At 41.7% G+C, this 121,291-nt stretch overlaps 3 protein-coding genes across 7 annotated transcripts; all 3 read right to left on the reverse strand.

Moving 5' to 3' along the window:
• Window positions 1-1,817: 1,817 nt before the first annotated feature.
• cyld (cylindromatosis (turban tumor syndrome)) lies at window positions 1,818-21,471 on the reverse strand. 3 transcript variants are annotated; one of them, XM_085766014.1, is made up of 17 exons: window positions 21,134-21,471; window positions 19,271-19,813; window positions 17,002-17,310; window positions 15,411-15,516; window positions 14,383-14,484; window positions 13,688-13,804; window positions 10,600-10,988; window positions 9,793-9,958; window positions 9,547-9,688; window positions 8,891-9,013; window positions 8,427-8,518; window positions 8,168-8,234; window positions 7,034-7,166; window positions 6,055-6,163; window positions 5,693-5,811; window positions 5,099-5,315; window positions 1,818-4,190 (listed from the first exon to the last, which is right to left on the reverse strand). In XM_085766014.1, the coding sequence occupies exons 2-17, from the start codon at window positions 19,760-19,762 to the stop codon at window positions 4,006-4,008; spliced, it is 2,868 nt and encodes a 955-aa protein (XP_085622140.1). In that variant the 5' UTR covers window positions 19,763-19,813; window positions 21,134-21,471; the 3' UTR covers window positions 1,818-4,005. The 3 variants fall into 3 exon arrangements, with proteins under 3 accessions (XP_085622140.1, XP_085622147.1, XP_085622157.1); XM_085766021.1 differs by lacking the exon at window positions 13,688-13,804; XM_085766031.1 differs by lacking the exons at window positions 13,688-13,804; window positions 14,383-14,484.
• A 593-nt stretch (window positions 21,472-22,064) lies between these two features.
• Window positions 22,065-27,736, reverse strand: nod2 (nucleotide-binding oligomerization domain containing 2). Its single transcript, XM_085765959.1, has 11 exons — window positions 27,641-27,736; window positions 26,890-27,473; window positions 25,852-25,978; window positions 23,739-25,509; window positions 23,519-23,602; window positions 23,345-23,428; window positions 23,152-23,235; window positions 22,997-23,080; window positions 22,759-22,842; window positions 22,539-22,622; window positions 22,065-22,272 (listed from the first exon to the last, which is right to left on the reverse strand). Exons 2-11 carry the CDS (start codon window positions 27,388-27,390, stop codon window positions 22,200-22,202), a joined length of 2,976 nt encoding a protein of 991 aa, XP_085622085.1. The 5' UTR covers window positions 27,391-27,473; window positions 27,641-27,736; the 3' UTR covers window positions 22,065-22,199.
• A 14,081-nt stretch (window positions 27,737-41,817) lies between these two features.
• On the reverse strand, window positions 41,818-71,635 carry nkd1 (NKD inhibitor of WNT signaling pathway 1). Of its 3 annotated transcripts, none has more exons than XM_085765982.1 (10): window positions 71,463-71,635; window positions 71,315-71,347; window positions 70,938-71,077; window positions 51,744-51,801; window positions 47,502-47,605; window positions 47,267-47,362; window positions 45,160-45,298; window positions 44,197-44,278; window positions 43,654-43,781; window positions 41,818-43,098 (listed from the first exon to the last, which is right to left on the reverse strand). In XM_085765982.1, exons 1-10 carry the CDS (start codon window positions 71,485-71,487, stop codon window positions 42,566-42,568), a joined length of 1,338 nt encoding a protein of 445 aa, XP_085622108.1. In that variant the 5' UTR covers window positions 71,488-71,635; the 3' UTR covers window positions 41,818-42,565. The 3 variants fall into 3 exon arrangements, with proteins under 3 accessions (XP_085622108.1, XP_085622098.1, XP_085622116.1); XM_085765972.1 differs by having other exon boundaries at window positions 45,151-45,298; XM_085765990.1 differs by lacking the exon at window positions 70,938-71,077 and having other exon boundaries at window positions 45,151-45,298.
• Between the last annotated feature and the right edge of the window lie 49,656 nt (window positions 71,636-121,291).

The raw sequence follows: 121,291 nt of genomic DNA on the forward strand, positions 1-121,291 counted from the left end.
TAAGTGAGAAGTGACCTGCATTCCCATGTACTGTATAACAAATAGGGGAGACACTATATTACCTTATGAGATGGTGTTTACTATGACCATACTGCCACCAAGGCCTGTGTCCATGACATGAATGTGAGAACCACAGCAATGTAATGTTGGCAAGGTTATAAAAGAACAAAACAGCCCTCTGTCAGTGAGAAAGAACAGGGAAGTCAGATGTTTCTAAATCAGCACCAAAATAAGAGTTTCTGTTTTGAGAGAATTTTACAGTTTAAGGTCAGCATGGGCAAAGAAATAGGACTTGTTGTGGTGCATGGAAAGAATTGAAACTTTCCACAAAATAGAGGGAAGTCATAATGTACTTCCTGTCTTCTGTCTGTTTGGGTTTAGTTGCTGTTTTGGTGAAAAAAAGAGTTGAAGCCTAGAGCAGGTGAGGTTAAACTACTGTAATCCTGTTACCAGTGAGTTTGTGTGGAGGGTGGGGTTAAGGTGTTAGATGGACAATGGTTGCACTCGCTGTTTATCATAAACACAGCCTAGCCCAGAGAGGTCCATCTGCTTTGATTTTATTTAGTGATTCCCCCCAGGGGCCCTGAGCTGGAGCGAGAATAACAATACTTGAGCCCATCTGTTCCTGTAGAACCAGCCCCAGCTAAATTACCACGCGCTACGAGCGGCTGGCATATGCTGTGGCATAAAGCTACAAGAGGGCATTGTGTGCCAGCTGTTCTGTTGACAAATACTTATCTGGCACTTCTGAAGTCAGCTTGCTAAGCTGGTTTCAAGTTTGACTAAAAACTAAAAGGGGTAAGGTGGAAGAGGGTTCCTGTGGGGGAGATGCATGTATAGTACATGCTGATTTATTCCAGGGTATCGGTTTGTGAGGGGTTGTCTGGGGAATTGGGTCAAAGATGTAGACCTAATCTGAACATATAGGGCAGATAGAAGACTAAAGCCAACCAAGTGGTCAAAACAGTAGGATTAATGTTTCTCATCCCACTGTAAACATAACAAGCTGTGGTCATATTGTTGTTATATGTTTATAAGTCAGTGGATGATCGCTGGCTCACAGTCCTAAATTGGGCTTGATCATGGTAATCCTATCAGTACAGGACCAGATCTTTCTGGAGGGGGATAATATACAATTCAAACACTGAAAAATACACCAAAAGCCAGGTTTGACAAGGGTTTACCACTACAGCCTCTAAAATCTCACTATGCAATGATAACAATAATACATTACAGCAGCATCTCCAATTGACACTGGCATCAGTATGTTTATACAGTATATTCAGAAAGCGGGTTTTTTTTTTTTTTGTTTTACAGAAACAGTCAGTAGTAGTCAGTGTATCCCTGTTTCTTCTTGCAGGTTTTGGTTTAAATTCACATTAACTCCTTTTCAGCAGAAAAAAAATTGCATATACAGGCAACTAAACTCTATAGAAATGGCAGAATATTCTGTAAGGAATGCTAACTTTGGGGGTTGTGTTTTATTTGTCTGTTAAACACTACTGTAAAGCTCTTCTACTTACTGCAACAGGACAACTCCTACGTAACTTAAAGGCACACACACAACACAAACCCTGAAATTTGGAAAATCTCCAAAATCAGCTTATTTGTATTGTCTGTATTAAAATACTTAAATCAAAGTTACCTATTGGATTAACATTAAAACTAACATCCCTTAAACAGTTTTTACTTCCATATTATTTTAATTTTTATCACTCTAATGTGTCAATGCGTTTAAACCATTTAAACCAGTAGTTTTAGTGAAATAACCCATGAAAAAAGTGTAGTCAATATCTCCTCAATTTACACACGACATATTCTGTACCCTTCAAAATGGGTTTTATTTTGTTAACATTTACAGGAATATCACTGACATTAATTTTCCACCCATTACATATGTCTGTACTGTACAGATGCAACAGAAAGAAAAAAAAATCAAAATCAAAATCCCATCCTCTGTTCTGAGACTTCTTTCACAGAAAACAAGGCTCCAATCAGTGACAAGCTTCAGCAGTGCAGAAAAGGAAGATCCTCTGTCAGAATCCCTGGGACAGTGGAAACAAACACACAGCAACATGGAACTTGTCATCTGGAACCCAATTTATAAAACGCACTTACTTGTTTTGTACGTGTGTTTTAGGAAAAAAAAAAAAAACCCATCATAATGCTGTTGCCAACATCTGCAGTTGATTGATTCTATCCAATTTTGTGGGATATATGAAAAAACAAACTACTACTTCATATCTCGATCCACAGTATGATTGGTGTACTGTAAGTATTCTATAAAACTGGAATACATTGGAATCACGGATCAAGCTTTTCATTTCTTAATTTAATTTTTGTTCTTTAAATACATAATATGTTGCCCCAAGGTTACCAGCCTTGTGCCTCTTCATTTCCTTCCTTTTGTCAGCTCTACACTGTTCAACATGTCACTTTTAACATTCAGTAGTTGCTATGAGACAGCGTAAACTACAAAAACTCACTTCAATATACAGTGAAAGAGGACAAGGAGTACCCATACCTTACAGTATCATCAACCCTGTGTCATTTTCTTGTAAAAGGGATGACATGAGTTTGTAATATGATTAGAATATAATAAATAATAACATTTGATCATAATTCTTTAGTTATCTGGCGCATTGCTGGAAAACATGGCATGTCGCATCTTCATGAAAGGCAGCGAGAGTCAATACGTGCTCCTCTTCACCCACAGGAAATCAGACCCGCCATGACGGGCAGAGAAAAGGCTTTGTAAACATAAAATATAATTTAGATTTAGTCATCAACACAATGAGTCAGAGATGTAAAACACTGCATGTGAAATTCTTCACATCACACACTTTTACTTTAAAAACAGCCAGGCTCTTCCAGTATTTCACCTCATTGACCCTATGAATGCATGGAGTGCTCCACCAACCAGCTTTACAACAGGAGCCATTGTACAAGTCTCCCTTCATGCATTTATCTGGCATCTACTCTGCATTAGCAATGCAGGCCCGTTCTTTACAGCTACACAGGAGAAGCAAATTTGTATTCTGCAACGCAAAACTCTGATGTCTCCCGACCAACAAATTAGCACTCAGTGTGCCTTCCAATGGGAGAGAAAAATAAAGAGCAAAACCTAAATGTTTCCTGATAAGTCCACTTGGGGATAGAACAAAAGTGCAGCATTGGTTGAGCAAGTATGCAGTAAAACATGAGGCTTTTACAATGGCTACATCTGTTTCTGCAAAACATATACTGTAAAGACATTTACACAGCGTGATGGGGAAATATGCAAACCGGTTCACAAAGAGCAGAATACTCTGATCTTAATGCAACTGCACAGTAGGTTGACATCTATACTGTTGATGTTACTACCTGGAAAAATCTATGCTACTAAGAGATTCTACACAAGTTTTTAGAACAGTACACATAAGTTGGATGAGGATTTGCGCACTGAATTGCTTCCTTAACGTGGCATTAATGGAAGCTCCCGTCTTTTACAGTGATTAAGAATAGCAGGACTCCTCTTTTCTTAAGGTAAATGAGGTGGCCAAGGTTCTCCCACAAGCTCATCTGGTCTTTGTTGCATGTTTTGTCAGCCGCAACGTCGCAAACATGCCCTCCCGCCCCTCTTCTCCTGCTTTCTCCAGGAAGAGGGAGGGAATCTTCATAAGGCCTAACTTTGCTTCATCATCCACCACCAATGCTCAGCTGTGAGACACAGGGAAGCTACATAGGACTACATGAAGAACACAACACTTGAACTAATGCACAGTGCAAATAGGCTTCTCCCCCTTTCTTCCATCTCTCCAGCCTCCAGAGATGGGCAGGCGTTGAGGAGAGGTGGGGTGGAGAGGGTTAACTCCAGACAGCACCCCTGCTGGCAGGCAGCCTTTCTTCTTTTAGTTTATTTTTTATTTTTATGTCTTTCTGGGAATCTCCTGCCCTGGGGGGAGGGGGGAATGGTGGTATGGCTGAAGGACAGGAATGGAGGGGAAGGGGTTTGGGGAGAGGATTCTACTTGTACAGGCTCATGGTCGGGCTCTGGTACATGCACATGTAGGCGTCACACAGGAGGCGCCGGGCCTGGCCCTGGATGCTCTTGGGATCCAGAGCATGTAGCTCCTCTGGGGTCATTTTCAGGTAGACCTCAACCTCTGGACACGGAGACACCTGGGGGATGTTGAAACCATTCTGCCCTCCTGCAGGGTCACATGTATACAGTCATAAGAAGTAACACAATTTATAGAAGAAAAGCCAAGGTGTCACAATTAAGTGTTATTGTTTGAAGCACTAGATAAGTAGGATTTAATGCATCACATCAGATCACAGTGTCATAGATGCTGCATTTAGCCAATATGTACATGAAATGCATAATTAATACTAAATACTGTATTTATACTGTACAGTAATTCTCTTTCCAGCACCACTTGTATGGTTTAATATAATGCACTCAAATGTTTTTGCAATTTTAAAATACAACAAACCATAACTATTAGATGACTGATTAACTTATCAATAATTGGAAAAACACACTTAAAAAAAACTATTTATTTATTTAATAATTGATCATTATGTTATTTTAAACAAAACAGGATCTAGTTCCAGCTCTCTACTGCTGCTTGTCTTCGCTATACAGGGTAAAATGTTATTTATTTATTTTCACATTTTTGCAACAACTCACTGATCAACGTAATAACTGTAAAAACTAATCAGTGGATACATTTAAAATAAGACTGAACAGTAATTGCATCACTAATATCCCAGTTAAGTTTGGGCATTAATGCAGTGCAGCAGTTCATATTATACATATGTACAGCTGCTTAATGAAAATTAATAGTTGCACTGTGTCTCAAAGTTTTACAATATCACAAACGTTAAATTTGGTTCTAAATTTAAACAACAACAATTAGGCATTAATGTGCACTGTGTAGTAATTTATGACTCTAGTCTATTCTTCATTGGTTTTCGGAGGTTTACTAGGATCTGTTAAATTCTTTTACTTGTGATGCAATTATAATTTCCCATCAGCACCCTCAATAACAACTTCATTTCAAAAAATCAGTTAGATGTCGTAACAATCAAAACATCAAAATCCCATGAACCTCACCGTCACGATCTGCCATACTGTCGAAGAAGAGCCAGGCAGAATCAGCGCTGCCGTACTTGACGAAGGCCACGTAGTGACTGGTTTCAATGCACAGCACAGCGAACAGCTCCATCCTCTGACGGGGAAAACTGCCCTGCCGCCCCGTACCGTCTTGTAGCTCCTTGGGGACAGATAGTTTGCCGTGCCGATGGGATTTCCTCCTCGGGTGGAGGTGAACCTAAATCAGAGACATCAACCACACGCGCTTATTAAGACTAGACTGAAGAAGTTGAACATTTTTCATATAACAAATACTGAAAATATCGGAAAATAAAAGCTATGAAGTACATTTGAAGCTATTTATACTGCCAGATTGGCAAGGAATATTTCAATGAAATAGTATCTCAGCAAAGACACTTCTCATTGGGAAGTAAAGAAATGAACAGACCATGTGTTACAATGTATTGTTGAAGCCACTGTTCTGCAACATAACTTCTGCATTGAGACAGTATGATTCCTTTGTATTTGGCGCCACCAAATGGATCACCCTGACACAGACATTACAGTCCTTGTTGCTGTTCAACTGGTGTTGCAATAATGCCCTCTGTTGTTTACCTGTGTATTGCACTTTTCACAGAACTGTTTAATCTTGCCCGCGGTGATATCCCCGTCCTCATAACAGTCTCGACACTCGTACAGAGCTAGGCCTCCACAGATCCGACATTCCCTTGGAGCTGGATAATAAAGACACATAGATTTATTACTGCTGACATACTGCACACAAGTGTAGTTCTTTAAAAAGTTAAGGGCAGATTTGAAAGCAAGAAAAAGGAAAGGGTTCTTTCATCTGAGCTGAGCTGCAGTGACAACTCAGCGAAATTTCATTACTGAATGCCACACAGCTCTGAATCACCATCGATCGTCAAAAACGCGCCACACTTGCACGCTGGAAACAAAAAATGTTAGATACAACTCACTGTCTTCAAGAAGGTCTGTGATGTCTAACTCTAGCGAGGGGAAAATCTTGTTGAACATCTTAAAGTCCTTGCCAAAACGGGGCATCTGGATAATAAGGCAGGAGGGAGCCTGGAGAGGGGGAGGGGGTCAGGAAAAAGAGGCAAGGAGAAAACTGAAGTCATCAACTGAAGCAGCATGAACATATCAGCAAAGCTCAGTGCACACAGATCCTGAAACCTGGTGGAAAGAGGGTGCCAGAACAGTGTGCTCACAATGTACTTGATATTCACTGCACTACAAAGTCACATTACAATCGCTTCTTTTCAAGTAAAAGCAACAGTCAATCTTCATTCTTTGAAAATTATCATGTGGGAGTACGTAGTCAGGTAAAGACTTATGGAAACAAAATGCAGAAAATGAAACATAAGTTTCACAAGACACAATAATAATGATTTTTGTACTTACATGTATATGGTTTTAATTAGGTATCTCATCAGCAGTGGAAGCCTCTTTTAATATGCAAAGTGTTGGGTTTGTTTTTGGCCTTACTTGTATAAAACCTTTTCTGTCCTCCAGTATTTTCACTCAGATCACAGCTTTTTATTCTCACAATCAGGATTCAAACTGCCCATAGGCTTACTTATGTTTTCATTAACTTCCTTTATAAAATTTACAATGATTGTGAAAAGCACTGTTATTAAAACCTCAGTGTACCCTTATTTTAAAAAAAAAACATTCAAGTTATACCACTTTTATATCAATAACAAATCATTAACACAAGAGGGAGCCAATCCTTAAGCATGCACTACTAAAGCATCTAATTTTCCCACAAACTGCCTTTGTTGGGTTATAAAATTAGGTTTGAATGGAAATTAATATCCAAACTTTGGTTTGACTATACCAAACCAGAGATTGTGACAAACTAAACTGTAGCACCATGTTACCAAACTTTAGATTTTATTTGTGTTGACCTGGTGAATACAATTAAATGAAATTTACCTCTGCAAACTTTAGGTCACTGTTGATAAAGGACCACTCCAAGAGCTGCTGGATAGTGGGAACGCCGACCTTGTCCTTCTTATCCATGAAGATCTGGTAAAAGTAACAGTCCTGGACCTTCTGTCCTGCGGACCTGGAGAACAACCTCTATTCATTTATCTAAGTTTCATTCACATCTTAAATTTTCACAGGACAGAAGGTAACACAGTATTAAATTAACTTTCTGTAGTACCTAGACATCTTAGGTTGCTTTAACAATCAATGCAAACAGCTTATTAAATTAAGAAATTTATATTTTGCTTTTACTATAAAAAGCAGGGCATCTGGCAGCTCAACTTTACCATCTTGAAATGTGGTGAACTAATTTTCTGCAACAGCTGTATCCTTTCTCTGTATCCTCTAAAGACATATTTATCAGTTGCTGACAGATCTTCTCGGTTGACCAATTTCATTACTGTCTTTCAAGTGAAGCAAGGACCCAGAAAAAACTTTTTGTTTCCTGTCATGAACATGAGTCAAAATGACATGAGTTTACAGTGTGTGTCACTGCTTGGCTTAAGTATGAAAGCGTGAGCATGGATTTTGTTAACTTTAAGATCACTATGGCATTGCTTTGCATGATCCTATAAAACAGTAGACACAGATGATGACATCTGGCTCCCTTAGATATAAACTCTACTCATCTGGACTCCAAAGTCTTAAACAGGACTATTGAAGGAGTTTTCATTATGCGACCAAAGGAACTCCTACAGTTAAACCACTTTGCCCACACTGTCCGCTGTTCAATCTCCAACGTAAGCACTGCAGCACAAGTGAAACTTTATGTGACTGTGTAAATCTAAATATTACAGATTTAGACACAGTCTGTTATGTGCCTGTGGTTTCGCAGTGGTGTGTTTGGAACTATATTTGCAGAGTCTGGTAAGCAGTGACAATCAAGGACATGTCAAACATACTGTATGGTTTGTGTGTGAAGAGTAATGACTGCATCATTTAACTATTTCAGGAATTTCCTTTGCTATGCAAAACCAGCATCTAAAACAATGCTAAAAAATGGACAATGCAGAAGTGCCTTTGGCCATTTCTGTGCAACAAAAGAGGTAATGCATTCTATGAAGAGTGTCTGGTCCTTACCTTAGCTTGAGCAGTGGATCCACCCTCAGTATGTGATGGAAAAGAATATTGAGGAACTCCTCAGGATCTGCAGTACAAGATGTGCGTTAGTGAGATTTGATCGATTTCAAAGTGATATACAAATGCTGTCTACAGTGTAAACACTATAAAAGCTGTGAAGTTGACAGCATGCATGTGTAAACTACGCTAATATTGCCATTTCTCCTTTTTTTCCCTAATGATTAGTCACAATGTATACTGTGTATTTCCATTCTCCTACCTTTCTCCTCAGAGGTAAACCCAGAGGCAGCTTCTACTTTCTCCAGGATCCTTCTTAGCTTCATGACTTTCGTGGCACATACATACCCATGTCTGGAGGATGAAGACAGAGCAAGTTACAAACCAACTAAATTTGCAAAATATGGTAAAGTGATATTAGCTTTGCCAGTGGAGTTTGTGTCATATGCGTTCACAGAATTTGATAAAGTAAATAAAACGATTATAATTCAGATTCAAAACAATGTGGGTCTGTTTTGTTTATCTGTCTAGAAATCATGAGTGAGGTCTATAATGAGGTCTATGAAAATTTAAGCAACATATTTTAACTTCCTGTTACAAATTAACTAAAAGATAACAATGTGCCTAAAACAGGTGATGGGAGTACCGAGTTGAAGTCAGTATCTGTAAATGTCTATGTTAAAAACCTGTGGCATAGTATGTAAGCAATGGACCACTGCTACTTACATGCGCAGTGGGTTGACTATCTCTGTGCGCAACAGCTCCTGGGTCTCTCTGTAATATTCTACATCGGTCTTTGATCGAGGTCTCAGCAGAACTGTGTCCAGTACAGAACTGAAGGAGAAAAGACTGCAGAGCAGAATGTACAACAGTATCAACATCTATTTGCATGTTTAAAAAAACATAATTGAAGATTATTCTTAGCAATATTTGAAAGATAGTCACTTATATTAAGACAGTTTTCACATATTTTTGTAGGTGATGGATTTTCAGTTGAATTTGTGTTTATCTAATTAGAGCAGGCTTTCTGAAGGCCAGTCATTGGTATACTGTAGGAATTGTAGCATTTGATACTAAAATTCTAAACTTGAGACTGGTAAAAGCATAGTTAAAGCAATCTCCTGCAGTTTGAGAGAGTAGTTTGGGTTGACTGCTTCGTTCAAAGACCCTTTGGCAGAATTGGCAGAAACATCCGATGTACCACAATCATCAAGCCAGCTCACAGTGGGAATACACCTCCGGTCAGAGCCAATGGTCAGAGTTAAAATAGTTTACTAATAAGCTTCTGCCTCGAGGCAAACAGAGCACTGCTGTCTGAGGAAACACCATGTAGTCAATCAATATGACTGAAGTATTTACTCTCAAACCAAAAGAGTACTGACCAGAAGAGAGTTGAATCCAGGTAACAAGAGTTGTAGTGGCCCTGGATGCCTTTCTTTTTTCCCACCATGATATCCAGACCATCGTTCTCTGTGCGGGGAGGCGTGTTCTCATGGACTACTTCACTCAAATAACCCCCAAATGCTGCATAAACATAAACACACAAAGTACAAGTTTCAACACAAAGCATTTGGAGGCATTTGGTAATTTGATGCCTTCAATAATCAGTACGCCTCTTGCTGACTCACCAATGGAGTTGCACCTCTCTATGGGATTGGAGGAGTGGTGCAGGGACGGGAAGCGGGAGTCGGGCCGGCAGCACTTGAGCTTCACAAACAGGGCTTTCTTGGGTGGGCAGGTGAAGTACCTTGTGCCTTTGAAGGTGCCGTCAGTGCAACCAGGACACTCTTCTTCCTGGAAGAGAGGGTCAAGTGCACTTCATCTACTGTCAGGTACTGCATGTGAAGATGCCTTCACTTATTCAGCCTTGTACTTAGGACTACCTGATCAGCTATCACACATTTCATGGTGGTCCTTCTTTATCAATTTTGTCAACAGTGATTAGCTGTTCTACTCACAAATATGATGGATTATGCACTTTACCCTGATCTTGTTTATTGTTTTAGGAAATATGCTTATTACATTTTTCCAGGGTGCAATTACTTCCTCAGTTCTTGTTGTCACTATGAAGCTGGCAGGCAGCAAAGCAACCAGGAGTATGTGCCAACAAATAGTCAGGCACAATACCCTGTAATAACTGCACAATTTGTCATTTGTACAGTTTTTGTACAAATTAAACTAACAATAGGGCTCTGTTTTACATTCAGGACAAAGCACTTCCCCTTGTTTGCAGTTTTTATGCTAAGTTAAGGTAAAGAGTGCTGGGTATAGGTTTAGACTGAAAGGATAGATATGAGAGTGGTACAGACCGATTATGTTGCTCCCTGCAAGAAAATTATTTGTCCCACTAACAAATATACCACTCTGGGTTTTTTTCACTTTGTGATACAGATGTATAAATTGAAGTGCTAAGTTTACATAGCTGTGTCGCTCACCAGCTCCAGCCCAGCCAGAGGCTCCAGCAGGCCAGGATGTAGACCCACCCATCGAATGACACCACACAGAGGGGGGTTCTCCTTCACCTCCACCAGAGAGCCCACCTCCAGGCCTGGCTGCCCACGGGGAGGCGTCGGAGGTCGCGGTGAAGGGGGCGCAGCCGGCGACGAGGGCTCGGACTGCTCTCCCATCACCGACTGGACGGAGAGGGAGAGAGGCCCATGACTCATGCTATCAATGGGCCCGGTCTTCCGGTTCAGACTGAAGGGCAGAGAGTGGAACTTATTGTCACTGGACAACGAGGAAGAGGGCGGGGCTCTGGAGGGCGGGGAGGATTGGTTGAAGTCGGGGGGTGTGTCAGTAAGTGACTTGGCAGGGTCCTCCCCAACTGCAGTAGAGAAACCAAAAATTAAAGTTAGTGTCCATTCTACAGAGCAAAACATATTATGTAGTGTAGGCTGTGTTTACTAGTGTGGAGATGTCAAAGTAAGCTGGGGGTTGAATATGTGTGGCAATGTGAACACTTAACAAAAATTTTGATGGTGTAGAGTTACTCTTTCACACCACCATATCACCCAATAGTGAGGGACACTCTCATATGTGAGGTGAAGCTCTCCTTTAAGTGTTTGTTTTAAATCTCAACATCTCACTGTGCGTTCACACCAAAAGCTTCCAAAGTGTCAAAAACGCTCAAGGGTGCGCTTCAGACAAGACAGCTTCCAAAACGGCAAATATTTTCAGCCGCTTTGGTCGCTCATCACGTGACTGACGTCAAAGTTTGATCACGCTGGTCATTGGGGAGCCGAAGGACAAAAGAAAGAAAAAAAAGGCAGCCCAAGGACATCTCTATTCTGACAGGTTGCCGCCAAACCACGTCATAGCTAATTACCCTCAAGTTAACCAAAGCTCAACTTCTCTTCTGGTGACGCTTTGGACGCTTTGGAAGCGCGGTGACGCCAGTTGACGCTTTGGTCGCTCAGTGTCGCCGGGCTCTCATTGAAAATGAATTGACTTCTGGCGTTTTGACGCTTTGGAAGCTTTTGGTGTGAACACACAGTTAGGGTATTTCCAAACTTGGGCCAACTATTTATTTATTATATCATATGTGTGATACTTGTCATACAAAGTTGGAGTGACAAGTCAAAAATTGAGGTAGAATATCAACTTTGTATCTAAGAAGAAAATACAACCAGGTTATTTGCAGAGGATTTGCTCAGTGAGCAATTCTTTACACAGGTCAACAGCTCAGAAATATTCCCATGTGCAGAAACTATTTAAGATGCCCCCCCATTCATTCATGTAGGAAGTTTTCCCATAAGTTTCTTGCCAAAATTTGAAAAAAAATACCCATGATGTGATGTCTGGTGTTCAGCTTCAGACTGTGTTTTTTGGAGAGAAGAGTGTCACCCTTGTTAAGAATTCATGTTGGCGCCAGAACAGTTGAGTCAGTACATGCATCAACAACAACCTCATCAATGTAATGTGATATTCGGTCAGTGTAGTTGTGTTCTCTCTGTATTCTGACTTTCAGAGAGAGTGATGCAAGATCACAAGTACTGACTGAATTGTCATGACTAAGGTATACCACCACAGAGTTATTGGATGACTAAGATGAACTGTTCCTCCACCGAAGGAACTACAGAAGTTTGTAGCTTTGTCTGCTGAGATCACAGAAACTAGAGCACCATTACCAGATGAGAAAAAAAAAACTTAAAACATAGAGAGTGACCCTGAGGAACATGACAGTGATTACACATTCACAGGATGAATAAGCATTTGTGAAAAGAGCACATCAGCCACTTCTGTCTGACCTCGGCTTTTTTGTGCAGTTCAAATTTGTGAGGTTACATGCATTAACAGTGTAGTATAATTTGCCATAATGTTAAGGTTCTTTTGTGTTCCGCACAACTTTCATGTACTGGCAAAATGAAATGATAAAAATCCCCAAATTGTGTCCCCACACCAATGAACATACAGGACTAGAGAATGTACTGAGCGAATCAGTCCTGACACCTGGAAAAAGGGTTTTTACCAATGCTTTGCCTTGCAAATAGACTTTTTTTATTGACTGCTTAACTGTACAGTATCTGCAACCAAAACAGGTCAACGGCTCGTTAATGACTCATTTGCAGCACATCCTCTAAAACTTTATGCAACACCAATTACTCCATGCAGGCAGGATATGAGAGAAAATGGTGATGAAAGACAACACGAGTGGAGAGATCTTTATAGCAAGCTACTGCAACAAACTACTTTTCTCTACAAACATTTGCTTAAAGCTTGTTGTAGTTTCTTAAATCATATAATAATTGAATAAGTCAGGGTCAGACAAAAAAACTTCCCTTTTTTGTCTCAGCTTTGAGTTGAGATGTGTAGCCTGTGTACACATTGTACATTTTGTCAGCAACCTGCAATTCTCCCACCTGTTTGAAAAAGTTCAAGCTTGTGCTAAAATTACAGTACAGTCTTCTGGTGGTGGATAAATAGGGTAGGTGATCTTTTCTTAAGTATACATACCTAATATAAATAATTCCTTGATTAATTTGTGTCTCATTTTATAGGACATTACACTACAATTAAGGCAAAAAAAATCCCCAAATATCTTCAACAAAGAAATGGTATTAAAACAAGTATTATAAGCATAAATATAAAACCTAAACTTTTATCGCTAAGTTTTCCCTTTATAAGTTGTTGCAAGAAAACCTCCATATTGTAATCACTTTCACTATTTTTCCAATCATTAGTTTAAAAAAAAAGTATTTTAAAAATGGCCATAATCTTTTAAAAAATTGTACAGTAACACACATTTTAGCAGGTGGGAGAGACAGGCCGCTTTAACAGCTAAAAAAAACTATATATAGTATATAGTGTATTGGATGCAACTTTTGGAGGACTCCTCTATTTGAAGCAACCCACGGTACCAGAGTATCTTTTAGTAGAGCACCCTTGATTCTGCCAGTGTTAGTGAATTAAAAATATAAAGAACCAATAAAAGTGTGCCTCAGCAAAACCAATTAGTAGGTAGCTTGTTGTGAACAGGAGCTTGCTGTTGAGATGGTTGGCATCCCACAAGTACCCATGTTTTACCTTCATCAATGTACCATGTGCTTTTGGATTTGGACTGGGCTGGGGGATCAACAGAGCTGCCATTTAAAGTATAGTAAAATTCAGACTTGCTTCTACTGCCACACTGATGACCTAATCCTGTAAATAACACAAGTACATGAAGAAAACAGACAGATAAGGAAAATGTGTATATGTCCGCACGTGTGTGCAGCTGTGTGCATGTGTGTATGGGAGCATGTTTTGTGTGACCGTTTCAATGGCAAAGCCAGTGGGAAATTAAAAGGGTAGAAAACACTTCACAATGCTGGTAAATCAGCAAAGAAGACAATTTTCTTCATGCAAGAGTCACAAAAAAAGAAAAGAATCAAGGTAACTACACATTCAAATCAAATCAGCAGCAACAGGAATTTCTCCTGTTTTGTGTAAAATATAGGTAAGCATTCCTTTAGTTATTATTATCTTTTTTTAAAGGGACATTCCACTAAAATGTTTTATTGGTTGTCATTCTTTGCTTTGTTTGCCTAAAACCGTAAATGTTTCTTTTACCAGGGACTGACAAATCCAAATTTGCTTAACAGCAAAAAGTAGTTTTTTGGCTTTTTTATATATGCAGACTCACAACCACACAATTTGAAGGAATGTCCCTTTAAGAGTTATCGTTGAACCAAGCTGTAGGGAACATTAGTTAGGTTCATATCATAACAGCAGTGCAGTACCTTTGCTTTTTGGTTTGCTTTGTCCAGAGGACGTCTTGTCACTGTTGGTGCCTCTGGGGGCAAAACTGTGCTTTTGCAGCCTTTGGTCCTGCATGGAATATTCTGCACAGACCAGAAATACATCCACATCAGAGGCACAGCAAATGTATCTGCCTACTATCATGCACTGAAGGTCTTCCACAGCCCACATACAAGGTATGCAAATGAATCTACTCACATTTCCCTTTGAGGTTTTTTATCACTGCAACATTCTTACAAAAACAAACCCCCAAACAATGATCATATTTTGCTAAGGTAAGTATATAAGATTGACAAAATACATTTACAGTTCTAAACCGGACTCTGCTTTAGTCTCCTTAGCTAAAGAAAAATACTTGACACAGTCCGGTTTTCTGCCATTTGGAAAAGTGTCTTGTGTTACACTCTACAACACTTAGTCAGTAACAGACTATGTGTATTGCTTGATGAAGGAAGCAGACTAAAGATAGTGTATTTACCCGCAAGTCAGTAAACATGTGCATACAGTATATAAAAAGTTTTCTTGTTTCTACCTTTGCACAAAGGCTGACTGTCACAACTCGGATGCTGGACAACTTGAACTGGCCATGATCACAGGCACAACGAATTAGGAACCAATGAATACTAAATTCTTTTTCTTTCTCTCTACTTGGTCATAATATGGACTTGGTGTATCCTTTCCAGAGAGTGCAAAAGGAGCAGTTTCAAAGAGAGATGACAAATTTACAAAATTAACAATAGTTGGAGAGGCAGCAGTAGCACACATCAACAAACCAAATACGCTAATGTGGAGAACAAAGAGCCTGAGTATCTCACTTGACTTTCAAAAACAAGCGAGCCATTGGCACAAAAGGCTCTCTGTTCCCGCTGTGAGCAAAACACAAACTCAGAACGCTCAGAAGGAGCTCAGTGCTGGTCCGAGAGATGGACAGCTGAATATTTCCTGCAAACGCTATGTTTTGGTGACATACACATGGTGCAAAAATAGAGACAAATATTAGGTGACTCACCTGGCATTACGTCACAGATGGGGACAAGTCGAGTGTGCTCCAAACTGGCAAAATTACACAGCAACTTCCCGTCAATCACACCATCCCAGTCCCCAATAGGATTGTCCTGAAAGAGTTGCAGACATGAGATTCTTAAAACCCTCTCAGACGCACTTCATCTTTCTAAAACTGCTCAACCTGGTGATGCCACACGTGCTTCCTTGGTGACCAATGAAGTCTGTTGTCTTATCTGAATATAATGCTTTAGCTTGATCCTGTGTATTGTGATGGTCCAGCTGCTCATCTGTTCTTCTCCACCACAGATCTTCCACCTCAAGTCCTAACCATCCAAAAGCACAATCACTATTCTTCTTCTTTAGTTTGGACTCCAGGTTTCTACTCCGCCGGAACAATCTAAGATAAGCATGAGGCCAGTGCCACTTGCTGAAGAAGGCAGGGCGAGGCTGGACGCAGAATGAGGCAGAGCAGTGGGCTCTCCTCAGCTGCCTGCTGGCCTTTTGCCATGCTGTTGGGTCATACAGCACTAAGTCTTTACCTCACTCCCCGCGTGACTGGCTTGCCTTTGTGTGGGTGGCTCAGATGCACCGAGTGGGTTGCTGCTGCTGCTGTTGGTACGGCTGCTAACGATCAGCAGTCAAATGCCTGAGTTATGCGTTTCAATCTCTCTATGACTACAATACAACTCTTGCCTAACAACAGTAGTCATAGATACCAGCTGCTGTGATCCCAGGCAACAAGACATGTTCCTTCGACATAGAAAGAAACGGCTGCGACCAAAAACAAAAACAAAAACACAGGACAGAAAACCTGGAATCCCCGGCAACACAGGTAATTTATCTAAAGCGTTTAAGCTAAAACCTGAGACTTTTTGTATGTCAATGCTCCCTGCTGAGACCGGGATCACCATGAAGTGATGCTCAAGCAAGCGATGACAAAGATGGGACATAATCGTGCCTGATGTCCCCTCACTTATACTTTCCAGCTGAATGTAGCTAAAAGTGGTGGGATTAAGCACAAAAGTAAAAGAATGATGTAGATTCCAAAACTGGAGTAACTTTCTGTTTTTATATGAACATTCGAGTTTAAACACATTATTTGCACTGTTAGCCAGAAATTCTTACTCATAGCAAAAACTTTAAAAGGCAAAGCATGGCCCAACCAAAGCAAATGGGTCCCCCAGAACCATGCACAAGGATAGACTTCCTGACCTGAAATTACACATTATAATTGTAAGGTGTAAAATAATGACTTGTTTAAAGATGTAATGTCAGGGATCAGCAATGGACTGTGATGAAAGAAAAGGTTTATTCTTGTTTGTCTGTCATTTGCACTCTGGGAAGTGGGTATTGCTTCCTATAGAGCTCACTAAAGAGTAAACAACACACCTTGCCCAGCTATTTCTTGGTCATGAGCAGTTGCCTGGCAACCAGTGAAGAGTCCAAGAAGTTAGTGATTCCTCCCAAGAAAGTATGTCATTGATTGAAATTGATTTCTGTTGACTGACTAATAATCCACTAACTTTTCCAGCATCTATCTAGACATGTTGGGTACATTAAAAGTACCCATGAAGCGAGCTCACCATCTTACTTACCATGTCAACTCCAACATAGTAGCCCAGGCTCTCGTTTCCTGGCAGCAGGTCACAAAAAATGATGGTGCCTCTCTCAGGTCCGTCCCTGGTCTGCACCAGGACCCTGGAGTTGATCTCCAGTGGAGGGAAGTCCTGGTCGTCTTCCAGATTGACGTGGTCCACCTCTAGCTCACCCAGGGCTTCGTCATCATCGTCCTCCCAAAGTTCAAGTTTGTCCAGGGCCACAAACACACCACATTCATCCTCACAGCGGAAAAGTTGGCGGCCCTGGTAGGAGCCCTCTGTGAAGCCTTGGCCCCGGCCCTCCTCCTGGGAGAAGGAAGTAGAGGAAAGATGATGAGACAAGTAAAAAAAGAGTGAGGCAGAACAGGAGCAAGAGAGATGATCAACTTATTGTCATAACAAGGGGGGCAGGTAGCACAGCTGCTCGCTCAGCATTTCTCAATAAGAGGAAGTTGACGTCATAGAGCTTTGAGAGCATATGATCGATTACTGCAGCAGGAATCGCAACTTGACTTACAGCTAAGATAAATACATTATACAATTTCATACATGGCACAGGATGTTCTCACAACCCTATGGGAGCATATTGTGCTTATTTTTGCCCGTGCAGGCTTTAGATATTAAAATGTGCCTAATCACTATAATTGATGGCATATATTAGCAAAGAGAACAGAGTGATCTCTATTTGGTGCCTGGCATAAAATTAGAATTCTGTCTGAAGCATATGTGCAAACTCTGAGGCCTTTATACTGAGCTGCAGTTTGAATGCTTGAGCTCCATCAGCCCACTCAAGAAAACTACAGCTGAACTGAGCAGAATAAAAACAACATTGTGTTACAATGAAGCAACCCTTTGTATTGTGTTATTTATTGTACATACGGTACAGAATGAATGGCATGACATTCAATGAACATATTTAGTGAGGAGATTAAAGGAATAGTTTGAATAAAATGAAAACGTTGTCATTTCTGTTTTGTTTCAGCCCTCACTAAAGCAACATGTGCAGGCACTCAATTTAAGAGCACATGGTGCAGCTACTTAATTTAACCATTTTTTTTTAACAAAAATCAAAATCTATAGGATGACGTGTGAATATTCAGCTTTGTGTACTGTACAAACGGCTCTAAAATGTCACCAAATCTAATAAAAAATAATCTGCCTAAACTTTGTTCAATTCAGTAGTATTTACAACTTACAAAAATATAAGTACAAAACAACATAGATTCAAGCAAAACCACACATTTCTTTCTGCCTTATTAGCAGTACAAACACTCCAATCACTAATGAATGCCACTGATAAGCAGAGATGTACTTCTGTTCCTAACATATGAAATATAGAGACCACATTGGGTCAGCTGAGAAAAAAAACAAGAGGAATGAGTGTGTGTGTATGTGTGTGTGTGTGGGGGGGGGGGGGATTCCCGAATAAGGACAGTAGGTTTTTAAATGTTAGACAGAGTTACCTAGTTTCAGGAAGCTCTCAAGAACCACTACCTTGCTCTTTCTGATGTGTCAGGATGACTAAGGGTGTTTCACACATACTTGTGCGGACCTAGGTGGTGCACACTAGATGCGAGAATGAAAAATTGTTTCATTTTTCAGCTACTACTGTTTGTGTTTTGCACACATTTGTTTTCAATCTGGTCCAAATGCCACACAACTGGCAGTGTCATGTTTCCATGAAGACTGACTGAAAAAAGATGATCAAAAATGATCATGTTGACTGGCTGTACACCAGGCAGTTTGAGGTCCAACCACATTCACAACCAGCGTTTGACTGTAGCCGACTGTTGTGTTAACACTAACTCAAACACATCGCACTGGGCCAATCGAAACTCTGCCTGTGTGAAAACACACTTAAAGGAATCCAGCATGTGATCCAATATGTTCATTTCAAAAGCTAGTTTCTAATTATCAACCCTAGACTCATGTCATTAACAACTGTTTAAAAAGTTAATTCACCGTCACAGTGGTGTTTGCTTGTAATTGCACTTTTGGTTCTTCATCTTTATCTATTGTTTTCAAGCTGTGGCTCTTCTCTTTTTGTGATGTAATCATAAGAAAAAACTAAAAAGTGTTCAACTCCTAATTTTTAAACAGGGGTTTGTCTTATTTGTACTGAGAAAGTTCAATAAACACTGGGGTTGATATTGTTATTATAGTGGAGTTCTCATGTACAATGAAAACAGAGGAAATACAAAATAAATATCTACCAGGTCACCATCTCCACAAAAAAGAGAGAGAAAAGAAACACAATAGTTCTCACCAGCAGCTCCACTCCGAACCAGATTCCAGAGAGGGCTCTGTCAGGAAGCAGCGAGCCCTTGAAGCGGACCACACCGGGCAGAGGATCATCCCCTGAGCGCAACTGGACGCGAACCTTGGAACCACAGTCAATATCGCAGACGCGCGCAAGCCGAGACTTGTTGTAGAGCAGGGCATATCTCTCCTCACAGTTGGTAATGGGGAAGAGCAGCTCAGCCAGCTTCTCATCCAGCTCCTGGACGTCCCGTTCATCCAGGCTCAGCACCACGTTGGTCTGGTCCAGAATGCGGAGACTTTTCTTGCCTTTGCATGGGGGCAGTGTTCTTCCCAGGCTGTTGCGCTCCTGGCATGCCTGGCCAAGACTGCCACGGGGGATCCTCAGGGTCTTTTGGGGAGGTTTCTCCACTGTACACTCCTTCACAACCATGTAGAACCGCCAGTCCTCCCTGAAGCCCCCACTGGGCTTCTCCTGGCTCCACAGGACAGAACTCATGGCTGCATGCTAGGCAGGAGGTCCAACGTCAAGGCAAGCTTGACCTGTGGTCTGTGGAAGAGAATAACAAACATTACTGCCTTTTGAATGTGTTCAAACTATTTTAGCCCCAAATGTCAATGCGGACAAGCACAACTATAAAATGAAGAAAAGAAATGAAAGAAAGACAAAGCAACAAATATACAGTACTTATGAGCGCACACACACAATACAGTATGTACAGTACAGACTGTGTTGGTGTGGAAAACAAAATGTTTCTGTCACAGCTAAAGCACAATTAAAAGTACAAGGTCAAAGTGTAAAGAAAATAAAAGTGTATCTCTAACCATAGTACATGATATTAGTGGCTCCATAGCAGCATCATTCATCTCAACCTCAAACACAGAATGATATGAAAATAGCACAAATCTTTTTGTCTAAAAGCTGACATAAATAACAGGAAAAACTTTCACTGATCTGTTGTAAAGGGATGGATGATACAAGAAAGTAGTAATCATGAGCAAACATGACATTAGACAATTGCACCTGACCTGCTGATATTAGGCCAAGTAAATGACAGATAAATAATGTAGACAAAATAGGTCGAGATGTCCAATGTATCACACATAGGACATGTGATTACAAATCTTTACCTACAGCCTCGCTGCTTGTTGTGGTTTGTTGTGTGAAATGTCACGACAGTGTCAGCAGAGTAGCTACTCTCCCCCTCAGTGCCCAGTCACCTCATTGCATTACCCATCTTATTAGTAGGGCCTCGTGTGACATTACTCATACCTACTGATTTGAATATTCTAAATATAGGCGGCGAGCAGACAGTTCACTTCTCTTGACAGACAGTGTAACACAAATATCAGACGAATGGATTTCCCCTCATGACACCTCAGATATGAAGCTCAGCCACTCGACACAGTGAAGAACTCACACCATATCCGTCATTTGTTTCAATCGTGACAGCAGTAAGCTGGTTTGCTATTGTAACAATTCTTCTCGATAAATCCTGTATGGCCACAGTAGCGACTATAGACGATATTGTGGAGGCTCAGAAGCAGATAAGAAACAAGTAGAAAATTGAAAGTGCTTCAACCCTTACCCAGGCTAGCGTTTACCTGGTTTGACTTGTATTTAGCGCGGTATATGAGGTGACAACCACAGACCTGATTACAGTTTTGTTTATTCTATTGTTACTTACAGCAACACCGTGACCGGATGTAAATGAACGTAAAATTTCACTGACAGGGCAGCAGTGTGTCATCACTGGCCAGGAGCTGTCAGTCACAGGCCCTTTAAGAGAGGGAAGTAGCTAACGTATTGTACTCTTAAAATGTAACAAATACACACTTTCGTTCAATGTAAATAGCATGGTCCCCTTACCTTTGATATGCGTCACTTCAGTTAGAGGCTACAGATGACTGTCATTTCAAATATCCATGTCAATTAGATACAGGCCTGTGAAAAAATCCCGTAATGCCAGTTAACCTCTGATTAGCTAAATAGCTAGCTAATGCTAGCGTCCTAACCAGCTAAGTATCACACCAAAGTTAGCCTAGCGAGCTGGTCAACAGCAAGCAGGCTGGCAGTGCACTGCCATCCCATACAGTGTGCTACCAGCATCTATGTAATCTGTTATCCATGGGAAACCAGTGAAATAATACAGTGTATCGCTACAGCTGTGAGATATATTATTTACAGGAGACGACCTCACTAAACTTAATGCATGACGTATTTGCACTCGCTGACAGCCATTGGTCATGCGCTTCCTTCTCAAGCGGCGATTGGCTGTTCATTGTGTCTATACAAATGTCCCACTCTGTGGGGTTTTCCCATGGATGGCAGAAGACGTAGTTAGGTTGAAGTGTAGCATCCAGGGCAGATGATTCTGTCTCTAGGTCTCTGAGGTATTTACTCTAGCATTTATTTAAATAACAGAAGCAGCACTGAATTATAATTATCCTCTACAAACGGTACACTTGTGTAAAAAAAAAAAAAAAAAAAAAACTAGATAATGTCATTATCAGCTTGTGAAAAGTGCCCCATATGTAGAATGCCCCCCTTTCGGTGTTATAATAATATGATAGTTCTATATAATATAAAATAATATTATATGATTGGATTATCAATGAATTACTGTCATTGTATGTAATGAGCTTTATCCTGTTGTAGGCAGTTGAGGGGGATACATTATATATAACAATATTTCATACATTCTGAGATAGTGTTGTTGGTGACAGTTATAGTGTATAGTAGGCTATATAATAATTTGATCCCATCACTACTTATATACACACAAAAGAAAGGTGACAACAATATATTTTCTGGGCTCAGATAAACAGAGCAGTGAAATCTAGACCTGAGAAACACATTTTACATTTCACATTTTAATATGGAATATTCTCTATAATAAATAAAACAGTTTATAGTTCTACAACTTCATACAAAATCAGAAGGTCAGTCTTGATTCACGATGTTTCATCTCCTCTACCTCCTCCAAACTGAGCTCATTGTTTCTCAACCTGCAGTGTAAGAGGAAAAAACAATATCAATCAATGACAATGCACAGGCAGTCTGGAAAAGGAAGGGAAGTTTGAAGCTAAAATAACGTTGTAGTGTGACCACAATGGGAGGCATTGTCAACAATCACTGTTTTTCTTGGCACTGAAATTAGCAGCACGACTATGCATTGCCCCAAATGCATAATGCAAAAAGCCACCACTGACAACTTTTGTATTTTTGAGTGTATGGTTCAGTATATAGATAGGAGAAGACAGATGTTACATACCATATTGATTTCATGTGTGTATTGTGTTCTAGCGCTTGAATCAGACATTCCACTCCTGTTCTGGTTATGCAGTTCTCGGTCAACCTTTTACAGGAAATGAGAGGGTGGAGCAATTTAAGCACTACTGTTCAGTGAGCACTCAAATGTCAGATCAGCTATCTGGTTAATACAAATGTCATGTGCTTTGTCATTACAATCACCAGCTGACCCCAAAACTTACCAAAGCTCTTCCAGTGACGTGCTGTTTTTGATCATGTTGGCAAGGGCGCAAGCTCCTGCATTCCCCACACCATTACCTACCAGGCTGCATAAAATCAAAGATGCACAAGTTAACCACACTACAGCTGGAGGAAGATGTATTGCCAGTAAGTAAAACATTCGGAGATGGGTAACCTCAGACATAATACCTTTTTATTTGTAAACATACTTATTTATAACATATTTAAAGCAAACACTACCTTAGCCACAACAGAGTTTTGCTGTTCTCCAGTGCATTGGCCAGGGCCTCTGCCCCTGCATCACCTATTTCATTGCCCCAAAGCCTGTGAATACAAAAAAGATTAAAATAGAAACCAAGAATAATATGAATGGATGTTTGCAGGAAAACTTTTACCCTAAATACTTCAGTGAATGGTTGGATTTCAGTCCCTCTGCCAGCTGCTTTGCTCCTTCTGCTGTAATGTTATTATTGCCTAGCCTGAAAGAAAATAGACAGGCCCGTATTCCTTTCACATTATATAGATCTAAGTAGTTACTAGTGCAGGCCCATAATAGTGCCACACCATCTGAATACTGTATAAGCTGACCTTAGAGAGAGGAAATCCTGTCTGGTCTTCAGAAGATGAGAAAAGTGCTGTGTGCAGGCATCAGTTAGCTTATTGTTGAAGAGCCTAGAGAGAAACAAAATAATTATGAAACGTAACTGATCAAATGTCATTGGTAATTTCATGGCGGTCTTAAATCATCTTGACAGTACGTACGCAATTTTCTGGAAGTTGTCACACTGGATGCCTTTTGCAATCAATTTGCGGATGCCCTCATCTGTAATGTTGTTATTTCTGAGGCTGACAACAGAAGAATAGCACATTTAATCATAGGAATATGCTATTCATTAGGGTTTGTTCACCATTATGAGAAAAAGTGCTTAAGGTTTAACAATGGCAAAGGAATGATGGGATAATTTCAACTTGTCATACTTACTACAGAGAATTACAAATGTGCATGCAGGGGAGAAGCTGCTCCACTCCAACATCACCTACAGAGTTGTTGTCCAGCTGGAGGCCCACAGGGTTCCTCAAATGCTGGAGCACATAGGCTAATGCAGTGCACTCAACAGGGCCTATGTTACAGTAGGTTAGCTTCAAGTGGTCCACCTCTAGCTTACTGATAGCGTCTTGGGCAATTGTGTTCTCCTGCATCTCATAGATGCATTTGATAAGCCAAACAAAGCCCGGCATTGCATGCATGCTCTTTTTCTCCCCCGCTACAGGTTTAGGGATAGACTTAAAGTGTTTCTGCATGCCTTTGGACAGGCATCTTGAAACCTGTTTGACCTTTTTATCCATCATAGCACTGGGGCAGCAGCGGAGCCACAGGCTGCGATGGCACTGGGAAAGTAGTCCAGACACAAAAGTGGCTGTGATTTGCATATTTGGTGTTTTAGCTTCCCCCACTTGAACCTGCTCTTGCTGGTTGGTTGAGGACACACAAGCACTGAAACAACTGCTGCTCAGGCTTGTCTCTCTTACTTCCTGGGGTTCAAAGAGTTTAAGAATAGTTGAATGTTCAGTGTTACTCGACAAAACGATGTATAAAGCAGCAAAGAAACACTGCATGGTCATATGAAGGAATTCATAGCGTTTACTGTGAGTGGAGGACATATCTTTGCTTTGAATGAGGAAGCCCATGCAGATATCCTTTTCAGTCACACCACAAGTCTCCAGGTCTCTGCATGAAAATATATAACAGGTGGTTTCTATCCCCACAAAGGCAAGCTGTCCTAGATTCAAGACTGATTTTAGGTGCTCCTGAAGCCAACCCAACCCTGTGGTGTTCTTTGGGGTGCTTTGGCGTTGTAGGAAGTGCTCTACGATCATAAGATAAACATCTGTGATCGTCTGTAGACTGCCTTCCCCACAGCCCAGCAGCTCCTTATGGCACTGTGAGACAATCCAGCAGAGGACTGGGTTATGGCAGAGTCCAAGTAAAGTTGTATTTGTCTGAAGTGACTCCAGCACTTTAGCAGCCATAGTACAATCACTGTGATGTTTCCTCACAAAACAGTCAATCCCACTTGGAGAAAAACCTTTCAGGAAGACCTCTTTGCAAAGGTGTTTCTTCAATAAAGGTGCCACTGCTTCTGGACGACTAGTTACCACTTTCCGCACCCCTTTCATTAAGAAGCCTTGGATTAAGTTGAATAATAGTATGTGAACAGGTGCACGCTGGGTGGGGCAGCAGAGCCTGTGCTCATCTGAAAAGCTCTGCTTGAGCTCGTCCAGACCATCAAAAGTGAAGAGGATGAGATGTGGGTGGTCCACAATGAACTGGAAAATCTCTTCCTGCTGCCTATCTGGCCAGCAGCAGTGCTGAAACAGCAACTCCTGGACAGACAGTTCCTTGTCCTCTGAGTTCAGCATGCGACAGCTGAATGGAAACAGAAGCAGAAAGTCCTGGAGGGCTTCCCCCCGAGCCCAAAGCAACTGTAGCCTCTGGAGTAGGGTGCTCTTCCCACTGCCCGCCTCCCCAGATAATAACACGGTGTCAGCCTCTTCGTTCACTGTACCTGCTGCACCAACTATGTCCTCCAGGCCCAAAGGTCCATGAACATTGGCACTGTCATGACCTAGTTCCAGTTGGCCTTCAGTGTAGATGTCATCCAAGGACATGTGGCCAGTTCCTCCATAGGTACTGAGAAAGCAGGACTGGGCAGACACAGAACTGCTCAGCTTCTTCTGATACTTCATGAACTCTGTGGCGGAGAGTACACACATGAGATGAACATCAATAATTACATACGTAGCACTGCAAAATGATAGATGCTGTGTATTCATATGCACATTTTTTCAGTGAGTAATTTTTCCACCATGTGCCTGTTTTTAAAGGACATCTTTCACATTTTAATCAGAGCACCCGTAAGTTTAAAAAAGCACCTGCTATTGCTTGCAATATAAAGCTATAGCTTGCAAATAGATGTACTGTAATGAATAATAGATTATCCAACTGCTGCTACAGTATCTATATATTAGCATAATCACATTTTTGGTATGGAAATACCGTACTAGTAGTCAATATGATTAGGATAATGACATACCTTTTGGAAGAGTTAATTTCTCCTGGTTCAGTGGGGAGCCAGATTCCTTCTTTTGCTGAATGTAATACAGGACAATCTTTGCTGCTGGCTCACCTTTTGATCTGACATGGTCCAGCAGACGTCTTGCCTGAATGAAGCATGAACAGATTTATTGTTTTAAGGAATAGCTTTTAACCTTTCCTGCTGGGTGTTAGATTGGGAAGACATATTAAGCTAGTTTGGTTTAGCACAAAGACAGAGAGCAGAGACAAAACCAAGCCTATACAGTCAGAGGTTAGCTGTCTTTCAGTGTTTTGTGTTTAAGTTATGTTGCTGCTGCTAGTTCCATGTTTGCTGTAATAAGTTGAGGGTGATCTGTGATCTGTTCAGCCAAAAAGGGGAATAGGTGCATTTCCAAAATGTTAAACTATTGTTTTTAAATGAGCACTGCATGCTGGGGTTTTTGTGCAGAACAAAAGGATAACTAAGGATAACTAAAACTCATTTCTGACCTTAGTGAAGCAGCACCATCACAATCCTTGCAGTTAGCTAATAGTGTCAATAATTGAGGGGGTCTTACTGCAAGCCAAACTATTTACAAAGGTTCTCTCCTCTCTAAACATCAGTATTAGTGCTTCTCTGACGTTGTTCAGTAGACACAGGATGTCTCAGGGAGCTGGGAGCTGAGATCCATCAGTTAAAGATCTGTTATAGATTAGTTAAAATGGTTTATGTCCATGTTGAGCACTTCTGGCAGACAAACACAACGCTCATCCAAGTGCAAAGGACATATGCGACTGATAAACAACTAATAAATTAGATCAGTGGCTGATTTAAATTATAGATTTCTCTAAGTCTGAAAATTTAAGGATCCAATTGAGATAATGTAAGTAGACAGCAAAACAAAATATACAATATATAATAGGTCTAACTGTTGTTCAAGGGCTTGTGACTTTTCAGCATTACACTATAAAGCAGAATATAAATACTGTAATGCTGAAAAGTCACATGCCATTGAATAATGTTTGTAAAAAAAAAAATGTAGGTTAAGTACAGTACCTGCTGAGAAGGGGTGTGAACAGGAAGCCGCACTTCATTACAGTCCTCTGAAGTGAAGTGTCCAGATGCAACCAGAGCCTCTAGAGCACTGTCAATGCAGCCTTGTAGCTTGTTGACAAAGCTTGGTCTACGAGTCAGAAGAATCTCTAAAGATGTGTTCTGAGGTTCCTCTTTTTTGTATTCATTTGAAGAGCACCCCAAGAAGGAAAGACCCGTTTGCTGCGCCTCTGGCAGTACCTGCTTGAGAGCGGTGAGGAAGAGCTCAGAGGTAGCCACACCCTTTGTATAAACCAAGTTGAGCAGCTGTCTGGCATTCGTATATAGCGTTCTATTTGGTACTTGCACGTTCTGGTAGTCCTCCCATGTGAGCTCCCCCTGAGCCAGCAGTATATCCAAAACCCTTTCCAGATGTTCAGCTGACCCACTGCTGCACAGTGCATGCAGTATCTCTGTCCGTTGTTTCAGTATAAGCTCTTGGGCAAGCATGCTCTTTGACTGCATGCTTCAATATTCAGAGACGTCCAACATCACTCCAACATCCAGTATCGCAATTTTTCACGTCATTGTGCTCCTACCACCAACCCCTTTACATCAAATACAGTTAATGTATCCATATTGATACTATAGCTTTTGTTATTCATTCAGAGACTAGCCATTTTTGTGTGGATAGTGTTTCAAACTCAATTAAAACACACAATAATAGACTAGGGCATCCAACGCACAGTAATGTCATTGTAAAATGATAACTCACATTAGAGTCTCCCCAAACTCAGAGCTTTCCTCCCTCCTTCTGTTCATTGCGCAGAGACACTCACCCGCTTAATACAGACTTCTTCCTCATTCCACAATTGAAAGCAAAACTTGTTCTTCAACACACAGTTAAGTCCCTTCTCTAAAATGGAAATGAATTCCTGCCAGCAAATGAGGTGTGTTTACAAAGCGGACTAACTTCCCATGCTGAAATGGCATCATAGTTTTTAGAAACCAGAAGCTCTTGGATCACTGAACAGAATTAGTTCATCTCTTTAAAAAATATATACATAGTACTAGTAGAAATATAACCGTTATGTCAGTATGGGTGTTTTCTTAAAGGCTGCAATTTGCTGCATCAACCACTTGATGGAACTGTTTGACAAATTAACATTCAGTAGGCTGGCACATCTTGTATTTCGTTCCCTTTTCACATGTTTCATTCTTCCTCTTTTTATTTCCCCTCACTCACAACCCCCCTTTTCTTTTTGCACTATATACTACAGTACATTGTTTCTACTGGGATGATTACAAACGGTTTTGAGATGTTTGCAAGGCCTTTACAGAAAATAATCAAATAATATGATCAACTTAATATGGTAAAAAAAATTCTTACAAATTCTTCACTATTTTCATTATTGTTATATAAAGCTAACATTTTGGACAGTCAGATAATGATTGTTATTACATCTCCCACTTGATTTGTTTATTGTTTCTGTAACAGTTTTTGTTTCAGGCCCTCTTACAGTATCATACTCCACCCACCCTCCTGATATTCTCAGATTTTCTTCCCTTTTCAGATTTACCTGTTCATCTGTTTTCCATTTTCAGCCAAACACCTACCTATTCAACTGTTATTCATTCCATTCATTTGCACACAGAATTTACACCAGCTCCCTGTGCTTCTTGCAAGCCTATATCACCTTTACCTCTCAGAAACCTGCCTCAGTCTGCTTTTTTGGGGGGATATTCCTACTAGGCACCAGCATGTTATCCAGCCAGCTAGCCTCTGGCCAGTTAACCTCTTGATGGTCTTAAGGTCAACTAGCACCAGACTTGTAGCCACCAGACTGAAGGCCTGCTGACTATCTTCCAGCCTGCCATTCACCTGCATGTATCCCAGTCAAATAGTCATCAGTGTTTCCAACTTGGTCCAAGTCCACCAGCCCCTGGGGTGGTCCTGCCACTGTTGACCATAAGAAGCTCATGCCATGGACTATTGTTTGCACCTGCCTGTCTGTAAACCTGGTTCTCATCACTTTCCCTACTAAAGTTCCTTCATTGCACCTGTCTACAAATGTGTCGGTGCTTGTGTCATCCCTTCCTGTGCTCCCACTGGCTGTGACTGTTTCTTTACTGTGCCCTGTGGGGCAAAATTCTCAAACACATGAGTAATGAAAGACAGACTAGAATAAAACTTTATAAAGTGATTTTTTTCTTTCCTTCGTCTTCCTTTTCTTCTCTTAGAAACAGGGAATTCTACCGAGGGGACTGTAATGCAGAGCACTCTCTGTCAGGCTCTAACGTGGAGTTCTGTCATCCAAATCACAGTAGGGAGTCCAGACAGGTTTGAATGGATAAGAGAGAAGAAGGTAAAAAAAATTGTCAATAAAGAAAAATGCAGAAATAATCCCAAAAGATATTTCTGTCCTCTCTTGCAACAACAGAATTCTTAACAATTTGTGTCACAGCGTGGAAAATATGTGGCTCCGATTTCCATGCATTTTGGCTGTATAGTCTACTTAATTTGTTATAGTAGTTAGTAGTAGTAGTAAAAACTGTGAAAGAATCAAGTATAACGTTTCCACCTCACACAGACTGACTTGGCCTGAAGGACCTACTCCTCAGCTTTCAGTCTATTGGGCAGGCAGGTTAGGTCTTTTACCTCTAAAGGAGATTCCCAGCACTACCTCGTCAACAAAGTCAGTTTAAATTGTACGTCAATGAATAAAAGTGCAGATCAGTGCTGGATCCTTCCCTCTCTCATAACAGAGATCGAATACTTTGGCTCCAGTTATTTCACCGCTGTGCATTCTTTCTGTGCAGATATCAAAAGCACATGTGATGAGCTCAGTGTTAGGCCAGGTGCACTGATGTGCTGTATGTGCACTGATTGGTTTGCCAGAGATTCAGAACTCCCCAAAGCAAATCACTGTGTCTCATGTACTCTGAAGTAAATCTACAGGAAAACTGTTGTAAATAGCCAACTATCTTTCATGTTCAGAAATGATTATTTTATTTTTTGATGTTGTGAACTTTAAAAGAATGCACAGCTGCCTTGCACACAAAGACGCACCATGGTAACATCAATGTAGTACAACAAATTATCAAGATCAACTCAAAATACAAACTTTATTTAATCTTTGTAATAGAAAACTGAAACACCAACACGTGTATTCTTCATGTTTGTGCCCCCTTTTTAAAAGACTACCTGAATACAACATGTAACCTCCATGTCCAAAGGTCTACAGAAAAGGTTATTGGTTGCTAACCATACAAACCATGAACATATTCTCATTTGTTTCAGCATAAGAGATATGGGTGAAAGTCCACAGTTTTCATTCAGAGCAAAACGTTAAAAATTTAAGTCATTAGTATTAATTTCTGGAAAGTTCAATGAAAAGAAGCCTCATTATTAACTTGGTGTTTGCAGGGAAAGTAGTTTTGGTTGAAGACAGACTTTAAAAAGTGCAAACCCATGCTTCATATAACCAGACTTATTTAACCATATCAATTTAAATGTGTTCCTTGATAAAGTGAAAAAAGGACATGTGCTACTACCAAGAAATTTTATATTCATTACTTAAGCTAAAACTTTATATTGCTTTCAGAGATCTGTTCTCATATCCCCAGACTAATACACAGTCAGCTAATGCATCATGAATAGACACCATTAGGATGGGACTTGATAGTGTCTGCTGTTTTGTTACAAAGCCGCATATTTGTTAAAATTTTCAATTTAAGTTATGACATATCTAAATTTGAAAAATGTGACACTACAATTTCATGATACTTTATATAATTTATCAACATTTGTATACACCAACCTCACACTCGGCAAACAACAATGAAGAGTTCTCTGTTTCCTGGGAACAAAAATCCTTGTGCCACACAAGCAGTGAGAACTTTAAGCTTCCAAAAACTGAGGAGCAATGACAACCACTTTATCAATGATGTCACGTAAGAGAGAAAGAAAAAAAAGAAAGAAATTACACATGAACAACCAGCAATCTCACATTCCCCTGAGGAGTGGATGACGAATAAAGGTGGATTACCTCATTTGATTAATGGAGACATTAACTGTAAGAGGATCACTATGTGCAGCAATACTGTGGCAATGCAGCCAATTAAACCTCAAATTGACTCATACATTGGAAGGATTAGTGTGTAATTAGAAATGGCCTCTCCAAGCCAGGAAGAGAGGCATTCAGCAGAGGAAGTGGATGGCATCTCTTTTAGAGGTAACTGGTTAAGGGGAGCACATGTGCGTGACCATGTGTGCATGGGTGTGTGTGTCAATCAGGATTTAATTGACAGGAAGATTAAAGCTCACATCTAAGAGCCCCCGTTTTTTGCAGGAGAGGCAAAGTCTGGTCTCCCCCGTGTCTGCCCAAGGTTTGGGGTGCTGCGCTCAAGGTTAGCGGTGGCACCCTGCTGAGCGCGCGCTGTCTGAGATGGGTCCTACTTGTTGGACATTCATTATCAAACTCTGTTTGCTCCTTTCATCTGCAGCTTTCTGCAGCACTCAACGTAAACTACAGAGGCACCTTGCAGCTTGACATCTCTCCATTCACTCTGTACCTTAAACAGCATGCTGCCACATCAAAGAGCTGCGGCTGCCTTTGATGTTGCAAAAAGAAAGAGCTCCAATGATCTACTAAAAACCAATGCAACTTTCTGGAGCCTTGTTTTATTCATTTGCTATCTCAAGAAGTCTGGAGTCAGTCTCTCAAAGTCCAAGCAACAGTTCTGGAATTGGGAAAAGTTGACCTGTGCAAAATGATGTGAATGAAGAACTGGTAGGAAGAGATTTGTGTACTACCTGTTACATCGCAAAGATTGAGGGACATTTCCATTTCTTGCAGATTACCCCTGTTAAGTAGTTGTACTCATAAGTGGACAGTTCATTCATCTTCTATATAGGTACCACTTTTCCTGCACTAGGGTCACGGGTGAGCTGGAGCCTATCTCAGCTGACTTCGGGCGAAAGGCGGGGTACACCCTGGACAGGTCGCCAGTCTATCGCAGGGCCGACATATAGCCTAAGACAACCATTCACACTCTCATTCACACCTATGGGCATTTAGAGTCGCCAATTAACCTAAGCTGAATGTCTTTGGTCTGTAGGAGGAAGCCGGACTATGGAGAGAACCCACGCATGCACGGGGCGACAGTGCTAACCACTGCACGACCGTGCCGCTAGTGGACAGTTCATCAAATTATTTAATAGATACTATTATATTTATATTTTATAAAACAGCCATCTCACAAGCCATTAGAGGTAACAAGATCCTCACTGTGTATGTTTCACTATTAACAATCTCACATTAGATATAGTAACACAACATTGACAATGAGAGTGCTGGGCCCTGACTTGGCCAAATGGCATTTTACTCAGCCATGCACTTGCACTTCAAGCATAGTGTCATTGTTTATTGTCTTGTAGTGAATAAGTATCATACAAGACCAAACATTTCTCTGTGGGAACATGTCTGTGATTCATTTTTCATTTATTCCCACTGAAGATGTAAATCAATAAAAAGATTTATAATTTATTAGGTTCTAATCTCTCGATGCCCATTTGGTTCCTTACAGTATGTTCAGGTTTGAATGACACTGCATATTGGACCAACTGAAATTACACTACATTGCCCCTCAAGGTAATGAAGGCTTATGTCATCCAGTACAACACTGGTTCACTGATGTGTCTAAAAGTTTTTTTGGGATGGCAACAACTCTCTATGGCACCATGGAAAAGGATATTAGGCTTTGATGCACGCACAATAATTGTTCATGGAATACATTTATTGTTGGTTTGCAGTAAGAAGAATATAGAGTATCACCAGAATTAACCTATAATTAGAAAGCAACAGTCAGAGGTACAGAGTTTATGAGAAAGTTGTTGTATTTTTTGTGGTTTAAGGATACAGATGCATTAATACTATATGCTCTATACACACACATGCAAACACACAAAAAACTCACAATCCTTCTCATTGTGAACAGTCCCAGAGCTGAGGTGGTTTTTTACTTCTACAGTATCCTCAAAAGACCTTTTCTTTCTGCAGATGACAAATGTGTTTTTGCTTAGCTTCTTCTATTCATGACAAATGAAGTTAATTAAAAGCAAATCTTGTGCCAGTGAAGACACTGCAACATGAAAAATCTCCCCTACACTCTTGTGATTTGGTTGAATGTGATTAATTGGAGGCTTCATAAAAAATGGGCAAAAAAACGTTAGCAGTTCTCACTTGCACTTTCATCTGCCACGGAGGTGACCACTTGTTATTGTTCAGTTCCTTTGCTTTGTTTACTGAGGGATTTCTTTTTAAATGAAGATGTTTTTACACATATTTGGACAAGCATGTTTTTTTCTGCCATGTACCACCACTGTGCATGAACAGAAAAACAGTGGACCAACAGACAAATAACTTCCATCCTCAGGCGCCAGCCACCACAACATCAGAGCTGAACAAAGCAGCTCTCTCTTTCTCTCTCTAGTGCCAGCATGGTGATTATAGGGTGAATTTAATCCTGCTAATTATAATTTCATCAGATATAACAAGGGAAATGTCGCCAGTGAAAAGTGACATTTAATGCAAATGGCTACTGGGTCGGGCACACTGAACTTTAGCACTTTGTCAGCTTGTTTCCTAATTGAATGAACTTGACATTAATTGAAGTGTTTTATTTTTGCCCTTCTTTCCACACATAAAAGACTGCCATGCCAATTAGCTTTAATTCTCCCTTTCCCTTTTGCTTTTCATGCTCTTGAGTAGGCAGGAACCGGCATATTCCAATCATTTGCATTATCCAAAGCGAATCTGCTTTGAAGTTCTGAGATTCTGTAAGAAAAAGGATCCACTTATCCCACATGAAAAAATGTTCAAAGCTCATAAATTCACTGGAACAGATGTACATTATCATTGGATTTGCCTTTCTCTCTCTCTCTCTCTCTCTCTCTCTCTCTCTCCCTCTATGCTCCTGTATTGGTAATAGACTACCTCATGTCCTTCTCATCCCTTAGCGTTTAGCATCCTGCCTTTACAGAAGCTAGCACCCTGCTGTGCCAATCCACACTTCAAAGCTGTTTGCCTATCTGCTGGAAACAAAGCACACAGAACATATTATGACAGCCTCTCATTTCCCCATATTTAAGTCAGTATCATGGGTTTTTATTTTTTTTATTTTTTTTATTGCCAGTGGTTACATAGAGATCGTGTTTATTTCTACCCAAAAAGACCATTCGCCTTAACCCATGTCTCTGAAGCACAAAGACAACACCATACACATGCACAGGAAAGGTTTATCCCAATATTGTCCTGGGTAATGTTGGATTTTTCCATGACAGTGACAGAGCTGTTCGCAGAGTTCGGAATCTGGAAAAGCCACGGAGGTTGGCATTATACTCTGAAAAATTACATAAAACTAAATGTAAAATGATGTTTTAAATAGTGATTTGGATTTGGATTTATCAAAGGGAAAAATCCCGCTGTTGAACTACCTGGATCAACTTGATGGAAACCTGTAAATACACTACACATTATTACACATTAATATCCTCTTGGGTGCTGGCAGATTCAAGGTAAATGAATTAATATTTTCAGATTGGAGACTTAAATAGCTCTAAGCTGAGCTGTACTGAGAGACCATTACTCTCCCACCACCCTCATTGCTTCTCTTTATTGTCTTCAGTCTGAAGCATACACGTCTCCAGAGGATGATTCTCAGAGTAATTGCTCACTGTAATTGCTGTGTTTAGTGCTCATCTATAAATGATCATACCTTTAACCCAGACCACAGCTTCCCATGTTCTTTGACTTAGGAGGACATTAGAGTGCAAATAGTTCTCCAGTTTCACAGATACAAAGGATATAACGGTGAGGCTGGGTGAACTTTCACTGTACAACTTCTGAAAAAGGCCAGAGAAGGTTTGATTACAACTGTAGCATCAACACTTGAACTCAGTGCAATAAATCACACCTCTCAGTTGTTGTAAAATGTAATAAATCAGTTTTGCATTCCATAGCATGTGCTTTCTGTCATAATTACCTTCTTTGGTGGTTCTTTTTCTTTTGCAGGGTTTTTTTTCACGAGTGAAAAACTATCATGTCAACATCTGTAAACATACCCATAAATCTTTGCATTTTGGAGTTAACTCCCTTGGAGAATGATTTTAATTTCATCAAGCAAACCCACAAACTTGAATAATCCAGCGAGACTGCATGTTAGCTGCAGCACTCAGATCCTTGCTGAAGTGTGAGCAGCAGTACCATAATGTGAAAGTATGTAAGTAAAAGTAACAGTCCTGGTTTCAAAAGAGTGTATGATTAAAACTACACGTATACTGAGGAAAATGTAATAAAGAGTGAACTCAGGATCATGTTATTATACTGAGTGATTTGTTTCTACCACACAGCGGTAATGGAGAAGTACAGTACATCATATCAGAAATCCAATTTCACACAAATCTCGCCATGCATTTGTGGCTATCATTTGATAAGTAAAGTTATAACAGTATGAGCCAATGTGTGCACAAGCAAGACGTTTTACCAAAGACACTAATTCAATTCACTAATTCATTCACATGAGTTAATAACACAGTCATAAAGAAGCAACTGGAAATGGAATGTAATGTAGTTAGCGAGTTAAGATCTTCTTTCTTTTAAAGTCCAAAGCAAACTTTAGTTGGAGCTTGTAAAATATGTTCTACACCCATAACTTCTTTGGCTGACATACCTGAGAAGAGTCCTGAACCAAAGAGATTGAGCAGCCGACACGGGCTTACAGATGAGAGGGAGGACACTGTCTGCAGTGCTGTCATTTCAAAAGGCGTGAATGCATTATCAAACCGTTACCCTGCACTGGAGAAGAAAATCTCCATGAACACCAAGGCTATTACCAACATATGTGAGGAGTTGAAAGGAGTACAGATCAAAGTCAAAATAAAAAAATAAAAAAATAAGGAAAATATTTTTTTTTTTAAAGTGCCAGGCGCGAGAAAAGAGGATGCAGGAAATGGCCCCTTCGGCTATACGGCATCTGAGACTTGCAATGAAGATGCAAAGAAAGTTTTTCAGCTCTTTTATCATCAGTATTATTATTATTGGGGATTGAGTGCACAATCTGCATTTCACGCAACAACAAAACAACGTGTCACAAGTTCACCATGAATAAAGTCGGAGTCTTGTGATTCAGAAAGAAAACGTGTAAGAAATGACAGCCATGATTCATATCATAGTTTAGAGTTTAAGATTTATTTCACTCAGCTTAACAGCTTCAGCCTACATGGGGTCAGGACCATGGCTCGAACACATGTTTTCATTTTGCTGTAGTACTCAGCTCTCATGGCTTTCATTAGTTATGGCAAATATAGCAAAGCAGTTTTATACAGAGCAAGTATGGAATCTATTCGATTTGCCAAGTGCTTATGAAACAGTACTATTTCGTTTTGTACTGAGTGATGCTCAGTTGTGCAGCCTTTAAATCACGTCAAATGTTTTTTCTATCTCTGCCTAGGGATGCAACACTAACAAAAACTTTTGCAATAACCCTGAAGGAGAGAAAACCAACGTGTGGGCATATTTTCCCTGTAAATAGCACCGTTCTGCAGAAGCCGCCTAGTTGATCACCACAGGTCATTTCTTCTTAATTTTGTATGCCCCTAATGATAAACCCCAGACCAGGACTTTACTTGCTTTTATCTCTTTGAAATTGAAAAATCACCACAATAAAAACAGGAAGTGATTTTGAAAGTGAGTCTACTCGGAGAACTCTTCTAATAAATAATACTTCAAAGTGCTTTGCATTTTTGGCTGTACACGTCTTTAAACAAATAACCAATTGATTAAGAAAAGAAAGTCCAATATCAGTTACAATTAGGTGTACAGTAGTTAGTAATGATACCCCCATATTGGCCAATAGTGATCAGCCAATAATTACTGTGTCGGCCAAAACAGAGAGTCAGATAATGATTTTTATTTTTATTTTTTGCAGATTACTAGGGCCAATTACTGTATAGTTCGTTCCTAATTTGATTTGAAACAATAATAAATGTTGATTTTTGAACAGTCATAACCGTTCTTGTTTTTGTTGTGATTACAGATAGTTGGTTATATTATTTTGTTAAGTCAGATGCAGAACTATAATGTTAAATTATCTTTACTCACTATTCCTAACCTAAGGTGTGTATATAAACTGTTAAAAATGTTATTGTTAATAGGTGGAAAAAACAGTTATCGTGCATATTTGGTCTTTCCCTTTAACCTTTTAGAAGTGTAAATATGATGTGATTATAATTGTAACCACTTACTTCACACCACTCGTATAGATGACTTTTAATAGCTGGGATGTGTAAAGCAGTGGTAATAATAACCTCGTAAGCTGTGTCAGGGTAGAAATCATTTGTAAATATGATACAAGTTCTGCAGGGTTACACAGCCTCACATTACACAAATAGACATGTTCGTGAGAGGGAGGCGTATCACATTGCCAAGAGGTGGACTCTCTGCGGTTGCCCCAACCAGAGATAAGCCGCTAAGCTGCAGATGAAAGTGTGTGTGCATGTAGCGAGCGTGGCATGGTGAGCAGCTGTGGTCAGCCAGATTTGGGAGCCCTCTGTGACACCACAGTTAAGATACCGCAGAGAGGAGCTTTACTTCACTACAAATACACACACGCACAAACACACACACGCTCTCTCTCTCTCACACACACACGTATTTCACCCTGCCCCTCACATCAGCTCATCTCACTTCTTGGAAATTACAGATAACGTATTTAAAAGGAAGAGATGTGCCACAGAAGATGACAAAATGCTTAAGAAACCTAATCATCATTGGAGAGAAATTCTTTTGAATGACAAAAAGAGGATTTGGTCTGGTTTTCTGAGAGTATAGCCGGGCAACAGTAAAGATGTTGACCTACATAGTGCAGGCCCTCACTCACTCAGATCAAGTGCTTTTTTTTTTTTTGTTTCAATCCCATATGGGCACAAGTGACACAGTTGCACAGTTGCCCTGAGCTCGGCTTTAGGGTCTTTCTCTGTGGAGTGTCTGTCTGTATTGATTCATTAGCCTTGTGAAAGACTTGTGACCTGTCCAGCCACCCTCATCAGCACATGGCATGGATGGATGGATAAATAGACGGATAGATGTATGGGAAAATATTATATTGTATTATGGCAATAATACAATATGGCAGTAAGTCTGCTAAAGAAAAATGTCTGTATTTTTGTTTTCTTGCTGGGAGTTAGTAAAAAGATTAATAACACTCTCATGTTTGTATGGTAAATATGAGGCTCCCAAAGCAGCTGGCTAACTTAGCTTAGCATAAAGACATGAAATAAGGGCTTCATTAAATATTCCGCCTACCAGCAAGCACCTCTAAAGCTCACTCATTAATATGCTCTATCTGGTTCTCACTCAGCAAGAGAGCGAATATATTTATTCATCAAAATGAAAGACCTACATGTCTGTACAGTAGATAGTATTTTTGTTTTTTGAATCCAGTGTAGTACAGCTGTTATGTTTTAGCATACATAATTGGCATACTAGTATCGTTAACTGGCATAGAAGAAATACGGTCTTGTACACGCACATGCACCATGTGAATCTGAGTGAAATAAAATGACTCCAGCAGTCAGTGAGTTTATAAGGAACAGGTTCATACTTTAATAAAAGGGTATTTCCCTTGGCACAGATCTGCTATCAAATAAATAAAGCAATTAATCAAATACAATCTATATAAACTAAACAAAGTCATGAAAAACATTAGGAGTGGGGAAAGGGAACAAACAGCTAGCGCTAAACAACTTTCTTTTACAACAAATACCAAGTGAAAGTGTGTCTGTGTGTGTGAAAAAAACAGTTCATGGTAGAAGCAGAGAATTCCTCCCTGCTAAGTCCGATAGGCCTGGCGTTAGGTATAGTAGGAGTACTAGCTGACAGTCGGCAAGAGAAATAGTTTGACAGTCGTTAATTATAAATAAGCTTTATTTTCTTTCTAAATGATGCAGGTTTAATCTTTCTGCAGTCCACTATATACATCTGATTTTTTTTTTTTTATGTTGATACATGGGTATTCGTGGAGCCATACACAGGTTACTGTATTAATATGGAGATGTGGCTATGCACATCCTACACAACAGGACAAAATATGGTGGATCCAACGTGGTTTGTATGACCTGATTTGACAGTTTTTTTTGTTGTTGTTGTCGTTTTATTTTGTCCCAAACAGATGCATTCATAGTTTAAAATATTAAGAGTTACACCCACTCTCACATAATAATCTGGCAGGCAGAATAATACAAACAAATTCTTGTGGATTTAGAGGTGTAGCTGACGACTTGGCTGCTGATAAAACGGCAAAAACACCTGCACATGATCCGTTGTTTTTCCTCTCCAAATATAGATATGTTGCCACGTTATGACAAAAGACAGAAAAAGGATTGTGACAGCAGTAAGGTTACAGAATTAGGTTTTGGCAAGACATGCTTTTGTAAAAGAAGAAATCTGTGTAATAAGATGGAAAAATGACTGCTTTCCCAACCCTTAACAAATGCTGCTGAGGTACCCTTGAGCAGGGGAAAACATCCATAGTTGCTCCAGTGACTCTGCCTCATGGTCGAAGGTGTTAGAGTACATTTGTAGTGTGAAGTTTCTAGTGTAACATTCTATGAATGTGAAGCAGGGGATTAACAAAGAGAGGTAATGTGTCTTCAGTAAAACTCTCTCTGGGTAAAAGAAGTTTAAAAATCACAACCTGGCTGTGGCTCGATCTGACCAAGCTTTTCACCCAAATTCCTTCAGAAGCCCTCACTCACCGTGTCGAATCAGACCACCCTGCTGGACGAGCAAGTCGCCTGCTTGCTGTCCGTTCACACAACAAGACAACCCGTTTCCGCACAGCTTATATTTAGAGTTATACACTGGTATCAACACTGATTTTGGCTGAGGGGCAAGAATTGACAAGGGAGTTACAGTGTTACAAGGGAAGGGATCTTGTTGTCAAAGAAAAGCAGTGTGAGGTGAGGAAGCTGAGGTATGGAGCGCAGCTGTGATCCCCCCCGGGGGAATGACGCCGTTTTCACCACCGGGTCCCATGAGATGACCCGTCTGCCTGGTGCCTCTTGCTAAAGGACAGCCTGCAGCTGTGAGAGGACATCGCAGGGCTGGCATACACTACATTCTTGCTCATCACAAAAACACAAAATGCTTATGACAGAGTACCGTGGTTAAACACAGGGGGACGGTCTCTGCGCGAAGCCTGCTGATCGTAACGGGCTCTGGTTCATTCATATCACCTCCTCTCAGTATGAGACTACCCTAGGCCTAGAGCAAGGCAGTTAAACTCTCATTGCTCTTAAGGTCAGAAGACCGGCTCCTCTAAAAATGAAACAGGAACATGCTGCAAAAGATCTCATGTGCTAACCAAGAATATCGGCAGGAAAACTGTGAATAATCCTAGAGAACATGCAGCTCTAACTTCACTGGCACTGTTGGACCAGATGTGGCACGGGTACGAGATACATTTTTTGCGTGTCCCAGTAACATCTGCGTGTTTATTGCAGAGCCCTTACAGCATCACACGACAGGATGAGCAGACGCTCCCTGGTCCTAGCAGGCGAGCAGCAGTGGTACATTACGGGTCCTGTGGAGCCCGCGGGCCAGGGCCCAGTGTTAACCAGCACCGGAGGAACGAGACAGCTGAAAGAGCCCTCGCCCCGCCGCACCACAAAGAGAAACCTGCTGACAGCAGGGGGACCAGGAAGATGCCATGGAAACAGAGGGAGCAGCCGCGTGACCCTGGGCCGGGAGGGGCCTGGACAACAGAGCGGCTGGGGGAAAAGTGCTGGCTCCAGAGTAAGAAAAGAAAACCACAGAGCATGACAACTCCTAGGTGTGAATATACATGACTGCTTGGCTCTGAAGCAGGCCAATGGTAAAAAAAAAGCATGCTCAGCGAAACATTTCCCTACAATAATGATAAAATAAAGGTCAAACTTCACACTGATAAATGAAGACACCAACCTCTAACTTGCTGGATGGAACAAGGTTTCAATGTATGCAAAATATGCTACAAAGCCAGAGGCAGAACTAATGTAATCTACCCCTCTGATGTCACAGATCACGCCATGTCTCCTTTCGTTTTTAAGTTAATCATGGGACTGAGGACATGTGAGTCAGCTGCTGACATCTTGAATGATGAAAGGAGAGACCTTTTGGTACAAACACCAGTAGGAGCCGGGAACTTAACAGAAGCTTTCTAGCATATGTTTTTTACAGGGGAAATGTAAACTCAAGTCGATAGTTCAACCTCATCTTTATGCAGAACCTCGATATTAACAGTCAACATGAATACCTTGGGCATTAAATTACAGCTAAGCTCACACTTCTAAAGTCGAGTAACATACTTTGATATGTAATCAAAGGTACGGTTGCATCATTGTGTTTCACCCAATAAAAACACTATTGAACTTAGCAGCAATGTTGAGAGTTGGGATCTTATGCATTCAGCAGTAATTAGTGGGTCACGGTTCGGTTACCTAGCTCCTCACACGGTGAGAGAGTTGAATCAGAGAGAGAAAATAAAGGAGTGTGTGAGACTGAGTGAGTAATATGGTTGTACATATTCTAGTGAAAATGGGGCTCCAAGTGGTTTTATAAAATGCAGCTGTGTAGGAAAACAAACATAAAAGCTTCAGATAGTGAATACAAAGATATCACATTATCAATAAAGCTTATAAAATTGATAACAATATATACCTTATGTACAGTCAAGGTTAGTTAATAAAATGAGCTTTTCAACACTTCAGTACTGCAGATTGTGACATGATTTCTCTTCTTTCAAAAAAAAAAAGTAAGTAATTTGAAAATAACTTCTGAATGCTTATTTAAAGTCACCATTACAACAACAATTAGGATAAAATTAGAGGTAGCAGCGGATTTGGGATCTCAGTTCTTTTTCTTTTTCTTTTTTTTTAAACTTTTCCTTCCCATTAAACTTGCTTACGGGGTATTGCGTGCTTTGATCAGAATCTTCATTTTCATCTTCAAAAACCTGCCTGACAGCCAGCTTTAAATACTCACGCACCCATGAGCGCACTTCAAGTGGTTTTCAACAGACACCAGTGTCGTGACACTCACACACATACACACACACACAAACACTCCTGCTACACTCACACACTCACACAATGTTTCACACAAACACACACACACACACACACACTATGCCCTGCTCTCCTATCATCTATATTCCTTCATATAATTTCCTCTGTACACCACAGTCAGTCTTTCTTCCTCTCATCCCTCCTGTTCCTTAAAAACCTTTTGGCTTAGTGGTTTGGAAGGGTCGTGGTGCTGGTTTGGAGCCAGAGAGTTCATCAGGTAGTGGGACACAAAGAGAGGGGGAGAGGAGCTGTCCCTCCATCCCTACATCCCTCCTCTCAGGCCCCAGCTGTGATCCTCAGTCCTGCTGCATACCCAAGTCTGACCAAGCTGTTTATAACACTGGTTAAGAAACATCTCAGCACTGGACCACACTTCCCATGATCCTCCTCTCCTCCCCCCTGTGTCCTGTGTCCACTACAAAGTCGCTGGAGGGCTAAGTGCACAGTGTCTGAGGAGGAGGGCGACTGCAGACGGTGCCTGCAGGCCTGGTTGGGTTTTGTGGGGCTGCATGAGTGCCGAGCTGGGTGGAAAATTCAGGACTGATAAAAGTGGTGGTAGTGGTGATGATGTTCATGGTGGTGGTGATGCTCGTGCCGCTGCACCACTTGCGCCAGCCCCCCCTCATAAAGCAGCACGCTGGGCAGGTCCCTCACCTGCTCTTTCTCCACCACTGGTCCTGAGGCTGCCAGAGGGCCTAAGGCGCGGTAGCCCTGGCTCTCCTTGGACCGCTGCTTGTGTTTGCGGTAGGGGGCTGAGGACTGATGAGGCGGGGTCTGGCTGGGTAGCGCCGGGGGAGGAGGCGCGCCTCGGCTCCTCATCACTCTGCCGCTGATCTGCGCAGGAGGTGTGCGGCTGTGGGTCTTGGGAGAACGGATGGCGTGTTTCCCTGAGTCTTGGCCTCGCGGCCGGGGAGGATGGAGGCTGTCGCCGGCCACGGCGTCCACAACGGTTTGCAGGCGGCGGTGGTGGGAATGGGAGTGGCCATTCTCCGGTTCGTGGGAGCGAGAGCGAGTCTGGTTGGTCGAGCGGGTCTGAGGCTCTGCCTTCGTCGCCTCTACGACGGGAGCTGTGAGACAAGACAGGTGCTTAGTTTAACCGAGAGAGCAGTATCGATGACAGACGTCAAGGTTGCAGAGAAATAATTCAGTCACAGGAGCCGTTCTTTGAAAATGACTGTGCCAGCAGCTTGCTAATCAAGATCCACTAAGAAGCTCCATGATAAGATTCTGGCAGCTTCACTTCAGGTGCAGCCTTCATGAGGATAAGGCTGACACACTGTGACAAACAGCAGATCTCTGTTCGCACTTTCATAACAGAACCAGCATTAAAATAATCACATGTCATCACTGACCATCAGATCAAGGCTGCTGCTCATTAGACCTAATACTTCACTTCACAACAGCCTGTTGATGGGCTCTAGCCTTGAACACTTGATGTATTGTGCTTGTCTGAGCCCAGATGTTTGTACTGGCGAGCAGCTCAGTGGGCTGGTAGTTCCACCTAATGGCTCCAAGCAGGTGCCGCAATAATGAGGGCCCCTGGATGCAGCTTCAAAGGGCCCACGGTCTGTGTTTCTACCCTCCCCTCTCCCCCTCTTTACCCCTGGCCCCAGTCCACTCACCGGCTCCGAAGCGGGATGTGTAGTTTTCGATGCCTGCCAGGTCCAAGTAGTGGTTCCTGCGTTCCAGGTTCTCATCCACACAGTGGCGCTGGCAGCCCGGCTGGGTGTGGTGGTCACTGTGGTGGCGCCTGTGGACACAAGCGGCACCTCTCATTAGGTAGCAGTTTGGGTCAGTGAGGTTCAGTATGGTAGTGTTTGGAGAAAGTAAAACAAGTGCTCCTTATGATCAGGCAGCAGCAGGGTAATTGTTAGAGAAGTGAGATTGTGACTGGAAAATTTAAACTTCAGCTGGAAGTATCTGGACTCCTCACTGTTACCGCCTTTGTAGTTCAGTGGAGGTAAATTTGGGCAAAACTAATTAAAGAGTAGATGACTATTGCAGATCCCAAGTGTGTGAACATCCTTTGCCCCTTACTAGTTTTTATGAGAAAAAAAACAACAACAACAAAAAACGATGATGATAATAAACTTCATCTTCTTCTTCTTCTTGTATACACCACAAGCTTAAATAATAGGGACTGTGTTCAGAGGAGGTGGGTTTACCTTAGGAGTGCTCGAGTCTTCTTGTCTGCACTCTTGGGGTCTTCTGTACACTTGTCATTTTTCTCTCTGGGGTGGGACAAGTCTGTGTATGTGTGAAAGACAGGAGGCTATTATCAAAGAGAGCTATACAGAGCAGCCACACACGCACACATACATACATACACACAGACACACAGACACACACACACGACAATAGTCACACAAGCCTCAGAAGAAAGCAACCTTTGTTTTGGGGTTTTACTTTGAAGATCTATAGAAAAGGAAAAACAACAATGCTTCATTTATTCTATTTTCAACTCTCAGCCTCTTATAAGGCGTGAAATGAAATAAAAAAAAACTTGCAGACTTCAGAAATAGTTTATTAAGGCTGCGAGATCTGATGCAGTTTGAAATTAGCATGAAGGCAAGCGGCGATATTTTCAAAGCTTGCTCTGTTTGAATCTCTTGATGGATATTTATAGTCGAAACAATAGGACGCAAACACACAGGAATATATACTTTTTGAGATATTTTTCCCTGACTACTTGTTTACCAAGTCATCAGTAAGAAAAGTTAAGTTGAACGTAGCTATATTTTCCCGGCAGCTCTGAGAAGGGTGGGGGGGAGGAGGGGGAAAAAAGGGAACTTTGGAGAAAAGAAAAATGGCTGTGGTTATCAAAAGGACTCGGCACATCTCTTAAGGTTTCTTTCAGAGTATTTGAAGGCGCTGAGGGAGGGGGCCTTCTCTTGGCTCTGTCACTCCCCCCATCATTAAAAATGAACCCCATTGAGTGGGAGAGATGGAGCGACTGTGAGACTGCAAGGAACAAAGCTCTGACAGGCCTGAAGCAGCCGCCTTTCTGCGTGACAACAAACACATCTCTGGCTGAGCTGACAGCAGGCAACACAAGGGAGACCCCAAAATGCCCTCTCTTCTCCTCCGCCCCCCACCCACTGTGTTAATGCGAGATTTACCTGCCGCACCCTGCGTGCAACTCCTCCAACGCTGGCTGGAATCGGGCGCCACTGAGAGCTTGACCCGCAACGTCTTGCTGCTGCTGGGAGAGTGGTTGACGGAGGCGTCCACGACCTCATAGATGGTGTGGAGAAGGCTGGTGATATCCTGTGGGAGAGAGTTTTTGGGAATGTATTTGATCTGGGCTTTTTGATATGCTGCTTCCATTTACCACTTGATCATGACGTACAACAAAGATGGTGTGTGGATTCTTGGTAGCTAACAATGGTGCAGAGACAGAAACAGGATTTCAGCGCACCTATTTTACAGAAGGCATCAAGAACAAAGGCGCATGCTGTAGGAGACTATTCTTATTACTTTGCTGTGTGAGTTCAGTATTCTTTAGCTTTGTGAATGTATCATAAACTTCATGCTAGCTAGGAATTTAAAGAAGTGACTCAGACAACAGCGAACAGAGAGACACACTGATGTCAGTTGTTTTAGTTCAGCTTTTCAAGTGAAGCGATCAGACAGCGTGTAAAGACAAGTTATAAATTCATGAAAAGAAAGACGTCTCTGCGGTAGCAGGGGAGGCTGACTGAGATGTCAGACCCGATATCAGTCATGTTACAGCTGCGTGAGCTCTAGACTTTTTCTGTTTAATTCCTCAATGTCTCTTAAATGACTGAGATCACCTCAGCATATGCAGAAACGTGTGGGTTTTTTTGTTCATATAAATTCAAATGCGAAGATTCAAATTCAAGGCCCCTTTGTCCACACATGAAGCACACAGGAGCGTGAAAACAGATATTTTCACGTGACTACGGGTTATTACATTGCTCTGCCTGAGGCCAAGGAAAAGGAGGATTCACAGATAAATTAAAAGAGTTATAGGAATGAAAAGGAAAAAAATAAAGCAATTACCCATATCAATACTTTTGAATTAAAAGTGGTACCATGTTTTCTTCAGGAAACGGTAGCTGACCATATTTAGACTGCTTAATTAGCACATAAAATAATGCTCTCTTGTCTCTTGTGGCTGTTTATATTATTTATAAATTCAGTACTGACGAGTGTTTTGTGCACCATTCTGAGCTAATGACTCCCTCACGGATGTTAGTAACTGTGTTGGATATCTTCATAGTAAACCCAGTTCTAATTGTCCATAAAAATTTTACCTGGTACGGACGTGAAGGGAATCAACTCTTACAGCATCAAAAAATCTTATCACTGTTCTATTTTGCGCAACTTCACCACAAGAGAGTATTTGATGAAGCCTCTGAGAATGAAGCCACACAAAGGCTTCACTAGTGTGATTCACTCACTATACCACTCTGGCTCACAAAAACAGGACTATTATGAATTCTTCAGGGACGGACTCCAAACATTGGTCTCAGACATAGATGAACTGTAATAAAAAATAAAAAAAAGAAATAAAATAAAATCTTTTTTTGTTTCCTTCTCTTTTTATTTGTGTGAAGAGGTATAAAAAAAGAGAGTAAGAGAAGAAAGCTCCTCTTTCCTCCTCCAAGCCGCCGCCTGTCGTCTCATGAGCCGTGGAGCCACAGGCAATGCCAAAAAAACTGCACAGCCAACCACACAGAGGACAGCTCCAGTCTCGCTTGCGCTGTTTCAAGTTGTTCTCAAAAAAACACGGGCCTTTCTGGATGTTCTCTCAGATCTGTACCAGGCAGACGCAAGCCACAAGGTACCTCGAAGGAGTGGGAATACACAAACTGTGCTGGATTCGGTTCTTAGTGAGATTGGGTTAGAGGCTTACGTATCACTTCTATCCTTACTTTGTTCTGGGTGTGGTAAGGCCAGAAAAAGTTAATTCATTTCCAGGCAACGATGAGATTTTGTATAAGAAAGCTGCTGATCACTATTTTTTTGTAGCATGAACGGCAAAAGTGTTTCTTGTCTCATTTATGTTTATGCAAAGTACACATAAATGAAAAAAATGCAAACTATGTATGCATAATATGAAAAAGGCTGAATTACTTACTTAACAGTGAAGGCTACTGTGTGGTGCTGGCAAAAAATGTTTTGTTTTCTTTGTATTCATTCACCTGTTTGTTCATTCATTCATTTATTCAGAGTGAACCTTCGAAGCAGATGGTTGTTACTGGTTATTACCTCTCTGGTTACTTTGCCATTGTTGTCGAAGTCATAGAGGGTGAAGGTCCACTCCTGCCTGTTGTCCTCCTCCACAGACACAGCACACTCCAACTCCTGAAACAGCACAGCGTTGGGACCATCAGCATCATCCAGCGTGCATGTGAGTGTGTATTTGTGTGTCTGTCCTCCTGCCATTGCCCTAGTTTCATCCAGAGGGGAGGTAATAAACGTCCTGTTCAGTGTTGACACTCACTTCAAACTGGAGCTGTTTCTGTGGCCCTGCGGGAGATTGGCTGTCCCTCTCCTGCATCTTCTCCTCCACACAGCAGCTGTCTGTCTTCTCTGGGGGTAAAGCCACTGCAGCGACACACACACAGAGACACACAGACACACAAAGATAAAAGAGGGAGCCTCAGGATGGAAACGCTGAGCGCAGTCATAACCTGAGGATATGCCGTTGCCTTCAAGTGTTCCTTGTAAGCTGCTACTTCCGAGCTTGGCAGTCGCAATTAAGTTGTGTGGTAAATTCAAGTGCTCCTGGTTTGAAACAAATCTACACAGTCAAACTCCTAACTCTTTTTGTCTCATTTAAATTATATTATTATATCAATTGTAAACATGTGGTAATAGTATATTATATCTGTAGTACAGGTATTCTGGGTGACTTCATAATTTCGTTCAATTGCACTTGAAGAATATAGTATTTCCTTTAATTTTTTCCCCCGATTATAACCCATCTAAAACATGTACACAATGACAAGCAACCCAGGCAAACTGATCCAGGAAAATGTGGGAAAATCCAAAAATATTATGAATTTTTTCAACAAAGACATATTAAGTTGCTTTTACCAGTACCAAAATTACACTCCTGGTGCCAGGTTTGAGAAATGGTACCCTAATTGAGTTCTATGTCAAATAACAAGGTTATTACTGCATCATACATCAAAAGATCAAGACTGAGAGCCTTGACAGGGGTCCAAAATATGTCAATCCAGTACAAAGACTGGAACTATGGGCCGAGCTGGCAGGCAGAGCCGATTTCTCCAGTGGCAAAAGCTTCTCCATCAGCCGCACATAAAGTAATAGTTTTTAAACTCTTACTAATCATATATACATATCCAGTGGGTTCACACTGAGAGGGGATGTCAAACATGAAACTGAATGGTGTAACATGCCTAAAACATGACAGAGTATTAAGTGGCTTTCGATTATAAATGGTGGAACTAAAACAGCATCTGAACATCAAAGGCCTATAGGACGCCCCTGAGTCCCCTGCTCGGTGCAACAGAGCTCATCATTTTATGGAGCGACATTCATTACATTACCATCCAGACAGGGGAACAGGGAGATGAGTCCAGGGGGAGCATTTATCTGTCATATACCTTTTACTAGTGAAACTGACAGCAAGACCAACTTGTGTAGAGCCAGACAACATTTCCAATACCTAATACACTTTATGTCACAGGCATTCCCAGACCACAACCCTGTTTAGTTATGAATGAGTGGGCACAAGTTACTCTTTAAAGTGAGACTCCATTTGGGCATATTAGATCTTAAAATCTTAGTTAAATCTTAATTAAGACTTTTGTGTAGTGTTTACTGATTAAAAACATTATAACTGTGTTAAGACATAATGTTAATGTCCGAGGTCACAGTTAATGGTAATGGTATTTTTGGACTGCATGGTATGGAAAGGAAAGGTGGTCCATGCTGGTGGACAGAAATAACACGACTGTCATTGTGTGGTTGGATGTTTTAGTTTCAGGGTTGGATGTTAGCCCAGATCTAATGCTACCGGATATCCTTCCTTGCTTTGAAATCCAACATTTATTTGACACACGAGACCGCAGATACACGCAATGTGTAACTGAGACCTGAAAGGTGTTCGTGTCTGCCCTTTGGCGTGCCTCTATGAGTTATGGTTACCCAGGCGCATCCTCGCTTCATCTTCATAGATGTTTCCGTGTAGCTGCTTACAGCTTTTACCCAGCCCACAGCCTCTGTATGTTTCACCTCTGGTCATTTGCTATGCTGTATGTAAGCACCAGACCTCCTCTTCCCCGCATCCAATCACAGACCTGTCGTCTGTGAACACACCCATAAACCCACCCCTCTCCACCCTCCGCAGCTCCTCTCTCCTCCCACCACACTTTGAAGTTCCATTCTCAAACCTTTTGGAAGAGGATCAGAAAGGCTGTAAAACAGAATCACTAATTAATTAAGCCAAGTCAAATCTGAAACACTGTTTGTTTGCTCGCCAACAGAGCAGACACAACAGCCCAATTTCTTTCCTCCTGATCCAAAGCAGATCAAAGCAGACCTGTCTCATCCCTGGGTAGGGGAAAATGCCAGAAATGAAAGGCATCATCCCAGGGAGCTTTCACCAACTTTTTGGAGAGGAGCAGCATTTGGGGTCCCGCTGTTTGATCATCTGAGGTGCTCAAAGGGAACATTGTGTGCAGGGGCAAATCTGTTCCGTAGCAAGCTCAATATGGTGGCGAGATGCTTATCTCGGAGCTAATGAAATGCCGGGAGGAGTAACAGTAATCTGCTATCACCCTCCCTCCCCCAAGACCCCCTTCCCTCCACCACCACCACCAGAGACATAAGCCAGCTCTTTATGAGAGAAGCTGCCGCCAGGGGATTGGCTGCACATCAGATCTGCGGGGCAAGACGAGGGCAGCCGAGGTTGGCACCCTCCATGCCAAGCCTGCTCCAGCAGCCCCTGCTACACACACACACACACACACACACACGTGCAAGCATACACTTGGACACACACACAAACACAAGTTCTAGCAGGTTGGGAAAGCTGCCACATACAGTGAGCAATCACACCCAGCTTAGCAAGTCGACTGTGTTACATGTAACTGAGCCACACACACCCCACCCCTCCCCCTCGGCTCAATGATTGGTACCATGTTGATTTTGGGATGGGCATGATGAGATAGCCTTTGTGGTGAAAGTAGCATTTTCCTTCTTCTGAATTCACCTCTGTACAACTCTTCCACTCATGAACAGGACATGTCATACTCCCACGCTCTCATTTAGCCACATGAGCAGGTATATTATAAAAGGATACAGAGGTTCATCAAAAGCCCATCTAGGCTGTTCTTCTTGCATGTGTGCAGTACCAGTGTGAAGTATCCGCAAGACACTTTCATCACTGAGCCCTTCTTTGCACTGTTGCAATGTTTGCCAGCAAGTTCCCCAAGAACCTAAATGAATCCCCAGAAAACTTTCTTTGTGCTTCTTTAAACCCAGAGGAAAGAAGGCTTTCATGTACGTTTGTTGTCCTATCATGTCTGTTATAACTGTTTTCCCTCTCATTCCTCTTTACTCCACTTTAGTAGATCTATACACAGTCTAATCTAATCACTGCACTTAATGCAAGTGTTGTCAGAAATCCTCCACAGCTGTCTTTATTTGCATTATGCAAGAGGAGGAACAAATGTCCAAATGTTTTTGACTAGCTATTCCAAACTACAATTAAGATTTTTAGATACTAGCATTTGTTTTTATCAGCTGCAAATAAAATATCTGACAATTTCTCAGGCAGGCAAAATAATTTGGTTATATCCATCTCTGGCTGATAAAGTCAGTTTCAAATCTGACACTTGAAAAAGGTCTGCTGGTAAGAAGCAGAAACCTGTTGATTACCTCAGCTCCCCTCAGCTAGCAGGGCTGTGCCCCATTCTCCCAGACTGGGAGAATCCATCTATCTATCTATCTACCCCACAAATGCTCTGTTTATGTGACATTTCTCCACCCCCAGGCATGACGCCATGGCCACCCCTTGCTTGATGTCAGTGACTGATTTTACCAAAGTAAGTTGAACATGTGCAATCAAATAAAAATAAAAAATCTGAATAATGGAAATATTCACTCACAAACTAATCATGGAGAATGAATAGAGCTGCATCCTCTAATTTGCAACATCTGTCTTGAAGGGAGGACAAGCTTAGACCAGACTCCGGTTCAGCCCAGTGACTAAATACCGTTTCCGGCATCTTTTATCAGCTATGTTATCTCTTGTCTCTGAACTCTGTGCAGCAGAGCTGAAATAAAAGTCTGTGCCACGCTTCCAAATTCTGGGCTGGTCTCATTCACCTCTGAATTTCAGCCTGCACCTCACGTCCAATCCTGTCTTTAAATGGGAGGGAGAGACTTTCGCCTCCCGGAGCTCTTAATCCAGGATCACATCACATCAGGGGAAAAAACATGGAGGAATGGAGGCACTTTGCAGAGCACCGCTGGGGGAAGGGTTGGATGCGGGAGACTGAGGAAGTGAAGAGGCGGGAGGGGAGGTAAAGGGGACTTCATCAGCACGTTGTTGGAGCTTAGCGAGTGGGTGTGGAGCAAAGGGGCAAAGAGGAACCACAGAAGGCAGTTGCAGACAGTAATTTTGAAAGTTTTCGCTCCAATACGAATTACACGAACAGGGATCACATGAGCTGCTGTAACCTTTGGGGATGATAAAGAGCATGGGGCCTACCTTCTAAACGGTAATGTTCATCACCAATCCCGTCAGCGCATGCTTCATCCATAGAGTCCTGGAGAGAGGAAAAACAGAGAGAACAAGACGCATATATCACCATTTCAAGTCATATAGTGGAGAAGTATAATATTTTTGTCGACATAAAACAAACATCTTTAACTGTGCAAATCCACAGCACAGCTTTCCAACACTGAGTGACATGCCTAAATCGAAATTATAGCGTTTATACATCTATATATGAACAAAGTTTGACAGCTGCGTGCTGAGCTTAAACAGCAGCGGAAAGTTTAAGAGGCTAGTAATTGCAGGACTGAAATGAACTGAGCACAAGACTGGCAGTCGGAATTGAGACTATGAAAGAAGTATCTAAATCACCGCCGCTAGCCCTGCAGGGAATTATGAGAAAGATGGCTGGTACTGTAGTAGAGGCTATTTCAGTAGCAGGCTATCGTTGCAGCAATATGTTCAGAGGCTTGTTTTGCCCTGGACAGTTTTCACCCGGGTCCCCTCTCCTGGCAGCTCTAGTGCATACCACAGAGACTGGAGGGACATGTGATCCCTGAACTTCACTGTGGAAAAGTCTGGCTCAGGTATCCATGTTGCATTACACTCATCTGGCCAAAAAACCATTACTCAAGGGATGGCAAACGCATATACTGTACGAGCACACGCATTCAGTGACCCGCCCCTATTTTGAAGTTTCCCACTGCACACAAACTACTGCAAAAACTGTGCAGAACCCACAGGAAAAAAGTCATTGGAAACAGACTTATCATTATTATAGGTGTTAATAAGCCTAAATAATTAAGGAATGTGTATGAGCATGTGTGTTTGTATACACGCTTGTACTGTATGTTCACAAAGTGTGTGTGTGTGTGTGTGTGTGTGTGTGTGTGTGTGTGTGTGTGTGTGTGTGTGTGTGTGTGTGTGTGTGTGTGTGTGTGTGTGTGTGTGTGTGTGGCAAAGCTGTGACAGCGTGAGAGGGGATTTCTGTGTAATCCAGAGAGGTAGAAGGTCAGATGGTGTTATCCTACCCTCCTCAGACTAGTGCCAGCCAGACTGCAGCATTGTAGGTGGCCCCAGGAAGAGAATGGAGCAAACCACAGCGCTTTTATTGACTGGCTGGTTGTATGACTGGCTGTATGACTGATTGCCCAAAGCATGGATGAACCCATGTTTGTTGTTGGTGTGGACAGGTCAACAGAGGTTACAGCCTAGCTTTCATCAGTCCTGCGCCTGAGCTGGTCTTAATGCAGGTCTGACGCTGCTCGGCTCCAGGATGATAAAAGGGTCAGCGCGGTAGTTTCTGTGATAACTGTAGGATCACGTATGGGTTACAACACAGTGCAACTATACTGGAGCTGTGAACTATGCTTGAACTGACAACTGATGTAAACTAAAGTGTTTTACTCAAATGTTTTTGAACAAGGTCAACAATGAACTTCCTCACTTCAAAGAGCATTTGTTGACAGTTATACAGACTAGAGCCTATGTACCATATGGCTGCATCCAATTTTTTTATATCAATGATTCAGCAATAAACACAGACAATAAATCCTCAATGCATTTTCAATGGGCAATTCATTCATATTAAATAAAAGATGGCTTCTGTAGGTCTTGTGTTTGTAGGGTTTCCATGTAGTGACAAAAATACTTAATATTTACTATAAAGTAATTATGACTTGTGTCCTTCTGTCAATATACACAGTCATTTTCTCCAGCCTGTGTTTTGCCAGATGTGGAGGAGGGTTGGTTGATTTGTACTGACCCTCTCAGATAGGTCACAGTCATGCCTTTGAGCCAGGCCGCTGGGTTAGTGTAAATTAGACTGTGGTAACATTAACACTGGCCTCTGTTTCCATAATATCCCATAGAAAAATAACATCACTCCACAAAACAAATTCCTTCAATTCCTCACGCACAGCGACACTCATGCAGCCCCGCACACAAACACACACACATCTTGAAAGCATTTCAGTTTTTTGATGGATGATTCAAAATTATTTAGGGGTTGGCCAGCAACATGAGAAAAAAGGGGGAAGAGGAATGTGCTAATTGGTTGTTGTCTGTGGTGATGGATGGGAGCTGTATTATTAGTATACTGGGGTTACTCTGGGATTTGCTCTGGTCAGTGTTAAGAAAAAAAGCATCCCAAGCTTTTTCTTTTCTTTTTTTTCCAACTTTATACACACACCCTCCACATCCCATCCCATATGGATCACCTCCAGAATGTGACCTGATGACATTACCATTTTCGAGCTTAGCTCTAAAGTTTCAGGCTCTGGCAGTGATTGATCAGATCATTCTGGGCCAAAAAAATAACATGTACAGTTTCTAAAAATAAGATGTTTGCTTCTGAGTTTCCTGCTTTCCCACTAACCAATTGGTGAGGGAAACAATGAGGCAAATGTCTTGTCCGTGTCCAGAGAAGGGAGGGTGTAAAGCAACAGTTCCAGTTGCACTATTCACACTATTTGCTGCTGTAACAATATCAGGATAACACACAGCACCGGGACCAGTTTTAGATTTTCTATCTTCCTGACTTGGCTTCATCTTCTTTTGTCTGAGTCATGTTTTGATATCATTCACAAACACTACAACTGAAAAGAGATTCAATATAAGTTTTTTATTAAGGCGTCAAATACTGTAATATGAAACTGAAGGCAGCACAGGAAAGTGTTGTCAAAAAAGACTGAATTTATTTTGTACTTTTGTGCAGAACTGAATTTAACCAAATTACAATATCACATACTAACAGACATAGCAGTCTTAGTAACAGTGTGGTAAGAACATGTTAAAGCAGAAGTAAGTGATATATTTGTGTTAATATAAGTCTTAAATAGTTATATCTTCCGACAGCAATCACTTACATAGAGTGTTTGGACTGAAACACGGGTCTGTCAGTCACTCTGCTCTGCTCTGAGCCGAAGAGAAAACATTTATCGTATCCTACAGTTTTTATCCAATGAGGAGAGAGAACGGCATGCAGGGCTGTGTGTGCAGCCAAGGAACGCCGTGAATGTGGTGACGTAGCGACGAGGACTGTTATGGTGCGTTCAAGGAAACTCGTATTTTTCCGACCGTGAAGTGGTACCAGTTCGATCTGGTACGAGTTCACCGGTCGGAAGTTACGAGTGGCCGTTATAGTGACTTTCACCGGTAAAACAGGTCGGAAAAACACGAGTGGGTTGCCTGAAACGCTACAAAGTCGTAAGTTGTGACTTGAAGCTGTAATTTACGATTTCAAAAGCCTGCCTGGAACGCAGCATTAGCGAAAACGACCGGACCACTTACTTCTGCTTTAATACTGGTCTTAGACACAGAAGTCAGTCCAGTTTGTTAAACGATATTCCTTTAATCAGGGCTTGAACCCACTACTTTCAGACTGATTCAAAATGAAAGCACCTCACACTGGGTTCTGCCCCAAACTGTGATGCTGGTCATCTTACTCTAAAGTAATTTCTCAACTAAGAACCACAGATGAACTCAGCTGATGCAACATTTACAAACAGTTGGTGAATCTGACTGGTCAAGGCTGTCGATGAGAAAACTGGCTCATTAGTTTCAAACACAGGTATACATGTACAATGACCCGCTATGTACTGTATGTTGAATGGTAAAAGAGCCATCAATCTCATTCGGTCCAGCAAATGATCCAGTCATCAGCCTCTCTTGGGACCCTTACTAATTCAAGGATCAAAGGTCACTGTGGGAGATTTACTCCAATTCCAGGGGCTCAATTTCAGTGCAAATCATAAAATACGAGTGGTAAAACTCCACAGAGGAACGTGAGCATTGGCATGGGCATTATAAACTCAAAACAAAATGATTCAGAGGCACTGTTGATTACCTCTATCATACACTGACTGGCTGTCATTATTTTGACTTTCAGTTCACCTCAACAGCCATTTCAGGCCATGTCACTCTGGGGGCTGTGCCAATGGACGATGTTCTTGTTGCTTAATGATTCAGCAATCACCAATAACCTCTGCCCAAGATGATTTTTGGCTTGTCTTCCCATTATGTATTATTTGTAGTCATAAATTAACACACACACACACACACTCTCTCTCTGACATGTGGCTTGTGATTAGACAGAGCCAAGGAGACAGAAAGAACACGTCATTGAGGTCAGTCTCCTACTTCCTGCTGTTTTATATGGGTGTAAATAGAAAATAAGTTGACAATCGGATGATCAGACTTTATCCCTACAGCACCTACAGAACCACCTGACCTGCTCCTTCCCCCCATCACCCCCCTAACATGTTCCCCATTCCTTCATAAGCTCTATTATATATTCAAGGGCACAGTTCTTTGCCAAACTCTTATTTATGGAGTTTGACCCAGATCGTTTGTTTATCGGAGTTTTGTATCCTTGTCTTGACCTACACAAGGACTTTTACATTTGCTTCCCGAGTCTTGCTCTTGGATCACCAGTCTTGCTCATAGATCTCTTTTCTGAGGACTGTAACATTGCGTGTTGCAGTGTTTGAATGTGTTGCTCCTGCTTGTCTCTGTAGCCTATGAAAGGTGCAGCGAAGGTCTCACTTCCCATTCCCTGTGTCTCTGCAGGATTCGGTCAGATTCGGTAAGGGCACAAACAAGCACCTTTCAGCTGCACTTGGGACCAGCTAAAACAATTTTCCAGACATGATGTTAAATGTTCTGTGGAAACCAACGCATAAAGCATTTTGCTTTCAACAGCAGCCACATCCTTTAGAGCTTCTTCAGGGCCTTTAGGACAAGGGATTCTGTGGCCCCTGCGTGTTTTAAAGTCCTCCAGGCCCCTTAACAGAAACAGAGAGTGATTTATTACACAGACCATGGTGTGCCTGCCCTATTACAACATCCCATATACATAATTCGATGGCCTGAAGTCTTGTTTAGGTTGGCCGTTGGATTATTTGGCAATCCTCATCAATGGCACATTTTATGAATATGGATTTGGAGATGCCAAAGACAGATTAGCATACTTCAAAATGATAATATTTACTGAACTAACACTACATCAAGTAATTTCTTTAGGAACGGTGACCACTCTACACTCCTCCCTATGTTTCCCTTATTCTCCCAGTGAGCTTCTAAATCAATTACTGTTAACTTTAATAAACTCAAATTTCACATGTTTCAGTTTGAATCAGTTATGGTAGACCGAATAAAATATAAGTCAGGAATCCTGTTGATATTCATATTGTATGGCTTTACGTAGCTACAAACCTCTTTTCACCACTGAGGCTGGACCTCAATAGGATGCAGTGTAGATGTGAGAATTGTAGACTTCACATTCATGAGAAAAACCATTGCTTCTTCTAACTCCTTTCCGAATATGCATAAAGAATAATGATTATGTTTTCGTTTACTATTATTTACAAATGAACTCATGCCTTATTTTTGCTGACATGTTTGAAATGAAAAAATAAGTTATTCTGCACCCACATTCTGGGAAATTAATGAACATACCACATTGCCACATTCATCTTGGCACGTGTCAAATATGTCAGCTCTGGAAAGGTAGTTTTCCTCGCAAAATTTAACAGTTCCACCTTTTCAGCAGTTTACATTGTTGCATTTGCTTTGAAATAATGAGATTGAATTGACCCAACTGACCCCTTGGCTATTTATCATGATCAGCATGCAAAGGAATGAAAGAAACACAAAGCACTGTGCTCAACTAGTCTACCAGTATCCTACTGTATACAAGGTTAAAGATGATAAGTGTTTAAAAGGAGAAACTGTCATTGAATTACCCATAATATGAAGTGAGACAGAGCGTGTATGCTGGTAGAGAAGCAATTTGGGGGGTTAAAACAGAGAGTGGCCATTAGCATCATCCTTCCTCTGGCACTCCAGACACGGACCCACTGGACCATTTTTTTTTTCTCTAAGCCTGTCTGAAAGCAAAAGGGTACATTAAAGTTTAAGTAATGTGTACTCGTATGTGATTGTGGGAAAGTCCCACAAGGCCTCTTGGTCTCTATGCTGTCTGCCTCCACGACCCACCACACAGGCTGACAATTTATGCGGCCGACGACAGCTCCCCCTGATCGCACGCCAGGGCTCAGTTGAGGCAGGCCTCTGGAGCAATGGCAGCGCCACTGGCACTCCATCAAAACCCAGGAAAAATCTCATTAGGACTGCGGCTGGGTGCCTCCTGCTTCGTTCTGCCGGTGCAAGAAAACACCTTCAGGACTGAGACGTTCAGAGCAGTGGTGCGGACATGAAGCGGGGAGCGACACACATGAAAGGCCATTTAGCCAAGTGCAAGGCGAGACAGGAAGAGTGACAGAGACAAGGGGGAATGTGGGAATAGCAATGATGCTTCTCCAAGTACATTTCTGCTTCCCCTGGGCCTTCAAACAGAAGACAGCTGAGGTCGCTGACACTCAGATAAAAGCCACCGAGCACCGGAGAGGGTGAAATAGAGCCTTTACTGAATGTGAGAAGCGATTCTTCTCACTTGAGAAAGTGGGAAATGATTCACTTGTGTCATAGCCTTCACAGCCTTTGCATGGCCAATATCTGCACAGACAGATACAGGCAGTATGATAAAAATTCAAAGGGATAGTGCACTGCAGGCGGTCCTCGCTGTCCTTGTACCAGGTATGTTAAGATACACTGAAGTTGTCATCATGTTTTCGTACTTTGTCCCTTGAATTTACTGCGCTTGGCAAATGAAATGATTTCGACTGACCTGGAAAGCGGCCACCAACTTAAGTTTATGAATAACTAATGGCGAAAACATCTGTAGAGCATAGGTATTTTCACAAGCTCTAGTACACCCTGAGTCTCAATGTTGAAAACTGAGAAATAAAACAACAAAAAAATCGTATTAGTTTTAGAGCTGCAAATTAGCTTATAGGTGTAGTGTTACTCGCAAAAGACCTCAAGAGAGGAAATACCCCCCACCCCCTCCATCATCCCAAAGAGTAAACTGAGATACACCAGAGGCAGTTTCAAAGGACCGAACGGCACAGCTCCTGGAATCTGGAGCAGCGCCTATCCTGCAATATGTGGTGGAGCTGGTGGAGCGGACCACCAGTCATCATCAGACAGCAGTTTAAACCTGGCTCCAGTTATTTGCAGTTCTTTAACACCGGTGTGCCCCTCACCTTCTAGCAACATTATACAGCCTCATTCAAAGCACCACGTAGCAGTAAAACATGACGCCCAGAGATGGAGCCAAGATAGAGGGGTGTTGATGTGAGGTAGTGAAGCGCTGCACTGCCTCTGAGTGAAGCTTCAAAGGGGATCCGTTTTCACATATGAAATAATGATCTCAGATAATCACACAGAATAGCGAGGCTGACGCGAGACGGTCCCATTTATGGAGGAGCGGTGACGGGGCCGGTTCTCGAGACAACACCTCCGAAACTGAAAGCCACGGCAAATTAATGTCTCCGCATTTCTCTCCAGCCAAACAAGATACATCTGTTTTATTTCACAACGAGACTATCGGGCTCATCATCACATGACGCACTGAGGTAGCTTCTTGACTTTGCTCCAGCAGAGCAGATGCTTACTCGTCTAAAATGTCAGGGCTTCACAACAAAGCAAACAAATGCATAAAACTGATCTCATGAGCAGTCTGCAGTGCCAAGAGGAAGTCATAACTGCTGTGTTTTTTTTCATGCCTTTGATAAGAAATTCAATGCCTTTCCAGAGGTCACAGATTGTAAATCCTTTGATGTCGAGCCCTTCACATGCACCATTAACATAACATACGCTACCTGGTGGATGCTTTTAATCTGAGGCATTTTACAGTACATTTAGTGCATAACTCTTATCTAAATTTTCATGAACAGCGTTCTGCGACTAAAAAAAGTACAATTCAAAGGCTTTATCAGATGTGCACATATTGTCGAAATGGTTGCGACAGCCAACCTCGAAAACCACATGTGGGTCCCAAATGAGTTCCATCCACTTTGTCTTTCTTGACTTTCTACCTTGAAAATAAACCAATAGTTAAGGTGAGTGAGAGAACAAACTGAAGAACAAGCAGCCCTTCAACTACGGTGACTAAAAAAGGCTAACATGTAATTTGACGTCTCAGAGGGAGAATCAAAGACGGACACCTTCTGTGCAGACTCTGCGGCCCCATGCCTGACACCCCTCAGTCACGGCACACCCACTCCTCTTCCTGCACCCTAGGAAGGAAATTATAGCCACAGACTTGAGATCCATCACCAGGCAGGTTGGAGGAAGCTGCTCTATGATTAAAGTGTGCACGGTCAGCAGCACCGACGACTGCAGGGGTTTGAAGAGGCTGCGCATGCCAGAGGGCTTACTGTGTTAACGCTAGTTCGCGACAGAGGTCGTGCAGTGATTCTCCACACATCCAGTACTGCACACACACACACACACACAACAACGCAAGTTAGTGAGGTTGACGTAAAGCCCTGCAAGTGGAGGAGGTGTGGTTCAGCAGTTTTGCTGCGTGCACTGTTTATTAAGTCAAATTATACTGTGTGTATAAATTCACTCTCTAACACTGCAGGATTAGAGATGGAAAAGAGTTCTGACAAGACATGGATATGTCAATTTTTGTACATGTGTTGTTTGCACTCTGAATTCATTTGTGTATGGTTTTTTTTTTTTACCAACAAGTTCCGTGATTGGGTGCTTTCTCTTTGTCGAGCGCTAGTGCACAGACACCACTCATTTCTCCACGTCAGATTAACATTGCAAACACTGCTGGTCACATTACCTCACCCACATCAAAGGCTGCCTCCTGAAAGGCTCAGTGGAATATTAGCAGAGATTTACAGCCCTCATCTCTGTGCTTCAGAAACATGCTGATCTGAAGTAATCTCCCTCCCCCTTCTCCCTTTTTTGTGTTTTATGTGTGAAGTTGGCCAACACTTTAATGACCCATTTACAAAACTTTTACACCTGCAAAGATAAGCTTTTACAACTCAGCCAGCCCCTCGGGCGCAAAACCCAACCTGTGTTACTCAAGGTAACAGCCTTTATTAGCTTTTGAAAAATATGTAACCACAGCAATTAACATTTATCACACTGTTTATCAAAGCCGTATCTGTACAAAGAGGAGGAGAGGGGGGAAATACGAGGTGTTAAGATCAAGAGTCATACTGCATGAACACCCCTCCAGCAATTTAGAGAAGCCAATTGCAGAGAGCGCTTATATTTTCTACAATGAGGGAAACACTGGGCCTTGTTTTTTCTAAACATCCTTTAAAAAAATATTAAAACAAAAAAAAAAGACAAAGTTTTGTCTGATATACAAAGTCTAAGCAATTGACCAACCATAACTGTAGACACCATTGTAATCTTCAGAGTAGATAACATAGAGAGATAAATACTACTTCTGTTATTGCAAGTTAATTATTCTACTATATTATTTGAATCTCCTTTGTCTGAACTGGCCACAGCTGAACTTCTAGGCAACACTGCTCACAAATAGTCAGTCGCACATGTGGATTACAGTAACAACGTGAGCAAAGCCACTTCTGTTGTTAACAAAAAGTTTCCTCAGGCCTCACAGGGTTAACAGGGAATCTGAGCTGGAGGTGAATCCTCCAAACACATTCTCCACCAGCCAATGAACTCCACTTTGGGACCTCGCATTCCCAAGAGGAAGCTATGGTTTGGAAGGGAATGGAGACAGCCTGTCGCTTGGCCTTGATTTACAGGTGGTCTCCGCCTGCCAAGAGTAACAAATCACAACGTTATGGGCCTCTGAATTCAGAGTGAAGCTCAGATCCAAGGAATAAGTAAAAGAGAAGAGAGAGACTTAGGCAAAATGACACACCTCATCTCCAAAAGCTTGTGTGGTAAGTGTGCAGAATATCTCACCATTCATGAGCCCTGAAATTGCTTTGGCGAAAAAAAGTGCGGAGCAGTCCAGTCAAGGTGACATGGGCTCAAAGAGTGCGCTCGTGTGTGTCAATCATTACAGCAAAAATAAAATTGATTATACATTCAAGACACATGGTTGACAGCATGCCTGCGTCCATGCTTGAGTGTCTGAGTGTTGTGTTTTAACAGTGAGTGCGCTACACTGTGTCCAGAGGGTCTCAGCAATTAGTCAAAGCTCTCTTTGAGGAGAGACAGTCCTTCAGTCGTCTGGGTGGCTTCAGACGCCAGCCTCAAGTGCTGCAAAGTGTGGGAGGAACAGGGTTTAAGTCGGAAAGTCTACCTTGAGGGCAGCAAGAAAGTGACAAGCACTTCAACCTTTTACCACAGCCAAATGAAGAGAAACACCCCTGTAACCTGTCAGGTCGCTATAGCAGCAGCTTAAGGATCTAATTCTAAAACAGTCTCCGTATATTCAGGCTGGGACAATCCTGGATGTTTTCCAAGATATTTCAAACATTTAAAAATTCCACACCTAAGAACTTTAATCTCTTGTAAGTTACCTTAAAGAGAAAACAACAGACCAGTAGTTGTAATGTTCATAATGTTAATCTCAGTTCAGAATCAAAGTCTTCTCCTTAGGTGTTTTTTCTGATCCAGCCAGGGTGTTTTAGTTTCAATGCTGGAATGCATAAAAAGGATAATATGTTTTTTACTCCTATTCTGATCTGATTTGATGACGCAGCTTTCTAAGTTGTTAGGGCTATAACATGAGTGCAGTCTGGACTCAATCAAGCCATTCTACATGATGAAAGAGAAGCAAACTGTAGGTGTGGACGTGCCATAAAATATATTTATGTTCAGCTCTCTACAGCTCCACCAGAAGACGCTTGTCAGTAACAGTTATTCAAAGCCAGTCAACTAAACCTCATCACTACAATCAACAGCAGAGCTCCATGTGATAGGTAGCAGTTATGAAAACCTCTGACGTGTGCATGGTGACCAGATGGAACTGACCTCAACACCAAGGTGGCCACTCTTCCTCTATGCCTATGCGCGCACACACACACACACACAGACACACAAACACACACAGCATGTTTAGAGCAGACATCCTTCCAGCCACAAGCCACTACCTCTAAACATCCCTCACATCTGACCTTTTAACTGTGGAACTAAAATCTCTATAATTACAGAGAGTGTTTCAACTTAGCAAGTAAACATAGCAGCATAAATAGACACTTCAACTACTATATACAAGTGCGCTGGTGCCAGACGCACGTTTCTATTCATAGCTGACTGGAATTAGTGGCTTGTGTCACTGCTCACTATAATGAACTTGCAACGGGAGTACGCTACTGAGTTACAAACTGCAACCAAAAACTACTGCCAATGCACACTCACACATTGAAATGTATTTATTTTCCTCTATTTAACCAGGAAGTCCTATCGAGATGTGAAATACACTGCACACAGAATTAATTAAAAAATAAACACACGGGGCGGTGTTTAGCTCAGTTGGTAGCACCCGCCCCATGTGTTGAAGCTATAGTCCTCGCTGCAGGCGGCCCCGATTCAAATCTCGCGTCGAGTGGCCCTATCCTGCGTGTCATTCCCCCCCTCTCTTCCTCCCATTTCCTGTCTCCCTCTCTCAACTCTCCTGTCCATTAAAGGCGAAAAAAGCTCCAAAAATATACTTAAATAAAATAAACACACACATAAGTTACACGCTAGAGATGCGCGGTTTACGGACACAACCGCGGAGTCCGCGGATTAACCTCGGGTCGGGCGGGTGACATGACGAAAAAATATATTTTAATTAGATTCGGGCGGGTGGCGGTTGAACCAATTAGGAAAAATATATACATAGTTAAATATAGTTACCCACATACGAAAAACGAGCAGCACTCTTTGAAACAGTCAAATTTTCATCAGGCACTGCAGTAATTGCCCACTGGTGTCTGTGCATGAGAGATGGCAGCACCTTATTCATTTTGTGAGGAACGCACTCCTGATCTAAGGGCATTGGCAACAACAGTCAACACTTTCTTCATGGAAATGACAATACAGTGGAAACCGCTTATAGTGATCACGGATATAGTAGCCTAATCAACCGCTTATAGGCTATGGATCAAAAGGCTTGGGACGGAATGACGGTGGATGACGACTTTTGTGATGCAGTTGCGGATGAAATAATTGCCTATCCGCACATCTCTATTACACGCACACAAACCAGAAAACATTTACGAAAGATGTGATTCATGCGTGTTCTATACATTTAATTCAAACCTCTGAAAGTTGTGGCTCAACTCATCTGCTTCAATAGAGGCGAAATAATCACATCATCAGCATACAAGAAGCAGCGATGACATGCAACACGACTTATAACATGAGAAGTTATATCCACAATATATACAGGGATCAAATTTAACACCTTGTTACTTGTGTGAGCATCTGATAAGACAAAAACAGATGGGACTTGCTCTGTATCTCACATACATTCAGGTGTACAAGTAAACTCATTCAAAACTGAGAAGCCAACTACCAGACTGTGATCTTAAGGGAACAGGTTACTCTGCAGTCCTCTTAAGGCCGGCAAAATCTCTGCTCCAAGGGAGCTGTTTTCTCAAACTTGAGCAGGACAGGGATGGGGGGAGAGGTGGGCTTGAAGCGCAGGGCAAATGGCCCTTCGGGGAGAGCAGGGTTGGCCTGCTTCATTGAGAGTCTACACGGTAAGGCCCTCTTTGGGCTGTGGCACCTGTGGAGCATAAACACACCGTGGAAGGGCAGCTTTCCTTTCAGCATGGCCGCTCCTCTGTTTAGCTTTCCTTCCACCAAAAACATCCCCTAACACACAATCCAGACCTCCCTCCAGCCCTGGCGCCACAGGAAGAGCTGAAGAGCCCTGGACCCTCTGTCTGCAGGAGGCACAATATTCTCCCAACTCTTGTTTACCTAAATCCACTTCCTCCATCCCCTCTACCTCAGGTGGCCTTAGAGACCTGGACACCAGAGCTCTCAAACACAAGGAGGAAAAATACAACATCAAGCTGTGGAGTCCATCACCGGTGTTTCCCTATGTCTACTTTGAAAAGAATCACACCGGGACCCTGCATCTGCGAGCAGTCATGAATGTATTCACATATTAGAGTAAACAAATGAGTAATGTAGTGGATGTATATTTGTGAGAGCCTGCATGCTTCATGGCACATGAGTGAGCATGCACGCTCCTGTGCATGTACGCATTCTCATGAGAGCTCCATAGCAGTTTTATGCAGATGTTGATCACATCCTATTTGAGAGCCACTTTGAGTGCTCAGTCAAATTATTCAGCACTTACTGCACAGGCCAGAGCGCAACCCGCAGGGGAACCTGATAAACAAACAAGAGAGAATTATTCAGGGTTTAAACACTTAAACACCCACTTCAGCAGAGCCTTTTAAGTGGGTGATTAAAATGGGCACTGAGCTCCCACAGAAAGCTCAGAGGAGCTCAGCGCCACCACAGGAGCCCCAGTCACCTAGAGTTGGTCTATAGCTTTGTATTAGTAGGAAATATTGCTCACGGTATTAAGTTAATTTATAAACATTCACTTTTACCAGTGCATACAGTACGCGTATTGTGCAACATTCTCCGAGGTTCTCTTACCCTAACCCTGTCTGCAATGATCATCATGCAAATGATAATTTCATTAAAATCAGCAAAAAATCTAAACTCTTTTCCGATACGAAGTCTCAAGCGCGCGCACACACACACACACACACACACACACACACACCAGGAGGACAGAGATATGCAAGCACAAACAGCAAAAGAGATGATGAAGATGAATTTCACTCTGAGGCTGCATCCATACTGATGTTTAAGGTTTAGAACAGAGTTTTTGCTACATTTTCACTGGGCATCCATACTGCTCTGTAGTTGAAATGAGATAATTTGAAACACTTTCAGCCTCATTTTAGGCTGACAACTCAAAAGTGAGACTTTTGGAAACAATGACGCAGACACTCAAGTTTGCTTCCTGGCTCTGTCTTATCAGTCAAAACATATCCTTGTCCCTGTCTTTGTTTTCCACCACTGTTACCACCTTACACTCTACTTAAAGTAACAGTTCCACCTCATCATCAGCCCAAGCTGAGAAACCTCTGGTGATACTTCACTGTCCCATGTTCTGTTTAGTTTCATTTTAGGGAACCTTTGCAAGACCTGGCTAGGTGACAAAAGATGGAAAGGGGCGTACAAAAAACAGTCTAGTACAAAAAAAACCAAACAATTTAAGTATGGATAGAGATTATTTCAGTTGATCCTCTATATCTAACCATCACTTGAAATTGTGGTATAAATGCCACCCTATCAACTGCAGCCTGCAGCCTGGATGTAACTGTGAAAGGGGTGGTGAGAGACACTTTGATCAACAGCTATCCGTTGCTCCAAACTGAGCGTATATTTTGGGGAAACAAAGCACAATCTCAGCTGCTAATCCCCTGAGATTCAAAGCACATTCCCGCAGAAGCCTTTCATCTCTTGAGTGCATCCGGACAGCTGACTGCAGACATACTGCACACTTATATGCACTTGCATGAGCACATTTGCACATATGTGAGCCCCACTTCACTCATACTATAAAATGGCAAGTATATATTTATTTTTAATAACGCCAACGTGTCATCTGAGTTATACAATCTTTACACATGTCATGGACCAGATAAATTCAATAACATAATTCTTAAGAACATCAGAAATGAGAATAATTAGCACAAAAAAGAGAGATGTGAGATAATCCTGGTCAAATATCTACATGCCACCAGTGCTTTACCTTACTCTAAACCACTGTCATTCTTTCACAGCAGTCATTTCCAGAAGGCACCATTCACAACAACTGGGGTTATCCGCTCTGCTTTGTCACACAGGAGAAACTCCTTCAGCTTTGAGTAATCTATGTGACATACGATGCTGGATGTGACATTAAAGCCACCTGCATGTCCCCGAACCTCCCAGTCCCCCAGCTACGCTGACATCAGCCCAAGACTTCCACCCCATCTTCTCATGGGAAAAAAAAAAAAAATCACAGAGCCCCTTTATGGCCAGGTGCTACCCCTCCTCCCCAAAGGCTAAGGCTTTTCTTCTCTTTAGAGTGTGGCTCCAAACTTTTCTCCCAGCCTCTTCAAAGAGCAACAACAGGCCCTCGGTCCCTTGGGAGCACAGAGGGGGTAGAGCCCGGTGGGAGAGGGGCATACGTCACACAGCACGCACAAGAGGCCAGCCGGTGGGAAAAGAAAACGCACAGGGAGAAGACAGAAAGAAGGAGAGAAAGAGGAAGAGGAGTCTGCATTTGAAAGGTGCTTTCAGCTTCTAGACAAGGGCCCTCGCTTTGTGAAAACGACAAGGGGAGAAAAAGCACAACAGCAGATGCAAAAAAAAAAAAAAAAAAACCAAGGGGGCGCAAAACCTGCCATGTCTTTTATCAGACTAGGAGGCTGAGGGAATGCGTTTAAAAGCTTTAGGCCTACTTCCAAAAAAACCTTTCTACTTTCAACAAAAAAAAATCAAAGAGCTGACAACCAACTGCGAGACAAGGGGGTTGGGGGCAGAAGTTCCACTGTGATTCACTTTTCAGTTGCATTCTGTCGTCAGATGTACCTTTGCTTTTTGTATACGTTCCGTATAAGTTGATGGAAGTTGGGGGGAGAAGTGTTAGAACTGTAAGAGCAGCCGCCTGGAAAGACTGTGGGTGGAGGGGCTGCTTTTACTACATGGACCCTTGGGCTTCACAATGGAGGAGGAGCCATCAGTGTCACTACAAACACCTCCTTGCGTGGCCCACTTCAAATGCAGCCTCAACCGACACACAGCCACAGGGTAAACGCAAGAAACAGATGGAGGCTAGGAGGCGAGATGAGGAGGAGAGGGGGAGAGCCAGAGGAGGGGGAGGGGGTGGTTTTAGAACAGAAAGGGGTGACTTTGGTGAGAAGCAACCATCAGGAGTGATTATTTTTAAAGTCACTCATGACGTGCGACAATCATAAGAGACGTCTTTTTCATCTGATGCCAAGAGAAGCAACCTAATAAACTTGCCACCAGAAATTTGAACTTCCAAGTCATAAGTTGTGAAAACGCCATCAGTATCTATGTCAGCAGCATAATTCTACCGGGGGTGCACATAACATATCAAATTAATGGGTAGGTGTAGACATCATGCTGTACACTGGGGAGAGAGTGCGCCCGGGCTCACATGACCTGGATCTCATGTGTTGAAACCCAAAGATCCACCTGCCCACACCACTCACTCACCGTCTGCCACACTGAACCAACACCACCACTGACGGCACGTCTCATGAATGGCTGCAGAGTTTGCATGGAAACGTCATTAAGCCCCATCAAGAGCATCTCTATAGCGTCGGTCTATCTGCATGAGCTCAGCCACAATTTCAATGTAAAAGCCCCTTAATGAAGACGAAAGCCGCTAACGTGACGTGACGCTAGAAAGCAGTGACTTCTGTTAAAAACTGGCATTGTTCCAACAGGGAATACGGTTTGGAAAAGATCAGATCAAAAGAATTCCAAGCGTGGACTCCCTACTGTTGACACCCGACCCACATTCTCGTGGACCCTGGTTCAGCTGGAAGGGGGGGGGGGGCTCAAAGAACAGCAGCTATAAATAACTATCTCACCAGGTATTCCATACAATATAGACAGCTTTTAAAAGTTATGAGAGTTGACTTGCATTCTCGCACCTAAGAGGTTGGCTTCTGTTTTTATCTGCAAGTGCCGTGGGGTCGAGCTTTTAAACTCCTTCTCACAGAGCATCAAGACTCCTGCTACAGTCGAAGCTTGTGATATGGTGAATACTTTATTTGCAGAAGGCTATGAATTCATTCTTAAGAAGAATACATAATTCAACACTTGAAATCATTTCTGAGGATTTCATAATAATTTTTACTATGTACTTTCAAGTGAAATTACTTGGTGTCTATTCTGTATAAATGCTCCGGGACCTCATATAATCATGTAACTTTTGACAAATAAAGCAAATACATTTTAAGTCTGTATTAAAGCATGCATCCTATTAACTGCTGAGTGTGATTAATGATCTGATTGATCATTTATTTACGGTGAAGTAAAAACTGTGTGTACAGAAATGTTAGAAGTCTCCCCTTAGCAGTGTTGATGATACAAAAAATATCAAACTTTCAAAAGACCTGACAACATTTTTTGTTTGCTTACACCATGTGTGAAACGGTTCAACGGGGAGTTATCCCGTTGAGATATCACACTCTGAATAAAATTAAAATTTTAAGATTCTGGATTCACTTTATAATCATAAAACCAAAGCAAAATGCCCTCAAATAAATACTGCTGTTAGATTCACCTTTCTTCTTTTGTTCATTTTCCTTCTGAGCTATAAAAGCCATTAGGCACCCAGACTTGAATTATTTATACAAACTGAATTCCACTAACTCCAAATTGTACAGAAACATCTCATCCTTTTCAGGGGGCTCCTGTTCCATCCTGGGCCAAAACTTCACACACCACTGTTGTTGGGAAAAGAAGCACATGAATATTTCCAGGAACAAAGTAATGACTGTTTGTTTTTGTGGTAATAATGTATGGTAATTGCATGGTAATAATGTGATTTTAAATGCTTAAATTGCCCAAAGCATATGAACCCCACTCAATAAATAAGTGCCCATGTAAATGGTAGAACTTTTCTGTTGCAGCAGTGCCGTTATGCTCTAAAAGAAAGAAATCACATACTTTCAGGTGTTTCTCATAGAGCCAATCCCAGAAAAAAATGTCCTGTAGACACAGCGTCTGCTGCAAGTGGGATCCTGTATGAGGTTTAATGCAACTTTGGCCACACATCAGCATTAGTAACTTCAGCATGTGAGTGCAACATGTAAAGCGGGTAACCTCCTGCTGTCCCTACACTTAAATATGTACATGTCACCTCAGACAAGAGATGCATAAAAGGCCCACTACCTCTCTCATCACCAACCTACAATGCAATATTCTGGCTGCTCTTCAGGCAAAGACATCATCTATCAAACCAGTAGTGGACTTTGGACTCAACTTGGTCGGGAATCAGTGGATATTTCATTTGCCTAAGACTTCCTCAAGTTGGATGTTTGTCTTTTCTTCCCCAGCATGCCCATGAATCCACATACCAAAGCTGCGTTTTTCCAAGAATCCATACTAGCGTGTGCAGTTGTGCTTTGCTTGCACGATAATCAGTATAAATGCATGGTACAGCATGGCCTTAACATGAGAAGTGCTGCATGCTGTGAGGGCAAAAGCTTTGTCACTATAAAAAGCAAATAAGAAGGAAAGAAAAGGAATCAGCTATGTGTCGTAGATTTTAGGATTATAGTCTATTGAAACAATATTCAACTTAAGGAACTGTCAAGTATTTTAAAAGGAAATCCATATCACAAAATATCATGAATACGGTTTTGAACGTGTTCAATATGCAAGCGCTCCTGAATTCCATGCTGCATTCAATAGATAGATGCATTTTCAACTCAAAGTGTCTGGATTGTGGGTGGAGGAAGTGATTTTGTTTCTCTTTTTTCTTTTCTTGATGGGCTCCAATTCCTCAAACATGTTGCCTTTGAGGAAGGCATCACCAACCAAAGAGGCTTAAGGCTCCTCTGAAGCAATTCCAAAGGATTTCCCTACTTGACAACAACAGCACAGTGTTTACACAAATGCCAAAATACAAAACAAGCATGACCTCCAACATTTCTCCCCAGCCTTTACAATCCACACTTGTCACCAAACTGTCACAAGGCAATGCTTTCAACTCAGGCTTGATCTATTGTTACCTGGAAAAAAAACATCCCACTGATCAGTGCAACCAATGATACCAACATTTGTCCCCAGTGTAAGAGCTCCTACTTGAAATAGTGTTGAAATTAATTTTCAGATTGTCACCAGGAAAATAAAAACAGACTGTAACAGACACAAATGTGAAGTGTTGAGGCGTTACCAGCTTGTGTTGCTACAGTCACGAGTAAAGTTCCCACTGACTTAAACAACATTTACTGTAACTCCTCATGTGCAAACAAGGAAGCACCACTATTGATTCAAGTTCGTCAACCACATAAAAGCTTTAAGGAAGTTTGTAAAAGACTTTGAGTGCGTCGGGCTAAACACAGACACACACCGGAGCCCAAATGAAGCCTCATGCAACACCACTCATAAAAGCACTAATGGAAACTCGCCCTAATTGTGCGAAATGAGCACAAACATCGCGAGGTAACTTGATAACAGTTGAATAAGAATTACACGGGCATTTCTAAAAAAAAAAATAAAATAAAATTAAAAAACGCCACTTCACCATAAACAGCACGTGAACCTCGTGGACAGCGTCGTACTCACCCGTGCAGTCAAACCGCAGTTATTCTTGTGGTGACAGTCCTGCTGCTCGAGGCGCGAGCTCGTGCAGTAGTATTTCTGCTTAACGAGCCAGTCGTCGATTCCCTTCCTCGCCAAACAGGCATTGACTACAAAACTGTCGCCTGCAACAAAAAGAAGGAGCATTATTAGCAGCTATACTAACTCTATTTTCTCGCGCTTCGCTCATGTTTTCCACGAGCGCTCCATCTTCAAAGAGTCGGAGTCCTCGCGCTGTAATGCTGCTCATAATGAGGCACGAGCCGAGTCTGAAAACTGCTCCGCTCTTCACAAACTAACCGAAATGCTTAGAGAATACCAACGTGTTTTACAAAAACAGTCATAAATAAAAGTACCCTTACCTTCTGGACTCTCCCTCGGTTTACAAATAGCGGCTTGAGAGAAAGAAAGAAAGACACGAGACAATGAATACTGGTACTTGAAAGTATCGCAGCACACAAGAAAAAAAAACTACGGCTGTGATTTTCTCTCAGGAATAAGAAACCTTACCATGTTTCGAGTGGAGTTTACCCATTTCTATGCATCGAGTTGGAGTTGAAAACCATCAGATGAATATAATCCAAAGAAAAAGCCAAAAAAAGAAGAAGAAGCAGGCTACAATATCCAGACAGAGGAGAGCGTCCGTGGAGACCGAGAGCAGACTGCGCTCAGTACAGGACCGTGAGACTGGAGAGCCAGAGGAGCCTTTGATCAAAAGCGCCGCCACTGACAACATGCACACAAGGAAAAGCACAACTTCCTGTCCGCGCTTTCAGAATAAAACCCCGAATTTCTGAGAGGCTTTTATTTAACAAAATAACGTAATTATTGGCACACACAAAAGAAAAGTAAGATGGCGTAAGACCAAGTGTTGTTGAGCTTTTGAAAAAGAAAGAGCAAATGTTTTCATAGGCCTAATAATTAGGCTAATGCCACGATAATGCAGCGATCTGCGACACCCACATAGGCTATGTGCTTGGCATATATTTGCCTGCCCACTTCTGCAAAGTGGTAATTTCGTCACAGTGTCTAGTTGTCCTGCAGATGTTGTGTAAACTATATACTGTAACAAAAAACCAAGTCATCAAGAAAGAAACTACCCCACAGCAACTCATGTCAGTTTGATGGCTCTTTTGCAATTTTACTATGAAAATGAACTGTTTTGACTTCCGGTTGTAGCTGACTTTTTCTAACTGACTTGACGACACTAGCTGCGCTTTCCCGACTCTTGCTTTTTCTTCAAAGTGCAAAAGAGGCGCAAAGAAACCCTTTATTTCAACACCTCACTCCTACCTGCAAGCACGTGCATGTTGACGCACTGAGAGTCGCCGCATTGTTTTCAGTGTTTCCCAAAGATGAGGCCTGAATTTTTCCACGGGTCCCTGCGGGGGGTCCCAGGACACTTGTGTGTCTGGTGCCAAGCGCCTATAGATCAAAGGAATCAAGGTCTCTCTTTTTTTCCGTTTGTTTATTTGTTTTGTTTTATCTGACAGCAAGAAGGCTAAAATATTCAAAATGTCAAGCTATTGCAAACAAAGTTGTTCAGGTTTGGGAATGACTGATTAATCCTGAAGGCTGTGATAAGTTAAATCGTTTGCATCTAATCATTTACAATCTCACAAAACATTACAATAAAATTATTACGCAGGATAGGCTATACGGCAGAATGACACTGAGGATAGAGCAGGACGTTTTTAAATTAGATCATAGTTTGGTTCAGCTTTACCTGCCTCCTTGACATTTAAAGTAATTCGTTAATAAATCAGAGCTTATCAGCAAGAAGAAATTCATACCACATTGGGTTCTGTGGTCAGCGTGCATCTGTCTTTTTGGGGTCTTCGACATGAGAATAAGGTTTAGAAATCACAGTCTTATTGTACTGAGGCAGCAGATGAAAGCAGGCTAAGACTCTTTTGAAGTCTTCAAATATATAATAAAAGACAGAGGCCATGTGCCATCTCATGCTAGACTCAGTGTGACAGTGATACACACACACTGTAGACATCATCTTGTGAGAAAGCAATAGGGATAGACATTTTTCAGTCATACCACATCTTCATCATTAGAAGCGTTAGAAAACAAACACAGATTGATTTGATGTAGGAAATAGCCACAACAAATATTTCTGTACTATTTTTTAATGATTTGTGACCAAAGGTTACTTTTTCACTAGTGTTAAACAATAAAACATAGCCAAGAGAAACCCTATGTTTTTCACTGTAGCATTTGATACTGCCTAACTCAGAGACAGTTCACTTACATACACATAACAAATTTGAATCAAAAAGGTTTCTGAGGGCTTTCGTGCAGATTTACTCAAAGTAATTTTCTGCTTCTCAAATCTCAAGTCAACAAGACAAACCTGTGTTTAAGTTTAAAGGCCAGGTTTTTCCCTTCTTGTACCCATGATGCCAGCATGTTGACCATACGGGCAGACTGTAACATCTATTTTATTGAGGTAAACAGTAAACACAGATGAAGCATTTTATTTTGTGTCATTCACATTTTTACTTATGCCCGTTTTAGAGGCATTAGCCACTTTCCCACGCATCTGCAACTTTCTATCATGGTATTATGTCCAAATGTCAATTTTCCAACTTCAAGAATTTCCTCTGTGGTTCTGGTAAAAGGAGATCATGTACTCATATCCCAAAACTCCCAAAAGTGACCTTATCTTTTTCCCATTTGGTGTCATGAAGCCGCATGGCCTTGGTATGTATTTATATTTTTGAGAAGAAACCAGCAAGAGTGAATCTTTTGGCATAGATTGAGCCCTTGCATATACAGTAAATTGCATTGCCTACATAAGACCTTCATGCACAACTGTAAATCCAGAGCCCACAAAGAGGGCATGCCAGTGTTGTAGTTACACACTCACTAGGCTACTTGCAGAAGAGGTCTACAGACTCTATAGTTAAGCACCTAATAGCATATGGTAAATGAGCTGTGGTGATTTCTGGGAAAAAGGCAATTTCCAGGGAAAGCATTTGAACATCTTTAGTGATGAGGTTACACACTTGACACATGTCCCTAATGTAGCCCTCCAGTTGCATTTTTACTAAACAGTGGTTTCCGCATCCTGACTCTATCATCACATGTTGTACCAGGAGGAATCAGACTCCCCTTTGAACTAGTCTGCCACAGACACACAGATGAGCTTGTTATTATAGCAACTCGCTTGAATTTGCTGGGAAAGAAGGCCTGTCCCTCTGACACACTTCCTGTCCTTTGAAGAGGCCAACGGAGAGATGGCTTTGCGGGCCCTATTTCCAAGCTTTGCCTTTGAAGCCTGAGAGAGAGGAGGTGGCGGGGGTTTGGAGCCAGAGTCCCATCTCATGGACGTGAACCCCCAAACCTCCAATCTATTCCCATTAAATCGGTTAGTTAGTTGGTTGCTTTAGCGCAACAAATAATCAAATAAGAGAATACATGAAGTAAATATTTGCCTCTCATTGAGGCGTTTGTCTTATTTCAGCTATCTCAGTTTGTGTGTGTGTGTTTGTTTGTTGTTTTTTTGTTGTTTTATTAATGGTGGAAAAGTTTCATGGCACAAAAGTTACATTCTTTAAACACCTGCCTGATTGGTGTAGGTATTTATTGTCCTGGGGTGGCTCCTACCTTGGTGGCCAACTCTGGCTCATTCCGCCATAAATCTCAGCATTCACCCTGGAAACAGGCATAATGAGGGTCATTTAGACAGCCAGATTCAGGGGTATCTAATAGTTTGTCTGTGTTTATGTCCTTGTAACAATGTTAGGGGCCTCATGCCTGTGGAGACCATAGGAGGAATGCTGCCTGGTGGTGAGGAGGGGGATGTGAAGTATATAGAGGGAGAGAAGAGCAGCTGCTGGGCGCTTAAAGCTCAAACATGTGACTGTTGCCTTTATCTTGAGGAACAAAAGGGCATAAATGTTGTAAAGGGCAGAAGACAATCGTGACTGAAGTACAGTGTTGATTCCTGCAGCGGTGGTGACTCAGCCCATTGTGGTGGCCCAGCGTGTGATGTGTCAGGCAAAAGGGAAGCGGGGAGCGAGAGACAGCCTGGCATGCGTTTGCCATTCTGCCTGCTGGAAGCAATGGAAATAACATGGATCCACAATATCACCGGACACCATGGTATATTTTCTGCTTTTACAGCTCTAAACTTACAGAACATGGACACTTTCTGAATTTCAAAAGAAAAGTAAAATCCCATGTCAGAATGGAGTCCTTTGATGTATTCATATGAACTACCTGGCAGGCAGCAACTTCTACCTTTGAGAGCATTTCATGTATAACAAAATAAAAACTGCAATTTTATATGCCATTATATACTAAGGATACAGTGCAACTGCAGACAACCTTTTTATGTTTGAAAAAATTATCAAAATGTTTCTCTGTAAAATTAATTTCATATTAACAACCCAAAGTTTTGAAAATTATTGGTGCATTTGGAAAACAGAGAGGTGTCAATACAATTTTGTAGGTCTGTCTATATATATATATATATATATATATATATATATATATTCAAAAACTGCATTTGACAATTTTAAGCTTGTTTAGTCCTTTGTTTTGCCATGGAAACACAGAAATATTATTGAGCTGAACAAGATCACAGTAAAGTTAATGGGACATACATGAACCACAGAAATAAGAAGAAAAAAATCTGAATTTGAATTCCTAAAACTTATCTTAATAAGATTGCTGATCCCGTACTTTACATTATTAGTTTGTAGTGTAAAATATGAGACTCCTTACTGTCCCACTTAAAAATTCCTTTTTATCTTAATAGCAGCATAAAAACACTCATAACATAGCCTTAAGCCACTGATGTCTATTTCTTGCCAAAAAAAAAAAAGTGGCTACAGTATAAATGAACAGTGCAAAAATGATGTAAGGTAAATAAACACACACATGCAGACATATAGGCATGCCACTGAATGACTGGTAATCTTCCCAGCGTCAAAACCCTCCAAATTTAGGCCTGTATAATCAATACTTTCTGCTTCTGTACTTCTCTTTGCTATCTGCACCCAGCACTGGCTGCTTTTTTGAAGCGATGGGGGTGTAGCCCCATCCAGAACGAGGACACAATTAGTGTATTCAGCCGAAAACAGTGGGGTTCCCCCTTTGATGTGGGGATCAAATGAAGGAGCTGTGTGTTTTTGTCCAAAATGACAGGCTTGCCAGGTTTACTAATGGGTAGCTAATAGAAAGAGAGGTTTATGATGCTCATTAATTACACAGTCTGTCATGTGTTGGAAGGGTAGAATAGAGGAGATAGGGAAAAAGAGAAAGAGAGTGGGGTGCAGAAGAGGAAGCAGAGAAGAGAGTGGGGGTGGTGGCAAAAAGAGGGCTGGGTGTACTCTGAAAGGGGGAAATTGGAAATGAGTGGAGTGAAAGAGCAAGGGCAAGGAGAAGATCTCCTAAGAGATCCTCACAAAACCTGAGTTGATGGAAACTGAGAGAGAAAAAGAGAAAGAAAGGAACAGGAGGAGATAAAATAATCCTTTCCTGAGATAAGAGCAGCCACCAAGACAGGAGCTTCAAAGAGCAGGAGACACTCTCATGGGAGCGTGCCATAAACCTTTTCCTCATCTTCAGAGGAAAATTCAGTCCCTGATCCAAACACACCCAAGCTCTCAGCACCCACCACTCTGCAGGTGTCCGAGGCCCGGCGACTCCCGGGGTGGTGTGCACACTTCCAAGCAACGCTGCCTTTGAACTGCTTGGACTCATGTTGAGTGGCGATGATGATCTGCACATAAGGTCCAAATGTGAATAGTTAATGAAGAGAGAAGGGAAAAAAAATCAGAGGTTGTCACTCCCACCACAGGGAAGACTAGTGATCTCTGCTATCAGCTTCAACCACACACACGCACAACTCCTATGAACCCTCTGTAGACGCAGTTTGTCATTTCAAGCTGAGCCACTAACAATGCCCTTGCCAACAGTAGCCTATCCTTTGTGACAGAGTAGAGGTGTGACTTGTGGGATGTTGCTAGTGGATGTCATGGTGAGTTTAGGGGTAAATGAGGCTGTCATTAACACTGAGCCTGTCCAGTGACCTGTGAGAGACCAGGCTGCGCTCGTCCCCATAGGGCCGGGCACCAGTGGGGCCACTCAGCCAGACAAGGTTTATTTAGCTAAGCTCTGAGTCTCCCACACATAGAGGCCCGCACTGCCATGGAATTCATTATCCTGGGCCGTTAACGGGCCACTGGTGTTTTGAATAGTTTCAGCAGGCTTTGAAATTGCACTCTGTGCTTGGGTTCAATCACAGAGGCCATGATCGAATTGCACCGAGCGTTATATCATCTTCAGGGCATTCGGCTTGAGGTGCGAGACTGAGGTCCACACAGGAAAACAATGGCAGGCTAATACCCAAATATTTAGCAGCACTTTCCACGGAGAAGAGGCCCGTTTCGGAATAACACAGCTATGGTTTGGCGCTGTGAGCCTCTTGGCTCTTGTTGCAAAAAGGCTTCCTGTCCACAGACCTGTGACCCTTCACCTACAGATCCAGAGGAATGCTGGACAGTTTCTCTCCTTTTGGTGAGAGTGGAAAATGAAAATATAGACCTCTGCCAATAGAAGCCAAAACATATCAGAACAACAATATTTAAATCTAATACATATTTTATAGTCATCACAAATTAATCCAGTATTGAGGTACATTGAACAGAGATCCTTACATACTTCATGCAGATGTAAGAAGCACACTGGGAACCACCAAAGTCCTCTCTGTGTCGTTAGCTGGAGCAGAAATAAGCAGAATCACTGTAATGAAAATGTCAGATTTATGTTCTGCCCCACAACTACAATTTGTCACTGGTGAAAACTTGCTCAATATCTTTTTTTTCCCCAAATATCAAATCTCATAGGTGGAGCAACAGAAGGGCCTGAAGCTGTGAGAGGCTGGAGAGACTTTGAGGTATCAACATACAGTAGATGTGGGAAAAGAGTTCCAGGTCTTGTCAGGATAGTCTGGTTGTAAGTGTCTTGATGTAATCAAAGATGAGGATAAAAATAAACCATGCTCTATTGTAGTTTTTAGTAATTAAGACCTCCCCCCCTAATGGGAAAGAGAAGCAATAACCAGATAAGATTCATTATTGCACTTTTCTTGCATATACAAGCATACAGTAGCATATCCCTCATCCTGCACTTTTCACATCCCCAAAAGAAAACACAGATTTATGCTGAGAAATGATCAGGTACATTGAATAAGTCAAAAGTCATGTTGATCTTGCTCAACGGAGAAAAACACAGAATATGGGGCACCCTCTGAACAGAAGTATTCCGAAGAGCATTTCACAACATAGTGCTTTGACATTGTTCTTTTTATGTGTTTACTTTAAAAAATCTTGTAAAGCATATCATTTAACCAAAAAAAAAAAGCTACAGAGAGCTGTCAGCAGAAACAGGCATGCCTCAAGCAGCATTGTAAAGCGAGTATTTAAAATAATTTTTTCCACAACAATAAAACATTTCAGAGTTGGCTCCTGGCCACCCCACAGAAATCTGCCTGTAGCTGCTTGGCGAGAAAGCAGCAAGGACATTTTAGAAGAAAAGCAATAAAAGCAACACTAATTCTTTACTGGCTGGTTTCTACATCTATAAAATGTTTCAATGACTGTACGTTACCATGAACAAATAAATAATAAAGCATATTGATTCTTTTTATAGCACTATTTCTGACACAAACCACATTAGTCTATTTGCCAGCCTCAACACTTGAATATGGTCCGACTGTGATGACAGAACAAAGTTAGATTCAATCTTCAAGACGGCTTCTTTCCTTCAAAACAACTTTCACTATTTTGATTGCATTTTGATTATGTGCTGAGGAAAAGGAGTGGAATAGCAATAACAAGCATCAGCTTTATCACTTTATCATCGTCTTTATGGATCCTGTGTCTGTACTGGACAGCTTCAGCAATGTGTGTAACTCTATGAGTACTACACAATGTTGTGTTTTTGGAAACAGCAGGTATACCCAGAAACAGCACAGTTCTGAGCTCATGGCTTGTGGTTAGCATAGCAACAATATTGATGTTTAACAGGTATAATATTTATACCAAGGGCACCAAGGTATTGCAGTGCGGTTTACATTGTGTCTATTTTTGTCGCTTAAAGGGATATTCCGGCGTAAGTTTAACCTATGGTCCAACGCACCGTGACACCAAGTTAGACCCCCCCCTCGAGAGATGAAGTCTGCTGACCGCTAGCTTCTCTAGTTGTCGCAACTTTAGCAAGTCTATTTTCTCCACACGCAAACCGCGATCAAAAAGCCACTTACAGCCACAAATAATGCTCAGAACAGCACCAAACTGCATCAACAGTACTTCAGGGGCCCATCCCATAATACGAGGCATCAAACATCTGTTACCTTTCCTGGTTTCTTTTGAAAAGAGACGAAAACAACTCACCCACTCTCCTCCAGTTATAGTTTATGCAGCAACTTTCTCTCAAGGGGGGGTCTAACTCTGTGTCACGGTGCGTTGGACCATAGGTTAAACTTACACCGGAATATCCCTTTAAATTTTCCTGAATCCTTTCTTGAAAAAAAATGGTGGTACTCAAGACTGACTTTGTAACCACCATGCTGAAGATCTGAGGTTCAATATCCTCTCTAATTTAAAACTTTCAAGTGACCTTTCAAGTGAGCTCTGTTCTCTTGGCAGCCACACCCACGGGTGTTGTCACAGTGTACTGATCACACACCTGTACATCACTGCAGCGAAGATAGAAGTTAAACCACTGGAGGTCAGCAAAAACAATATTTTAAGCTGATCTTGGCCATTAATGAGACCTTTCATCCGTAGTTACTGCAATTTTTCCCTTGAACTACACACATACAGTATGAACTCATCCACTGTAGATGCTACATTAAGGTGAAGCAGGGTGTGGCAGCAGAAGAACACATGTGCATCGTCAGCTTTTCAGTGGTTAAAAGTAGTTTAAAACCATCAGTTTTTACTTTTGCAGTGTTATGACTACGCAATTGTTTTTCACTGTCCTGTTGAGAGATGCTTATGTTCAGGCTTGTACAGTTTATAGTGACATCCAAGAACAGTTTCCTCCACAGGAGAAAACTGCTGCTTCCTCCAGGAGCTGATCAAACACACTCCAGCCAGCCTGGCACTTTAAAACTGACCACCCAAATGTCTGCCTCTAAAGTTTTGCCTGTCTCCTGCTTTCTTTGCAAAAAAGGATGGATTTTCCACACATAGTTAATAAAGCTGGCAGGGCCTGACGGTGCACATGCCTTAGGAAGAAATTGTCCTCTTTCTCACACAATTGAAACCACGGTCAACTGTTAGTCTTCAGACAGACCACCATCAAAGACATTAAATTTAGCCTGAGCCAGTAAATGAAGCTCCTTTCAAACTCCTTTCATATCTGTACAGCAAGGGTCACATTGAAGAATGAAATCAAAGTCAAACATCATTAAGCTTTGTAAGTATTTCAGAATCATCTGCAAAAGTTTGTTTTTCCTATAAGTTTGAAAAAAAAAGTCATGTTCATGTGTAGGTGTCCATAAGTGTCCAAAGATGGGCCAAGATGTTAAACGCACAGGGGCTTGGTGTGGCTGTGTGAGGGCTCTCGGCTGAGAAGGGGAGGCAGTCATCCAGTGATGCGTTACGTGAGATGCTTTCCAAACAGTGAGTGAAATGACCCCTGAAGCCAGGTCACCGCATGATGCCCCAGTGTCCAGCATGGCTCCACCCTCTTCTGTAAGAGGGGGCAGTTGGGTCCTCACAATAGGACAATTCATCTCTGTAATGAAGTTGTGTTCCCAGAGAGAGAAAGGTTGGCCAGTTGGTTGGCTGGCGGTCCAACGAGTGACTCTGAAGGTGGGGGTGGGTGAAAAGGGAGAGGAGATGGAGGGTCCAAAGTGGCCAGTGATGTCATTCTGTTGGAGGTTGTGCCTTTTGTTGTCCATTGGTACAAGAAGAAATTTTGGAGTGGAACAGACGACAATGCAACCCCAGTTTTCAAACAAAGACAGGACCAGCAGTGTTTCCAAAAGTCTGAAAACTTTGCAGGACGCCAGATGTAAACATTGCAAAAGGCCTCCAGGAATAAAACTGTGTTGTGTGGATGTAGCCTAAATAGAAATCACAGCATGCACCACAAAAAACAAATCTTATGCAAAGATTGGTTATTACAAAATAGCTCATGGGGAGATGCTGTGTTGGGTTAGCTGCAAACTGAACCAATTGGCAAGACAATATTAAGTTGTTGTTTTTTTTAAGGTACATATCAAAACTTTTCAGGTACATATCTGACTAAAGTTCAGTTTTATAATGACATAAATGAAGATGATTTTTTAAATTGAATTTCTGAAAAAAAAAATAACAATAAATAAATGACAACTGTAAAAATGTGATGAATATATTTAAGGATAAATTGCTTGGTCTCCTAAAATGATTTTGGCAGTCATGTTAAAGCTCTTAGATTTACAATATGACAGGTTATGATATGACTTCTAAGAAGTGCTATTGGAACATGATGAGCTGGCGGGACTGCAGCTAGCTTATTAGCATGGTAACTTCAACAACAGAAAAGAAGTTATAAAAAATACAAGCAGAATAAGATTTTCAATAATTTCTCTTCCCACCAGTTAAAACAACCCCTGGTGAGTAAAGGACTGAAAATTGATACCACCTCGACAATGTAACCAGATGTAGCAAAACACCAATTTGAAACTGGTAGCTGTTAGTGTAGTGGCAAACAGAACAACTGCAAGTGGCAGATCTAGAGATTTACTTTTGTTTGTTTTAACCCAACCACACCACCCTGGGACTTTCATCCAAAGAATTAGAGAACACCATAATAGCAAATAACTAGGGTCCCCATAACAGAATATGCACAAATATGGCCACAAATGAATGCAGGCACAGATGTAGACAAAAATAACAATTATGATATCTTTATTTAAGTTATTAATAATTTCCTTTAAAAATGATATCTATGTATAAGTAATATATATATATATATACTGTATATAATGTATATATTTCAGTTACTCCTACAGGATGTAAATGATACAGTAGCAGCAACAAGAACTAACAGTGGTTCACAGAAACATCATGAGAAATGTACTACATACAACACCCAAACAGCACGTACCACGCCAGAATATTATGGTTCAGCGACCTGGACACCGGCCAACAATCGCTTTGGCACCGGAAGACAAGGAGTAGACAAAAAGTGCCGCCTATGCAACTACAGGTACTAGTAAGGGGCGTGTCACCAAAAGCTATTGCGATTGCCATCACTGCTGCAAAGCAAATACACATTATCATTTTGAGTATAGCCAATCAGCACTGAGTAAAGCTCAAGCCCCACCTGGGAGTGTTTCGGGGCCGCTCAGAGTACCTACCCCGGGGCAGGGACTAGTTAAGCCCCCATAAAAGTTACTGGAGATCATCCTTCAGAGGGGATTCCTGCTATGGAGACCAAGGGGGCAGTTGTCGGTCTGAGAAGTGAAGCTCACTTCCGCGTTCAAAAAACTGCAATCCCCTCGGATTCCTCTGGGGGCTGGTGTCAGAAGGGAGCATTCCCCATAGACCCCCGTGTTAAAATCGCCGACTTTACATCCTCAGTAAACATGTTAAAAGCCTGGTGTCAGAACGTTTTTTCGTCTCAATCGATAATTTCTATCCCCGCACACACTCTGAGGGGGGTGAATTTTTTTTTAACTCTACCGTTTTACTGTTATTAGGTTAAAACTCTGGCCAATCAGGGCGCGGAAACGTTGAGTGACAGGTCCGAGCAGCTCCGTGGACAGCTGCTCCGAGGCCAGTGGGCGGGATCTCGGCCGGCCAATCCAACATGGCGCTGTTCAGGCCGCCATATTTGAGTCACAAAAACGACTCCCCAAAACCAATGGGTGACGTCACGGACGCTACGTCCATTCTTTTTACAGTCTATGATGGAGACACACACCAATGGCCCAAGCCCCGTAAAATTACCCCAAAGTTCTTGCAGTGGAAACGCCCCTTAGGGGGCACATACAAGGGAACACTATATAAAAAGGTACACACCTTTTTAACTGCCCTGTTACATAAGTAACAAACTTATAGAAACCAGCATCTGCTCATGTTTTGTGTTCTCAGCTGTCCAGTGTTACACGCAGCTGACTCGAAGAGGGTCTGGGGTAAGTGCTGTTTGTGCTTTACTGTATCTGACTTTGATGCATGATGACTGCTAGTGTACCTCTGACCTCTAAATGGTAGTGCAGTTTAATCCAAGATTAGGCATATTTTCTTGGTACGAAGTACAAATCTCCCTCCATCTATCAAAGCTAAAATGCTTTTGAAAAATTGAGAAACAGAGCTGAGTAAGTTTAAGAGGATAAAAAAAATATGTTGATGATGAACCAGAAACAGCAACAAATTTGAAAAAAAGCCATTTGTATCATTTCATTTTTTGGACTAATCTAGACTTTATGGTCCCCTATGCACTTTGCACAGGACAAACTCAGGGTTCACATGCAAGTTGTCTGTCATTTTTCTTCTCACACAGATTCACTGGGAATGAGAGGACAAACAAGTTCATGCTTCAAGTCTATCTCATTGGGCTCCTGTTCATCTAGGTCTCACTTTCTGTGTCAGAACATCTGACATCTCCACATTCACATCCATGGTAATATCCTGTGAATCCTACTGATCCCTTAATTTGAAGCAAAATGTCATTGGATGATCCCACACACACATCCACACCTTGCGGGACCCACTGGTGGCGAGCCTTGACACCAGTTTGTTTCCTCAAGGTCTCAAGTTGTTTGACGTTTTTTCCGTGGAGAAGTTTGCGAGGCTGTAATTGGGAGCAGATGAGGAGGCCCCTGCGTGCCTCCATGGTGATGTCAGCGCTGGTGGAGGGGAAAAGCATGACGGGATGGGTGTGAGAGGTGAAGGAGGAGGAGTACATGCGGTGAGCCAGAATGTCTGAGAGGCGACTGACTCTCTGCAGGTCTACAGGTGGGTAGACTGGCAGCAGTTGCACAGACAGCAAACGTGGGGGAACAACAACAAAAAAAATCCCCCATAAAACATCAACAGGAGAAAAGTTAATGGGATGGATATTTTTGTCACATAACATTAAAGTACAGATGAAAATTATAGCCTCATTATTCAGCTCTGGAAACTGAAGAAAAGGCTTCTTTGTAATTTAAGACATATTAATATGCTCCACAATGTTTTCACCATCCATTATCTAATCAAAGAGAGACTTGTGAAGCCTTTCTTCATTTTAAGCATTAGTGTGACTGCTTTTTGTTGCGCTTGTTGATATTCTGTGATCTAAAATGTAAATTCGTTAAGCACTTTGCTCTTATCCTGATACACACAAACTGAGCCCACCTAGCGCTGCCCTGACCCATTTTGCTGCATGCAGGACATTTGCATGAAAGGAATGAAACTCGATGCCAAAATAAACATCAATTAAAGCTGTCAAACACCACCAAAAACAGCTGCAGCTTTGAACAGCTCGACCAGCAGGCTTCAAAAGCGAGCCGTCTTTAAAGGACTGCCTCACATGTACCAAAGGCCAGGCTGGAATTAGCAAGGCCTACGTTAAAACAGAAATTACCTCTATGAACCGAGGCAAGATGATTTCACTAAGTCCTCCATTAAAGTAAGACATTTCCCCCCTGTCTAATACCATTCATTAAAAAAAATAAGTATGTGCATTAAAAAGCAGAAATTAATGACACAAAACACATTTGCTAATGACATCTGATTCTAATATAGATAAGTATTTGTTATTCATTTAAAATGAGGGAAATAAAAAACGGTTAGAATAGCACTCAGTAGAGCACATACCTCCACCAAGATGATTTTTTCCCAATAGATCCAGATTATTATCTGTACCAAATTGTTAGTGTAACCCATTCACATGTCTTAGGTTATCTTCTTAGAAATAGATGAAAATGTTGAAAAATGCCCTCTCCCAAATAAGAGTTAGAAATTTCCTGGATACACCCTTTAACTGGATCCTCACCAAAATTTCACTGGGTGCATTTCTGGCCTGTGCTCCATCCCACCACCAAGTTTGCGGATTGATTCAGTACATTATGTGCAATCCTGCTGACAAATAACAAATTAACAAACCAACAAATAGAGATGCATGAAACCTAGCAGTGGTGTTATAACATTTCAGCCATGGTATAGCTAAAGGTGGTACACACCGAACAGACAGGTCTTCAGGAGGGGAAAGCAAACAGTTATTTGTTCCCTCCTGGTGATTTTGCTGAAAGCACAAGACAAGCTGCAGTGATTTGTCAATACAGGTTTTTGTCTGATTTTAATCCATTATGGCCGCTCTCCTCTTGTCCATTTGCTCATACAGAGCTCCCATTGAGTAACTGCCATGGCTCATTACTACCTCAATACCAAACAATTTTTGCCTGGAGTAGGTTTAGCCTGAGATCTTGCCTCTTTTCCACAAAGGCTCACACTGGGAGGCAATGACTGCTCTTGTGCAAAATAAAAAGCTGTAGTTTTAAACCTTATCAGGGGTGATATCAGAGGCACAAAAGAGTGAGAAAGGCGACAGGAAGGCAGTCATTTTGAAGAGCATATACATGTCTGCACCAAATTTCATGGCAATCCACCTAATCGTTGAGAGATTTCTATCGAAAACAAAAAACGTAATGTCCTTAATATATCACGGAAGTCATTAGGTTACATCCTCATCCATCAGGCTGCACAGCATGGCTGAAATGACAAATAATAATAAAGAATAACTGAAAATTCCATTTTGGTTTTGCATCTTAAATAATGTCCCCGCTGTTGGTAAATGTGTTCAACACTGTCATCATCTGGATGTGATACTGAGTACATCCATATTCCTAACAACAAAAATACATTTTTTTTATAGTATCTCATATGGAAAAGCAAAGGAGAGGCATCTCCAGACATGTCTCCCAACAGTGAGAAGGTAAACACATTTTCATTTTCACCATGCTACACGCAGAGTAAAGCGCCATCCAAATTATCAAATTAACACTGAGCCAGTGGAACGTCGGAAGAGAAGAAATAAAAGCTTTGCTGTGCTTTGATCTGACGTCTTTGGGAGGAATCTGCTCTGCAAAATATTAATCTACCCTCTACATTGCAGATTGCCCCCGCCCCCCTTCAAAATGTGACTGTTCTCAGATGGTCAAGGTAATTTTGACCCACTTAGGCTGCTTTGATCCGAAACCCCTTTTAACAGATCCTCCGCACAAGAGTTCAAACTGATTTTGTCATTGCCGACCACAGCCCCTCTGCTAAGATTCAGAGCTGAAGCTAAAGCTCTTCCAAGCTGCCAGAGTTGCTGACAGCCAGCAGAGTTGAAAGCACTTTCTAATGCTGACGATCAGTGCGAGTGACTTGCTGCTAATGGGTTGCACTCCCACTTTTTTTGGGGGGGGGTGGGCAGGGGATTGGTCTCATACTTAAGGACAGGAACAGTTCTTTATTTCCTCTCAAGAAAATTATGAAGTTCACAAATTATCTTGTTTACTCTCGGCTTCTGCTGGCCTTTGCTGAGACAGAATGACAGCCTGCGTTATGTGGCTCTCCTTTAAAAGTCTCTCTTACAGTGAATCTGGGTGCGATGTTCTGAGGCAGCGAATCTGCTACCCCACAGTAGCTGTGAGGTGACAGCAGCAAAGCACTGTCACAGCGGCATCACAAAGGAGCAGAAATGTGATTAAAGCATCAGATAACGAGACAGAAACACAAGAGAGTGTTGAGAGACGTGTTCACGGACTCTTCAGATGAGATCTCAAAGTCTCTTTACTCTGAGACCTATTCCCTGACAGCACTACTCTCTTCTCCAACTTTTTTCCAGGAATGTCTGCACAGCACTCTTGAGTTTACTTAAACCAGCGTCTGCTTCAGAAGAGCTAGAGCTTTACACTTGCTGTTTCATCCCTCATTGTTGATGGATTGGTCACTTTTTCCCACTTAGGTGATACCACTGAAGTACCTGTTTCAGCTTATGGAGCCATTTTACTTGCTTTACTTGCTGTACAAGTCTGGCTGTAAAATGCTTCTTTGGCAGAAATATAGTCAGATTCTTCACAACACAGGCTCCCAGTGGAAGAGAGCTGGCCCAAGATATTCAAAGATTACACACAAGATTTTGCTTCATTATCTATGTGTGTAGACGGATATCGTGCGTCAAGTCCCCAAAATAAATTTGAGTTCACAGTTTGACAACAGGTAACACAACAGACACCATGAGTAAAAGGGTTTTCGATGGAGCTTTTCTTCAGTCGATGTGAGGGTCTTAGGGCTATACAAATAAAATTGCCTTGCCTAAAATACACTGAAAATGAAGCTACAAGGCTGTTTCCTTCAGGCCTGTGGTGGTCAGTAACAGGAAGGGAAGGTATAATGGCGTAGATGACAGTATAAACCTTGTATATGACTGGAGCATGTCTCATGGGCTGTCAGCCTGTCCTGGCTTCCCATTGCAGAATCATGCCTCCAATTCGCTGAACATCAGCATGTAAGAAACAATAGGGTGTGAGTGACTGACAAAAGCCACTGCAGACCGCTAGCTGCCTAAGTGCTTTTAACAGGGTAAATGGGAGCAGAAGAAAGTAAGACATCATACTAAGATACTAGTATGACCAATTTTACCTTTGTTACCTCAAACAAAGGAAATTAGAAATGCAAGCCTGTCTCATTTAAAAGCCTGTTATTAATGTTAGACTACTAAAGTAAGGGTGAATTCCAATTCCTCTCTTAACCCTCAATCTTAACCCTTATCTCAAAAATGTGCGCTCCCGCTAGTGCTGTCCCGATTCTCAGAAAGATTAAGTTGAGGGGAAAGTTTAAGGGCTGTATAGCCCTCAATATTGAGATTTTCCGACAGCACCATTGGGAGTAAGGGCTACCCAGAATGCATTGCGTATTTTGACCGAACAAAGATTGTGATGGTATCTGATCGTCTTCGAACCTCCGACTTTCATTCTTGATTAATGAAAACATTCTTGGCAAATGCTTTCGCTTTCATCCGTCTTGCGCCGGTCCAAGAATTTCACCATGTGCGTGGAGGCTCATGGGAAATGTAGTGTGAAAACAGCTTTCCGAAACTCCTTCTGTCCTAACACCTCATGGTGAACCACAGCTCTGTACAGGTTTGAAGAAAAAACATCTGAACATATCTTATGTTAAAAACTTAAACATTCAGGTTGAAAAATTCCCTGTAGGAAAAACATAAATGAGTTGAAACGAATTCAATGTTGTATCTTCATTTATTTCCTAATCAGATGTGTACAAACTAGTGCACCCAGTGTGTGTCCTAAGTGTTTTGTTTACAGTCTACTTTTTCAATCAAGTCAACTAAATAACCTATTTTACTTCAAAAGATTTGATTAATGGAGCTGTTTAGAATAGTTTAAATGATCCACACAAAGTAATAGAAGTTATGCTGCCGATTTATTTGGTCCCACTCTTCTAAACTCTGAAAAACAAGAACCCAGTATGACAACAGCTTGAGATTTCCCACAGCACTCCCCTGAGTGGGACTTCCACTTTTTTCCTGGGAGTGGAATGTGTCCCAGCTCTCCATGTGGGGAAAGAACGAAGCTTTTAACTTCCACTCAAAAATGCAAGAAATCTGCTAAGAATTTATGTTTCTCCTCTGGGTCATATTTGCACATTTGTGTCTAATGAAAAACCATTTTCTGTGTATTTCACTGTGCTCTGGAATGAAGCCCTAATGGTAATTAATTGATTCCTAGCTCTCTGTGGCAATTACTACAGTTCTTGGGAGAAATGAAAGAGACTGCCAACACCATGTTCTGCATTAATAGCATAACATAACATAACCTTCTTCATTTGGACACAAAGCAGAATGTGTGCCGTTATACCACAGGGAGTGCCAATTAGCACATACATACAATATATATAGCACATAGCCTTTATGTTTCTATCTGTTAATGAGTCAGTATAGAAACAATGACCAATGACCAAGTTCCTTCATTCTAGTGATGTTACACAATTTTGCAACTCCAAACAGACGATTGGACTATAAATAAGTGTCCATTTAACATTACTCTTTCATTTAAAAAGAAAAGAAAAACTCAAAAAACTGTTTTATGCTAATGTCAAGCTTAATTGGCATTAGAAAAATTGCTCTGGCATACTGTGGGGCTCCAAGATTAGCCAGGAGAGAAAGAACAAGATAAAGCCTTCAAAAGGCCTATTTCAGAGGAATTATAGTGTCCTTTGAACATCATCCAAGTTTTAAATACATTAAAAGCCTGTTGGCATACATGTAAATTAAGCGGTACCAAAGTGTTCCAAAGAATTCATGGTGAATCAGACCAAGGGTGCGAGGATAAAATGCAGGGGAAACATGTCCCAGAGGGAGACGGGGAGGAATCCTGCCATCTCCCTCAAGCCTCTCTGCTCGTCCTTTCTTCTTCGTGTCCATTCTGCTGCAGGCCAAGTGGCTTAACTTAGATGAAAAGAACAACAGCTAGGAGCTCCCTTGGCAGCAGGGCCCTCATGCTGTCCAAAGTGCCAGTGATGGAGCATTGTGTATAGCACATACAAAAGCCTGTTTAGCAGCACTAAGCACAGAGCGCCAGGGATTCCTCTTATTCCTCTGGCTGGCTGAACCCTGGCACAGCTTGGTCGGGACAGGCTTGGGTACAGGAATGTTTATTTCTCACTGTCCTGTAAATCATGTATGGTGAATGGGGAGAAGAGTTTGTTCTGTGTGCCCTTATGGCCTCTCTTTAAAAAAATAACTTTACTCAAACATCACTTCAGTGTACTTTTCTGTCCTTGGCAACATATGAAAGCAGGCTACGTGAAGCAAGGTCTCTCATTTGTCACATGACCAGAATAAGTCAAATGGGGACCAGGTGTTCACTGGAAGTAGTCCCTAGATTTTTTGAGCAATCTCTCTGAGGCTGTTGTGCTTTTCATTTATGATTGTCTTTTTATGTCCTCGTAACATTTATACCGGTATAATGCCTCAGAAGATTCCAATATGTCAGTGCTCATCAGAATATATGCAAACCAAAATGCATGATTTATGCTACAATTTAAATCAGAGGCTGATCAAAACACTGCTGAGCCTGCCTTGGTCTGAAAGGTAGACCTTTGGAAACAATGATTTATCAGCCACAATTAAGTGTTACTGGCCCTGATGTCCTTGCTGTTCTGCTGCTGTTAAACCCGACATTTTAACAATACAGCTGCCTTTGCTGTACAGCTTTTATTATGCAATGAGTTTTAACTATTGTTTTATGGCTATTTAGTACTTTATTTTGATAATTAGCATTGGTTTATCAGGGTATAAGCACTGCTCTGTTATTTCCATATTTTTATGAATCAGTAAGTTAAATCCTGAACCTTGACTGCATAGTATTTGTGCATTTGTTTATGACTCAGTTAAGCAAGTGAATTTATTTCAGAATATATAGGAATAAGAAATGTTGTCATGTTTTCCTATGAGGCTTTTGCAGTCAAAGAGAAATCAGTCTCCATCACTGCCATAATATACAAATCCTTTGAAATTACATTTGAATTGAGCTAATTGAAGTTTGCACAGCATATTGAGGGGTTGCATCGTCAGAAAAGTTTCATGGCAGCGCTTTGTGACCATGTATATAACTCACAGGGCAGTGAGTATTACAGGATACAGTGGTTAAATTCACACTTAAATCCCCAAAATGTAATTCACCTTTGGTACAGTAACTAAAGATGAAATAAAAACATCCAACAAATGTCAGACTTGGAGATCTGATCTTTAGCTCAAAAGTGAAGTTGTGCTGCCTTTTTGCGAGACAGGTTATTTTAACTGAATAGAACAATGAAAGAGAGAGTGAATGTCCATACTTAAGTTCCGACCGTATTTGATCAACATGGTCAAGTCATCACGTCTCCAAGAGGATTTACATCTCAAAACGAACAGTGACATGAAAGCTCTGAATCTTCAAGAGGCTGAAGCACTTCATTTAAAGTTAAGAAGATTTAGATCAAAAGGTTAGAGAGGGAAAAAAATACACTCAAAGGACGACCCTCTGAAAAAAAATTTGTGGCCTTCACAGTGCTAAGCTGTACAAGTTCACAGCCATGGCAGGACACAGTCTGTTCCTTCACAGCTTCAGAGAGATGAAAGGGAAGATTGTCCGCTCGCTTTGATTCAGACTTGGCCAAACGAAGTCTAAAGAATGCCTGGCAAAGTTTGTTTTCTGAAACCTCAAAGTTTTTCGCTACCCACAACCACCCCTACTCCTCCTTTCTCCTCCTCTTTCTCCCATTAAAAGCAAGTGAGCAGGGAGAATTTATACAATGTTAATTGTTAATTACTTTGGCTTGGTGTGAGTCTTAGTTTTGCACTTGAATTGTGCTCTGAGCTCTTTTAGGCCTCGTACCTCATTTTGTTGGAACACATGATCAGTGAGTCTTCTGAAAACTGTAAACACTTGTCTCTTGGACCAGTCAGGCTGTGAAACAAATTAGATGAAAATGGCGAAATGAAAACAGCAAAGGCTCTTTCCTCCAACTGTAGGGATGAATAATATGGGATGCAGTGTGACCTCAGGGTTCAAGAGCCCCTCCACATTAGAAAGTTGACAGGATTGGATCCGGCTGTGGTTGTATAAAGATTTAGCCATTCAGCCACTACTAGTCTCACTAAATAAGACAGCCAGATGAATGCTGCTGCTGCTGATGTGTTTGTTATCCTTCCTTATCAGTAAATTTTTCAAATCCTAGACACAGTCTCATTCCAAATTGAAGTCAGACTACAAAGCTAGCTCGAGATACTAAGTGAACCTCGGCTCTGTGAGTGGACACAGCAGATGTAAAACACCTGATAAAAGAAATGATAATATGGTGTGATTATGGCAGGAATTGCATAAAGCCTTTCCTCTGAGAGTGTGTAATCAGCTGGAACAGCATTGTTGTTATTCATAATGAGACTAAAGGACCCCATTTACATATGTTATTAACTTGTTATCTGTATCCTATCATCTTATCTGAATAAGGAAAAACGCATGGTAATACAGGCGTAAATACAGACAACGTGCAACTGAATTAAATTTGTTCTGAGAGGTGATTAGCTTAGCAAGCAAAACCTCACTCTCTTTACAGTTCACTACGCCAGCAGGATCTAGACAGTAAGAAGGATATCTTAAACTTCTGGATACTGCATGCTAATGTGAAGATTACAAGAACATGAGTTGTTAGTCAGTTGATGTGATACAGTGATATTACATACGGTACTCACCAAAAGCATACATTTAGATGTCATGATAATTTCGAATATTTCAATATTTTATTTTTAATGCCAATATCCATTAATATTCTCCCAAAAAATGAAGCAGCAGGCTACATAAAATTGAGAAATTATGAAATATAGATTTTAACTATAATATCAGTCAGTGTAACAAAAAACTACTAATATGTATGTTTTACCATAACTATAGCAGAAATAAACATGTCAAAAGCATATCATCAACAACATATATTATTGGATATACTATGTGCAAATTGACAGAGTTAAATTGAAATAGAGAGATTGAAATGCAGCTCATTAAGATTACAATTAACATGTCAACCAGCAGTCACTTCCAAGTCTTTTCTGAGCTACTGCTGCTGCTATGCACTGCCAAAAACCTGATTTTATAACCGTGACACCGTCCGACCAAATCACCACACGTACTGTAGGCTGGTCCTACAGTACGTGTGGTGATGTCACACAGAGAGGTATGCCTATTACCAGGGAAAGTAGCAATGCTTCTGTCTAAAAAAAGTTGCTAGTTGTATCATTAGGTGCTGCTTTAAAAAAAATGTTGACAGGCTGTGAACAGAATTGTTTTTTTAATCTGTTGACGGAGTCAGACCAATTCATAACTCACTCACTCACCCAGACATTCAGGGATGTAGTGCTGCTGATGATAAAAGAATCAGAACCAAAGGGCAAAACAAATATTAAGAGAAAACTGACAGTAAAAGTTCCCATTTAACTATTCTATAGTATACTACTAACAGCTATGAGTCTGTCTCTAATACAGGAGGGAATTGGGGATCCTCACTGCTCCCAAGCAGCCTCAATGAGGCTCTTCTGCACAGAGAAAGCACTGGACCTACAAACACATGACAAAAACTGGTATGAGCAGCACTCAAGTCAAACACAAAGTTTGCAGCACTTCAGGCTGTTAGCTAGTCACTACCCGCCCTGCTGAAAGCAAGCTAAATTTGGCCCCACTACCTAACTGTGTTTGTGACATTATTAGGTTTCTTTTTCTAATACATGGCTGGATGTTAGTTTGTTTGCATATAAAGGCCCATGATGACCAGGACCAACTCAGAGGTGCATTTTGATGAAATATCAGTCAGCTTACAACAATAGCAATTGTAGATGCACATGTCCAGTCTGGAGAGGATTCTGAGAAGCCAAGATGTGTTTGATTGAACACATGTTGTGGAAAGTTTCAGTCTGTTCAGTCTGGTTTGATGATGGCTCTGGAGAGAATCACACATTTCTGAAATTCCAAAGCTTTAGATCAGCCTGACAAGAGTAACTGTTTGAAATAAATCTCTTAAATAACTTTCCACGAGAAAGCCAAAAACCAAAAGCATCTGATTTCAAGTTCGCTCTCTGATGTGCGGCTCAAAGTGATTCAATGTGAGAGACTTTCTGAATTAACTTCAGAGAAATCTCCAAGTAAACAATAATAGGAAACAATATTTAATCACATGCATTCGCTTGTATTCATGCCTGCACATCAGAGAAGCTGCTCCCTCTGTAGTGGTGGATGATGCGGACTTCAAATGCAGATCACTTTAATTGACACAGCGCTTCATCTTCAAACTTCTGTTGACAATCCGCAATTCATGAGCATGATAATTACATAAATAACACATATGAAAGGCCCGTGTGAGCCCGCAGAGGGTCTGAAACAGCATTATCAGAGAGTACACAGTTCTCTGTGATCAGTCTCTCCCGACTCGGACCGTTTGATGGAGATGCGAGGGTAAGATTACAGCACAACGGTTTTATGCTGCCTCCAGCTCTCAAATGCACAATTATATATATTTTCACAGCACTGATTAACTGGGCAATCACTTTCACCATGACAGCTTTGTAGCATGGCTATATAACCACTCTGCCAATCCCAGGGGAGTTAGTACCACTATCACATCACTGAGAGAGCCACAGCTTTGTCTCTTTGGTGCTCTGGTTTTTGTTTTTTTATCCTTTCAAAATAAAACAACCTCCAAAAATGAGAAGAAACATCACTGGGTATTTGAAACTATGAGAAACCGCAGATTGTTTTGCCACTGGTGTGTGCGTGTGTGAACACTTATTGCCCAGTTTTTCTGCCCAAAAAGGATGTGTTGAAAATGTGGGAGTATTTTTTTTAAAGGCATGTAAGAACTGGGTGTGTCCAGCGGTATCATATTAGCAGCAAACACCCCTCAACTCCAACTTTGGATCAAACCCTGGCAAACTCACGCTGCTCTGATATCTCCGTTAGCAGACAGATGGGAACCAAAAAAGGCAAGTAGATCAACTTTAGATTACCAGCCAACTAACACACTCTTCTCACTCAAGTCCCTGAAATATTCACTACCAACAGGCTTCGTTATACTGACAGGTTTGAGACGCTAAGCTATAAACTCAGTTGTCTGAGGATTCATGATCAGAAGAGTAGGCAGTATTGCTTGTCCAGCTAGTCAAGACAAGCGGCCTCACTAAGGTGACAGCATGTTAAGGGAACTTTTGCAACATTTTAGCTGCCAGGTGTCAATAAATAACACAACAGGGATCAGTACATTGTAATGATTAGACAGCAAATGAGTGTGTGTTTGTGTGAAAAACACACAGCTGACCTGATCGGCGATACATTTACATGCACATAGGACATCTGTTTTTGGGGGGTGATCAAATTACACACATTCATTTCTCACCACTCTTTTTGGTTTGGACACAACTGCCAGCTATAATACAGTAGTCACAAATGTATGTGACTGACTGAGTGGGTGATCATAGTTCAATTGTGAAACAAGACAACATCCAGCACAATTGCAGAGCAATAACAGTCCTGTTAAGAAATAGTTGGATTCTGTCCACTGAAATGCTAATTTGAAATGATTGAGGAAGTCGTTGAGTTTTTATAAACATGTGATGGAGTAACTTTGACATAGCAAAACGACAGCAACTGAATAAGAGACTTACCAAGCAGCCTGAAGGCCTGTTAGCATACAGTGAAAGGAACGTCATCCATGGATGATCCTGCAAGGTTCCCCACAACCACCTATTTAAGCCATCACTTCACATGCTGCTGTAGATGGGCTCTTGTCTTTTTTTTCCTTTTTTTTTTTTTTACATAACTGACATGTCTGGCCAGAGTCAGTGTTAACTGTTCTGGCCCAGCAGGTTTACAGTGTTTGTCAGGGTCACGGACTCTTCCTCTCTCTGCTCTACCTTCCTGCTCTGCTCCGTTGGCCCTTCAGTTTATGACATACATCACCTGCCTCAGAGATAAAGTTGAAGGCACTCTGGTCACTGCATGGCTCATCTTGTGTCAAAAATTCAATAAATTGAATTCAAACTTGTGTTTCACATACTTGGACCTGTGCTTCAGCAAAAGCTGGAGTTGATCTCATCAGTATCACTCAAACAATTCCGAGGCTCGATTGCCATTCTTACCTTATTAGGTATCAGGCTGTCATTGTGATATTATTATTATTATATAATAGTTCTAATTGTTCTTTCTGCCTTTTGCCTTGTTTAAAGAATTGATTAACAAAACATGATGCACAGTAGCTACATGACTTGTCCTTTCACTCATTCATTCATTCATTCATACAGTACATTCACAAAATGGTTTTAAGAGATCACAGTGCAGCATTTTCACTCAAAAAATAAAACTTAAGATTAACTCAAATGGTTCCACGTAACTGCATTAATTGTAAAGATTTTTTTCCCCCATGGACAGTATTTAACTAAAAAACAATTGACACAATAAACTTGGAAAATTTTATTTGTTGAGTATATTCAACAAAAGAGCCTTTAACAACATCAGTTTAGTTGATGTGTTTCCACTATTTAAAAAAAGAAAAATGGCATACCTCAGGTACATTTTAGAGAATATTTGTTGAAATTGGAAACAGAGGAAGGAAAATAATATTTTCATCAATTATAGTCCCATTAAAATACTGTTGATTCTCTTCAGTGTCCCTGACTTTTCTACATTTCACACTGGGAGGATCCATCTGAATCTGAGTGTGAATCATCCGAATGGAAACAGACAGCACCAAGGCCAATCTCTGTTTTTCACCCTAATGAAGGTCAAAACACTGAAACATGGTGCTCAGAGTTTCTATTGTTCTATTATGGACTACCAATTTAATGAAGGTCTTTTCATCTTCTTTTGAGCTACCTTGGCTTAAGTCTGTTGGAGTAGTATGAATGTTTCATCCCTGCACCAACAGCTCACTCTTCACATGTTTGATTACTACCCACTGTAGAGCTGCCCCTTATCCTGTGTGTTGGTAAAGCACCAAAGAGCTTGTCCCATGGCCCATCCCTCTGACAGCACCCAAGTAAAATTAACTTTGACACATATGAGCAGTTTTTGCATTTGGTATCACCATTTTCTCAGATGCAAATTTCCAAAAAAGATTACAGGCTACACTACACTGTCACATTGCATTTTAGCATCAGAACATTTATGATATGATAAATATTTCTGCAAACACTGCAAATAATTATGCAAACATGATACAGCACATGCTGGGTCTTGTGCATTGCTGACTTAAGTATGACTCTTTGTAGCAATCGCTGTAATGTTACTGCTCAACAGCAAAATACACAGAAAATATTGGTATCAAGTGCTTTGAACACGTCAAAACTTCTGATGATCAAAACATCCTCACCCAGCATGATGGACCATCCTTATGACTATTTTTTAAAGTGCTTTTACATGTATTTCCCTGTACCTCAACACAGTAGGACAGATATGGATCAATAAGTGCATATACAACATTTAATTACTTTTCTTCTCATTCTTCTTCTTTTGATGCCCAGTTTCAACCCAGACAAGTGGAATTCATTCATATTATCTGACAATAGTTTTAAAGCAGAAAAAGCAGGGTGGTTGTGCGCACATCCAATGCTTATTTTAGGCCAGGTGCCGGACAGTCAGGATAATTGCAAAGAAAAAAGGGAATATCCGCACACTGATTTAAGCTCCCATTTATTGGATAGCCTAAGCAAGTAGGCTATCCAATAAATGGGAGCTTAAATCAGTGTGCGGATATTCCCTAATAGTTTTAAAGCAATCACAAAAATGCCTCGATGAGGGACACATCACAAAGAGAGTCATATAAGACAGCCATGTTGGATAGTGTAGTGTTGTATAATCAATCAAACATGTATTCACTTATCCCAGTGGGAGACATCCCTGGCACATAGCGTTTCATTCCTGGTACACATATTTGCTGTGACTACTCCCATATTGAACACATCTGTGGACCAAACAGTTGCCAAGGCCAAACACGGGGAAGGTAATTGGACTTTGCATTAAAATCATTGTTAAAAGCAGTTTTAAGCTGATTTGATAAATATGAATTTACTATGAATTTATGGCAAACACAATTTTCTCCCTCTCTATAGTTGCTGGTACATTTCTCTCTTTGACGACGGTTTAAAATTGTAATGAGTGTGTGTTTTGTAGTTGTACAGGTCACTGACAAGTTTGCAAATGCTCCTCCTCTGTAGAGAGAGCTTTAGTATTCCCAAGAATCTCAGCCTGTGAGTATAAATGTGTGAGCAAACAGTTCACATCATGCAATGTTTAACAGTGGACACTGTTAATGGACTTGCCTCTTTTGCATGGGTAAAGTGAATTAAGCCATGGCAGGTGCCTGAGAGCGCAAAGAGTCGCTGCACAAAGACCGCTGCTGTCCAGGCTTTGTAGACAGGATATCCACAGATGTGGAGCCAGACCAGATGGCATGTACATCTGAGACAGAGAGAGAAGCTGGAGACAGAGGGATAAAGACACACAGAGTTGGAGGGGGACAAGGACAAGGGCCAGACACAGGCAGACATTAAGCTATGCGAGCGTGGCCATGTGCTCCTGACATTTAGCCGGCCCCCGACTCTCCATTGACTCACTCTGCGCAGCTCAAAACATGCCTGCAGGCCACAGAGGACAATGACAGCCTTCTCCTTTAACCAGCATCAAACGGAGAGATGAAAACGGCCACACGATAGAGCGCCCGTCAGAAGTGTAAAAACGCAAATGTAATGTATGAATATAGCTCTGTGGTGTGCCTCACCCTGAAGACCAGCCTTTAAACAAATTGGCCTTGTTCACCCCCCCTCCCTCTTCTCTCCAACGCTTTATATCTAGAGTATAATTTGTCTAGAGAGAATGTAAGATATGTGAAGGGAAGTAATGCATGAAATCAGAAAAAATCCTCTCTTTGTACTCTTAGTGTCTTTTTTACATCTGAGTCCGTGTGGTTGCATAACAATGGGACAAAGAGAATATGAGATGAAAGTATTAGAGCGATTTAAATAACTTTGTCTGCTTGTGAAACAGACAGACAGAGATACAGCCAGAGAAAGAGAGGGAGCAACAGGAGAGTCGCCCAATTAAAGGTTCAGCACAGCCTCTGGGAGAGCCAGAGAGAAACTATTACCCTGCTGTAGTTACAAAGCCAGGCACAGAGGGCTCTAATCTCTAAAAGTGATTAGATGCCCTGTCGTGCCCTGCGAAGGCTAATAGTGTCAACTGTTATTTGTGCATTTTAAAGGTCAAAGATCAGAATCACAGTTTAGATTTGATGTCAGTATCTCAGCTAAAAGTACATAAAACAGTACAGTGGTCAGACAAAGAGAGACAGGGGGAATAGTAATAGTTTAGTCACATGCCCTAAATTTTTTCTGCTGTCCCCGCCCACAGCAGCACATCATTCAGCTTCTGTGCTGGTAGCCTCCTCCTGCCTGTGTCTCTAAACTGGCTGATGGACTGAATGTGTTCTGATTATGGATAAGTATCTCATACAATCTTCCATCAACCCGAGTTATCATTTTGAGATACAAATCCCTTCTGCATCTTTCATTTCTTAAAAATTGTATTAATTGATTACCATTCTGCATTCTTATGGGGTCACTGTGGTTGTAAACCTTTGGTCTTGGGGTATACTTTGTTTTAACAGGGCTGCATAAAATTTTGTTTAAATTCTATATTTCTAAATATTTTTTACATGTGTGGCCATAATTTTGGTTTGAGTTGCGTCCAGCAGCCATAGTGCTACATAGGATGTTGACCCAGTAGAGATAGGTGACCACCAGCATGGTTCAATCCAGCTTCACTGTCATATTTATAAAAAGCCTGCAAGTCAGTGTAAAGTGACAGTGTTGGCTAAATACAGAAACAGCAAGGAAGGTACCACAAAGACAGCAGCAGACAGTTGAGGCAGACATTCTGGGGAGGCTGAGAGTAACACAAGGTCAGGCACCCAAAATGTTTAACAGCACCGTTAATGTGACAGGACCATCTCTCTCTCACACACATTCTCTCTCTTAACCTTAGACAGAAATCTATTGAAAGGAAGAGCCATTAAATATGGAATTTGAGTCCAATTTGTCTTCAAAAGGGGTAAAAGAGCTCATTATGTGGGCTCTGCTCTTTCTTGACTATTAGAAAGAGACGTTAGTCATGCCTGCTTATCTCACAACCTTATGAGCACAGGATTAAAAGATCAAAGGCTGACTTAGGTTTAATATTATAGAAAATGTAAGCTCCTTTTTCAGATGCGCTTTGGACTGTGCCTTTTATCCGCTCTCAATGCTTAGATCAAAATGCTGAAAATTCATATTCATTTCATCCACTGTCCAATGTGAAATTTATGTCCACACCTCTCATATCCAGGGTGCGGGTGGATGTAAGCGGGTACTGATCTATTTCAAAGTGGACCCTTTAAGACCTTCAAGTCAATTCCCTGTTGATTACTCGGGCTTCAAGACTGACAGAAATAAACACAGAGCTAAGTTTCAAGAGAACTTTGAAGTCTAGGCTGAAAGCAAAAAACGCGCTACTTGCCAGAGCTGGACAGCAACATTGGACTTAATGAAAATATTCTGTAACCACTCAATTATACACATGAAGGTTTGAGTGATGCAAACACAATGGATTACAAAAGCTAAAGTTGGGAACTTTCTGTTCCCAGTAGCTGTGGACCAGTCTAACGAGGATGTGCATTTCTGGCACTCACTTCAGAGAGCGAAACCAGCTTTGCTGTCTGATCGCCTGATGCTCATTATTCCCTCGAGGAGAATGTACTCCACAACAAAATAGGACTCTGACTTGTAGCAGACAGTACACTGCAAAAAGTGTCCCTTTGAAGCGGTCATTTTCCATTGTTGAGTCCTAAACTGACATTATTCTTAAAAGAGAGAGAAAGATCTGACAATTCCACTGGTTTCCAATGCAATTTATTCTGTTTCAAATTGTTCTGTCTACTGTTTCTCCCAGCATAAAATCAACACATTTGATTCATCAAACTTCATGAATAAAATGTTATTCATTGTCAAATTATTACGTTTTGTGTCTGAGGTCAACTTAACTGACTGCACAGACAGACTGAAAACATTCCTGCCCCAGAGACTAAATCTAAACTCATTTATAATATTGGACCTTAAGCCACATCTAAACAATGTGCTGCTAATGCATTCACTTTTTAAAGCAGGTTATTTCGGCCTTGCATGTCAGCTTCCACGTAGATCTCTGGATGGATTTTTAAGAACTAAATAATGTCTTAGTGGTGACATAATCTATTTTATGCCCTTTATTAGAGACCAGACAGCAAAATAGCAATGAAACTACTTGGCATCAGGTTGTTCATCAGTCCAACGCAATTACTCAGCCAACTCTTTTACTGAAGTAAAGCGTAGGATGCTTAACTCAAATTATCTGGACAATAGTGAATTGTCCAAAGTTAAACGCAGTCATGTGTTTTCATGAAATTACTCCTCCCTTACCAAGAGACTTGTGAAAAGTATGTGAGAAACTACTTTATTTCCAGCCATGTTCACACCTTTATGCTAAAAAAAAGACAAAAAGACTCTGACAAGTGGATCTGTTTTATCATTCTACAGCCTAAAAAACATATTCTACAACTACATTAACACAGCCTTTGAGACTTGAAACTGTTTTGTTTTTTGTTTTTTTTTCCTCTCAGTGCACAGTTACAGCTACAAAGGTGGAGCTAATCTTGATTTGTTACAGTTAAGATGGTAATAATTTTCATTTTCTACAAGTTGTTGGCTTGCCCTTTAGTAATAGACTGAGTTTAAAATTCAACCCATCAATAACTTTTACACTCTGAGAGATCATTGGTTTATGATTTAAGTGGAATCCAAATGGATCTTTATGATTTATATTGTTTCGAGACACTTTTATTATCTACTCTTTGTCTCTTTCTACATTTTCCCAGCAATCGCTCCAAGTTATCCAGAAGAAAGCTCAGGGGGCCATAAGTCACAAGTACATTTCAATTTCATTAGGCCTACATTTTGTGTTGTGTATGCACAAATGATCAAATCACTATGGGTACTGTGACAAGTCACTGATGGTGACAAACCCACAGAAAATTATCACACAACTCTGCAGCTTCACCCAGTTTAACACAGCATTTTAGTGTCTTTCAGCTCTTTGTTTTGGTTTCATAGGGCTGTCTCAAACAGGAGCAGCCAAACACCCAAGTTAGAAACTATTGCCAGTGAGAGTTTAGGCAGCTAAAAATGCCAGGTATTTCTCTTAGGAGTTGACTGAGACATAAATAGAGCTGAAAATAAAGTGGATATCGGGATTAAATTCCCTAGGATGGCAGCAACACAGCTCTAAATGATGCTGAAACCATAGTCTGACGTTTAATGTTGATTATTTAGATAGCTAAGAAATTATGTGTTATTAAGACCTATTGTAGCTGCACTGAAAATATCTTAACTTAATGTCATGGGATTAAAACAAAACAAACCAAGAAATGCAGCATCCCTTGCCAACAACTGGTTTTAAACAACATAAATCTGTTTCAGGGTGGACTTTTTAATTTGTCAGAATTGGTTAACGGCCAATAATCTTAAGATTCATGCAGTTATAACCTGCCCTTGTAGCTCCCAACCTCGGTCATGCTGACGTGGGAGAGCTGCGTTCTCTCTTCATCTCTGGGCTTAGATAGATACACTTGGACCCCTTAAGATAAGAAGCAGACCAAAACACGTTTGCAATTATCTTCAATCCCTCCAGTGCCTCACATCTGGTCTCCCCTTGGGGAGCAGACATGCCAACAAAAGCCTGCAGACCAGACATACAGAAAGAGAAGGGGTGCGTTGAGTTTTTATCATACCAAACATTCATTTATCCTCATCTTTATCAAAACATATTCTTGGGGAGTGCCACATAGGGAAAGAAACACCCGTCCAGTCCTAGCAGAGGTTGTCTTATCTTGATCCTAAACTGAAAGTAGCTGGACAGGAGACAGCACATGCAGTACAGTGGGTTCAGTAAGGCTGTCTGTCTGTCTGCGTGGAGGCCTGTTCTGCAGGTTGCAGTGTGAGTGAGTGGAGGAAGAGCAGAGAGACAGGCCTGGCTGGAGATCATTAGAGCTTGTTAGTGTCCCTGCTGCCTGGGGCCTGGTGAGGGGCCTCTGTTTGGGGAACCTCTCCTCTGATCCTACTGAGAGTGAACCAGTGTGCAAGGGGGATGTGGGGGCAGGGGCAGGGGCGGAGGAAGGTTGTGTGTGTGTGTGTGTGTGGTGGTGGTGGTGGAAGGGGTGGGGGGGTCTTTGCCACTTACAGTACACCAAAACCCTCGGAGATGTCCCAGCAGATCTGCAGGTCTGACTTTCATCTGTCTTATCCCCGAGGCCATTAGACAGTTTAGCTGGGAAACGGCTGCTAAAATATACATCTGTCTTAGTGTCAGCACATAGCAGCTCTCCTCTGTCTGCTTGCTGCCGCTAGTCGATTCAATATTTAAATCATCAGTCTCCATAAGCGTTTGATGTCAGCTCTTAACGAGCTCTGTCTCTAACACTGACAGGCCCGTGGACGGAGCGGCTGTTTACTGTCAGGGATGGAAAACGCTGCCTTCCGTTGTTTCGTCATGTGTCGATAAGATCCAATGAGACTACTTTGTTTGAATAACTGCATAAAGGGCTCCTAGCAATGTGCGCTTCAGCAAGTCTATTTCATTCTTTCAGCAATTCTGATGACACTTTTGCCAATACTGGATTTATGTCAGAATCAAAGAGTTGGTGTCGCATATATCAGTTGATGGAAATCGGCAAGTAGCGACTCCGATTAGATCACAGTTCAAATATTCAGTTTATTCAAGGCGAGTGGTCTGGTGGCGGGGAATATTTCAATTTTGCTTAGTGACATTTAAATTAATGTTATTGCATGCATGATGGGCCGCAGGTAACTGTAGGAATTATTAAACGGCTTATTTAAATAAATTATGTTTAAAGTCTGGTGTGATATCAGTTCAGTCAATGCAAAAATCCTCTGTGTGGCAATAAACCTAGCCTACATAATACAAAATTACCATTTACTGAAATATGTTATTTTACACAGTACAAAGTGGAACATCATATGGATTCTTTAATCTGACATGAATCCAATCAGCCTATTACAAAATGTACTATTACATTAAGTATTATGTGCACTCAAATGGTTCCTGTCTCACAGTGTTGAGCTTTTCTACCTTTCATGTTATGTGTCACCTCTCATCAAGTTACAATCATGGCAGCGGAGGATTCGTGAGGCTGCATGTGTGAGTGTGTGCGTGTACCATCGGGTATGCGTGCAGATATGTTTCACAGAACACTATGATCTGTTGAGATTCCACTGTCAGTGTATTCCAGTCGCCTAAACGCTGACATTCAACATGCAATCCCCCACTGCTCTGCTGTCTTACTCTACACAACCTTTGACCTGTGTCATAAATCTTTAAAAATCTGCCATTTTCCACAGAAGCTGTCAGCAGGGGTTGCTGTCTTCCCCTACATGCAGATGTTCTTCTTCATGGGGTCAGCCGAGTTGTGCAGCTCGAGATGAAGATGAAAAAATCTGAGATCTTTAAATCAGACAGCAGCAAAGGTTTCCCGGCCTGCGTGATCCCAGCATCAAATACCATTTGATATTCGCTTTTGTGCAAACAGCTGCCTATTAACATATCATATGTCATGTTGTGGTCGTTTTAATCTTAACAGCTGTATAACAGCATGAGCACATACATTCTTTACATGAGTTTCTCCAGTTGCTGCTAACCCCCTGCAGCTTCACTCAGCACCATACATACATGAATGTATCACTACAGAACACAATTATTGGCATTTTTGTTGAGATGTCAAGGGTAGTGTTGCCTTGACAGAGAAATTAGATTACAGAGACTGAAATGGAGGCCCTAGAAGGCTTTAAATATCAAGCTGCATAAATGTTTTGGTTTTTTTTTTGCAATGCTAGATGGCAAAGTCAGTCAGTTGTAGGGAGTTTCCACCACTTTCATAAAAGTGACATATCTCAACAACTAACTTATCTTCAGTTAACTATGTTGTCCTTTGTTTCAGTGCAATGTTTCAGCAGCTAGAGATGGACTGCCATGAAATTTTGTCAGACATGTAGCCTACCCTTAAACCCTTCCGGTCTCCATCAGATCAAAATTTTTGTTTGTTCAGTTCATGACCAATTAGCCTACCTGTGAAAAAACTATCAGCATGCCTATCACACTCATTTAAAAACTCAAGCTAATTTGGATAACATGATACATTACAGTTGTCACTATATCAGCATGATAGCAATGTCAACAAAACCATGTTAGTATGCTAATGCTAGCATTTAGTAGGGCTGCCCCCAAATAGTCGACCAAGCACTGGTCGACCAAAAAATCATTAGCCAACCAAAATTTCATTGGTCGATTGGTCGCAGGAAAAAAAAAAGAAAAAAACATTTGGAGCCGTGTCTTGTCAAAATTAAGCCAACATCAATGACTGAACTGTATATGAAAGGTTATGGGGCTTTTATTTTGAAGGGCCAGATACAGGAAGTCGTGACGTGACACTTTTTAAAATAGATAAACGGGCATTCTGCCGGTAATAACGGTGAAACTCGACCGGCTTGTTGTTGAATCTCGGACCCAACACGGCCGGAGTCACGAGCATTAATTAATTAATTCTCAACCTGACCGCCGGCAAAAAAAAAAAAAAAAAGTATTTTTTTTTCCTCCCCCCCTCAAGGTGGGGGGTCGATTAGTCGACTAATCGCCATAAATGACGACTACTGGTCGACCAACAAAATCTTTGGTCGGGGGCAGCCCTAGCATTTAGCCCATTATGCTGCTGTTCTTGATAGCCTGGACAGGTAACTTATGGCTGCTGAAAATAGTGGAACATATTGGAGCTGACAGTGTAGCATACATTATCCTCAGGTGTTGGTGGAGGGTAAAAGAAACCGAGAAGCCTGGACACAACTTAGAAATAAATCTGATATAAGTGTTCATAAGCAATAGGTTCATCAAATCAACAATTAAGGGCCTATCACTTGTCAGTGTTGTCTTTGAACTTGTCTTTTCAGGTAAGTAAAAGCAACAATGAAGATCTAATGCTTCTTTCTAATTGGATTTAATTAGAGCTGCAATAGGTAGCAAAAGAGGAAGTCAATATATAATGTAATAGTAATGTCTGTGAGGTCATCAGTGATGGAATGTATACGTACGCTCCTGAACTAACCACTGACACTGAACCAGTTTTGAGGAAAATTGAGATAAATGATTATCATATTGATTTCATATCTTCAGCTTCTATCATTAACTCATCTACCCCATACCAAACTCAACTTCTAGCTTTCACCTTGCCTGGTGTCTGCATGCTTCACATGTTGTCTCCATTTCAGGATACAAAAGGAGAAGGAATTGGTCCCTGGAGTAAAGTATCGTCCCACCCCCCAGTAGGATCTCTCCCGAGTCTGTGGGCCTCCCCTGGGCAAAAGAGAAGATTAAAACAAACAGGACTTTAATCAGTGGGCCCCGCGCTCTCTGCTCAGCTGCCGACAGAAGGAGCCCTCTCCAGGAAGGCTGCCTCAAATCAAAGCTTCCTGCTCGCCACTTGCTGCTTCGCCGATCCGTATCACAACAACAAAACCAGCAGAAACAATTATTTATTCCTTTTGATGTGGGTTTTGAAGTTACCCCACCTCTTCCACTATGCCCCCCTACCCCCACCCTCTTCCCTCCAACCCCTCCTCTTCCTCGCCCATCCCCTCCAGCTTTCTGTATCTTTTACTCCCAAGGAAACAAGGTCATGCCAGCTTCTCCGTAAAGGAGGCTGCTTTGAAGGAGCAGCACTTCCAGAATCAACGCCTTTTTCTTATTTTTACACCAAGGAAAGTGTGTCATGTTTGAAAAAAAAGGGGGAAAAAAAGTTGACAGCCTGATTCATTCAACTTGTCATCACTCTGCTGAGTGTATCAGGTTGTAAATGTCACTTTCACAGTTTAATGTGTTAGATATTCCTGAAAAATTAATCAAACTAGTTCAGTTTCATGACATAATATGATTATTTAGCTACTTTAGAAATCATTTTTCTATAATAAAATCCAAAGTAAACCATAGAAAATTGTGGATAACTTGAAATGTGATAATTATTTTTGAAATTATATTTGTCACATAATGGTAGAAAATTTGAATATTTAAATATTTGATAAATTATAGCAATTATAGCATCAGTATAAGATAAAAAGTTGACTGTAATTCTGCTTGGAGGAATCTCTTCCTCCTTTGCTTTGTGTGTGCAAGCTTTGCATCCATGTGTGTTATTTGAAGGGGTGGGTGTGGTGCTCACAGACACTGTGTTAGGGCTTTTTCAGAGAGCGGAGAACAAGGTGCTGAGATTGTAACAGATCTTCAATAAGGGCTGCCGACGCCACAGATCCCAGTTAACCTTTTCTTAGATTTAAAGTGTGGCAGTTGAAAACAATCTCTCAACAGGACTGAAACGTCTGAGAGCTGCTTTTCAGCTCAATACACCGCAACATCTGCTAAAGCTGTTGGATAAGTCTGCAGCCTCATCAAAAGGCTTGGCAGAGAAAGAGCTTCTTAAAGGCGCAGATGGTAATCATGTTTTTATCATTTGCTGAAAGTTGTGATCCTCTAAATTCATTTAATTGGGGAGGGGGGTCATATAATTCCACCTTTAATGTCTGCCAAGCTGATTTTTGACAGGTCACATATTATATGTTCTGAAAAAACATGAGGAAAATTGTGGGTTTTTAAGCTGAATATTGTCATTTTGGAAGCGTGTCCTTGTGGCACATTTTTCATGGTTGGGTGGTTCTGTCTCACATTTTCACCACTTTTTAATGGGTTGAGAGATTCTGGTCTAAAACTGCATGAAAACTGCCAAGATCTCCACACTGACTGAATTATACTAAACAGCCACATGTCTTCATTTAACCTATCTATCACAAGGTTCAATGCATTCTTTCTGATTTTCTCTTTTTTTGTTAATGTTCCCAAACGTCAGCTACGGCTTTAGACGACTCTTTAAATCATGGTGGCTGTATGCAACTCATTAGGAACCTGTTTTAATGGTTGCCAAAATTGGCACCATCCTCATGTGGGGAGTGTCATTCCAAAAGTGAGAAAAAATGTGCATATGTGTAAGGACAGCTCAGAGCAGTTTTCAGTCATTGCAGTGATGACAAGGAGCAAAACAGCATGTGGCATTTTGGACTCCCTTCGGGGCAATTAGCTGCACTGAGGGGTAGACAGGCTCCTGTTTCTTACTCTTAATTATAACCGAGTTAACAGAGGTGTTCAAGGTATAGCAGGAGATTTAGACAAAACGTAACTTAAACAACATCAGCACCTCTTTAACCTTGTGGCAGTGTGTTTGCCACATACCAAAATGATTTGTTCTGTTGTTGTTGTCGTTTTTATCTCTGGTTAACAATACACCATAAACATCATGAAACACTCAACTTGTATTTAAATCTTTCTTTTGGTTTAATCACTGTGCAATAATGCATGATTGTCTAACAAACAAGTCCACACAAACACTTTTAATGACACTTGTGAGGAATAGCGGTGAGAGCTTTTGGAGCTCAAAGTAAGCGAGATGCACTACAATTGTGACATTTAAAAGGTTTGCTGTTATATTTCTGTTATAGAATCACAAAAAGTAACGCTGAGGCCACAAAATTGTAAACATGCGCAAACTGTTTGCCATGTAAATTAGGTCCCTGAATGGAGATACTGAGCTCGTTAAGCATTTCATTTTCTGTTTTACAAGTCTCTTTAATTTGGCTTTTTGTCTCCCTTTTTTTTCAAAGTGGCCTTTAATTAAACTCCAGCTAATTACACAACTCTTGAATAACTTTTGTATCCCCAGCTGGGTGTAGGGAGGGGAGGAATCTGGCAGAGCTAAAAAAAAAAAAAAAAGAAACAGCAGCTGACACCCAGACATTTAATGCTGCCCTAACTCAAAACCAGAGCTTTATGGACACATCCCTCATCTGCAGTGGGTTCAAGCTGTTGTTGATGTCTGAGTGTAATGCTGGTGATATGAGTTTAACTCATTGTTAGTGGTGATGCTTGCTCTTACTTTATTCCTTTTTAATAAAATAATCATGATTTGTGCAGTGAACAAAAATAATTGTATTGAAAGCGGTTGACCACCAATTTACTTTTTCTCTAATCTTTGATATTTGGTATGATGTTGGATTATTTGAACATTTTTTTAAATGAAACCATGTGAGACGTTTTATGTTTTCACTTTTGTAAGACACCAGAAGTCGAAGATTTTGGAAACTACTGTCTTGTATTTTTTCACTAAATTTTCTATTGTGTGAAATCATTAATTAAACCAAAAAAATATTTTCATAACTTTTGTGATGATACATCGACTTACAACAAGTTGAATGACACCTCTGTCATGGCCTGAGGGGGTCTGTATCTCTTTCTCTGGCACTAAGCAGCTTTGAGGAGCATGGTAGGAACCCTGCTCTCACTTAAAGGGCAACTTCGGTTTTTTTCAACCTGGGCCCTGTTTTCATATGTTTTTCTGTAGATGTGAGTGATGGATAATATTTTTTTTGAGGTGGCTCCAGTATTGAGCCGGGCAGGCAGCCTGCAGCCCAGCTGATGCTCTTGCATGGGGCAAGTGGCTCCCGTCAAAGTTCGCCGTAAACAAGCATTTTTTTTCAAACTGACAGGCTCAGATAGTTACAATGAATGTCCGACAACATACTAGAAAGGAGAAATTAACGTATTCAGGGTTTTTTCTGGCCAAAATTTGGGTTGAGGCGGCCGCAGGGATACGTATCTCTCCCTCCGGTCAAACGCCCCGTCCTGATCCACATCCACTGCAAGGTAAAGGTGCCGCCAGCTGTAATAGTGTAACATCCGCGTTTTTACAGCTGATTTTAGGATGAAACTCTGAACATAAATAATAAATTACCATGGAGATCTATCCGGGTTAAACAGCCACCTTTGTAGCTGCAGCTCTCCGTCTCCGTCTCCTTCTCTCTCTCTTCACGCTCTGTGCCGGTGGGGTGTGTTTACACTCAGCACCAGGTTTGAACGGAGCGGAGTCTATGAGCCCCAATGAGCAACGCCCCCGCAGGTACACAAGCAAGCCGCGCATCAACGGCATCTTGCGGTCTGGCCCGGAGCTGAAATCAAACACACCCCTCCTGCTGCGGTCGAGTTGAACCAGTTGAAAACAGCGCCGCTGAGCTTCCATACCGTAGCCTACATTGAGTTTCAATCAAGATTCCAGCGCAGCGGCAGACAATTTCAGCGAGGCCGTGCCGACCACAGGGTCTGGTATGTTGTCGGACACTCATTGTAACTATCTGAGCCTGTCAATTTGAAAAAAATGCCTGTTTATACCGCGAACTTTGACGGGAGCCACTTGCCCAGAGCGTTAGCTGGGCTGCAGGCTGCCTGCCGGGCTCAATACTGCAGCCACCTCAATAAAAGTGTTATCCATCACTCACATAAAAACATAGGAAAACAGGGCCCAGGTTGAAAAAAACCGAAGTTGCCCTTTAAGTTTCACTTTCACTTTTGCGAGTCACAACAAGGAGGGAACAGGCAAAACGGCACTTTAGCAATGGATTATGTTTGTGTTTTCACTTTGAAATGATCCACTGGAAACAGAAACTTAGTTTTGATGTCTTCTGTTAATTTTAATGCAGGATATTTACAGGGCTTCACGCTAGTGTTCATGGGAAATGGAGTCTTCCTTCAGGCAAAACACTACCGCTTTGGTCCACAGGTGCCGCCAAACTCAACTAAAACTGAAAGTTCTTTAGTACTGCTTTAAAGATCATGAATGTGTATAAACAATTTCATGGTCATTCATTAAAAACCGTTGCTGAGATATTTGAGTTTTGTGGGAGCAGGGTGGCATTGCTACCACTTAGCTTGATATTTTGGGGGCATTTCATGCCTTTACAGTAAGAAAAATAGTAGGAGACAAGCAATCAGGAGAGAGAGAGGGGGGATGACATGTAGCAAAGGGCTATGAATTGGATTCTAGTTAGGTAGTTAGGACTAAACCTACGTGGTACGCGCCACGTTGCCATCACTTTTAGTGGGGCTAAAATCTTGATGAATCAAGAAAATGGAGAGATGAAGTCTTTGATTTTGTAGGTAGGCATGTGCCGTGGGACATGATGTTCATTTCAATTTTTAGATTAACCACTTAATCCTGACCATTTTAACAGATATCTAGTTTTTTTATTTTCCCATTTGTTGGATGCTGGAAGGCTCCAGTCCACAGATTTTTTTTTTGTCTTAATTAGTCTAAAGTAAAACGCTTCCATCAATTCCATCTGTTTTTGAACATCAGAAAAAAAAAGGCTGACTGATGGCTCTCTCTCTCTCTCCCTCTCTCTCTCTCCAAAATAGATGCACATTTCCTGCCAGTCAAATATAAAAAGCAGCAGCATAAGAGGATTCAGCACTGGCAGGAAAAGTTAATCCATATCAGAGTCAGAATCTAATTCACTGCAACAGACATGTCATCAAGACCAAGCCCTGTAAGTCTGAAGAGACTGGCTGACAATACAAAGTCAGTGACCTTTACAACAAATAAAGGTGAAATGGAAAAACCACCACACACTGGCATAGACGTTGCTTTTTATTGAGAGCGAACAACGCCATTGTGCAGTGTTTATTCCATTTTATGTTTATGTTATAGGCTAGCCTACATTCCTGCTGCCTCCTAGCACCTGACTCTATGTGAGGCTGTGCACGGATGTTTGCTATAGGGTTAGGTATTTAATAGGTAGGCTATTTAAGATTAGTGCTGTGTTGGTCATAATGCTGCTATATAGGCTACACCAAAGTCCCCCATTTGGGGGACTGGCAGACACACAACAACCACAGAGCCTCTACAGCACTAAAGAATATAGCCTAGTCATATTTTACATCAAATTAAACAGCAGAAGCTGGTCTACAACGTGTAAAAACCATGTTTAGCCTATATGACCCAAACACAGCCCAAACACTACTCAAATAAACAACTAAACATCAAACTTCATGAAGCACCTCTGTGTGAACCATGGATCCATGGTGTGAACCGTCGCCACATGTCTGGCTCTTATACTAGCCTACTGTACAGACATTATGCAAAACACATCAGCTACCGCTCATATTGGACCGACATAGCACCATAGCATAGCACCCACGGCTACACAGAAGCACGACAGAGAGAGAAGCCAAAAGTCGAGCAAACACACACACTGCTTGGCCAAAACATGGTTGTACATTTCCTCTTACCTTTGCTGTTTTGCCGTGAAAAGTTTTGTGGGTAAATCCCATAGACTGTAAAAAGGTAAATCCACAATATTTCCAGTTTGAACTTTGACCGGTGTTACATCTAAATCGGTCCGGACGCAACAGCCTGCGCGTCACACGTTTCAGGATTTGGCTGATTCTGCTGTCAATCACTCTAACGGTTTGAATGAGCTGTCAATCACTCGAATAAACCAATCCGCTGCAGAGATAGAGCCACGCTACTACTATCAGAATCAACCACTGCAGAGATAATGTTTATACATTGTACAATCATTTGATAGAGGTTTTGCGCTTTAGCAGCATCATTCTGAAGGACACTCATCTTTTTTTGGGGGGGGGGGATATTAATTTTATTTATTTTTTACTCTTCACTAGTAACATCTCAGCAATTTCTCATTTCTTTCCCCTTCACTATGACACCAAAAGTATTCAAATAGACCTTGTGGTTGCAGAGATATTTTATTATGGATATGCAATTTCGAGAAAAAGCCTAGAAAATAGGCTTGGTTTTTAGGACAAAGGTCATATAATCTCACTATTTTATGTAAGTTGGCCCATTATTATCTTAGCTGTTGAAACTTTATTTTGCCACTCTTTTCTTTGCCACTGTGCAATGGTTGGATAACACAGGCTGTGTGTATTTCCTGAAAACAAGAGCCATTACCAGCTTTGACAAGCCTACACAGTTCAATGGGTTGTCAGAAACAACAGGCACATGTGTTGAAACATGGCCTGTGGCCTGGTTACCCTGGGAGCATCTAACAAATCCCCCAGCTCTGGAGATGAAGGGGGTTGGGTAGGGGGGTTCTGCAGATTGTGGCTGATCCATGCTCGCTCTACTGAACCTGTCTATACCGTGTGCTGCACCCAGCGAACTTGTGAGCGCTTCTGCTGACCTGTTAACCATCCATAGTTCCCATGACAGCATGTCAGGCATGTGGAGCATTAGCAATCGGACTATTTAATTCATAAATGATTTTGCAGCCACAGCCAATGCTTGTGCTTCTTTCAACCATGTGATTAAAACATTATTATTTTAAAAAATAATAAATTACAAAATGTGTTCAGCTCAATAGTGGGGCATGGTTGCCCCTTCTGTTTCCTGTAAAGTAAAAGGCCATAGGCTCCTAATATTAATGCTGTCAGGTGTCAGTGTTACCTAGAGGGAGATGTGAACCTGCAGAGCACTGGGATGCCATTAAAAAGCAAGAGTTGATTAGGCCAAATGAAGGGATTTGACTCCTTCCTGGGTGATAAATGAATGCAGCAAGGTGTGACAAAGAGCCAAGTTCCTCTGATTAATGCTGTGGCTGACAGCAAGCACCCGGCCTGACTGACACATCAAAGCTGCCAAAAACACAAGGAACTGGTGGCATTTACAACAAAAGCACACCCAATCTTCATCCTTCCTCCATCATCACTAACTTTTACCTCATACTCAGCACTGACCGTTTAGCCTGAATTGAGTCACACTCAATGGGGGAGGAGAGCTTTGAAAATAACTCTATCTGTGTGTTGCGGTTTTTCAGGGAACACAAAAGGACTGACGAGACCATTTATCTGTAGATTCTTTAAAAGAAAAAGAACTGCAAAGAAAAAAGCCAAGCCTACCTGATGTTTTCTCCCTCTATTTTTTTTCATGAGGCACTGTCTGTGCCTGCGATCCCTTTATCTGCCTTTCATTAGTGCCTCGCTCGCCCTCTTAGTAGAGCGGGTGTCTGGGAGACAGTCACTTTCTCCCAGCCTGTGATGTTTCTGCAGATTACAGAGGGCCTTTGAAGCCGCTGCACTCCTCATTGCCAGGGCCTCAGACAAGCCCATGCCATCTGTCAGATTGACGGCAAAGTAGCGGAATGGGGCTGAGACACCCTCTGTTGATCCATACTTTTGTCTTTTATGTGTCACATTTGGATGTCATGTGGTAGCCACACCTTTGTAATCTGCTGCTAGGGGACCCGCCTGAAAGACTGGCCTCCACAGTATACAAACACACACACCCACAGACAGGAGAGAATAATGGTCCTCCGTAATTACTCTTACCTGTGGGCATCGGTCTCTAAATGAGACAATTATCGTTGTGCCCTCACAGCGCTGGTGTCCTCCTTTTCCAAAACCCTGGAAATCATTGTCATGTGGGTCTTTTTATGACTAACCAGTGGGGAAGTTTTTTTCATGAGCTCCAGAAACTGTAAGTTGGTCCGTCATAGGACGAACAATGCCGCAGATCAACAAGCCACCAGCTGCTCAAGGCTCACTTTCCAAAAAGTTTTCAATCATAGAGAAATAAACTGAACTGGATTTTGTCCAAATTGTTGACAAATACTCAAAGCATTTCTATCTGTGTTGAAACTGAGTAAGTGTTATGTGATTTACAGAAAGAAAAAAAAAAAGTTAGCCTATGTGATTTACAGGGTAACTGACTGTGGTAAACCCAGTCCCCCTTACTAACTGTCTCCGCATTTGTTAATCTTTCTGCACAATAAATGCAGTTGATAATGATGACAGTGGGAGATTCACCTCTTTAAAATATTTCAATCTTAAAGAACAGCTCCTTTATTTTAGACAGAGGTACACACACAAGTTTTGCATTTCTACCTGTTGACCTTTAACTTATCCAAGAAAAGCAAATATTTTAGTTCACCACTAATAGTGGTAAAATAATACAAAGACAAAGATGTGGTGATAGAGAACACAGCTATCACCACTTTTTTTTGTACGTAATGTGTAACCCAACCAGGTCATGTTGTATGTTGCTTGGTCTTGGAAATAGCATTACATCAACTATATGCATGCTAATGACTGCATATGATGTTTGATGGCACATGACACATGCAGGTGACGCATTTTCTCTTTTGCTGTACTTGTTTAGTATTTACTATTAGTAATTAATTTATCTAAAATAAATAAAATTTAAAAAGTGACCCTCCAAAGTCCATAAATGTGAAGCCTATAGTTGGTTAATGATAAGCTATGGACATGCAAACAGCAACCAATAACTGATGCAAACAATGCACTTGGGACTTAATTAGATGGAACGATAAATAGACAATTGTAACATTATGCAACTTTGTCTTAATTTTCAGTGCCTCTTCTAATAGCTAATTTGATTAAATTGCTATAAAAGGTACAAAAAACATCCATAAGTCATCATTTGGATTCAATATTAGCAGGTTACAAACAGCAGTTGTGTTGTTTTCTGGGGGCTCGGGCTAAGCAGTACGACAGCTCCTGCTCCGAGATACCTTGTTTATAAGGGCCCAGGTTTAACTGCATTTGGGGGAAGAAGGGGTCCCTGATAAACCTCTGAAGAAGAGAGAGATTACAGGCAGCGCGTTTCCACCTCAAACAGTGCCTCTCCCTGTGTTGAGATGATAAACTCTCATTGAGTTTGCAAAGACCATTTCCCAGCGGCTGTCTTTCAGTTTATATGAACTTTTCAAACGGCTAAGGATCTGACGGAGGATCGTCACCAAGCTCGGAGGCTTTGAACACATCTCCCCTGTGTATTTTTCCCACCCCAGGACCACTGTCTTCAGAGGCTTGGGGAGAATAAAGGCTCAGATCGACAGACTTTGCCCCCCCTCCTCCTCCTTGCCTCCCTCCCCTGCCTCTTCCTATCCCCACCCTCCCCACCTCACCCAACCACCTTGCTTGTCCTGTCACACATGCTCACACTCACACACTTGCAAATTTATGATGCATGTAAGCATTCTGATGTGTGAAAGTACACACACACACACACACACACACACACACACAGACAACTCCCATCAAGCATCCCCTGTAGAGTTGCACATCAGACCAGCCTCCTTTTAAAAAAAAATCCTCCGTTATAATGGAGTTTTCAAAAAACAGAATAATACATTAGGTACCTTAAAGCAGAGGGTGACGTTAAACTACAAAAAACATTACACAAGCCCAATGAAATATACATTAGAGTAATTGGATCAGAGCAGACTGTGGCTAACACTTGGAGATGGCAGATGCTAATAAAAACTCATCCAATAACTTCATCGTGTTAGCTCAGTGGTCTGAGGTGCTAACAGGGAAACCATGATGTCCTGGTTTTGAGTCTCACTGGAGAGCTTTATCTTATCACTTCTCACTTTAAAACTTAAGTTTGTTTCTAATAAAGTCTAAAAAAAAAACCTAAAAAAACAATCTTAGTTGCTTTGTCTATTTCCAGAACAGAACAACCTACTTGCTACCTCGACATTACAACATACATAAGTGCTGGGTAATTGCAGCTCAAGTTCAGCCCAGATGTTCATCCTTAGACCTGCGTGGGATGTCAGGAGACCGGAGGACCAGAGGACATCATGAAGTCCAGCGGCGAGCCGTACAAATTGATAATCAAAGCTGCACACATAAAGTGTTTTGGTTGGTGATAAAAATAGAGTCACCATTCACGTAATGCTTTGACAGGGATGAGTGATTGATGCTCAAAGATGTTGCCATGACAGACTGGCAGGCGGGAGAAAAACACTGAGGCAGAATGATTGGCTTCTCCCCTTTGATGTTTCTGTCTGACTTACTTGTGATGGCTGGTTACATCTTCAAACCCGTTCTGCGTTGACAGTTGTAATGACCCCAAACATTTCATCTGTCATATCTGAGCAGTGCTCTGACAACTTGTAGTGAAAAGAATACACTTCTATTACCAAATTTCATTCCATATTCTTATGTATATCCATAAGCAGAAGAAGTTATTAATTTGCATTTGTCACAGGCTTTAGGCTTGATGTAATAACCCAGAGTAACTTACACTGACACAACTTTAAAATCCAAGTTTTTTTTAACAGAACAAGAAACTGCTCAAATGTCAAAGCTACAAAACCCAGCCAAACAATGTTATAAATATTCATGTGGAGGCTGAAGATATTTTTGTGTTTATGAACTGAAAGTTAAAAGAAATCAAACCCAACGTTTATTTTTTAATAACAAGTAAAGAAAGAAGATGAGAAACAGGGTAGATACACAACAGCATGTAAAAATGTCTAAAGGTCAACCTGGCATGATGGAAGTCAGAAACAACTCAATTTTATTTTAGAGCAGCTCAAACTGGATTGTTCCAGCACCTTAAAAATGGAAATGACCATAATGCTCTGCCTCAGTGGCGTCCAAACGGCACATTTTATCTCCAGTGCTGCTTCAGTCGAACCATGTGCAAGACAGATAAACCGGTTCAAAGCCTGCCTTTGTGAGCCTGTTTATATTTTGTTGTGTATATGTGGAAAGACCAAACATCCCAGTTCCAGTTCGCTGAGTGGGAAGCGGTTTCCCATGGTTCTTCTGGGATCCCGCTTTCATGTGGAAGCAGACTCTGGGTCCCTTTAGCCCCTCTGTTGTGACAGAGGATAATGAATTTCACAACATCTGCCATTTGTTAGCCCCGTTTGGTGTAAGTGATCTCCTTTTAATCCATAAATTTCGAACGTGTGTGCAGCTTCGCAGCTGGAATGAAGCAGATGGATCCCAAGGCCTCTCTGGGGCTGCAGCAGGCTAATGGGGGCTGGCACATTCTACCCATCCCCTCCTCAGACCCCAGAGACGGAGCGCTGGGGCAAACGACTCTCTGCTTGCTTGTCATCAATACCTGGTCTGAATTTATCCAGTATTTCCACCTGTTATACTTCACTGCTGCTTAATATCTGCTAAATGTTCATGTGAGTATACCTTAACTGTCAGGGGATATGCTCCTCTGTCTAAACCAAAGACAATTTATGGTAACCTGAAAAACCTGAAAATGTCTCCAATATGGGTAAACATATTCATGATTGTTTATTTTTTATGAGACAAAAACTTTTTAGAGAACTTATGATAACACAAAAGATTTCTGAAAACAGGAACCTTAAATCTGATGTTCACTGACTGCCTCTGTCTTTCATGTTGAGCACTGAAAACAGCTGTGTGCTGCAGCCGAGAACAGTGAGAGTTACTTGCACAGCTAAACAAGCTTTAACGCACTGTAAAGCAAAGGCGAGGAGAGCTGCAGATTTAACTGATAATTTTCATCTCCTTTTTCTGGTTAGGGTTAGGGGTTGTATAATAATAATGATATCAGTTGTAGCTGCGCATATCTATACTTATAACAACAGATAGAATGGCTGTGTAACATGAAAGGGGTCAGTGAGAATGACAAACCCACAGCTGTTCCCCTCAGATGCTTGAACATCTTAAAGACCCCCTCCCATGAAAATCGTGTTTTTCGTGCTTTTCACATGTTCCTGTGGCATTTTTCTTGTGTTAGAGGACATATCAGCAGAAAAGGAAGTGCAAAATTGCATTTCTGAGTTTTTCTGCCTTCAAATTGCTGTGAACCAATGGCAGACGCAAACTGGCAGTTTCAGGGAGACTGGAGCTGACGTGTCACAGCTCCAGGGGAGGGCACTAGTGCTACAAGCTCCCGCCCCGCTCTGCATCTGGCTCAGAGGTGAAAGGCTTGACAGCTCGGTGTAGCTGTCAAGGTATAACAGGTATAGCTCACCTGGTAGAGCAGCTTTCACCGTGAGCAAGGACTATGTTCCAGTCTGGGATCAAAACCCAGTGTGGAGTTTTACGCTAAACGCGCTGAATCTGTAATTGTACAATGTCCAGCTGTCAGCAAGCGGGGGGTGGGGTGCGAGGAGGTGGCTGGGCGGGTGCAGAGCAGCGCAGTCTCCGCCCACCCTCCAGAGGTGCATTGCTAATGTGCATTGCTAATGAGCTGGTTTTAAAATGACCAAAAAGGGTCGCGGGAGGGGGACTTTAAAGCTATGGTCTACCATTTGGAAGATTGGTAATTATTATTTACATCATTTATACTGTGATTATGGTCCTGTAGTTAACGCAGGACCATATGATCTACACAATAGCAAAAAAATCCATTCAGTGTGTTAGGCCTGCATAGAAATAGACCAACAGCTACTATACATTCGTCATGGAAGGCTACCTTTGGCTCGTACCCTCCATCCAATCCCATCGTCTCCCCTGCTCCTCCTCGACCCGCCTCGACTCGCCTTGTCTCCACCCCCTTCCACTTAGAAACTACAAGTAGTTTGTAACTGCCCTGAGCTGCTCAGCCACAGACACATGAACCCATGAATTCAGCGCCTGCTGGCCCCCCATCCCCGACCGGTCTGCCACTGAAAGCCCCACTAGGATTCAGAGAAGCACAGTACAGAAGCACAGAATGTGTTGCCGCCGTTATTACCGGTGCCGCGTCGAGTCTCCCTGCTTCTCTCCCCGACATACAGCCGCTTCCAGCCGCAGCTGCAGCCTGAGCGGGGTCGCTCTGCACACTGCAGCCACACCGCGGCTCCGCAGAGCAACAGACCCCGGTCTTCCTGCTCCTCTTCCCCAGACACAGCGCCCTGTGCTGGGCCACGCGGCGAGCAGCCTCCCTTCGCTCTGGAGCTTTCATCGGTGCCGCCAATGGCGGCGGTGCCTGTATCGGCGGTCGCTGCAGTCCCGTTGCCACCGCCACCAGTTAGGCTACCGGTAATTACGGCGACGACGGCAACTGGCACCACCGTCATTACCGGCAGCTGGTGCACAGCGGCGGCAACGGGACCTGTCAGTGCCCGATCCGTACCCGGAACAAGATCCGTTCCAGACTTCTGCGCATGCGCTGTTTTACGGCATTAGCTTCAAAGCTATGCTAACTGATAGCCTAGCAGTAGAGCAGCAGCTAAAAGTCCGCCGTAGCGTTGTTAAAACGTCACTTTATTAATTTTAAATATTTTTTCATGCGAGAAAGTCACAGTTTAGAGTCCTATTCTATGGTCAGTTTATCCAACTGACGTCTGTTTGGAAGTTTGCTCCGAAGTGCAGAGCTACCTGGGAGCAGCTACCTGGGAGCTAGCTCGCTGCTCGGCTCATCTCAGAGGCAGCAGCGGCCGGCTGAGGGGATCGACCGGTCACCCAGACGTCGTCATGCCGGTGGAGAAAGCAAGCAGATTAATTTAATTTATGGTCTCATTGATTAGTTTGTGTAAATGAAAAGTGAAGCTTCAGGTATGTGCTGGTCAGAGGAGCAGTGCTGACTTGCTGCTGTCTGTATGTGCAGAAATCACCACATTTACATCAATAAATAAATGTTTTACAATTAACTGATCGGTCTACATTACATTTAATTTAATCAGAAATAGAACAGAGGGGAATTCGTTGCGACGTGCTTGTGTTTTTCCTCATAGAACGTCGCTGTTTTCATCCATATCCGCGGTGTCTGCCGTAAACTAAAAGAAGGGGGGAAGTGAAGCGTCTGGAACGGATCGTGTTCCGGGTACGGATCGGGCACTGACAGGACCATTAGCGGTGCCGAGCAAAGCTTCAGAGCTGGAGGGAGACTGGTCGCGCCGGGTGACCGGGCACAGGGCGATGTGTCTGTCAGATCGTAGACCATAGCTTTAACATTATAATGAAGACTTTCTCCATAAAGATATCAGCTAAAGGTAAAGATCTATAGATCTTTAAGATTGTATTGTAAAGCCCAGTCACAACTGAGTGCCACCCACCTGGCTTTGAGCTTGGTTAATGTAAAGAAGATTTTGTTATGGAGGTTTTAATGACACAGGGCGGGAGGTGATTTGTTGGGTATGGGTTTGCTTTGATAGGAGACTCAAACATCAACAGAGCTTCAGAATCACCTCTCCATCTGACGGCAGGAATGGCTGAAATGCTGGATTCAGTCAATCTTCATTCCTTTCAAACCTTCTGCCCCCGTCCTGCCCTCTTCATAAAACCTGGAATGTGCTTCAAAGAATGCACACTATCTTTCCTCTATGAATAAAACATCTGTCATTCATCAGCTGGTACAATATGTGCCAATTTAGCCATGCATAACAGCTCTGCAAGGCAGAGGAGCTCCAGGTTGTATATTGTCCTGCTGAAGCCCACTGAATGCCACCCACCTGCCTTGAAGCTTTAGAGTGGTTAATGTAAAGAAGATTTTGTTCATTCGTCAAGTGAAATTGTAAAAAAAAAAAAAAACATCCTGTAAGCCAGTGAAAGGGTTTGCAAAAAAAACAACAAAGAACAAAAAAACCCTTGCTTGTTATTAACCATTAAATGCACTTAAAGCAGCTCCTGGTGTGCGGACTATAGCCTATAACTTAAAGGATCATTGCATCAAATGTACACAAGTTCAGTAAAATCAAATCAAATAATAATGATGATGATGATGCTGTGATCAATTATCTTGGTCTCTGAGACTTTACAACTGAGGCCATGTGTCTCAGACTGGACATGAAAGACGTGGGCACTTGGGTTGAGGGAGAAGTCTTAGAGGCTAAGTGGGAACTCTTTATGGGATATGTTGGAAACAGCATTTTTGGAGCTTGATTACAAATCAGACTGGGGGACCAGTCTGGGGACTAAAAATCAGGACATCTTGTCCTCTGCTGTTCCAGTTTTGATTGTGCATCTTTTATTATGTCACATGCAGGCATCCCAACTTTGTTGCAAATAATGCAAAACTAAACGGCTCGAGAAAGAAAGAGAAATCACAGGAGAGCGAGAGCTG

Source organism: Trachurus japonicus, chromosome 3, assembly GCF_045865225.1.
Source record: "Trachurus japonicus isolate A0001 chromosome 3, Traja_1.0".
NCBI classification, from domain to species: Eukaryota; Metazoa; Chordata; class Actinopteri; order Carangiformes; family Carangidae; genus Trachurus; species Trachurus japonicus.

Coding starts and splice junctions, on each gene's coding strand:
- cyld (XM_085766014.1), bottom strand. CDS start 19,762: ATGAGTTCTGTCCTGTGGAGCCAGGAGAAGCCCAGTGGGGGCTTCAGG. Junction 8,235..8,426: donor GTTTACCTCTGAGGAGAAAG/GTAGGAGAATGG, acceptor CTTGTACTGCAG/ATCCTGAGGAGTTCCTCAAT. Junction 4,191..5,098: donor CAGTATGGCAGATCGTGACG/GTGAGGTTCATG, acceptor GTGACCCTGCAG/GAGGGCAGAATGGTTTCAAC.
- nkd1 (XM_085765972.1), bottom strand. CDS start 71,487: ATGGGTAAACTCCACTCGAAACATG. Junction 43,782..44,196: donor AAGACTCGAGCACTCCTAAG/GTAAACCCACCT, acceptor TTGTGTCCACAG/GCGCCACCACAGTGACCACC. Junction 43,099..43,653: donor CACATCCCGCTTCGGAGCCG/GTGAGTGGACTG, acceptor CTTGTCTCACAG/CTCCCGTCGTAGAGGCGACG.
- nod2 (XM_085765959.1), bottom strand. CDS start 27,390: ATGCAGTCAAAGAGCATGCTTGCCCAAGAGCTTATACTGAAACAACGG. Junction 25,979..26,889: donor TTCACACCCCTTCTCAGCAG/GTACTGTACTTA, acceptor TGCTTCATTCAG/GCAAGACGTCTGCTGGACCA. Junction 22,843..22,996: donor AAAACTCTGTTGTGGCTAAG/GTAGTGTTTGCT, acceptor GATTTTATGCAG/CCTGGTAGGTAATGGTGTGG.